The sequence below is a fragment of the Rissa tridactyla genome, chromosome 6 (assembly GCF_028500815.1).
Source record: "Rissa tridactyla isolate bRisTri1 chromosome 6, bRisTri1.patW.cur.20221130, whole genome shotgun sequence".
Classification (NCBI taxonomy): Eukaryota; Metazoa; Chordata; class Aves; order Charadriiformes; family Laridae; genus Rissa; species Rissa tridactyla.
In genome coordinates, this window is record NC_071471.1 from 54,333,768 (window position 1) to 54,477,392 (window position 143,625).

Here is a 143,625-nt window from a genome sequence, read left to right on the forward strand (position 1 = left end):
GGTTTAAAAAAGGCAACTTTAAGCACACTATGTTGAGATCTTGCAGATGTGGGTGGAATGACAGAAAAGATGGTGAAGTTTTTTGAGATACTTAAGTAAAGGAAACCAGCAAAATCTGGAAAAAGCCTAAAAGTGCAGATCCAGAAGGATGGTTGAATTTGAGTGGAGAGCAATTTAGAAATTCCAGGACTATTATTATAAAATATTTATGACAATAATGAGAATTTTTTCCTCATACGAAATGATGCAGTTGGGTCACAAAATGCCCAGAGTTGATCATTCGTGAAATCTAGTCTCATGATCAGAATTTTGTCTAAATCTGCACTTGTGACATATATAAATTACTTCAAAGATCTAAATCACCTACTGGTGATTGAACTAATCACCGACTGGTGAAAGCATTAAGACTGCTGTGAGAAGAGCAGACTGTAGCTGTAGTTTGCAAAAACAAAAAAATGTAGTTTATCTGAAATTCTTTATCTGAAGCTATTTAACTTCAGCACAGGCAAGCTTACTTCAAACGTATCTAATTGTGAAATGTTTTCAGGAATGTGACGATAGTAGTGCATCACCTTGACACTTAAGTTAGAAATTATTTCTGTACAGAAAAGCTTTCCTGGGAGAAATGCAAAAATCAGTTTCCCAGTCATAGCTATCTCATCCTGACAGTTAGCACTATCCGTGCAAAGTAATTTATGTCACTCGGTGGTCATTCCTGCCTAAATAGCTAAATGATGCGTAGGCCTCTTTGCTTTCATGATTTCCTTTTCATTTTCCTATTTGTACATCTATTATTCTCAAATATCCACAAAATATTTAAGGCTATCACCTTTATTATAATCATGCTGTTAGGATTCATGTATATAATTAAGTTCACTTCTTAAATATAGTATTTTGTTTAAATTAGTTTTAAAAGTAATTTATCTGGCAGTTAAACTATGTACAGGAATGTTACGCTGCAAGTCGAATGAAAAACCCGAAGAACTTAACAGTTTAAACCACAGAAGGAAGCTTTTCTAGATTTAACTGATACGTGCAAAAAGACAAAAGAGAAAGAAGGACATAATTTCTTAAAATCATAAAAATAAGCCCCCTAAATATGTAAAAATATATAAAAATCTTTTTTCAAAGTTGCTTCCTGAAAAACCTGTTCGTCGAGAATCAAAGCTCACAGTGTCCCACTACACTGGATGTCACCCTCTCTCCCACCAATACCCCTGTTACAGGCACTCTAGATACCAGAAGGGTTTCCTGGGTCAGAAATAGCTGCCGAGTTGGTTTTTGCTGTGTTAATGCAGAGGAAACCTCGCAGTTATGTTTTTATATTTATTTATGCCTTTGAAATAAGATGCTCAAAGAAAATATCAAACAAACAGAAGTTGTCTCACATTACAGCCACATTAATTCTCCTTTCTTTCCTCGTTTTTGCCTAATTGGGGCTCTGTTTCATCAGACCACTTGAGCTCCACCCAGTCTTTACTGATTTCAATGAGACTGACACATGATTAAATACGTGTTTATATGCTTTGCTCCCTATGAGGGAATTAAATGAATGCTTAAATAGTTTACTGAAGCAGAACAATGTTCTTTGCCTGCCTTTTAAATATGAGAGAGTGTGTGTATGTATATATATTCATATCTATATGCACATATATAAATATACACGTGCACAATACCACTCAGATGACTATAGTCAGTAAGTAGAGCAAAAATTTCCCAGATCCAAGTTATGTCAGTATTGGAGTTCTACCTCGCCAGACCTTTGCAGTATGGACCTTTGCACAATGTGAAAGTGCTGCATATCAGTCCCCCTAGAGAGCAGAATTTCGTAAGACTTCCTCTCTCAATCAAGTCTAACAGCAATATTGGATAAAAATCCAATATACAATCAGTTCTGTTGTTGCCTAGATATTGTGGCAGGTGGAAGGGACTATAATAATGGTGCTAAACTTTTACCATTTTTGACGTGGTAATCAGATCTCATCTCATCTTCAGGTAGGTTTATTTGATGCCTGATACCTAAAGGTATTCAATAGCCTTGAGAAATGACAGGAGAGATCCCTGGCAAGCCTGCTGTCTCTGTTTTGGGAAGGTCTGTAATTTTATTTTAGTTCTTCTCTCACCTCTAAATCTCCAGGTTCACGATACTCTGCATCAATCTTCATACCTTTTTGCATCATGAATTTGCCACTCTGGTTTCACTGTATGCTCCTATTTTTCAGCCACGTTTGTCTTTTAAGTCTGATCTCTTTTTAGTTCAGCCTGCATTTGTTTCCTTGTTTCCATCATAAGTTATACTCTTGTGTGTGCATTCTTTAATTTCAAGCCTCGCTTACTTTGTCCCATTGATCAATCATATATGGTACTTAAGGTACAAGCTGCAGCGTACATATAGCCATCTGTAGGGCCCTATAGCATTCCTATTGAAGGATTTATTACGCCTTGTAGTCTGTGCTGTTAACTGAATGAAGTAATGAAGTGAATTTGATACTCAGTTTATGCCACGTTCTCTTCCGTTTTACTCCAGGCGTCACTTATTTTATTAAGAGCCATTCAGAGTTAAGGGATCCAATGGATCTGTTTTGCTCAGGTTGTCTGGGTGACATGGCTCCATGTGCATATAACCCGTGAGCAGCAGCAGAGCTCTGCCCAGCCTGGCCGAGGGGGAGGCTGGACCTGTCTGGGAGAGGCGCAGGCCTGGGCCGTCTGCTGGTGCGGCTTTATCGTGCCACTAGTATGTGCCTTGCCATGCAGGAATGTCACCTTTGAGTTCTAACCGCTCGGTATTGTATATCGTGAGCATCTTCGCAATGCAATTCTGGAGTCCTCAGCACGAGAAGGACATGGACCTGTTGGAATGGGTCCAGCGGAGGGCCATGAAGGTGCTCTGAGGGCTGGAGCACCTCTCCTGTGAGGACTGGCTGAGAGAGTTGGGGTTGTTCAGCCTGGAGAAGGGAAGGCTCTGGGGAGACCTTATGGCAACCTTCAAGTACCTAAAGGGGGCCTACAGGGAAGTTGGGGAGGGACTTTTTATCAGGGAGTGTAGTGGTAGCACGAGGGGTGACTGTTTCAAACTGAAAGAGGGGAGATTTAGATTGGATATTAGGAAGAAAATCTTTCCTGTGAGGGTGGTGAGGCACTGGAAGAGGTTGCCTAGGGAAGTTGTGGATGCCCCATCCCTGTAAGTGTTCAAGACCAGGCTGGATGAGGCTTTGAGCAGCCTGGTCTGGTGGGAGGTGTCCCTGACAGGTGTTTGGTGTATTTAGTGTTTGCAGCCTCTGTCTTTGCTTGCTTTTCCCATTCTGACCGCTTCTGCCCATCTAGCCAGTCAGAAGGTATTGCATTTGGGCTGACGGTGAAGTTTCAATCTGAGATCATCAGCACAAAAAGCCCAAGAGTGTGCTAAACTGAAGTACTGAGAGCCAAAGACATGACAATCTCAAAACGAGAGAAGATGAATGAGGATTTTGTTTTGTGATACTCTGCTAGAAAAGCATTTGATGTAATCACAGTTTTGATGACTGTAAGAAAAAAGACCCTAATAATTACACTTGGAGATGCAAGGGGGTTGATAATTAACCTGTAGGTGTTAAATTATCTACACTCACTGGAAATTTAAGTACCAGTTATTAATATTACTTCCCGCATCTTCGGTAACAAATCACAAATAATTACACTTTATTGAAAAATAGTTCCATAACGTGGTATAAACCACAGTGGAGTTAAGAAAACAACAAATGAATGTGTTAGCAAAGTAACCCTTTCAAAAGTTGTTTTTCCAGAATGCCATTCATTCCCAAAGGGAATAATTAAGTAGCTTGTAGAAAATTCAATTTGGTGTCATCCCTCAAAGTAGTTTATGCTATTATTACATACCTACACTGAAGATCCCACTTTATTGCTGACATAAGTTAGAAAGCTTAAGCATAAGGCCACAGCAATTCTTCATTTGTTCCAGGAGTGCAGAAACCTCTGGAACATAGTCTTATCGGTCTATACGGCTCTGCATTTTACTTTTAATAACAGCAGAGAATACCAAGGTAGTTTGTGATTTACCTCTGAATTTTCTGAGTTCTACCGATTTATGTACAAAGGCCAGATTTTTCTTGCTACTACAAACGTGGAGGTTTTTTGCTTCCAGCTTTCCCAGGGGATGTTTCATGCAGACGACTGAGTTTAGATTTAACACAGGCCTCATTCACATACTGACGCTTCCTTTGCAATATATAACATGACTCAGTTAAATAGGTAACAACGAGGCGGGGGGGTATTTATGGTAGCCGCATGGCAAAAAAGTAAGGCAATCTGTCAGGCTCAGTAGACTACGAAGAGCTTGTGCTGATGCCGTTATATCCTAAATAATGCTTGAAACACAAGAATGACGATGGAGCAACTCCCTTGCCTGAAACCTATGGTATCAGGTAAGAACATTCCTTTAAAATTAAAGAAACTACAATTTTATCAGTGGCAGCCCGTGGTATATCTTTACTGCCACTTTGTATTACGGAAGGTCAAATTATCGAGTTAATTGAAGCCTCAAACTACAAATCTGGCACCACAGTGCTTTTAACTGCCAGGCCAGCTTTTGGTAAATATGGTCTCAGACAAAATGTCCTGGTTTGAGTTTTCTCAGTTTAATTCACTGCAAAACCAGGGAAGTTTATTTTCCTCTTTGAATCCATGGATAAAGTGTGCAATTGATTGTTACTATGAGTTCTAAAACACTGAAGGACAGAGGGACCAGGAAACCATTACTTCAGCTCATTAAATACAGATCCTAGTACCACAGGTTAATAAATCAGTTAGCTTTTGAAGTGCAAAACACTTATAATCTTTTCTCCTTTGTGTTACATAATGAATCAATTATAAAATGGTGTTTTTCTTCAAATTCATTAAATTTCAGTTCCCATTCTAAAACAGTTTGACATGTAACATCAGTTAAAACAGCTTTGATCTGTTAATCTTTAATTAGGAATGTCATTCACCTGTTACAAAACTTAAATTTTAAGATTCTGAATACACGTACATTAAACTGTATAACTTCTTGAATATCGTATCCTTTTGGTCACCAAAGGCAAGTATCAAGTTCAAAGGACAGGCGATATTCATCTGCAAATCAGAACATGTCAATAATTTCTAATTCATGAGACTAAATTATTCCTTTAGAGAAACAGCAAAAAGTACAAACACAAAGACTAAAACTGATCTATTAAACAAAAATTTTTTGCTTGCTAGATTAAATTATAAATGATTTAAGAATTTTGGTTTAACAGTATTGCACAATCACTAAAGGCTGGTTTAACTGCTAATCTTTAGAATGATTTTAAAAGAAGGTGAACTTCCAAAAGTATAACCTTTTCGTGCTGAATCATCATTATGGCAGATCAAAGGAAATGCAGGAGAAGACCCGTTTCTGTAGTTTGGTCCTTTGTCACCTTTCATAGCCAGCACAAACTAGAATGTACCTAATGGCTGCTGACAGTGTACGGAATGCAGAGAGTTTGCATCCAGATTCAAGTGTGCAACCCATACAATATTTTATCAGTCATTGGCCTATCATCTTGAGACAATTACGTGCTGAAAAAAAAATCCATCTTGAAAAAGACCCCACGTGTTCTGTTATCTCTTCCTATGAGAGCACGGAAATGAATCCTACGTTTTCTAATAAACAACAACTGGAAGATTGCTTTGTGGGTCCTCTTGCATTCAAATCAGCCAGCAGCAGAGGTGCTGGGATGGCACCAGCAAAAGACAGGGCTGTTTGTTTCTGCTACAGCCTGCAAAGGCTTGATGTGCTCCAGTTTCTTTCAGAACCTTTGCTAGCCAAGAAGTAAGGCTCTGTACTACCAGCTAAAAAGATGGAAATATTTATCAAATGTCAGCTGGAGGACAGAGATACCTGTATGACTTTATATGCCAAGTAATCTCAGGACTGTTTTCTCAAATGAAGGTGTAATCTCTCTCTGTGTTTTATCAGAACTAGTCAGTCTTTTCTACTACTTTGTTCACTAAACCACAGTTTCAACTCTACAGACTGTAACTTGCAGATAAGAGTTTGAAGTCTTAAATGGAAAGAGGTGTGTCTGTGTGAGTTGCAGTTTATGAAACTACAGCAGATAAAGAGAAATAACTTTCTGGAGCTTATTCAGGTTCTTTTTCTTCTGGGTATGCGTTTTGCAACCTGCCGCACTGTTTAACCATCAAATTAGGTAGCCCAATTCACGGAAATGGAGAAAACTCAATCTATTTGCAGCCTCTTCTATGTGATAATTTAACAAACTAAACAATGTTCTTTCACACCATCAATTATCTGGGACAGTTCTAAAGGGAGCATTTTAAAGGCTAGAATGTTCCTTTGTGGCAACAGAATAATTTTGAATAACATTTTAAAACTTGCTTTGATATAAAAGCTCTTATGCTTAACAGTCTGAAAATCTCGCACCCAGAAAAGTCATATTGGAGCAGAAGAATACAACGCTGCACATTGTAAAAGTTGCTGTCAATTGTCAAGTTTTCAATATTATATTTTTGATATTTTTGGAGCTCTTAATCTAAGATTACACTGCCAAATCCAAGCTTATACTATGCAAAATATTAATATATGATATGCAGCAGGCATTTTGTTAGCTTCAGTTATGCTCTGTGAAAATATTTTTGCCAGTGAAACTTTTGCGGCTAGCTAGAAATCAGGGATAAATTCGCTATGACAAATCGAAATAACGGAGCTTGCCCAATTTCTGAGTTCCAAATGCTGTGTTAGGACGCAGAACGTTCTTCATAAGGCACCACTGAAGCAAGTAATATCACATCAGGATTATCGTAACGGCTGAATAAGTGCTTCTGATCTGAAGCCTTCCTGATAAATTGTATTTTTCAGGATGCACTTAATGCATATTCATAGCATCTGCTCAGTGTTTCATTAGTGGGCAAAATATCAGTGCTTTCTTATTAAAGTCTTGTGAAGTTTCAGCCAACGCTTAGATGTGAGGGAACTTCACTTTTGCATTTTGAGAGTGGATTTGTAAATCTGAGAACAGCCCCGTGGCAAGGTTGGAGTGGGTATTTGGGTTGATTTGGAAAAAAGGGCCTTGGGTGTGCAAGGTGAACTTAGAAGTAAAGCACAGCAGTAAATTTAGATAAAGGGTTTCCAGGAGAGTCCTAAAAGATAGCAGGAGACTTTGATAAGAAACATCAATATTTTATAGGGTTAGAAAATAACTCCGCAAAGCCACATTGAGAAATGTTGTGAATGACCTTTTAAGACATAGTCAATTTTCCAAGTGAAATAAATGCATCCATATAGGATGAAATTTTATGAGGAAAGGTATTTATTATCGTCTGTTGGCATACTCTGAGATGCAGAGTAACGTGTGTAGCAACAAATAGCTGCTGATTTGCTCAGCATGATTTTGAACAAATTGATTTTCTTATCTTTTAAGTGAATAATCCATAATGGATCAAAATATACATAATGTATCAAAACTTTTGTATCTAGTGGGTACTTTATATGAAGAGCTATTGGACATATAGTATTAAAGCCTTTGAAAAGTAAATATGAACTAGCAATTCAAGCAGCAAGATGAACATAGAATTAAAGGCTTTAGATAAATGAATTAAACAAACATACTGGTTGATTTGGGTTTTCATCTTACAGAAGTTCACTATCTATATGCAAATTATCAGTAGTATTGGGGATTTTTCATATTTACCATAACTCCAAAATGTCTCACAGCAAAGGAATTACTGCTGTTGCTAATAGAAACATGTCCTCAAATACACAGAAATGAAAAGTAGCAAATGAAGGTTTAAGTCACTCTCTGGTAAGCTATATTAATGAATATAATCATTCACTGTAAAATAACACTTTTATTCCTGTGCTAGCTGCACAGTGGCTCTATGAACTTAATAATTTTCATTACATCTTAGTCGATCTTCAGAGAGAACAGTATATATTTTCTTTTAGTTAATTAAAGCTGGTAATACGATATCCATGACTTCATCTGCGTGTTTGTGCCAGCATACTTTGAAAATAATTGTATCAAATCCAATGTAGGGCTTAACTTCTGAGGTGCCTGATGCCCAAAATGAAACGCCATTGCCTATCTTAGGCATATAGGCTTCTTCTGCGGTGTCTGAGAAGGGGCTGGGAGCCTCTGACTGGGATCTGAGAGCAATAAAGCTTCTTTCGACTAGTCAGTATAATACCCTGCGTTATCCTTGAAACTACTTTCTGGAACTGGGATATGCCCACACTTTTTTGGGTTCATTCTGAGACAGGCATCTATGTTCTTTTCTTTCAAAGAATCTCGGTGGAGCTCTTTATTTTCTTTGAAATGGCAATTGTATTGTGGGCACAGGCATTTTATAGAAAAAAAGCTATTGTTTATAATACTCGCTATGGACAGTGACTCTTACCCTAAGAGAGCTGATCCTCAGCTGTCTCTCAATGAAGCACCAAATTACTACGGTCTTCTGACTTGGTGGTGGAACGGTTTCCCTTTCTGCTATTGATGTAACGCTCTTTTATGGGGAAAAACATTTGAGGTTTGTGGGACAAACAGAATTTCTAGAGGCTTGATTCTGGAGGATGGGGTGATGAAGCTCATAGAAACACAGAATTACAGAATCATAGGGTTGCAAGGTACCTCTGGAGATCATCTAGTCCAACCCCCCTGCCAGAGCAGGGTCACCTAGAGCAGGTTGCACAGGAACGCGTCCAGGTGGGTTTTGAATGTCTCCAGAGCTGGACACTCCACCACCTCTCTGGGCAGCCTGTTCCAGTGCTCTGCCACCCTCAAAGTAAAGAAGTTCTTCCTCATGTTTAGGTGGAACTTCCTATGCTCAAGTTTGTGCCCGTTACCTCTTGTCCTGTCCTCGGCACCACTGAAAGGAGCCTGCCCCATCCTCCTGACACCCACCCTTTAAGTATTTATAAGTGTTGATAAGGTCCCCCCTCAGCTGTCTTTTTTCCAGACTGAAGAGACCCAAATCCCCCAGTCATTCTTCCTAAGAGAGGTGTTCCAGTCCCCTAATCATCTTGGTAGCTCTCTGCTGCACCCTCTCCAGGAGTTCCCTGTCCCTCTTGAACTGGGGAGCCCACAGCTGGACACAGTACTCCAGGTGCAGCCTCACCAAGGCAGAGTAGAGGGGGAGGATGACCTCCCTCGACCTGCTGGCCACACTCTTCTTTGATGCACCCCAGGATGCCATTGGTCTTCTTGGCTACGAGGGCACATTGCTGGCTCATGGTCATCCTGTTGTCTACCAGGACTCCCAGGTCTGTTTCAGCTGAGCTGCTCTCCAGCAGGTCAGCCCCCAACCTGTACTGGTGCATGGGGTTATTCCTCCCCAGGTGCAGCACCCTACACTTGCCCTTATTGAATTTCATAAGGTTCCTCTTTGCGCAGATCTCCAGCCTGTCCGGGTCTCTCTGTATGGCGGCACAGCCTTCCGGTGTGTCAGCCGCCCCCCAGCTTTGTGTCATCGGTGAACTTGCTGAGGGTGCACTCTATCCCCTCATCCAGGTCATTGATGAATATATTGAAGAGGACTGGACCCAGTACTGACCCCTGGGGAACACCACTCGTCACTGACCTCCAACTAGACTCTGTGCCCCTAATCACGACCCTCTGAGCTCTGTCTTTCAACCAGTTATCTACCCACCTTGCTGTCCATTCATCTAACCCACACTTCCTAAGCTTCCCTATGAGGATGCTGTGGGAGACCGTGTCGAACCATGTCATCTGGGAAACAGTGAACTTGAGTCCTGGTTTCTGGTTCCAGAATTTTATTCACATCTTTGTCTGTACTTTTAAAACACATCCACCTCATAAAAACTCCTTAAATGTAAATTAACTTAGAATCATAGAATCATTTAGGTTGGAAAAGACCCTTGGGATCATCAAGTCCAACCATCAACCCCACTCTACAAAGTTCTCCCCTACACCGTATCCCCTAACACCACATCTAAATGACTCTTAAACACATTCAGGGATGGTGACTCCACCACCTCCCTGGGCAGCCTATTCCAGTGTCTGACATCTTAAGTACTAGGCTACGGAGTCATGTCCCCTTCAGTCCCATTTTGGTCCAATTAACATTGAGTTGTTTTCTGCAAAGGGCCTTTGTTTAGAAGGGGCAGACAATGCTCCTGTCACTGTGAATAGCCTACTGGCTGGAGCGCTCTGGGAGTAAGGAGGGTGTGGATTTGATGTGAGCCTTGATGCCAGATTTTCCATGTAATAAGTGCGTGCTCTGACCATTTTATAACATAGATACTAGCACTGTCGCAACCGTCTCTAAAAGAAGGCGACCATACCTGTGACATGTAGAGCTCTGGTGGGTGCTCAGTCTGCACTCGTTGGGTTGGCAACTTGGGCAGAGGAGCTCCTGTTCGTATGGGCTGGCTCTGGCACTGCATTCCTCTGGCTCAGGAGCAAAACTGCTGCACCTTGCAGGATTTTTCAGTCCAACAGAAAAGTGGCTGTTTAGAGACGTCCGTGCTGCAGTGGCAGCTAATTGGGGGTATTTTGGGATCACAATACTAGAAATATTTTATTCAGTCCCACAAAACACATTTCCTTTAGGATAAGTTTTTATTAGATATACTGTATTCTTGTTAAAAAATTACTATTTGGTTAATATGCGTGGCAAAATTAGAGCTTGGTTTCACTTTGTTATCACACTCAAATTTGAAAGCCAGCTATTCCAATGTGGGAGGTCTTAGTGATTTGAAACGGGTGGCAGCTTTTCTACTTTTTTTCTCTTTGCTTTCTTCTTGCCCTTGCTGCCCGATTTCAATAAACCGATCACTCTCCATATCTTAATCTTCATAATGTTTTAGATGAGAAATAAGCTTGTAGTTGGGCATTTTTATCCAACGATTCATCTATAAATCATGATAATGAATAAAATTATTTTATTTAGTTAATTGCTATCCAGTTGTAAGTTGTTATTAAATTTTAATTTCCTACCAGTAATTACTCTTCAGAAATCATATTTTATTCAGTCTGTAAATCCACTGCACCATTTGTGGTGCTATTATACCTGTGACATTGTAATAGCAAGAATGAAAATCAAATCAACATTCTGCTGACAGAATAAGAGCAGTAAATGTCAAACTAATGAATATAGAGTGAGCATATGTAAATGGCCTAGGAAAGCAGAGAGATTCTTGGCATTTCTCATTTTAAGCATAGATCAACCTAAGTTTCACCATGTGAAAGAAGCTTACTCAGTTCATCTGCCCTGGCTGTAACTTCATCAGAAATTGTTTAAGGGCTTCATGTTCTTGCTAAAAATTAAGTAACGGTTAACAGATGTCTAGTTTGGCAAGAATAAATTAAGAACTGGGATAGCACAAAGATTCCTTTCCATTCAGTGAAATGACAGCTAGACTCAGAAGAAAGGGAACTGGAAAGGTGAGGCGTTTTTTCTGCTCCATTCCCACCAACTAGCTCCTCAGAGGGAGTTGGATGAGACCTTTCGCAGGGGACACTTCTCTAAGAAGAGAGGGTTAATTGTGACCTGGTGTGCTATGGGAAGATGTTTGGTGACCTGACTTTGGGAGTGTCTAACTTCCCAGACTAACTTCCCGGTCTAACTTCAAGACTAACTTCAGAGGATTTCCTGGACAATATAACTCATTTAAATAGAACTAGAAGCAAAACCAAATCCATATTTGGATTGTGTTATTCAATAAATTGGATGAAATACCCTTTCTGGTCTGAGCAGTCATCTTCTGGAATGAAAACCTTTGAGTGTTTGCCCTTCCCTTAAAAGGCTTGAATAGATGAAATCAGCTTTTACTGAGGAGAGACCAATCTTGAGCTGATCAGTAGGGCCTGAGCCAGTGTTCTTGTAGCCGTGCTGGTGCTCAACAAACCAAACCACACCACCCTTTCATCAGGAGAGTCGTTAAAATTTCCTGTCTCATTCTTTCAGTTCAGCGTTAACCAACAAGTGTAGGTACCTTTCTTTAACGTCAATTTTGATACAGTAAGGATTTTAAATGAGTCAAGCTAAAAAAAAAAAAATCAGGCTTTCTTTGTAGATGAGAATGTCTTCCATGAATCTAAATTAAAATCACTTAAACAAATGGATTCTCTATTTTCTGTAGCATTAGTTCAAAGAAAGCACATGACACAGGGATTAGTATTCAGTAGACTTATTTTATTGTACAAAAGTAATTACCTTTTAAATACTATCCAAATTAACATTTTAATATCCCTCTGGGCTTATACATTTTAAAAGCATAATATAACTCAGTACCTAATACTGGAGAACCCTATTTCCTTTTCTACTAAATTAGTCTGCTAGTTTGCAATGCAAGTGGCAGCAATTCTTTTTCTTTTTTTTTTTTTTTTTTCTTTTCTGGATAAGACACTCAACACTTTCAGCGTAGGCCACTTACAGTTTGAAGAGCTTAGTTTCCTTGTATTTGTGTTTCTTGGTAAGCTATTTGTGGGCAATAGTCTCTTACGTTAACCATCTTTATATTTTACTGCATCTCAGGGAAAAATATATGACTTAAAACACAGAGTCCCAGCTCAATCCTCTGGTAACTTTTGCATATTAAAAGTCTTGGCAGACTTGAAATAATATATAAAACTCATTTTTATCTATTAAAATTATCAAGAGCATCTGACTTTTCATATTATACATAGAAACGTATTTTCTTGCTTTCACATAACTTTTTCAACAGTGCGTTTTATAATAAGAAGAAAAGCTTTCTTCTTGTATCATTGTGTTTATTTTCTACTCAGGTCTGAAGCAAATTTATCACTTTGTCATCTGCATAAAGCCAGCTAATTTAGCAAGAACTTTAAACTAAAATCAAGGGAGCAGCTAAGAAAAGGCTTTAATTTTGTAAAGCACAGATCAATCTGGACAAAAAACAGGCGACAAGGGAAGGACGGGAGATATAGAATAAGGGGGTAGCAGGCTGATCCACCAAATAGCTCAGCTAACTGTTGACCCCAAGCACACCTATGGACAACAAGGCAGGCTGGGGCTCATGGTGAAAGATCAAGGGTTTTGCAAAACTTCTGGAAAATTAATTTTATTTATTAAAAATGACAAATGTTGTAATAGCTACCACAAGGCAGCCCTGTGAAAACGCAAAGTGTCGCTGTCACGCCCCAGCACAGGTTTGGTGACTGAGCTAGAAAGGCATCTTCTGTAGATCCAAGCTGTGAATCTGAGCCTTGTTTCTGGCGTTATTCGCTCTGTTGGACTTCTGTCTACAGCCCGGGGACCTGGATTATCTCCGTGTAAGGCAAGTCCCTGTGCTGTTTTTGTACTACTGGCTACAGAAACTATTGAAAGCTCAACTCGTTATCCCAGCAGGCCATCTAATCTCTTGACTTCTTTCGATCAGCCCTACTTTTTTCTAATCCTCTAAAACATTGTATGCGTTATTTGCTAGTCTTGAATACGTACTTAGGCTTGAGTGACTCTTCTAGTTACTGCGTGGGTTTGTGCATTGGTGACAGACCTGACAGTTACAGTAGGAAAAAAAAATGAGCTTCATCGTGCATGACAAAGTGTCAGTGTTCTGTTGTTTCCAGCGTTCTTTGTGGTGTTCACATGTCTGAAAACTCCTGGATGAAAAACTGCTGATGAAAATATAAGGCAGAACTGCAACTTTATACATGTGTGAGTGTGTGCGTGTGTATATATATGTATACACTTATCTATCTAGAATTGTAGATCCTTAACAGCTAAAAGCTCTTTCTGACTCTTTTCCCATCCGTTATATCTCTCCTAAAGCATAAATTTTCACTTAACCTTAAAATGACAGCATTAAAAAAACACATGAATTTTGAAAAACACTTATCACTGGTAGGGGTTTTTTATTTGTTGGGGTTTTTTAATCATTTAAATTATTCATATGATGTGTAATTTTTCCATTTCTCTTGAAGTTAAGGTTTTGACACAACATCATGAACAAGGGAAGTGGCAGTCCAATTCATCTAAGTAAAATTGTTTCATTGCCTTTGTGAAACGGACATGCAAGAGAGACCATACAGCTTAAAAATGAGTTTCAGAGTCTGACCACTGCCCTTTATTTTAAGGTTTGCGGTTTTTTTAAAAGAAGAAAGAGACTGGGGATTTTTACTGTTATATTTAGCATCTCCCTTTCTCACTAGGTCTGGTTATACTATTATTTGCCAGTGTAATTTTGACTCCAGTCAAGATTCTCTGAACGTATTTTCATGTAATTCAATCGGAACTGGTCCTTTGACAATAACTGTCCCATTTCACATTAAATACTTAAGGCTAACCGAGTAAAAAAGTAACCCGTGTCATTCTCTTTGGGGAAATAAAGCAAATTATGGGACTCATGTTGTTTTAAATGCAGAGTTTACAGTGATTAGTTTTACCACTGAAGTACTGAAAAGAGTCTTGCTGACCTCGTACAATGAAGTGTGCTACTCCGCTGCGCTCCGGTGTAACTACAGGAGCGAGCTTAGGGTGTCAGGATAACGAGCAGCAGATGAGTTAGGCTCTCTCTTCTAGGTTTTATATAGGCTTAGCATGGATTGTTTTGCATTACCTCTCTACCTCTTGCTGACAAGCGATGAATTGGCTTGTGCTGGTATACCTGGCTCTTTATTTAGGTAACTGTCGTGAACTTGTATGTTAATTTAAATAGCGGAAATCAAAGCTGTAATGGCAAGTGTAGCGGACGACTTACCAGCAGCGTTTTGGTCAAACTGCAAGTAGGGGACTAAATTATCACAAATCACGCAGCTATGGAAATAAGGCAAGTGCTCATCGAGATGTACCTTTAAAGAAGATAGCCTTTAGGAATGGCATATCCCGCTGCATTGTGGGTTGTGTAACCACACACAGTTTGGAAACTCTGAGGGGAAATGAATACAAGAAGCTCAAAAAAAAAAAAAAATGTTCAAAGGCATACCTAAGGAATGAACCCTTGAATCAATTTTCCCTGGGACAAATGGTCATTAACGCTTGCCTATTTATTTTTTGTCAAGTCAAAGGGGTTTATTTTAATTATAACCAAACATTAGCAGAAACAACCCTTCTTAAACACGTTTTTTAAAAAATAACAAATGTTGTGATACTAGTCTAGTCTGGCTAGCCGGTAAGACAAAAACCAAAGTGCTATGGAAATTCTCCAACCTTTTATAGTTATTTGAGTTAAAATGAGAGAAAAATGATTTTTATAAATTGGCAGATGATGAAAATTACGTTAAAGCAATCTATTTGTAAATTAACTGTGGTGTAATATGTGCACGTTATAATTCTGTCCCTTACTTTTGTCAGAGTGTAAAGTAGAGGCAACTTTTTTAAAAGGTTAAGGAGAACAAACTGTGTGTATGTTAACAAGTAAACAGCCGCTTACTTAGTACAACAGAACGCTTTTACAAAAATCGGTCTTTTATTGTTGCCTTTCTCCATCCCATTCCAGGTGCATAGCATGTCTTTAACACGAGCCCTGAAAGCACACACAGAGCCACCATTTGCTTGAAAACCTCTTTTTGCAGTACAACAAAATACATCCGGTATCACCGACGATCCCTGAATATTAATACCAACGTTACGATCCACAAGCATGGTAAATGCAAATCAATGCTCTTCTACATTGTTTGAAGCGGTGGAAATCTGTACAGTGCTTCATCTTTGAGTTTTAGCTGCATTTTTGTTTCCTCACCCCATGTGCCAAACTCTTATTGCTGAAATGATTTGGCTTTCTCAGGCAGAAAACTCTTTTCATTTGTATATAGCAGCACTTTTCTCCGTAACAAACAAGATGTGACTGCTTCCAGTAGAAATGTATTTAATGTAATGTATTGAGCTCATTGAGTATTTTTAGCACATTCCCATCAAAAGAAGATGAAGTACATTTCATAAATCTATCCGGTTCTTCAGAAGCCAACTCTTCATTTTTCTTCTTCCAGTTCTGGCTTGGCTTTTTCTGGCTGCTTTGATGCACATTTGGTCATGACTCTTTTTCCCTGGAGAAATCAGAACTTCTCCTGTTTTTTAAAAAAAGGGGATGAATTAGATGAGAAATGTCCTGGAGCAACTAAAAGCCCTGATCCAGATACCACTGAAATAAATGGAAACATTTCTTAAGAGGCAATTAGATCATGTCTAACGAGATAATTCTCAGAGGACCCGTACAAAGGATGAAGCTAGGGGAAAGTGGAGGGTTCTGGTGGTTGTCAAGTCATTTGTGCTCATCTCATTTTGGCTTGCTGTGAGAACTGAGGAAGTTCCCAGTCTGTTTTACACAATTCAGTGGCAGAAACCCAAAATGAATACAGAAAATGTAGCTGGTTTTACCGAGAGCCCCACATCTGGCCCAGCCTTCCAGCCTCCGGTGGCAGCACAAGCCTACACGTGTGTCACTGCTCGTGGGGACCTCACGCATGCAAGAGAGGGAGAAAGGAGCCAGAGCAATAATGAAGACTTCTCCCTCAATTTCACAAAATCATTTATAGACAAATAATTACTGCAAAGGCTTTGCACAGAACATACATCTTAGCTGTGACGACATTGTATTTTATCCTACCTACAACACTATCACTCTAATTATAGTTAGAGCAAATTCCTGTCCCTCTTCTCAAGTGTGGTGAAGGGAAGAACCAATCCTCTACAGTAACCAGGCTGCAATGTTCTAAGAGAAACAGCTGTGAGATCACAAGAAAAGGCACCCTAGCTCCAGTTCTGCCTGGCTACAGCATGCAGCGAAGTAACCCTTCGTCTCGTTACAGCCTCCCTATTGAAATCATTGAATTACACCAGTACACACAGCCACTTGCTCCAGCATTCCTTAGTGAAAGTCTCCATTAATTACATATGCAAGGTAAACGGTCTAAAATTGTTGGTAAGTAGGTCTTACTCAGTTTGGAAACACAGACCATTAAGATATTAATTTCTGTATTTCTATGAAGCAGATGTAATATTTTGTCATTGTGGTGTTTAAGATTACAAAAATATCATGATTGGTTTTACTTATTGGGTGTGATTGTTCTGCTTTTGCAACTATTGTTGGGAAGTAAATGTTCATTTAATTTGTGTAATTTTTCCTTGCAACCGTCTTCAGGATGGTGGATTTGACGGAAGAATCTCTGAGATTTTATCACAGACCTCCTGAAATCCTGGTTAGGTTGGTCAAAGATGCAAAGTTCTCTGAGACATTAGTGAGTTTATCCAGATGCATTCTGCTATATTTTTCCATGCTTTAAAACATAGATTCTCTAGAAGGGCTGAACCAACCCCATGTTACAGTGGCTGTCTTTTTCTTCTCCTGCAGAAAGTAAAAATAAGTATACTGTAAACACAATTTTCTGGAACTAGCAAGACCACACAACTACTGAATTAACGAAATATTGTTGGTTTTGACTAAGTAGATATAAAGCTAAAAGGAAAATATTTATTCAGTCTGGTATGTTGGTTTATAAAAATGCATTGGTCTCTTCTGGAAACTTTGATACATCTGTATGTATTTTTTTGCTGAAGTAACTTGATTAGTTCTACGTGAAAGATCCTAAATGACAGAAATAATAATTTGAATCAGTGAAGTCACAAAGTTACAAATCATTAAAATATCATCCCCTACATTAATCGTATATTAATATATTTAAGAAAATACAATATCTCAGTGGGTTTGGTTTGGTTTTTTGTTGTTTTCTTTTTTGCTTGCAATGGAGAAAAATCAATCTGGGGAATCATAAGCATCTTTCAGCAGCAAGTAGAAGCCATTCTGCCCTATTGGAAATATTGCTACGTGAGAAGGAGTTTGGCAACGCAGCAGGGCAACTGAAAGGGGTGCCAGAATGGTGAGTGTGAGGAATGGCAGGCCTATTCGGCAAAATATTTAGAAAACGGGTAGAGAAAACAGTTTTAATTCACTTCAAACTCATGCTGAACCCACTCTTCGGTGGCAATAACTACTTAAGAGATTAAAAGGAATAAAGAGGGGTATAAGTTTGTACGTCTTGAAGGTTGCAAAGATTGCTCTTCTAATGCGGCGCTTCTTAGGCTATTTTTTTATTTATTTACTTGAGCCCTCCTCTTAAAAAAAAAAAAAAAAGAAAAATCCAATCCTCATCATTCCTACCTCTGTGAAATAAGGGGTTGAGTGTCTTCTGTTTGGGATATTAATAATTTTGCACGCTAAGACTATTCCCCATGTCTCTGAATTTTCTCTCTTCCCTCTCCCTGTGTCTTGCTGAGAAATATTGTTTCAAAGGACAAGAACTGGTTTTTAAGCAAACCGTGAACCAGATTTAATGATACATTGACCTTGCATGTTTTCTGAGAATATTATACTTTGAATAGTTTTTCCTGAAAGATAAGAAAAATAATACGGAAATCTAAGTGGATAGCTAGAGGAAAGCAATAGGACAAATGGCATTGTTTCAAAACTCCTTCGAGTTCTGTACCTACAGCATCTTGGTCAGCGATCCCAAAACTTACCTCAGTGATGTTCTTTTAATGATGCTGCGCTGACCCCAGTGTCTGGAGCAGAGGCTGCCTGGAAATCCATTTTTCCTGACATAAAGCTGGGGCTGGGGAGTGAACGGATTCTGTCTGCATTATTTGTAGTATTAATTTGATAAAAATTCCCTTCTCCATGTCGCATTGTAGGAGATTTATTTCACACCGTTTGACATATCTTTCTACAGGTGGTGTTAGGTAGTAAATCATCTGAACAGAGCACGAAAAACATTGCTTTTCTTTTAATGAAACTGAAATGTGAAGCAATAGACATATAATAATGAGATACTATCATAAATTCATATGTTTTACTACTCTGCTATTTCTTACCCAGTGAGACTCTTGCTAAACAGAGGAGTTTGGTACGTGCAAATACTGTGCTCCGGCATTAAACCTACACACTGGTTGACTGCGGGAGCTGGGAGAAAACGTTAGGGATGAGGCTTCTGCCACCGAGGGTCTCCCTCAAGAAAGCAGTACCGAGTGAGCAAGGGGAGTACAGTTTTCCATGATGCATTAATAGTGCAACAAAACCTTCACTTTTATTTGAACGGGGAGGAAAAATACCACAGGGAAATACTGTATGTTGTTACTGCCTGGTTCTACTGCAGGTTAACTGCTACTGCTGCATGGGAGAGTGGTTTACCGTAGGCGAGCAGCACATTTACAACCGCAGCTGTCAGCAGGAATGGCAATGAAGAAATATGGTCAGATGTGACACTTGAGAACCTCTGAGCAACAGTTACTCATTTGACACTGGGTAATTAACTCAATAGAACGAGAGAGAGATGGGAAGAGGGAGCAGGGTGGGCAGGGAAGGCTGTAAAAACTAACCAAACCAAACTCTTTTCAAAACCATTATCTCAAATTCTGTTCCAAGGGCGTTGCATACAGAGGGGGAGAATTGTTCAGTCGCAGCCTATTCCTCTAAAGCATTACTGCAAGCTGCTGTGTGACCCGGTTATTGAGGAAAAATGTCATAAATACAGTGCATCTGAGCAGGACAAGACTAGAAGGATGAAGGGACTTCCTGGTAAAGTGCAACGCGTACATTGGCTGCTGTATTACAGACGTGAGGCGTGCCACGGAAAGACGGTTTCAAGTAAAGGAGGCCCATCCAGGCCTCCCTTGCCTGGGATCCTTTGAGAGTTAGTGTTGCCTTCAGGGATAAATTACAGACAGGGTATGGCTAATACCATGTAATGAGCTGTGTAAGGGTTATCTTTTTTTTATGCCCCTTTCAGAGCTTTGCTCTTAGGCTTTTATTTTGGTCACCGCTGATGTTTATCTTGGGTAAAAATGTGTTTGTTGTCCTGAGCGGTAGGCTCAGGGAAGGATCTCTGGCACAGCTGTGACTAAAACTCTTTTGAGGGAACTGCCTCAGTGGCCGCTCTCGAGGACCGCTTTAGAGGTGAACAAAGAGAGGTACAGAGTAAAGATGGTGTGACTGGCACCTCCCTGTGTTGACGTCTGGATAATTCTGGCAACACCTGAAGATCTCGGGCTGCAGCTGAAGACTGTGACTGAGTGGCTGCTTGTGCTGGATGAAGAGGTGGTCTAGATGCTGGCAGCAGTTGCACAGCTGCTTCCTGACTTCCTCAGCTCCTAGAATAGACTATGGTAATCACTCTGAAATCACTGCCTGAGCGTTTCCTAGAGTTTTTCCCAAGTGTTCCTTTGTTTTTCCCAGTGTTTAGGCATGCTATAGCTGAGTGATCATGCCCTGAGCCAGAATAGCCAGCTACTTTTCCCCAGAAATGCCAACCGGAAAAGCAAAAAAAGCCCCAACCTAAAAATGCATTTGGTGACTTCAATCCCTGAATAAGGAGAAGTAAATTCCCACTTGAGAGAGAGAGCAAGCCAAAGGGCTAAACAGCCTCGTGAGATCCTGGAAAGCAAACAAAAGTGCAATGTGTGCATGAACTAAGCACAATTGTCAAAAAAACTTGTCAGCCTAGTAAATGGAAGCAAAATTTGGTCCCATTTTTCTGCCACCGTCAGCATCCAGAAATCACATAGTGACTAGAAATCAATTTCGGACGTAGTGGCTGGTAGAAAGATGGTCTAGGACATACAGCAATAAGACTAAGCTTTCTAATCAGAAACGCTGCACGTGGGTACTGTAGCTAATAACAACTGCTGTGTTGAGTTTCCCCAAACAAAAAAATCCAGCTGGGGTAAGGCCAGTTCTGCACTGTAGTTAATGGCAAACCTACTCTCTAGGGTAGCTTTTTCCAGGCTTTCTTGTTTTCTGGACCGTGCTGCCCTGTGCACCTACGGACCCGCACCAACCTTTCCTTTCAAACACTCGAATGTTACACAAAGTGACAGCTACCTTCGTAGAAAGCCTGAGATTGTCCGATATTTCAAGTCTTTCACACTCTGTAGGTAACAAGGGACTTCTCACATCTCAGACTGTGACTTGAAAGGATAAGAGAGCTGAAACCTTCCAAACCTCCCAGGAGTGGGGTTACGGAGTTAGCTGTCACCGTCGCCCACATCCTTCCGTGACTACAGTTCATGGATTCAGACAGCGGGCGCTGTGTCTTAAAAAGAAAGATTGGCTTAGATTTCATTGCTTTTACCTCGCAACAGATCTTACCTAAATTCAAGGTTTATTTTGTGCTGCTATTAATTTTTTTTTTTTTTTTTTTTAAATAGGGGTTTGCTGATGTGCAGAGCCCAGCTCCCATTGAAGCAATGAGGTAGCAACAGTCTTTTCACTGGGATTGTGCAAGCATGTTTTAGAAAGGTTTGTGTCTTTATCCTCAAAGTCATGGATATTTACCCTCTACATTTTTGCGTGTTTTCCCAAAAAGTAGCTTTCCAATCACAAGTCTGAAACTTAGAACTGTTTCCATGTCTTGCTTCCTATGTGTCACCTTTCTCTGTCTTTATTCAGTTAGTGTTACACTGGCCTCCCGATGCTCTGGCTTGTTCTGAGGTTTTTATATTCCCATTTTCTCACAGACACATCTTTTTGATTCACCTCCCTCACTTTCTCATAGAAACATGGGAAAGGACGCACAGACCAAGGCTGGAAACTCTTTTAGGGTTCAGTACTAGCACGTACCAGGCTGCATGCATGATGGTGTAGACTTCTCTTGCACCCATTGATGTGTTACATCTTCGTCAGATGAGTAGTGAATTATCTGATTTTTAAAAAATACTACTGCTGCGGTTAAGTATTTTTATGTAGTTCTATTTATTAACCTTTTATAAAATCCTGTTCTTAAACCCAAGCAATTATTTCCTTGTGCTTCTTATCTAAGCCTCTTTTAGCTATAATTCTGTCTGAAAGTTTTCTCCTCTTCTCAATGCCGTGCTACCCATGCGCGTGGATAATGGGACATTCTTCTAAGCTTCTTAACTACTTTATTTTTTCCCTCAAATCCATCTCTATCTAACAACAGCTTCCATTTGCCACATAGCTGTGTTTTGTTTTGGCTGCATGAAGAGACTTGTTTTTTTCTTTTGTTCTTCTCGTTTCTTTCCAAACATATCCGGAGATGAAAGGTAGCTGTTTATCTCCAAAAACTTCAAGGATTGATACGCAGCCCATAACAAGTCTTGTTCTTCCCTGGGCTCTCATTACCTGAAACAGATGGCAGAGGGGAGGTGGAGTCCTGCAGGATGCATTCCCTGAGGAAAGCAATTGCCTTTAGTGACAGTTGGGCAAATGTCAATTTATGACTCATAAGACATATATTTCATTTAAAAAAAAAAAAAAAAATCTTATTTGGAGGAAAAAACAGCTTCTCAGACTTTCCTGCATAATAAAAATGGCCGAAACTTTTCCAACCAGAATTCTGAAATCAGCTTCAGAGTTTTATAATCCCACTTGGAATCTTCACAGATACTTTTATTTATATGTTCTCCTATATATCCTCTCACAGGGGAAAAAAAATTACAGAAGACCTGTGACCTCCTTATTTACACTAGGAACTAAAAAAGAAAAAGAAAATGCTACTTTGACAGGTAACAAAGTCAGAAACATCATTAATTTCAGGCAGAATATGGAAAATATGCTTGACTTAACATCAGCTCTACTCTGCGCTACAGAGCTGGTGGATATTCTGGGCCAAAATCTGTTTTTTGTCCTTCTGCACGTAATACTGTCGGAATATTTAAAAGAAATCGGACTGTTCCAAATCAATTTGCAACTTCTTTAGAAAACTTTTTTGAAGCTGGGATATAGCCTGTCTCTCACTATTACAAAACTGTGATCCTTCTCTAAAAATGAGGTCAAAACGTACTTCCTACTCTATGTATCCTAGTGCATAAATCTATCTAAATTGGTTTAAGCTTGTTTTCTGTACACATAGCTCAGCACATCGATCCAGGTCTTGGGTGTCTATCATTTCTCAGCTCAAGTGTTTGCAATGATGCCTGTATGCTTTGAACAAGGCATCTGGCACAAAATTCTCTCGCCTTAGTCCAAATTGACATTGCTGAATTCATTTAAGTCATTTTGGCTTCATATTTGAGAAAGTGGGGACAGACGCTAGCCTAAAGTGTGATTTGCCGCTGAGGCAATGTGGCAATGAACATCATGTCTTCTCATTGATGTCCTGACATCTGAAAAAGTAGATGGAGCTCTGAAACAGTCTTCGTTCACCAGTGTATCTATCCTCGTGCTTCCTCTGGAACATGGTGTGCAGTGCAAACTCAGTCCAGAAAAAGCATCTTGTTCTTATGAGTTGTTCTAAGTTTATTATTATTTTAGGTTATTATAGTAATATATTACATAATCAGTGCATTTTATATTAATACATTAGTACTAATATATTAATATAACTAATGCATTTATTATCATTAGATTTTAAATACAAATATTGTTGTAATACTTGACGCTGCTCCACTGAGGGAAGAGCTTTGTTACCAGAGTCAGAAGTTGAATCACATACTTGGATGAGCTGCAGTGGTGGGGCAAACAACTAGGAACAGTAAATTATCTTGATTCTTACACAAGGCAAAGCTTTAAATCATTTTAAGCAGAAGTGATAACCAAAATCAGTTTGTAAGGATAAAGTCCAGATGTCTCTGACCCTCATAAAGTCTTATGTTTATTTTTTCCTTACTGACTTCAGAAAGGAAAGAAATCCCAAGAAGCTAGTAGAGCTTTCAATGTGACAATAAATTAACTACCGAAGTGGAAGAAGGACTAGCCATACATCAACAGAAACTACTTGAGCACAGTCAGAGACTCCATCTAGATTAGAGAAGGGCTCAACTAGTAAAGCCAAGAGAATTAAAGAAAGAAAAGATGGACAAAGACCAGACAGCTCCTGAAATAAACTGTAATCAGACATATTTGTAATGTCAGAAATATAGGACAAGATCTTTACCTGATGTAACTGGCATAGCAGCACAGCAGCTAATTGTGCTGCATGACTGTATGCAGCAGGAGATGTTGGTCCATGGGACTTTACTCGGACTCTTGTATTCGCATTGGAAGTGTAACATACTCTTTCAGTGCCATAGTTGCTGTGCAAAGGCAACATTAAATTTCACAAAGTAGTTTATTTCCAGGCAATCTGGTAAATTAATGTTTAACGGATATATGGTTTTTTATAATAAAGACTATTTCTAAGCAGTAGAAGTTCTTTGATCCAGCTTCGTCTTAAATGATTTATTTTTATAACAACAAAGTGGAAAGCAATGAATTATACTGAACTTTTCACCATTCTCAGGTCTTTATTGCAGCAAAAAATCTCTAGGGTTCAAGATGCATCCAACATTCAGACCTACTAAAAGTTGCCTGGGGCCAAGGGCCGAACAAATAGGTTAGGCCAACTTTGCTCTCTCCTCGCTAGCAACTCAAACATCCTGCACCACCTTTTACCCTCCCCCTTTTTGTTATTCCTCTTACATCCACATTCTTTAGACGGTCCTCTTGTTTCTCCAGGCTTGCTAGGACTGGTGGGCTGTACGGGAATTAACCTTGCTACCTTCCAGTTTCTTGATGACTGCATTAACAGTGCTCAAGAAGCCTGGTTCTTCCCATAACTCTTCTTCCAAATCTGTGGGGGAAAAAAGCTAGTAATAAAACAATAAATTATCATAGTAAAGGATGAGTTGACCTTACAGAACAAATTCTGGCTTTTCTGCAAGCTTCAGAGCCTCATGCATCCCTGCAGCTGATAGTTTCCGGTTGATATTCCTATATCTGCATTGCAGGAGATTGCGATAAGTTGTCCTTAGGTCTCGATTGAAGAAGGCATATATAAAAGGGTTAATGAGAGAGTTTGCATAACCCAACCATAGAAATGTTCTCTCCACCCACAGTGGGATACAGCTGCACGCTGTACCGCAGATGAAGGGCCGGGCGGTTGAGAGGAGGAAGAAGGGCAGCCAGCAGACAGTGAAAGCCCCAACAATAATCCCAAGCGTAGTGGCAGCTTTCTGTTCTCTTTTAAAGATGGAAATGTTCTTCTTGTCATGCTTTAGGAGTCGTGAAAAATTAGTACATTCTTCAGATTCTTTGTGCAGTTTTATAACTCCGTTCATAGAAATCCCTTCCATTTCTTCTGGCCGGGGAAAACCAGCAAACTTGTGTTTAGCAGCACTCCTCTTGGCAGCTTTGTAAATCTGATAGTACATGAAAAGCATCACTGACATTGGGATATAAAATGCAACTGCTGTGGAGTATATGGTGTAGCCGAAGTCTTGGCTGATCAAACAAACCTTTTCGTCATTTACGTTTTGGGCCCAACCGAAGAGAGGGGGTATAGTGATAGAGGCAGATAAGAGCCATACACACAGGATCATTTTGGCCATACACTTCCCATTCTGCCTTACAGGGTAGGTAAGAGGTCTTGTTATTCCCAGGTACCTAGAACGATAACGTAGAGTTACTATACAGTGCAGTGGTTAACTGATAAAAGTTATTTTATGTAGCCTGCTCTAAAATAAAACACCTTTGGCTAAGGCTTCCATTTAATATTTTTCATTCCTCTCAGCATGTATTTCATACCTGTAAAGTCACGTGTCTTTCACTTGAAAATTTATAGTGCTGATATTCTGTATAAAAGGTCTTTAATTCTAGAAGAAAATCTCCCGTTAACCACAAAGGACTGGGATTTTAATGAATTTGTGCAGTCTTCATACAGATAATTATTTTTTTGTTGTGGTTATTAAGGAACTTCTGAAACCTAAATTTTATTTGGGTAGCTTAGGAAATGTTGGATTATAGATGAACGCTCGCTTCACAAAGCCTACCACTTTTTGTATTGAGCGCGTGGTTAAGTTAAAACAAGCATGCGTTTGTCTTCCTCTTCATCCTTACATATTCAACAGTTATGAAGACCCCTCCCACTAAACTGAGATGACGAGCTGTCTTCCTTACCTTCATGTTGCAGACAGGAATGACAAATGGTAAACTTATGTCAAGAGTAGATTATTTCAATACTACGATAATTCTTTTTAGCATCATTTAATTAGAAAGAAATGACATTTATTCAACATTCAAACTTCTTCTGAACAAAATAACAATCTTATCACAGTATCAGTTCAAGAAGACCTGGGGAAAAAACATAGTTGTACCAGAAGCTGAGTATAAAGTGGTAAATTGTGGACAGACAAGAAAAATATTCATATGTCAAGTTTCCATAGAAAAAAAAAATGAAGTACATCAAGAACTTCTATGTTTCCTACGCTGTAACAGCTTAGACCATGTATTTTTGTTCTAATTTAAAAAAAAAATAATCACTACTGCCCTGTATAGCTGGACAGCAATACCAAAAGTTTGTGTTTACTCTCAACTACAAAAATTTCTTTTATTTCCTCTCTAACTGTAGGAAGTTTCTCTTAGATGGAATTGGATGCCTTTTGTATATCTAACACTTTTACTTTGAAATTTGGTTTCTGTTCAACAGGAACCTACCTATGAGCTAAGGTTAACTTCTCAAATTGTCCTTTTTTTCCTCCCCGAAAAGAAAGAATTTTGAGAAAAATCAGTGTGACTCATGTTGCTACTCATAACAGAAATGGTTTCAAATTGGGTTTCAGAACAACATTTTGGTTTCAAGAGGTACCAGTCTTTAGTTGCACAGTGAAGGTTCTGGAGGGTTACAAACAAGAAATATAGTAACGTGATTAAAAATATTTTTGAAGCCTTTTTTGTCTCTCTAGTCACTTAGCAAATCAAATATGAGTATTTGCCTGGCTCTGCAGAATGCTGCATTGTTGATTTTACTGCAATGCAGTAAATTACGGCCGCTGCTGCTGCTGTACACAAGAACCCCCAGGTATGCTACAGTTTTGGAAGGATAAAGCATCCTTTCATGATCTGCTCTGACAAGTAACAACAGTCTCTCTCAACAACATCATTGATTTTACAATACTGCTATGGCAAGTGTTACACAAAGGACAGGACTGGTTTATTGTGCCCTGTTCTTGACAGCGTGCACAAGTACGTTACAGCAGGCTGGTATTGTGCCAACGAAGCTGTGCCTGGTGGGGCCACGAGCTAAGAACAGTTATTAAAATTGGCTGGGATCAGAGCAGTGTGACACACGGACCGTGCTATTAAAAAAGGCTGTTTCTTGTGCACCTCACCATCAGCATCAGAATATAGACACTTCGCCTGCTCCAGCAGCTGTGGGCATACTGTAGCCTCCACGGAGATTTCTGGTTTACAGCATCACGGCCAAAACTGCGCTCCCAAGGAGCTGAGAGTTTTCCGAGGCACTCCAAGATGTAGAAGAGCAGGGTTAATGCGGTGAAGTTACAGATTTTAACTGCCTAAGGGTTACATTATTCTGCTCTAAGCAATGTAACTGCAGCAAGGGTAAGTTATTAGCTGCAGCCCTTCTGGGACAAGAACGGCACACCCTTAAAATTTGTCTGAGAATCACATGATTTAGCTACCAAAGAGTTAAACACATCTTTTGTGCAGAGCTTGCTTGTCACTTACAATGTGCTGTTTTAAAAAAATCTTTAAAAAGTTGGTCCATGCTCCCTACGGATGTATTTTTCTAGCTATTACCCAATTGGTCATTAAAAATAATATGATTATGAGGTGAGCTTTATTATGTAGCTAAAAAGTTAAATTGTATTTTTGTAAAAATCAGATCTGTGGGCTGCACGTTCTGAATGCTGACTGATGCATTCTCATGCATCAGAATATAACAAAAAGAATTCATGAAAGCAGAAGTATACTGAAAAGAATTAAAATTCATTAGGTTTGCCCTGGTACTGCTTTTTTGGAAGTTTTCTGAACTTCAAAAATGCTATTTGAAATTAAAATACATTAATTAACATAAAAATACACCAGCATCCTTTCTGCCTTACCCATTTTGCTAAATGTAGTATGATAGGGAAAAAAAGTCAGCAGGCATAAATGAAGGAACTTTATCTTTTTATCTCTATATATGAAAACCATTACCCTTGAAAACTTACAACTTCAAAATAATGTAAATCACTACTGTTGTCTAATACACTAGAGAGTGTCCAAGACTTAATAGATTCATGAACTTCAAAAGTATTGTGTCAAATTCAGTGCAAAAATGTGCTTTGTAATGCTTAATCTTTAATTACTACCTTCCAAAAAAAAAAAAAAGACTAAATCAGCTGATTTAGCTGAAAAAAGACTAAATCAGGCTGGGTGAGTGGAGAAAAATGAGTAGGGAGAACCCGGCACTAGTATCCAGAGGATACAACAACGAAAAAGAGGATGGGAACTTTTTTCATACTCCGTCACTGAAATCTGGAAAACAGCTACTTGCTCAAAGAGCTCAAAATAAGAGCAGGCAACATAGACCAAATGGAGGACAAACGGTGAGGGACAGGGTAAACTTCTTTTTAAACAAATGTGTATAAACACACGAGCACATTCCCATTCTGGGTTGATTTCTTATGATTTCTTCAGTGTCTCCTCTTCCCCGTTGGAGGACCAGAAACCCACCCCTGTGCCGCAGTCCCACTCAGGTGTGAGGCGCACACAAGGTGCCCAGCTCTAGGGAGGAAAAATTATCCCTTGCCATCCTCTTGCTGGAGCTCTGTTCAAATGTAGGTGGGGGGTAAAGAGCTCCGTCCTTCATGGGGTGCCATCATCGGCTATTGTGAATGATCACCTTTTGCCATATTCGCCCACAAAACACCAACAATGGAAAAGGTAAATGAATTAAGTCCCTTTTTTCCCCCTTAATAAAAACCTGGTTCCCTGTGATCCAGTATTCTTTCCCAGTACCTCTAAATTGTTACCATTTAATGGCAGGTAATTGTTACAGACAATTTAATGTAAAACCATTATAGCTGTACAGGACTGCTCCTGAGATCATTCAGATTGTTTTTTTTTTATTCTGGCTTTTTTGACATTGATGCATGACAACCACCACACAGAATAGTTTTGATCCTACAGGGCTAAAAGTCTCCTTTGTTGCTTGAACTTGAACACAGGCATTTCTTATTACAGTGTGGTCGATATATTAAATGTTACAGCAAGTGTTAAGATGTAACATATATGGAAAGTAGAACAGTATACGGCATAGGGAACAGGCATCCACAGACCCTACTGTCTGTTCCTGACATCATTTTATCTTTCTGTGACTCTCTATATTCCCTTTTCCCATTTATGTTTAGCCGTGTGCCTGTAATGGCTGACATACATTACTGCTTGCACAGTGGTTATCAAACTCTCAACTGGGCTGCCATCGTCTTCCACTAGATGTTACTATGCTTAAAAGTCTGAAAAGTTCTACATGGTTTCTCTTCTTGTGAATATATTTATTTCATTCTCTAATTTAGGAGATCGTGAAAAGCAGTTTGCTTTATCTGCGCTACCGTGGAATGAGTTCACGAAGCCAGATCTTTCTCATCAGCTTCATGTGAATAACTCTCCATTTGTGCCTGGATTGATTGGTAATTCTGTAAGTGTAGAAGATGATGCCAATCCTTCCTCCAAAAAGAAAAAAGCGCCAGGCATGGTAGCATTTCAGGTTAACCAGGCATTACCTTTTTTTTTTCATCTTTATGGCACGAACATGATTTTTTTTTCAGGAGTAGAAAGGTTCATTTCCTTTTCTTTGTGTTTGTTCCTGTGAAAGCTAACCATATCTGTAATATTTAAGCTGTAGAAACAGTGAATCGTTCATAGATATATTGGAAACTTTGAGATAGGTCTAGTGCTCATACCTTTTGAAATATCTAGAAAGCAAACTGAGACTTAACAGCGACTGCAGCAATAGAAAGAAAATAGTAATAGGATGGTCCAATTTGGGATCCTGTGTCCAAAATCCCTATTACATCTGTTATATGGCTAAAAGAGAAAGAAAAAAATGAAGGACTTGCTTCTCACTGTGAGCAAAGTCACAGAGTAATAGAAAACCTAACAGATAAAAGCGTTAAAACTGTTTTGAAGCCTCCTGCCCAACTCAATAATAAATTGAATGCACCATGACTTTGGGATCACTTATACCATGTTTGAAGCACACACATGTAATTCTTTTGCCTCTGGTCTACATGTACTTTATAGGCAGATAGAATTCCATTTTAATTAGTCCAGATTCGTTTCTCAGAATTCACTGACCTGATCTAACAGACAATTATTCCAGAAACAGATTAGTATCTTTCACCGCCTGACTTTGCTTTTATGAAGCAGATTGGATTACTATGGAATAGAACTAGAAACACTGTACTGGAAATAATACCGATGTATATTATAGCTATTTCTACCAGGAATCTTGATATTTTGTTCTGTTATCATTTACCGTTTCACCAGGAGCTGCCTTTAACCTGAGGTTCTTTCAGTTTTTCCTATTTTTGTATTTTAAGAGAGTCATAAAACTCTTTTATTTCAAAGACACAAAAATGCTTCCTTCTTTGCTTTTGTGCTCTTTTTCTAGTACAGCAGCTTTGCAGGTTCAATGCATATCCGCTTGTATTAGTTCCTTTGCCAGCCCACAGCGATAGAATCCTGTCTAATGATTCACCTGCAATAACAACTTATTCGGAAGACTGATGCTGATCTACTGATCTTCCTTCAGTGGCTGTGATTCTCTGATGATCTTTATAATTTTCCTGTTAAATTCAGTGCAACGTTAAGAGATACTTCACAAGAATAGGAGCACAAGAATAATAGCCATTCCTAAAAGCTGTCCAGCGCTCAGAAATATTCTCCCTAGTATAGTGATTGATATAGATATTTTTTTCTTATACTTCGATACATTAAATGGTAAATTAAATGTAAATGTAACAAGTTGAAACAATGAACAAATCTACTATTTCTGTTATGGCTACGTCAAACCACCTAACAGAAGTTGTTCTCTTCTTTTCAAAGATATTGTGTTTACACTAAGGTAGAGATGCTCTGTCCTACAGACCTGCTTTTAAATAGAATAAAGCATACAAACTGATCAGGGAAATACTATTCCCATCACATATTTAAGTAACTCAGACAGAAGTAAAGGGATAGAAGCATACCAAGACTTATGTGCTGAGACATGAGCATTACAGTGCACGACTATGGTATTATAATGTGAAAAGTACCCTTGTTAATTATTGTATAAGAGTATTGATACCTGCCTTTCTGCAGTGCAGGCTGGCCTCATAATCACATCGTGGTAACTGCCAGGTTGGTGTCTGGGAAGAGGAGGATATTTCAGAGGCAGTAAAACACTTTTCTCCTTCCCAGAAGTGAACAAAGTTACTGATTTCATTGCATACGTGACAGCTTTCAGAATATGAATTAGATCCCTTTAAAACCTAAATATTGCGCAACGTTGGAGCGAGACAGCAGAACTAACAAAATCAAATCATTACCAATCAAACCATTTTTCTCTACTGGAGAAAAAAAGACTTTGTTCAACTAGTTCTGTGCTCTATCTAGTTAAATGTTGCGTCTTTTTTATGTAGTGAATTAGTACATAGTTATAAAAAGTCTTAGTAGAGCGGCCAGCTTCCATATCTTAATTGTATTTGCTAGAAATGGTTAAAGCTCTACTTCGTCCTTCTCAGTCAATGTTCAATGCAGTAACATGAAAGATCTTAAATGTTTGGTTTTGTATGTATTGCTTTAGCTGCTTATGTGTCACCTTTCAAAAAATTTCAAAATTATTCTTAATATTGAAACAGTGATATTTTAATTTTGATGCTTGGAAGAATAAGAATGAAATATTTGGGTTTTTTTCAGCAATGTTAACACTTTGCATTATTCCTCTTCTTGCTCTCAATTAAATGTATTTCCTTAAATTCTCTTTGCAAAAGGAAGATGTTTGTGCGCACTGTTAGAGTGGGTACATGTTAAATCCAGCACTATACGTTTATTGCACATAGTAAATTTTCTGACTTGATTTTTCTTTTTCTCAGAATCATTGTAGGGGTTTATTTTTGATGGAACTCAAGAAGTGTAGGCTTTCCTAGCAGTGGGGGAGGATTAAGTCAATCAAACTTAAATATCTGTTCATTCTAAAGGGATGTAATTTGCATAGTAGAAGATTATGTTCTCCTCTCTCACATTTCTTTCAGTTTCTCTGTACTTTCATGGACTTTCTTCCTCCTGCATTGCATAACTTTAGAGCTTCTTATTTTTCTTATTTATTTTAGCTTATTTTTCATTGTATTATTTCACTCATTCTATTTTTACTTCACTTTCTTGCCCTGCCTTATTTTTATTTCTCTCTTAGCTCTGTATTTTTCCCTCTTCATTTTTGACTACTGATCTAAGACATCCATCCCATAGATGGGGGGGGTGGTGTATCCTGCTCTCATTCTAAGAAATACATAACAACTCTATTGCCAGACAGAGAAGTGCAATGTCTTTCCATTCGACTGCTATTATCTTGGTTGCAATTTCTGAAACCGTATTTCTCTTTCCTTTCAGACCTTGGCAAATTTCTTTTACCTGTCCTCACCCTTTGCCATTCATTTTCCCTCTGCATGTCTGTCAAAGCACTTGTCACTTGTAACTGCCTTGTTCTTAGTTTCCTGATAAAACAGTTTGGTAGCCTTTGCTTTTCCACTGGACATGATATACTGTTTGGAAGCGAAGGTCCCAACACGTAGTTGCTGATGTTTATCTTGCAACAGCGCCTGAATGATAGATAATACGTATTTTCTAGCCAATATTTTGCAATTACCCAAATAAATATTTTATATTATAGACTAAACACTCTCTTTAACTCTCTTTGAAGAAAACAGTGTGCGTATATTTTCCTTTCTTGTATCTTCACCAATGACGTAAAGGTAGGAGACATAAGAAGGGAAAAGGGTTTCAGCCATTCTTCCTTCACCAGACTCCTCGAACATAGATGTGTTTGAAAACTAAAAAGGCTTTGGCAAGGAAATATTTAGAATGAAGTTGCATGCTGTAATGGAAGACTTCCTATTTTTAAACTTTTTCAAAATGTCTGAACTCCACCTTTGTGTGGTTTCATTATTGCTGGTTCCCCGTACATAAGTGTGGTTTCCTGACAGAGTGCAACAGGATTAATTATATACAGAGCTCAAAAGTGCTTCTCACCTAATTTTTTGATAGATAATCTGTAACACTTTAAAAGCTCTCCAAATCTGGGCAAGTTATACATACGAAGAATCCATTTTTCATTACGGTGTTCAACCATGTGCAATGTTGAGGGAAAAACAGAGGAGTTGGATGTCATCAGGATAACCCAAGCTGGCCAGCTGATAGGCAGAAGCACTCCATACAGTTGATATTTGCCGATAGGAAAAGGTTTATTTGCTGCTTTGCTCTTGATGTGGGGGAGAGTAACTTTAAGCAAAGATGTGGTTTCTTGAAGCACCAGCTGAGATTAAATCCCTACTTTGTTATACAGAGGCAGTTTCTGAGCAAAAGAAAACAAAGGAGTGGAAAAGAATACTTTTTGCAGATCAGGAACTGGAAAAGATACTAAATTTTCCTTTCAGGTTTCCCCCATTTTATCCCTCTCATCCTTGACACCCAGGGGTACTGTCGAAGCCAATGAAGGTTTCAGGGTTTTTTCTAGTCTGTGGTTCTTCTAGCATATGTCCCCCCTGCTTATTGCCTTCAGAAATGGTTTTAGTTCTCAAACTCACAACTTATTAACAGAGCTCAGATGTCTCACCCTCCCATATCCTGACGGGTGTTGTCCTGTGGCAAAGACAAGCCCCTGTGACTCCAAGCCAGCCTGCTGGCTTCAGCCAGGCCAGAGGAGACGTGCCAGGAGACAACCACCAGACATGCCTCAGTCTTGGGACCATCTTGTTCTGTGCAAGCATTCAAGTAGGCTGTAGTAAAAATTGCAATGTGTTTTCTCTCAGTTCTGTACTCTGCCAGACACCAGCGCAAACATGCCTTAGGTGAGCAATGAGGCAGGCTGATAGCCCACAGAATCTCTGTCTATATTTTGGCCAATGTACCAGTCTACCATCTTGTCCCCCCATGAGTGTGCAGGCACATTCACACAGACCCACCAGATGACCCCTTTGTATCTGGCGGCAAGGTGGGTCCCAGGATGTATGTGCTACAAACAAGTTGAAACCAAAGCAAGCTCCAGGAGGACCTTCAGAGAGGGTACTGAAATGCCTACAGACGCACACGGGAGAGTTCCCGCATGGATGCAGTTGAGGCAGCCTGGAGAGCTTCTCAGGACGAGTGGTGGAGATTCAGATTGGGGATGGGACACTAGGCCTTTAGGTGGTTCTCAGGAGGTGGAGGTTGACAAAACAGCACAGGGACGTCCGATTCAATAACACAAAAATGCATAACTCCCAAGTCCCCGTGCCCTGCTGAGCACTCTGGCTGTTGCCTGGCACCATACCAGCATAAGACCAGGCCTCCTGTGCCCCTTGCTTTTCCCAGGAGAAAGCCTAAACACGCAGGGGGCAGCTCTGCACTGGGTGATCAGGGAACCTGAATATCGGGGTTTGCCTGAGCATACTAGGCTGTCGCTTTAGATGCAGGTTAAGCGGCCTGCCCAGAACCACAGAATAAGCCTGTAGACCCTGATTGCTGGGTCATCACAAGCCAAGGTTGGTGCTTTAGTTGCATAACCAGGGTTTTTTGTATTCCTTGAGGTAAGCTAACAGATACCTTCAACTAAATTGTGGGGGGGCTTGATTTTCAGAGCTACGAAAAACTGTCTTTTTAAAAAAGAAAACCCTCATCAGGCTCCTATAAAGTAGAAATGGCTAAGGTGATTTTCTCCAGCTTTACTACATGAGTCATGCTTGGATTGACACTAAACATCAGCTTAAAAGGAATTATTTTGAAAGTTATAATGGTGTTTCAAAATTAAAGCTTCCTACAACTTTAACCAGAAAATCACGACTGATGTCTCTAGTACAACTAAATGAAGCATTTCAGAAACTTCCACAGCATAAGTGATGAATGAAATGAAAAATCACAGCCCATTGAACTGATAATGCCCCTATATTAAAACGAAGTATCTTCAGGGAACAGCTATTTAAATGGGCTGATATTTATGTCCCCTCTCTTCCTTCCTTGAATACAAACAATTTAAACGTAATATCTCCAGACAAAGCACTTAAGGAACAACCCCTTTTAGAATACTTCTTCCCTCCTCCCCCTTCTTTCTCTTCCTCTTTCTGAAGAGACAGGAAAAATACTGGGAAGGCCTGGTCCAAATTCTCCTCTTTGCTTCTCCATGACAGTAATTTTGCAAGAGCCCTAACGAACACCTATATAGTGATTATGGGTGAATCTCGATACAGAACTAATCTACTTGGACGCCTTTGGCTTTCTCCATAGCTGTATTGGCCTCAAGGCAGATTCGAATTTGTCAAAAATCACGCAAAGATTTTGCTATGTTCCATTGGGTCGGGTATGTAAAAATTGTACATGTTCACCTCAAGTTTAACTTTTTTTGCCCAAGCTCAGCAGGAAAAAAACACAGTCTATCAATAAACTGTGTTACATACAGGAAAATGTAAGCCTAAAGCAGGTTTAATTAAAAGTCTTATTTGTAAAAGTTTGGGTGCAAAGCATCTTTATATGGAGTCTGGGTCTATAATATTACCTGTGGAAAAGTCAGCCAGAGGTACCTCCTGTTCCAAGAAGGTGGGCACCATCGGTTTTAATTTCATTCTTTTCCTGAAAAATATTTTTTTAATATTGTCATTGTAATTCAGCGTAAAATACGCTTCTCACCAATGTCATCCTCTGACAAAGGAACTTTCGATGCAAATAGGTCTGAAAGGAAGAAGAAAACCCACTAACAGAATAAAAGTGAGAAATGGCAACTTTGGAGGTGTAACCGAGGTACTGCAGCAGATGAAACATCTGAGTAATTCTGCTTCATAAAAAAGGCCGAGATGAAAAAGGACACTGTATCTCCTCAAACACCACTAAATTCTGGCTGACTAATTTAGATCAGTGATGCTTCACTTGAGAACAGCAGCAAACTGAGCAAAGAATTTTTGTAGGGCTGAGTCAATTTAAAAAAGCCAAAAACAACCAACAAAACGAAGCAAGCAAACTTACCCAAAATATGAGGTAAGGAGTTTGTGATAAATTTCCAGAGTATGAGCAACTAAGTACAACTCTAGTCAAAGCACTGGAAGAATATCTGCTAAAAGTCACACACTGACAGGTATCTAGCAGTGCTGTGTGAAGAATTAAGAGAGCCGTGCTGTGTTTCAGGAAAACTTTAAAATTGGTCTTCATTCTGAATTTTATGAAGGAAAAATCCAAAGTTTGGGTTTGTTTTTTTTCTCCTGAATTGACTGGTTAGAAACACAATGGTGCACTGATCCCTGCTTTTCACATACAAGCAAACGAATTGAACCAGCTTGTTCTGAAATATCAAGAGAGGACATCATCAGAAAGTAACTCTAATTGTGTTACTTTAAAAAAAAAATAAATTCTAGCAAAATCATTTCAATTTCATAAAACATTTTGAGAACAGAATGTCCCATTCTGATCCCCTACAATACCAGTAGACTCTGGATTTGTTTGTCCTCTACAGTAGTACAAGTGTGTCTCACTTCTTAATACGAATATTGTAGGAAGAAATCATAACCTGAGAGCACAGCAGGAGGGGAAGGTATCAAGGAAGCAAGGCAGCAGCTTAGATCAAATTGTGTATCTGCAATTCAAGAACCTTTTAGAAAACTGCTATTCACACTCCTTTCCAACAGAAACTTCTGGAATGGGGACTTATCAGAAGATAATAAGGTGATTCCTTCCCTGTAACTTATACAAAAAGCTACTTATTTGCCATTTCTTGGTATTTTAGCAGTATATTGTCTGCTCAGGATGTGGTACAGAATGAGGTTATCACGTCTCATCATCTTCCATGTCAGTGAATGTAAGGTCTAGTGTAGCTACCACATCTCTCAACCATATGTCATTTCCTTAACACTCATTTTAACTAACATATTTATTTACAGTACGCTTATACACCAGATCCCAAGCTCTCCCTTCACATGTAATCTTCCTGCCTGCTGTCATTTTTTCTCAGAAAGTGTCTTATTCAGTGATATTTTGGAATTTAATTTCAATAAATAAATTGGTCAGATGAAGTTCTCCTCTATAAACTGGAAATAGAAAATTTTTAGGAATTTAATATTAGTTTACAAATATTTCTTCCCTATGTAATCAGTCAGGATCCTTAAATACACAGCCCCAGGTGCCCTTTAACCAAAGGAGAAGGTTGAAGGGGAGAATCATCTAGTAAAATTGCAGTGGGTAAAACTGGATGTTCAGCCCTTCACAACCACAGTACTTAATAGTTCATTTATCAAAATATTTATTCATTTTTACCAGTACGTCTGGGAATGAAGAAAGTAATGGCCACATAGACACTACTTCTTTCTATCTAAGCAGTCCTCTACTCTAATGAACTTTGAACCTCCTGGGTCTTGTTCAGACCTGCCAGGCTGTGGTTCCACGTAGCTGGCTTTTTCCAGCTTGCTGCTTCAGTAAAAATTAGTCCAAATCCCGAAGTTCATAATCCCTACTTCAGATATCACCAGGTACACTTTTGCAAAGGCAGCTTCAAATAAGCTTAAAGATCTCTAGACAGGAAACCTGAAAAAGGGAGATCAGCTGGGATAATGTGTCCTCTCTGTCTTGTTGAACAAGAAAGGGCCTGCCCACAACAGACTTCCACTGCCTTTTCCTTCAGCAACATCTTCCATAGTTTTTCTCCTTTTTAAAACCATTGCAAAATCTGCAACACTAAATGTATTTAAAATATAGAACAAATTTCAGCACAACACAAACTGCTACCATCAACTTCACAGGCATGAACTCAGAGTATATTCAATCTACACAATAAACCTTTAGCTTTTGTCTTGCCGAGAAAGGAGTTTCTGGCCCTCTTCCCTTGGGCGCTCTGTACAGTATTACAAAATTTCAGGCCAGATTCAACTATCTGCAAATGACCATTTGTCCAGCTCGGGGGGTGTGTGCGTGTCACAATTCTTTTACAATGCCTTTTTGTGTTCCCCAGAATTTCAAAGTTATACCTGTATGCTAAAACAGAAATAGATACAGCTGATGACAGACCACCTCCTCCTCCAAAGTCTTTGAAGATAGCGGGATTTGGAGATTATCAAGGATGCCAGACCTCTCTTCTCTGTTCTTATTACAGATGCTACACTACACATGAAAGCAGTGAAATAAGTGGGATCAGCAGAAGGAAGCCCTTCTCGTCTCTCAGTGAGTACATCTTTCCTTTGCTTTCCTCAGCAGCAAGTTGGCAACTCTAAGGTTCTTCTGAGATATGATAGCATCAACTTTGTATGGATAAAGACTAAAATACCCAAGGTTTATTGCTGTGCCTACAGCTTCCAACAACATCAGTTCTCATTGCCAGGCTGACAACTCCAAACATGCATTTGAATTTAGGAGCAGAACCTTGGCATCAGTGTGGGATGAATCACCACAGCTAGCCTATGGACATCTCAGGGAGCTCACTGCAAACTGAGCTCACTGTTTGGGATATTTCATAAGATGCTCCCTCCATCTCAACACTTAGGCAGCAGCGCAGAAGCTTCATGTTAAGTAAACAGGCTTTTGAAATGTTAAGCTCCTTCTTGTGTTGTTTAGTTCACAGGCAAACGGTCCACTATGCTATTTTAATTTCAGTTATTTCTGAAACAATGAAGCTCATGTTCTGCTAACGACTGAACTCCTTTAACAAATATAGCTTTTTAATACAGGGCAGTATGCTCTTGAGAGGCTACAGTCAGTATTGTTGCTAAAACTGCTTGTGCTAAGAAGTGGGTCTCTGAATGCCGACTCTTAAGGTAAAAGGGAAACTGCAGTACATAACAATGCAAAAATTAAGTCTTCAGAGCCAAAGCTGTATTATTTTTAGCATCAAAATGTCTTATTAGGCTATTAAAGAAAAGCTTTGCATCTTGTCAGCAGATGTTTTGGGTCACGGGTATAAATATTTCTAAGTAATTTGTGGCCAGACAACACACTCTGACTTTGTTCAGGGATTTAGTATTTCAACTATTTGTTAAATGTCGACTTCTACAGCAAATAAACAAAATCTAACAACCCACATGGAGATCTGCTTACAGAAAATGATTCTGGCAAATGGTACTGTGTATCTGAAATATTTCATGACAATCACAACATGTTTTCATGGTTTGTATTCACAATGATAGTTATGTTGCAAATTCTACAGTAAGTTTAGATAATAGTATGTACTTCTGTTATCTGTGCTGATGTCTTCCATTTCCACCTTCTAATTTTTCTGCCTATTGTCAATTTCTAAATACCTATTACTAGAGTAAATCTTCTATACCTTTTTGCTCTCTATAACTACCTGAAAGGAGGTTGTAGTGAAGTGGGGGTTGGTCTCTTCTTCCAAGTAACAGGCGATAGGACAAGAGGAAATGGCCTCAAGTTGTGCCAGGGGAGGTTTAGACTGGGTATTAGGAAAAATTGCTTCACCGAAAGGGTTGCCAAGCATTGGAACAGGCTGCCCAGGGAAGTGGTTGAGTCACCATCCCTGGAGCTGTTTAAAAGACTTGTAGATGTAGGGCTGAGGGACATGGTTTAGTGGTAACTTGGCAGTGCTAGGTCAATGATTGGACTTGATGATCTTAAAGGTCTCTTCCAACCAAAATCATTCTGTGATTCTACTCTTCACTTTGATTTAAAAATGCCTACATTTTCTAGTATGGGAACAGTCCTCTAACTAGTAAACAGACACTACGGACAACAGTCTTGGGGTTTTTGCAGTTACCTTTTGTGTTTTGGAGATTTGCAAATCTTATGTTGAAATACATTGTCCCTAGTCTCTAACACATCTCTCATGAAAAGCAAACAGTTTATAAATAATGTACTTAAAGAAAGCTCTGTATCTGTGGCTCAATTTAACTTGCAGCAGCAATAAGCCGCATTTCTGACTGCAGGTACTTGTATAGCTGATAAGAAATGACAATTCCAATGCCAGCAAGGTTACTGATCAGTATTCTCCAGAGGGAGTGGAGGTGGCACGCCTGGCGTGCCAGGTCATTAGGAGGAGACATCATGATGTGTCTGCCTAGATCTCCAATAACAAGCTCTCCCCAGAAAAAAAACGGAGAGTTTTCCACTCAAAAAAGTCAATTTTTATTGAAATGAAAACTAGAAATTTGATCTGTCTAAATACAGAAAACTCATCACACGATGAGTTAGAAGTAAAAAGGTTTGGACACAATTCTCCCACAAAAGCAGTGCCCTTGCAGGCGAGCCTTTGCTTCTAGTTCTGATTTTACCCAACTCAGTGAATGTCTGAGATACAAAAAACTCTGCCCAGTCTCCTTTGGTCCCTGAGCAGATTGTCCATCACCTTTAATATGTGGCAAGCTGCTGCTTGGTCCTCAGCCTGCTACACCTTGCAGGACAAATAGCTCCCAATGTGAGAAAAGCGTTACCTGTCATACAGCTCTACCTGCGCTTCTCACAGTCTCCTTAAAGGAACATAAAAAACCGTAAACAAAAATGGATAACCAGCTTTCCTTGTGGTTATATTTTTAACTTACGTTTCCACAAGCTAAAAAGGTTGGTTTCAAGTTTCTGACAGTACCAAAAACCCACCCATTTCCTTGATATATCTCAGGAAAAAACTTTGCTGCCAGCTTTTTCATCAAGACACAATGTACCTCTAAGAATAGACTTCACCCTGGTTTCTCCTTACTTTAAAAAAAAGTTGTTTTTGTAATGTCCCTCCTTGCTTTTGTGTTTTGGGTTGTTTTTTTTTTTAAACAATCGTGACTATTTTGCATCGAAATAGCTGTCCACAACAATGTTAACCCCCCTCAGAGGTCTCCTGTGTTAGTTCACGATTTGATAGGAGAGGCCAGGATAAAGACAGAAAGAATATACTCAGTACTGACTTGATTTCCCTGCACATCTCAGTTCTGCATGTTATTAGAACAGCTGGCACTATTAGACATTTCACTCTTTGTACGTTACCAAAAAAACTTGTTTACTGTTAGAGGTGAATCATTATCTGGTTTACATACATGCTAATAGGTACAGAACCACCCATATGTATCAGATAATCTAAGTGTTCTATATAAAGCCTCCTGAGTAAACAAGAGGGTACAAGAAGAAATTGAAAGCTGCTGCACTCTAATTTTGTTATGTTAGTTCAAACAGAATAGAAACAAAATTTCTCTCTGACATATTTAATTACTGGAGTCTTTTGGAACGGAAAGCTTAACCATCGTAGTAAGAGTTTGATATAAAAATTTCATCTGTTTTTTCTATCTTCAGTACGCATAGGAATAGATATACTATGAATCAATCCTTTAGATATAGTTGGCAATCTAGTACAACATGAAAAACTAAAACTTGCAAGCTTTCCAGCTGAAATAAATTATTCTCACCTTACAAATAGTAGTGACCATTAGGCCAAAACGGCAGTGGGCATTGCTTTGTGATGCTCCTGCTTTGTACACTCAGATGTCAAAACTTGTCATTTTGCTCCCCGGGCTTCCTTGTATGATAACTGTGCCTTGGCAGAAACAACTGTTTTGCAAGCTCTGTTATGTTCCTGCAAGATCTACAATGGCCAGCTCTTCCTTCAGATTTCCTAGTCCACAGAGGAAGGGCCAGATCTTTGTGTGATATGCTGAGACCAAAAAAAAGGAGGTATTTGTAGCTGAAAGAGAGCGCCATACGTACAATATCAACTGCAGACGAAATGGGATGTTCTTTTTCAAAGGTTGCCACAAGTGTTTCTGATAGAATGTTTCAAACTCAACAACAGTACTAAAAATAATACTGTATTTCTTTTAAAGAAGTAAGATATTCTCCTTATATAATTTACAGGGATTTTTATAAATAAGTTTCAGGGAAAATTATTCCAGAAAAGTCAAAGAACATTCCCTGATTAATTTCTGTTCCTCTAGAAGGTTGTTGAGAACATGTTACCAGTCATTTAGTAATCTTGCTTCAAACACGGTATAATGACTGCAAATGCTTTGATGTTTCATTCTCTAATACTCATTCAGTTCAAGAAAAACTCTAGGAAAATATGGTTTGATACCAGTATATGCAGGTTACACTACACCATCATGCCAGTATGATATGTATTTGCATTTTTTTTTATTTATATTAGGAGATAGTTTTTAAAGGGAGCTTTCAGAAATAAGAGGAGTGTTTCTAGAATTGTATTTTTCCTGTAAATCTTGAAGCAAATCCAGCCTCACTTATGGAAACTATTTTTGTGACCTTGACAGGAAAAAAATCGCTTTTTAAATGTCTCCAGAATGCCCTGCTTGGCAAATATGTGAATTAATGTTCCCTTACCTCTGACTATCAGGCTCCTTTGAAATGTCTGGATGAACCCCCAAGAATTAGAGACCCCAAAATCACTTCTGAAAACTCATCCAGTGTTAAACCCTGGTAGAAGCAAACAGGAGAGAGTTTCAAGCGTGGGGGCAAAATGCAATATCCAGTTTCAAGAAAAGGCATTCATGTAAACGTGGTGTAATTGCAAATCTCCTGGGACTGGTGGAACTCTAATTCCCCATTTGTGCCTACCTTGGAACATTATGAATTGCAGTCACCTTTTCACTGCCACCTCTAGATTATCTTGCATCTCCACACTTCGTGACTCCCTTTCCATAATACTACTTAAACGCATCCAGTATATAATAGCAATAGAATAAACAATCTACAGATCTTTTTCTGTAACATCCTTTATTTTCCCAAACTTTGTCAGCCTCTACTGTGCAACCACAGAGACACACCTACCAAACTTCAGATCTTATGCCTGTTCCCGCTGCAGAAGGACAAAACTTCCACTCGTTTTGGTGGTAAAAGAACCCCCTCTACTCCTGAGTTGTTAAGTCTTTATAAAATGGCCTATCTGATAAAATGTCTTTTATTTGCTACCTCCCATCTTACTTATTGCGCGTCCAGCAGTCTAGTCATGAGGCATAGTCGATCTGCAAGGACATAACAGAACAATTCGCACGGCCAAGACCAGGTTACAGTGTTAAGTAACTGCATCTCTTGCAGGCTGCCTACACGACACTGGAAAATATACCTGAGGATGCCACTGAAAGGTACCTAAAGAATTGCGATTGCGTTAGTACAGCAAAAGGCCCCGGCTTCATTTACCCTGTTGGAGCTTGCTCTCAGTGAGAGATACACATTGCACTGCATTACACGAAATGCGGCCAACTTCCAATTCAACTTCTTCACCTCAGGATTCAGGAGTAAAAATTTAGATTGTACCTCTTTTCGATGCAAACAATAAAACAAAGATGGCAGAAGTGTTTGGCAAGAAATTCTGTGCAAAAAGAAACTACCACAACTTGAGGGAATATACTTTAAACAGACTGAATTAGAAAAACTACATGGAAAGGAATAAAAACAAATCTGCTTTTTTCCACTTTAGTGCATCGATGCTGCCTGTATCTTTCATAAGCCAGACACGTTATTTAGGGACTCACAAAGAGTACAGTTGTTTATCAGGCTGAACGATGGAAAGAATGCCTCTTGTGACAGTGGTGGTGGTGAGGAATTAGCTGCTATATTGATCCCCAAACTTTATTCGCAATATAGACTAATTGCAGTGACTCCATCACATACTTTTCCTATAGTTCCTTTTAGGTTTTTCCTGATTCCTCAGTTATTTCTGTGTAAATATATATACTGAATAAAATCTCATGGGAGGCACTGCTGGTGGATGCCTATTTTTATTCTAGATCCAAAATAGATTACATACAGGATTTTTTCATATCTGTCTCTATATGCATATTGTACATATATTTTCCAAGCAGGGTTGGCAGAACAGACCACAGCCCTCTCCCTCCATGGCCTGAAGGCAGAAGGGTTTCATACAGAATGGGCTTAGGGAATCACTGACAGGGTTTTCAGGTCACATTATCAGTTTTGGACATAGGCAGAATTTAGACACCTGGATTCTATTGAAAGTGCTAAGGTCTTTATTTAAATTCAGTCCCAAGTTCTTCCTGTGGGGCACTTGGAGACCTCCTCAGTTCCCAGGCATGCACCAAGGATACTGGAAATGGGTGGGCTTTTAGGGACTAACGTATTCTAAGGTGAAGCATAAGTACTCATACTTACTTGGAGTATGGCAAAAGATACCAAGCAGCAAGGAAGAAAGAACTGATTCTTGTGTATAAAAATCTCAGGATCAACAAAAAGGCCCACTTTGATATCATTTGCATACAAATTCTAAATCCTTATCATTTTAATGGAAGTCTGGAATACTCGCGAATTGTTGACTAAGATATAGACTGGAAAAGTTCCCCAAAAAGTCTTTCACTACTTGTGTGGTTGTGGGGAAAGTGTTACAATTCGTCAACTGTATCTCAGTAGTTATGTTACTTTATCACCTTCTAAGCCAAAGAGCTATTTTTAAATTGAATTAAAAATTGCTACTTATGCAGTTATCCAGTGGATACTCTCCAAAACAGGATTTCTGCAGCTATCTTGGGTCAGAAGAACATGATGAATCAGCATGCGAACACCACCAGTTTAAATTCAATTAATTCCCTTTATACGCTCATTCACCCACTAAGATGTGGTTTGAATCCGTCCCTCATAATTCATTCCCAATGTTCGCTCACTCTTAATTTTAAATTAATCTAAATGCAATATAATTTATTGAATTCAAAACCAGGAAAATGGAGCCTTAAGAGAAAAAAAACCAAAACACACTAATAAGAAATGCTTAAAGGAGGCTACTGTTCACTGAGGCACAATTATCCTGCCAAAGCCTCTGTAACTCCTACCTTTCTCCAGAGCTACGCCTCATATCATGGATGGCGAGCGTAGCAAAGGTAATATTGATTGTCTGGGTATCAAGCTGTCTTGCCTGTTTAATCCTTATGAAATTTGAAAAGGGAGAAATACTCTTGTCTCTCCATCACATCTGTTTTAGTTCTGACTGTTCTGCCTGTAAGCAGAGAGCCTTCTTCCAAACAGGGGCCTTAAATAAGACAAAGATACCTCAAGTATAACGTGCTCATCTCTTGTCACCCTGATGAAGACCTGTGGAGGTTTTCATGCTATGAAACAAAAGGAAAGATATAATCTGAAGACAAGCCTAATAGCCCAAATTTTGGTATTGATACGGACATTATCTCATGATCTCCGCAAATTTAGTTCTTTGAAAAGGTCATTTTATTATCCCCAGACTAGCTTCTTCCTTGTGCGCCCTGTACAAAGTTAGAGATCCCCATAATAGCACGGTAACATCTACTTTGCAGCCTGAACATTTATACAACTTAGAGCAGAAGCAACTTAAAAAGTAGGAGCAGTGCTTGATGTGTCTGACTAGGAAAAAAAGACAGGTTTTTTTTTCAACAGAATGAAACCAGCCCGTTTGTAGACTCCATGCTAATCTGCATCTTTCAGAGCTTTCCAACTGATAAATTCAGCTGAAAAATGCATCCACCACTAAGGCTGTGCAGCAAAATATCTCTGTGTGCAACAGGCCTGCCAGCTGCTGGCATTTCAGGGCTCTCCCTGGCATGAGCTGAGTAGCACATATTTGTGCAAGGGAAACAAATCAAAAAGCCTCTTCAATTTACTCATTTTATCCTGTTTGGAAGGGCCTCAAAGCCTCTTTTTTTACTAGCTATATTTGTCTGATAAAAGATATTACCTCTCCTCACAAACCTTGCCTAACAGTTTGTAACAAAGTTTTTTTTAAAAAAAAAAAAGTTGAATTCAATATAATATTCTTTCAGCTATTCACCTTCAACTGATTATCATATCTGCTTCAGGAAGAACCTATATGTTTAACAATGAAAATTTAAAAATATCCAACTTACTAGGTGTCTCTGCACTGCCTGCGACAGCCTCATTTTTCCCTTCAGGAGAGACTTCACCGGATCACAACAGAAGCTTCCTAAACTGTCCTAAAGAGCCAGGTGGCCGTGCAATTCATAATTATTCTTCAAAAATGTTCCTTTTTTGCCCTATCTTAACCCTTCTCCCTAAACAAATGTCTCCCGCGTGACCCCAGGACATTAAATCACCTACACAGTTTAAGTGTATCTAAACAGCACTGAGGAGAGCAGCCAAGTTGAAGGACGGTGAATTTCATTCACTCCTTCTCTGCTTCTGGATTTCCTGGTTCGTCTTGTATCTGTACTCTTTGCACTGAGATAATAAGGGCTGTGTCACTGGAGATCTCCTCCTCCTAGATAATACAAAACATACAAATGTTTCCATCAAACCCATGGAAAAATGCTCCTTGTGAAAATGGTCTGACCCTCTAAGGCACTACATACACTGTGATTTGCGAGCTCCTGTACCACGTACAATACGTTATTTTTCAGAGATAAATCTCCCTCACTGATCATTCGAGGCTTTCCTAACCACATAAGCGTAAGAACAACTGACAGAAAGATAACACCATTAAAATCAATGCTACACTGGCAACATTTCATCATTCACGTTTAATTTTCATCATTTCTCCCTGGTTTGCATGCTTTGTATATATTCACTACTCAAAGATTAGTTAACATCCCAAGCTAATCTTTGGCCTGACTGAGCAGTGTTACAACCGTATAAGATTATTTATTTTTAAATAGGATTACAAACCATGGAGATGTTTTAATTCTTTATTTTCAAGTGGTAGAGACATTTTGCTAATGAATTTGCTGGCTTGTCTCCTTTTATTTATGATAATCACCTATCTTCACTATATAATGGATTTGGGTGACTGAGGTTAACACATCGTGATTCACAGAATTTTGATTTTAAGTAGGGAGTAAACAACAGTACACCGAATTATGAAGAGATCATGTTCAACGAACATTCAGTGCTAGAAGTACGAATGCAGACAAGAGGAGAATCATTCTGGTTTACCCAGCGCTTGTTAATGAAAAGCAGCCATTCATAATAGGTTATATTCTGTCCTAAATACATAGCTATATCTCTTGTTCATATTTTGGGGGGAGAGGGGAGTGGAGAATGGAAAGAAGACAGCAAGAGACACGGTCATCACCGTGACCAGTTCAGTCAAAGCCCCTGTTCAGTATACAGCAGTGACCTCAAACGTTAAGCTAAGAAATGAAAAAGAGTAAAACTAAATTACTCCAGTGCTACAGTGTGAATCAGTCACACATCCTTACCTCCTTACCTCGGTAAGAAAGCTTAAGTATGTTAACCTGTCATCAAAAGGTTATTAGAAATGGAGGTGGAGAGCTCGGAAATGGACATCAAGAACAATCAAAGAATGGAAATACTTTATGTGGAGAGAGTGGAAAAATGAAATCACCTGTCTTAAAAATGGGTAGGATAGAAACCAGAGAATAAAACTGGGAAGATAGATAAGCCTATTCATGTTCTTTTACAATACTGGAATTAAGCTAAAAGACAGCAAATTTCAAGGCAACAACAAAAAAAACCCCCAAAAATCCCAACAAAACACCACCCTTTAATACTCAGTCAAAGTCTGTACGTGGATCTCACTGCTACAAGATGCTTTGCAGCATTCAGATAAGTGCTAGCCATTGGAGCAGGGGGTGCTTATACAGAAACTAAAGTTTTGAAATTAATGTAAACTCCATGATGCTCCCTGGCATCAAACAACCTCCATGTATTGCGGGAAACTCTTTTGAAAGATTGTCTCTTTGCAGAAACCTAATGCAGAGTTCTTTCCAAAAACTTTCTGAATTAGGCAGTCAAGGCTACTGTTGGATATCGAACTTGATAGACTAATTCTACAGTCTAGTTACGAAGTTCTTTGATTTCTGCTAATTGTGTTGAGTTTTAAGGAAAACAGCCTCCCTCTAGTTGCTAAAATTCTTGGCATAGGATTTAGGCTGTGGAAGAGGGAAGTTACAGACTGCAACTTACTTTAGAATGGGACCCACATGGAATAAAGGAATCTGTTAGCTTTCCTGCAGAGGAGAGCTTAGACATGGGCAAATGTGAGATCTTAGGTATTGCCTTAACATCAGAAATTAATGCCTAAGATCTTTTTTGGCAGTCTGTGTACACCTCCTTATTGCTCCAGTGCCTGTATCTTTTGGAATAAGCTAAATGACAATGAGTACAGCTTGGATTTTAGGAAGGCAGAAGAAATTTTTTAAAAAGCAAATACTCGAAAGCAATTTTTCCTTCAAACAAAACATTATTTGTCAAAAATGGTTCTGTTAGTTGAATTGGAGCTATTCTGGGATTGTCCTAGAATAATGATAAAGCCCTCATCAGCTATAATTCCTGTGCCTTCTCTGATCTGGTAAAACTCCCCTGAACTCAGTGAGGTTACATTGTCCCCAGCTACAGAAGAATCAACTCAAATCTAGCTGTGGCATACAGCAGTTTACAGACATACATTGCGAATTTTAAAGCGGCTGCAAATGCCCTGTTATTTGCACAGAGCCGCAGTAAACGCACACAGTTCAGCTCCTGACAGTTCTGTCCTGACAGTTTGTCGTGACAGCGGGGAAGTTATCCAGAGGGATAACCCGGCACCTGAGCTGGGACAGCGGGAGGCAGCACGCACCGCTCCGGCGGGCTCCTTCCCACGGGAGAGGCTGGGAGCCTTGCTCCACGCCCTGAGCTCGTCCACAGCTCACGTCCGAGGGACGCGGAGGAGGCAGAGGAGACCCGCTCCCGGCAGGTCCCCGTGGCGGCGGCGCGGTGCCGGTCCCCGCGGAGGGCAGGGCGGGCGGCGTGTGGCCGGGTGTCTCACCTGTCGATACTTATCACGCAGAGAGTCATGATGGAGGCCGTGCAGCACATGACGTCCATGGCGATGAAGACGTTGCAGAAGAGGCGCCCGAAGATCCACTCGCCGCCGATGAGGTCGGTCACGCTGACGAAGGGCATGACGGCCAGGGCCACCGAGAGGTCGGCCAGGGCCAGCGAGACGATGAGATAGTTGGAGGGCTGCCGCAGCTTCTTCACGAAGCAGACGGAGATGACCACCAGGCAGTTGCCGGCGATGGTCAGCAGGGTGATGAGGGAGAGGACGGCCCCGATGACAACTTTCTCCACGTTGCCGTAGCTGAGGATCTGCTCCCCGCACTGGGAGTCGTTGGCGGGGAGGGGGCTCGCCGTGGGCAGCGCCGACGGGGGGGGCGACGGGCCGAGCTTCGCCAGGCTGCGCGGGGGCCAGGAGCCGGCGATCATCCTACCGCCGCCGCTCAGCGCCCGCGGGTCCTCCAGGACCAGGGGCCGGAGGTTACCGTAGAGGTGGCTGCCGTTGAGGGCGAGGACCATGTTGGCGTGAGCTGCCCATGAAGCCCCTCCGCCCGCTCGCCGGCTCTCCCTCGCAGTGCCCGGCCCCTCCGCAGTGCTCGGCCGGTGCTCGGGCTCCTCCTCGGCCACCCGCCGCCGCCCGCCCCCTTGCAGCCGGCGGAGCGGCTCGCCGCCGGGGGCACAGCCCTCAACTTCCCCCGGAGAGGCTGGGCTCGCCCACGGAGCTCCCCGGGTGGCCGGGGGGTGGCCACGGCGCCATCGCCCCCAGCCCGCGGGGAAAGCGAGGGGGGGGATTAGCGGCAGCTTCCCGCCCACCCGCGCCCACCGCCTGCTCCCACTCGCGGCTGCCTTCCTCCGACGGCGGCGGCGGACGGGGTGGGAGCCGCTCCGCCCCCCCCCCCCCCCCCAGCTCCCTCCGCCTCCCCGAGCGGCAGGTGGGGGGAGCGCCCCTTCGCCATAGCCCGGCTGCGCTTCGGCCGCCAGCTTCGCCGCCGCGGTGGCCGTTTCGGGAACTCCCCTATATCATCTATGTCTATAGTTATACATAGGTCGCACCCGGGAGGAGGCGCCCGGAGCAGACGCGGCCGCAGGCTGAGCGGGTCGGGTCGGGTCGGGTCGGTGACCGGCGTCGCTGCCGGTGGGCACCGACCTGCCGTTGCCTCCGCCATCGGAGCGGGCGAGATGGAAGATGCGGGTCCGGCAGGACGCCGGCTGCTGCCCAGAGAGTTAATAGCGGCCCCTCTTGTAAGATCTATCCTCAGCAACTTGGTCATCTCTGAAGTATTTCTTTGTGTTGCGAAGCTTACGTATTTTCAGTATTAAGATTTCTTTCTCCCTACTAAAGTAATGTGAATCCCACGACTATATTTTCAGGGTTTTTAATATTTATATAGCATTACTTTCAATTTATTCTCCATTCCATCTTGTAACCCTTTCAGTAAAGTTAAAATCACTAACAACAACAAAACCCCATTGCTTTGAAGTACCTGCTTTTACTGCAGAGATTCCTTGAACTCTTGGATACTAGCCCATTTCTGGCACTCGCTAGCTTTCTCCATTCTTTAAGGCATATTCTTGCCTCCAACTGGGGTGAAAACTAACTGTTTGAATGGTCAGTTACCCATGGGATGCCAGCAGAAGATTACACCTCTTGGTAAGGTGACGTGCTAGACAGCAAGGATTAAACACAGGAAACACCTGCTCCTGAGTGTCCCCTTATAATTCCAAGAAGAGACAGAAGCCAGATGAACTAGAGAAAGAGAGGAAATGAAAGCAGGACTGTTGACCCCAGCTGAATCAGTAACCATCAACCAATGTCCGTGATAACTGAACGAGGGGAGGTCTTGTAGGTAGCAACACTATGACAAGTTTTACTTAAGTGTGCACCAGGCAGTGTGTGGCCCAGCAGTAAGAGAGGCTGCAGTATGAGCTCGTATCATACAGACGTAAAAATGTGCTTTGAAACAAGACCTAACAAGTACCCAGCTATTGGAAAAAGGCTCATCTGACACTCATAGGCACTACTGAAACATAAATCCACAGCAATTGAGGCTGACGGAATTCCTTGTTTTTAATGAAATCTTCTGTTCAGTCAGCATCAGCTGCTGTTGTTGAAAGAAGGCTTTCCATCATAGGTGACCCTACATTGGCTCAGCTCCCCTGGGAGCACGCCTGGGACTGAGGGGCCAGCATCGGGGCAGCGGCAGAGCCTCCTGGGGTCAGATCACACAGCAGGCAGCGAGCAGGGTTTGGGAGTTCCGCTGCTTGTTTTCCCTTCCATCCCTGCATCTTGATTTGACTAAGATAATAAAATAAGCAAGTTCCACATGGTAAAGATGAGATCTATTTGAGCAGCTCTTTGACCATTATCAAGCTGAAGGTGTTTTTCTATTCAGCCACGTATTTTCCTCCACTTTGTTAGTTGCCTCACCGTGTCCACTCACAATAAAAGCTTTCTTTCCCTATTTAACCACCCAGGACACGTTCATGAGCCTTGAGCTTGAGGTGACTGACCCCTCCAGGGCGATAAAGCAAGTCCTTTGTCACTCTTCTCCAGGTAAGCAAATATTAGGCTAAAAAAGATCTTTAGAAATGGCAAGGGTACATCAAAATAAGTTAAGGCATTAAGGCAAAACATGGAGAAAGGAGAATATTTCCTCGTTGTGTGAATGCTTTTTTTAAAAATAGTGCCTGAAGTACAGCTAAGCAGATAGGAACTGGGTAAATTTTGTTCAAAATAGATTCATATCATAAAAGCTGATAACATTGTACGGTTTAATACTCGCTGTAAAAGCAATTTTTCAGTTGCTTAAAATGTCACTAAGGCAGAGCAAATTATAATCTGGTGCTTCCTGCAAATGTGTTGACACAGTTCATTAAATCAGTCATTCTTCTTGACAGCTTTTCAATACATTTCTGGAACGTGACTCTCTAAGTGTACTCAGTGGATTATACGCACAATCATTTGCGTCTTACTCTTTCCCATTCCAAGCTGAAAGGAGGATTTATCTTTTTTTCTGTACCTTAAATTCCCATACAGTTCACTAGAAGTTAATCACCTGATTTCTTTCCTTCTCAAAGGTTGTATGTTACTATTCCTTTATTTACCCTCATAATCTTATATTCGAAGAGACAAACCAATTTAAGTCAATTTACGTACCATTATAGAAAGGGGTTTACGTACTATTGCAGAGAAAATGTGAAACCTTGGCAAGATGAAGCAGCTGATACCTCTCTAAAATCTTTTCCTTGAAAGCTTTTCACTGGAACACACCTAGAATAACATTCCAGTTTCCAGGGCTGGGCTGAATCTGGTGAGGTGCTTTCCTTGAGGGCTTTAGAGGCTTTCACATCCCCAGTGTCTGGGAAAGCAGAGAGCATCCATCACTCCATGCGACTACTTGTATTCCATGTGTTTCAAAGAATGATACGTGAAGGTAGGAGTTGATCCTTCCAAGTGTACATCCAACTTTTGTCTTCAGTGACCCTATTTACAAATTCTAACTGTTGCAGACAGCACACAGAAATTAAACAAATGGCTGATTGGGTGTCAAGAATAACAAGTTGACAGTTGTTCTCCCTCTGCCCCCCCCCCCCCCCCCCCCGGGATATTACTTTTTGACCTGCTATTAGGCTTCTATAAATATCATGAAATCAGTTTTCTGGCTGAGCTTGGTAACTTCCTGTTCTTTGAGTCACTTAGGCTCTTTATGTATAAAACCCTCTTCACATTTCTGTACCTCTCTGTGCTAAGGCCCTCATCTCTCATTCTTCATGTACCAATTGAAGTTAAATTATTTTGTTCACACCTGATAATGTACTTTGCAAATCTCATCCTTGATATTTCATTTTTGTTATATAGAAGTGTTCCAGATGTTTTTAAAAAAATAGGGCAAAGGAACCTTTTTCTTTGATTTTTTTTTCCTCTGCAAAAGTAATTAACTTCATTACTTGATTTTTTCCCCTTCTCCAGAAATAGTGTTAATCACACAACATCTTCTGCATTTGTGATTGATATTAAGCGTATAATATAACAGGGGGTATTGGCATCTGCCTCTGTGTTAGTTAGGTCAGGTAAGATAGACATCATCAGAACTACCTAAGGAAATACAATTTCCACAGCACACGTTGATTTAGTGAGGCCAGACGGTATCTATCAAATTTGATAAAGTGTTGAAAAAACTTGCACTAAATCCTGGATCCTTCATCCCTCTCTGGAGGACTTAATGCTCGCAGAGTCTGTTGACAGAGCAGGGCTTTGCTAACTTGGAGCGCTCGGACTGAAATGGGTCAAGAAGTGCAGTGCAAGAACTTCACCAGCAGAGGAGAAAGCGCTGACAGCCTGACATGGTAACTCTTTTTCTGGCTTTTTTTCCTTTCTTATCATCTCCTTTTTTGTCCTTCCGTGCCTGAGCCAGTCTGTCTTCATAAACTGTTGATTTCATTTGTCTGTTGTAATTTTTTTTCTTTCTTTTTGTTTTCATCTTTTCTTGGAAACCAACATAAGTCTGGTGAGGACCTGCTGTTGGGAACAATAAATAAAGTATAGGTATATGTTCCTTCTGCCTTGGGGAAATGCATTGTCAAAAGTTTTAGTATATTTCATCCGAGACTGGTTAGAATTCCGTGGACAAATATTACTGAAATCTTGATTTTTATTCCCAGCATGTCCTGTTTAGCAAATAACATTCTTGTCCAACTTCTAGCAAAGACGTTGCAGCTGCGGTTTTCTTTTATGCCTTTTCTTGTCTTTGTGAAAATAAATCATCACCACTCTGTGGCAGTAAAACAGAGAGGTAACCGTTCTCATCTTTGGCATTTCTTATCATTGTAAAAATAAATACTTGCATCTGTGCCACTTAAATGTGAATTGACGTCTTTCCTTTTTGGAACCAGCAAATACTAACAACAGCAAGCTGTCACCTGAAAAGAAAACAAACAAACAAAGTGAAATTTATGCTAAAAATTCTGTATCGCTTAGAAAAACAGAGCTCCCATCCCTGAAAATTCAGTCTGCACCTTTACAAAGGAGATTATTGAGGTTATGAGGTAATGATAAAGGTGACCCTGATATTCATGTTGCTGAGCTGATGAGACAGATAGTACCAAATATTATCTTAGCTTCCTAAAAGTGCTAAAGGCGGAAACAAAGCAAAAAAATCTAGCAATTGCTAACATGGGCTGGCCATTGAAAACATATTAGAAGAATTGTTAGTTTTTCTGCATAAAAAATTGCTGAAAGGCCTGCCCTGAAATCTTAAGTGTATTGAGAGAGAAAACACCTGGAGGGAGATCTGACTCCACAAGGAGGACTGCAGGACACCAATGAAACAAAGCACATTAGAAGCTTGTGGCTTAGCAGTGAGGACTACAAAGATGTTTTAAGTACATCACTGGGGCTAGCATAAAAAAAAAAAGTAGTAAGATCGGAGTAATTAATGTAGGAAATAGGGTTGTACACTGGTTTGAGTACATGATACCTAATGCTGAAAGTGCTTCATACTCAGATTCTTACATGATTGCAGCAAAGAGGGTTCTGCAAATCTTCTGCACAAAGATCTGTTTACAAGTTCTCCATCGCAAACGCCTGGAGGAAAGGTTTGTTTTGCTTGTATATTGCACAGACACAAAAGCTGCTTAGTCCTGTTTGATGTCTCTGAACACTGCTGCAGTAGAGCCACTCAAAAATAATTGACTTACTTAATGTTTATGGATTGCTTCTTACACTCATTAAGACAAATTAAATCAAGTTCCATCATACTCTCAGTCAACGAAAACCTGAAATAGTACCTTGAGCTCTTCCATTTTCGTGGAAAAAGAAAAGCCTGAGAACACCATTCAGGCTATGCTGCTTGTTCGAAACACTGGCAGAGAAGCAGGACTGGCTGACCCAATAGACAAACACCTCATGGACACAGATAGGCCAAAACAGAGCTCCTTTACTGAAATGTCTTGACCTGACATTGTCAAGAACAAAATGCTGCTGTCGATGTGGCAAGAATAGAGACGGTTTACCAGCTGGTTTTTATCCCTTTCAGAGAGATGTGTCTTTTCCCTGTCACAGAGATGTGACAGGTTGTCGTCTACTGACCCTCAAAGCTGCCCTGAGCTCCTTGTCCAGCCTTGGCAGCCCACACGTAGCTTCTCTGTTACCACCATCCCAAGTCTTTGTAACTCCTCAGACAGCAAGGCCAGAGATGTGCCAAGCAGGCACTATTGTTTCTCAGTCATCTGTTGTAAACTGTGTGATCTCCTTGGTAGAACCCAGCCACGAGTCCCCAGGCAGAGCTGGCGCCAGCTGCACCCAGGACAGACCCCATCAGCAGGGACGTACCAGGAGCTAGCAGCATCGGCGCCTTGGCCTTGGTTAGAAGCCTTTTTGCCTCATTAATAATTCAGAGCTCTGGATACCCCACAGACTTCCCTTCGTGAGTATTCAGCCCAGTGTAAAGGAGAAAGCCGCGGCCTCCCGCCCGGCCGGGGCCCTGGAGTTACCCCTGAGGTGGGACGGGAATTGCAGACCTGCCATCTTCAGCAGCTGCTGTAAGTCCAATTATCACCTGTGTTTTGCATATCCCGTGATATTTATCAATGGTAGAAGGATATTTGGGCTTTTTGTTAACAGAGCTACATGGTGAATGCGTATTTGATTACCGGTGTATTACAATTAATCAGTCCTTTTTTGCGTTAGGGGCTATCGCTTGACACGGCAGCTTGGGGCTTTACTTCACTTTTTTTTTTAAGTTAACATAGGAAAGAGAAGACCCTTCAATAACTAGAAAGGAATTATTTTTTTTTCACGTATTGGCTGCGTTCAGATGGAGCTCAAGGAGTTTAACTGGCAATACTCGAGCTGAGCGAGGTTACTGCTCCACCTGCTGGGTACCGGGCAGGGCTGTGAGGGGAGCGGCTGCCTCGGCCTGCTTGGCTGCGGCACAGGGCCAGGGCTGACCGCCCTCACAGCCGGGACTGATCTCCCTCACAGCCGGGACTGATCTCCCTCACAGCCGGGACTGAAACCCTTCAGCGCCAGGGCTGATCTCCCCCAGCGCCCCGCCTGAGAGCGGGACGATTCACCACACACGCTTTCCCCTGCCTCGTCGCAGCCCTTTGCGGGTGCGCCTCCGACCGCAGCGTGCCCGCCATTATGTGAAACACCCTCCCCGTTCGCCGCTGCGGTTTGGTTCACCAGGCTGGCAGCCCTCCCGCTGGCCGGGGACGGGAGAAGGACTACAAGCCCCAGGCTGCCGCGGGCCGCGGGGGGCGGTGCCGGGTGTCGTGCCCGGCTGCGGCCTGCCCCTCCGCCGCGCACAGCATGGCCGGCTTCGCCGACTTGAACCTCCCGCAGGGGCTGGACAAGAAGTCCCTGCAGAGCCTGCTGGAGGCCGCAGCGCACCGTGGGTCACCGCCCCGGGCACGGCGGGAGCGGGGAGGGCGGCGAGGCCGGCTCGGGCTGCCGTGCGGAGCCGGCGGGCCAGAGCCGGGGAGGGCTGGGCCCGGGCGGGACGGCAGCGGGAGGGCAGCGGTAGCTCCGCCGGGCTGGTGTGAGCACAGCGTGAGCCTCTAGGCTGGGCTTTCCCTCCCTGTCGGCTAAACCGGCCGTCTGCCTCCCTGGCGGGCCGCGGACCCCTCGGTCCCGCTTTAGCGCGGGGGTTCCTGCAAGAGAGGCGACCAGGGCCGGGGTCGTCCCGCTGCGGAGCCGCAAGGAGCGCTTCTGCTGGGCCTTGCAGGCTCCGTTTCTGCCTCTTTATCCCTGCCTGACAGTTGAGGTCTTTTCCCAACTTGGACACGTTTTTCCCCCCAGCAGTTTCTTGTGGGCTAAATCTCTTCTGCGGAGCTGTTGTGCAGCCAGGTGCCCCCTGTCCAGTGTTTGGGGGTGATTTGGCTTTGGCCAGTGTGCCACCTTCCCTTGAGCTCAGCTGAAAGATACCTGTTTGTCAATTTTGTCAGCATGGTTTCGAATGCTCACCTTGCCTTCTGCTATGGGTGTACCTCTCCCAGCTCCACGTTGTCTGCAGTTTTAACAACTATCCTGAATGTCCTTAACCATTTTCCCTAAAAAAAGTCATCAGCAGGACCAAACTAGGGCAAAATCTTTGGGGACTCCAACACCAAGTATTCATGTGCATAAAGCTCTGCCATCGAAGAGGCGTTGTCAGGGCTGGGGTATATTAAAAGGCAAACAGATTTTTTTCATCTTAAGGCACTTTTTTGGGTGAATTAGTCTTCAGAAAAAAAAATAATGTGAAAGGTAAACATGCACGTGTTTATTTTGAGACTTCTAAGTGATGAGTGTTTAACAGTTTTCTGTTTGTATTTGTTTCCATTACTTTACTGGACAAAATATTCTTACTGTGTATTTACTTTTTCAGTGGGATATTCTGCAGTTGCTCTTAATCATGTTATCGATTTTAAAGAAAAGAAACAGGTAATCTTTCTTGGGGTTATTTTTTCTTAGTGTGCTTTCTTTTGTAAAACTATGTGCCTTATTACATGTTCCCAAACAGCTTTATCTGCAGAATGCATGTTGAGACACAAGTACAGGTGTCTGCATTTGTGTCAGAACTCCGATTTTATAATTCAGTATAATTGCCCTAGAGTTAACTTTTAATATGATCCATGCATTGTCCCTGGGAAATAGTTTTCCATGAAAATTTCATGGCATGGCAAATTTCTTTTTAGGATTGTAACACAGCTTTTGTTTACATTGTCAACTTAACCTATGACATTTTGAATAACTTTGTTTTCTTCTCTTTTGAGGAAATCGTCAAGCCAGTATCTCCTTCAGAGTTGTTTCCATCTTTGCCTATTGTACAAGTATGTCTGGTTACGTTCAATCTATGTATTATTATCCTGAGTTACTGTTTTTTACTTTGATGTATATATGATTTTGTCTATTACGTGTCAGTCAAAAAAGAGAAATTTGTCCATTGCTTGACTGTTAAAACTGCCAGCATTGGAACAATATACTCACATTAGAGTAGGCTCTATTCGTTATTTTAGAAATTATTTAAAAAGTTACTTTGTGTGAATTTTGAGGCTTCTTGTAGTTGAATAATTACAGTGCAATTCTTGAAATTTGAGTTTTGGAAATAACTTCCTGGTTTTGATGGAGCAAGATTTGGATATAATGAACCACATTTGTATTTCAAATATTGTATGAAAGTATGTATCACATATTTCAATTCAGGAACTGTGTTTGCTTGCATTTGTGGCCTGCCTGGGGAACCATAGCAGTATGAAAACAAACTCAGTTTTTCTGCATGATTTTACCTGTCTTCCTTTCTTCCTGACCCTTCCTCAGAGAAACACAATAAGTCATTCTTTGTAAAGGGCAGATATAATACCACATAGATCAATATAAAATAGCGAAGTGTAACCACAGACTTTAGAAAATTAGTGTAGGCAAGAATATGAACAAACCACCATTTTCTTTTTATAGTGGACAGGGTGAAAGTCACCACAAATTTTTGCTTTGGAACTTTTTAAGTCTTTTGTATTATTTCTTTTTTTGTAGGGGACATCTAAAAGAATTAAAGTCTTAACCCGGCTAACACTTGTTGTTTCTGATCCTTCCCACTGTAATCTCTTGGTAAGTGTATTTGGTATATTAATTTTCCAATTTATATTTCCTTTTCTCAATGAATGAATGAAACTTTGGAAATTGTATGGGGGAGAACTTAATGGATTTTATAGGATGCTCGGCAGCTATTTCTCCAATCGCACCTTTAGCAAGTGTGATCATGAAGAGATGCAGACTTAAAAGACTTTGTGGCTTCTGTTGATCATTTGTCACTATGGAAGAACAGTTCTGTTCCTCGGTTCTTTTCTTTGATTTATGGTCCTCTGTGCATAAACTAGAAGTCCATGAGCAAGCCCTGTATCTGTTTATGTTTTAGCGCTACGTGATCAAAGTAAAAGGTCTAAGTGCCTTACTAGGTGGGTGGGACAAGCCTCAAAATGAGAATGAATGACTTCAGAGTATGGCTCACAGCAGAGACCTGCTATGTAACTGGATGATTACTGGCTTTGTTTTAGTACTTGAAAGTGGAAAACGGATTTTCTTCCCATTATTTTGGTCATAATCCTTGTGCATAGCTTTGGCATCTGCCAGAATTCAAAGTAGTAATTGTTTCCTCCTTTTGTAGAGATCAACATCTGCAAATATAAGGTTATATGACATCATAGCAGTATTTCCAAAGACTGAGAAGCTGTTCCACGTAAGTACAATCATCTGATTGTCAGTGCCTGTTCAGTAACTTCTAATGCCTTGGACTAGTTTGAGTACATGCTTTCTTTTGATTTTGTTTCCCATTTTATACAGGCCTGCATGTCATGGAGCTAATTAGGCAACATAGGCTGCCTGGTAGGTTGGGAGGGATTGCAGGAGGCTGCAAAGCCTTGACGTGACTGGTTAAAGTCTGAAACATCAACCTGGTGAATGGACTTGTATGCCTCTGTGCTGTGATTTCCTTTGTGTGTCTTGCACTCTATTGAGTGCTCCTCTCTGGTGAAGAGAGAAGACATCAATTTTTTTTCTAATATATATACTATCAACATGTAGAAAACTTTGGTCTTGAACTTCAACTTCTGAAACTCTGACAGCTTCCCCAAAACACTTTTAAGTATCTTCCCTGGAAGTGTTGATCCTGATGCCTCTTCCTGGAAGTGTTCAAGGCCAGGCTGGATGGGACTTTGAGCATCCTGGTCTAGTGGGAGGTGTCCTTGCCCATGGCAGAGGGGTTGGAACAAGATGATCTTTAGGGTCCATTCCAACCCAAACCATTCTGTGATTCTTCTGTTAGCACTAATTGTTCCTGGTCTCTGAAATGCCAGGGGAAGTGGGAGGATTTTAAGGCGCAACTAGTGTGGTTCTGAGAGTTACCTTCTTCCTATTAGTCTTAGGTCTTCTCTCGGAAGTGTGTCCAAATGAATAGCTGATCTCTTTTTCTTTACTTTTTCCTTTTATTTCTTTATTTTCAATCAAAAGAGGAGCAAGAACTTGTGAGACAGAGCTAGTTCCAGTTGTCAGAGCATCTTATGGACAGATAAAATAAAATTTCCAAAAGTGAACATGCCTGATTAAAACGTAACGACTCTTGCTCCATTGCCAGACTGAGATTTCTGGTTTTGTTTTGAGTGCTTTGGATGCTCAAGTTGAGTGAAGCTTCACTTCTGTGACTTCATGATACATTTGTTATTTTGTCTGACGAGTAGACCACTGAGGCCGTACAAAAGTAGAGCAGCCTCAGGGGAAATACTTGAAGGGCAGATGGGCATTTTCTCACTCAGATTTTATCCTGGCTGTTCAGAGCAAACTTGCAACTGAAAACTATCTCCACAAGATTTGTGAGTCTTTGAAACTGTTGCTGTATCAGTGTTACCAAACAGATGCTGGTGTTTGTAGAGAGATTAGTCCTCCAAGTGTGCTAGTGAGAGAAAATAGTGGGTGTGTATCATTTTCAGAACCTTAGTTAAGACTAATTCGTGACCTTAGCCCAACGCTGTTGTTTCTTGCATTGGTTTATGTTAATAGACATGCAACAAAACCCCCAATACTCTGTCACTTCAATGATTTTAGAAAAACAAGGTGTTGCAAGTGTCTTTGACCATGTACTGGTTTGGTCCATTTCTGGTGTTTGACTGAAGAAGACATTTACTATTTAGAGGTGATACCGAAGTACAGTGATGTGCAGTAATTCTTCAGCCATTACTAACAGCACCAAGCATCATATTGTCTTCCAGCTGCCATATCTTGCATAGACCCTTCCTTCCAGAAAAATTCCTAGTTCTAAAACACCATCCAAGGCAGAATGATCTCAGCTTGTTTTGTTGGGTGGTAGGTATTCATTATCTCCGTCTCTCTCATGTTTTTAATTAAATTGTTCTCAAATACTTGGTAGCAACTAATATGAGTGGTCTGATCGAGTGGAGCATGTGGAAGTAAATCATCCTTTTGTCAGAATGTTTTTCTTACAAAACCCAAAATTCTAACGTCTGACCTGTTGCAAGCTCATAAATAATAACATTAACTCTGAACTGGAAGAGTAGGTGGAAGCGTTCCATCTCTGTTAGCCTTGGCAGGCAGCAAGCAGGCATGTGGTTTAAAGCAGTATGAAGGAGGCACAGGGATGCCAAAAGCAAACGTGAATCGCTTTGGAAGAGTGTCATAATTTCCTTTCAAAGAGAGCTTGTCAGTATAAAACTGAGTCTAGTTTTGTGGTTTTTTGTTTTTTGTTTTTTTTTTTTTAATAAGTTAAAGCTACTTTCTAGTTCTTCTGAGTACCTGTTTTGACACATTAAAATGAAATTCTTGTTTCGTTTTCCTAAATTATTTCCCCTCCTTTTTGAAAACTTGTCCAAATAAAGTACAAAGCAAGAGGCTGTAGTAGAAGGTGAACTTTAAAGAATCATTCAGCAGAAGAATTCAAGCGTTAATTATAACAGTTACAGCTTAATGAAATTAATTTCTGACTGCTTTTACTTTCCTTGCAAGATTTTACACCCCTGGAAGGACTTTCAGGGGTGTAAGAGAGGCGAATACTTTTGAGGGCCACTGTCCACCTCTTTCTTTTGATCTCTGGCAACAATGTAAAAATCTCACTTTTCAAGTGAGCTCTCTCAGTTTAGCCTGTGTTTAAACAAGCATCTGAAGCCAGGTAATCAGGAGGGGCATGCTGTGTTGTTTTGGGGAGAAAGGACTCTCTCATTTAAGGAGAAATATTTTTTATTTTCCGCTATACGTGAGTTCTGCTGCTGTTGGATGTCCAGCTGTGGCAGTGTTTAAGATGGCATAAACAGCCACTCATTTCTGCAGGTCACTGTCCCCTCTGCTGGTGCGGCTGGTTGCTGGCTGCATGGCAGTTTGGTTTGAGGAACATGGTTTGGGCTGAAAAGTAACTGAAGTTTTTGCCAAATTATTTTGCAGGCAGATCTGCTTTCCCGCTCTGTTTCAGCATTCTGCCACACGGATAGTTGTGCCGGCACAGAGGATGGCTGTGCTCTGGGCAGGCCAGTGCAGGTAGTGGCTGTTTAAGCTGACACTCTCACAGGCGCGTTAGGAAAGAGGCAGGATTGTGGATGAGACCATCTTCATTGATTCCATGCTGGCAGCACTTTGAGCTGGGGACGGAGCCCAAACATGTTTCTTGCAAACTGCATGAGGGGAAAGACTTCATCCTTACAGATGAAGTTCTCATTCAGAGCAGATTTGTATGTTTGCCTTTTGTTTAAAGATTTTAGGTTTTCTCACTCTGTGGAGTGCTGTGCCAGTTTTGTAGAGGTATCAACAGGGAGTCTGGCACAAGTGACATTACACTTGGAGTTTCAGCACGTACCTCTGGCTCTTAAAATTCAGGGATCTTTCACTGTTAAGGATAACGCCTTCTAGGGTGGGTCTTGCACCGCAAATTAACTTTATATTTTAAAATCGGCTGTTGGTAACTCAACATTACCTCGAGAGCATCATCTTTCTCACCAACGATTTGGTACTTTTTTATTATTCTCCAGAGAACAGGATTTTTCATGTTTTTGTAAAAGAAATACACGGCCATTGGAGGCGTGCTCTAATTTTAGCATGGCCAAAACTAGTGTGCATCCTCTTGTTACCAGCCAGGGAAGCTTTTCTGTGACTGAGTGTGGCAGTTATACGTCCTGAAGGATGTGCTCAAATTCTCCAAATAATTTATAACCTCAGGGGTATTGAGGAAGCTGTGTTTGCCAGGATAATTGTAGAACATTCTCCTTGTTTAAGTCTCCCAAGAGGATTGTTTTGGGCCGCAACAGGAATGCCCGCCCCATGCCAGTAATAATGTCTGTGCCTGTAACTTTTCCAAAATTTTGCTTTTTAAGAATTCTGACTGTTTTAATCATATTAGTTAGTTCTGCCTGCTGTTTGTAAGCCATTACCAGATCACCAGTACCTAAAAAAACTTGCTTATATAAGCCTGAGGATGTAGTGCAAAGACAAATTTCAATGGTTTTTGGCAAGCATTTTAGGAATAGCTGTATTCAGGCCATCCAGGCAGTGGTGAATTTATTTATTTCTGGCTGTCTGGAGTTTCCCAGCAGATGGAGCTCTTGCCTGTGGTGCAGCCAGGCAAGCACCCAGCTGTGCAACTGCTGCATATCATTTTCTGTATGAAGTTTTTGCACTTCAGATCCTTTCAGCAGACAGGGTAACCTTAACTTGCCTGCGTGTGTGACTTGTCCAGAAGCCAAAGCTAGGCTGAACGTTGGAGTGTTTGGAGAAATCTCCTCTCCAACTTTCCATGCAGTGCAGGAATTCCTCCTTATGGGGAAGTATGGCTCTTAAATTTGTTTTTCCTTGGTGGTGTTTTCTGAAATGTTCTTGTCACTGGAATCCTGTAGATATCCTGGCATTTGGGTCACTCCCTTTCCCACTGTGCTTAATTTGCAAAATGGAAAAGAGTTTTCCAGTGTTTCTGGAGCTGATTAGGAAGGCTTGTTTTCTCATCACATAAGGCAACTTGCATGTTTCTGATGTGTATTTTTGCTTTCCTTCATTTTCAGCTTTCTCTCTTCCAGAATTTCCTGTGACCTCACTGATATCTTTTCTAGGACACGATTCAGAGCTGTTTGCTCTGTGCAAGTTCCCATCGATCACCTCTGTCTAGATGATAGTTTGTACTCTACGTAAGAAAAGGGTGAAAACTGGCTGTGTAGGGCTAAGCTTCCACATGCAAGTCTAATTTGATGCAATGGATTCCAACCGTGTCGTGCCTAACAGAGTTGGTACAGGTAGGGCATGAAGATAAAGTTTAGTCTGGACAGCCTGGTAAAGACATTTTAACATCAAACCCCTTGTGGTTTGCTGGATCTGTAAATTACCTGCGTGTGTGCTGTGGCTCTCTTGTCTAGGAGGGAGTGCTATCAACAGCTAAGAAACATTCCTAGAGCTCGGCCTCTGCTCTCATCTCCATCCAAATTTCATGTGAACAAACTGGTGGAAGACTAGTTTGCAGAGCAATAGCCTGCCCTGCATTAGAGCAGAGTGCAGGTCTCCTGCAGCCCAGCCCTGGGACTCCCTGCCACCCCCACCGCTTTTGTGCCGGTGGGAGGAGGGATGAGTGGTTAGCGCCTGGCCCAGGTGTATTTGGAGCAGTCTCTGGCAGGTTTCTGAAAGCAGAGAGTCCCCCTACGTGTGGAAAATTCCGTTTCAACATCTTCAATGCATTTTATCTTCTTTGTTACAACTCTGCTTTCCGACATTAATCTGGCCCTGTGTCATCATCTGTACAGGCTAGACATATATAATTCCTGCATGTCTTGTGTGCATGAGATTATATGCAAATCAAGGGCATCTTTTTACATGTACTTAATTTTCTATGCATGTCAGTGTGAAGATTCTCGACCTTTTGTTCATTCCTTCCCTCTTTTAATACAGGCTGTAAATTGTGGTGTGAGTTCAAAGCTAATCTTTTAAACTGTGACCTCCAGTGCCATCTTGAGACTTCTCCAGAGAGGTGGCTTTCAGGTGCAGAGAAGTGCACATTCCCCACCCAGCCAGGAAAGTGAGGCCCTGTGGATCGCCTTCCAGTAGTGGGCATGGGGCACCACCAGTCACTGTCTAACATTCTGCTTCCATTTCAGTCTTTTGGCTGCTTCTGGTAAAAATACTTAATCTGTAAAACAAACAGTTGCTGCACTGGAATTGGAGAGTGATGGACTAAGGGGCAGTTCCGGGCTGTTGCCTTTGTAAACAGGGGTTGTCCTTCATTAGCTGTGAGTTCTTTTGCCAAAAGCCATCATCGCTTCTGCGTGTCCTATGTTGGATAAGAACAAAGCAGTAAGTCTTGCCTTTGGGTTGCTCGCTATTTTATTGGGAAAGTAGTTCTGTAAGTGAGGGGAAGGCTTGGGTTTTTAAGCCCAAAATGCTCAAGCTGTGTACCTGTAGCCCTGCTGTTTTATTGGCATACCTGCAAGGCATGATGCCTCTTCATTTTAAAACTGAATTCACGCTGGAGAGACATTTCTGGCATTAAGAAATGAAGGAGAACATCAGTGCCCGTAAAGTTGGTTACACGTTTTTTGGCTTATCTAATAATCCTTTCCTGTTTCTTTGCTGTAGATTGCTTGCACAACTCTAGATGTGGATCTGGTATGCATAAATGTAACAGAAAAGCTGCCATTCTACTTCCGAAGGCCCCCTGTGAATATGGTAAATTTACATCTAAATTGTTTTCTTGCTGTTAAATTCTGTATTTAATGTCAGTCTGAGTTGAATTCCCAACCATTTCCCTCCCTCCATTCCCATCCAAGTGGTTCTTTTATTTTCTTGCATAGTGTATAGTGTTGTTTCAAATGTCCTTCACTTCAAGGCCTCCACTGCAGCATTTAATACACAGTGATGTATGTTCTTTCTGTTTCTCCTTCCTGTCTCCCACTTAAGAACGCAGAAGTGGTGTTCCTAAGGATTGGTAACAGAGCCTTAAGGCCACTGCTATGCGAAGCAGTGAGATGTGCTGTGATTGCTGACTAAGCTCCCTCCCGAACCAGTAGTGGTACAGTTGTGTCAGAATACATGAACAGCCCTGTGATTTAAAAGACAGGAGAATGTGAGTGACAGTGTTAATTTGGGAGAAGGATGTCGTACCAGTTATCTGGAGGACAACCATATTGAATCCATACTTAGACAAAGCAATGTCTTGGCAAATGATCCAAATGTGGAATTGCTAAATGTCTGCTGTGGGACACAAGATGGTTATCAGCATGGATTGAATATTTTCTTAATACAATTCTGCCTGCTGTTGGTAGTTTGCCAGAAAGCTTAATCTGAACATGCTCTTAGGTGAACTAGTTTTTTCCTCTGAGTATATGTCAAGGTTCATTCCACACGGGCATTCTTGGCTGATGTAGTCCTTAGTGCTTAAAGATTTAAATTTGGAATTGGCTAGAAATCCTACTTCCTCTTCTACAGAAAGTTTGACCTAGAATAAAAATTAAAAATTAAGTAGAACTAATCCTGAAACAGAACAAGAGTAATACTTGGAATTTACTACAGACTGGGAATTTCAGCATTCCATTTGTTTGAAAGTACCCTTGCTGCCCAAAACTCCAGCACCTGAGCCCAGTGAGGAGCTGGGTGGTTCTTGGAGCCCTGTGTTTGCAGACATTTTCCTTACAAGCTACTTCTCAGCTTCCACACTCCCAGCTTCAAGGCAGTCTGTCTGTCAGACTGGTTTTGTGCATCCTTAGGCAGTCAGTTTTGGTTGTTGTGGTGCCAGACAGACAGATTGGCAGGCAGCTGAAGTGGTGGAGACGAGGTTAAAAATCTGCTTGGCTGGAGATTGGTGCATTGCCATCACCTGTTCTGGTTTTGATAAATTCAGGCTTCTCTTGTTTTACACAGAGCTGGCCTGACATTTGCAAACATTTGATGTCTACATAGCTTCTGTTATGCTTGCATGCAGAGGTCATGCATGCATGGGAGCTGGATTAATTCCATCTGTATTCAGTTACTGGCCTCTCTTACAGTAGTAACGTTGCAGCATTTTTTAATAATATGAGTATAAAGCATAGAGCAGGCAAATGTAGTATAGGCCAGGGGACAAAGAACTCCTAGCTTCTGATTGTGTCTTTATCTCTAACTCACTGTGTCCTGTAGCAAGTTCCTTAACCTTTCTCTGTGCGTTTGCAAAAACAATACTAGGCTTTTGGTGAGGTGTTTTGACAGATAGCAAAGGATTTTAAAGCCGTTTAAAATACAGTGAGCGTTACTATTTGGAACTTCCCCTGTGTCTCACTGTTACTTAACATTATCACAAATGCCAGAGTATGTTGTGAGACAGGAGAAAAGGGACCTCATTGCTGCTTTTATGCAAGGACAAATTCTTCATCTGCAAAATGTGGGTATTGTGGGAAGCGGTGGTCTTCCTCGCAGCAGGTTGTGGGGCTAAAGGAGGAGGGTCCTCAAAACGTCAAGACTTGTTTCTGACCAGCAGTGGTTTCCTGTCTCTTCAACTTTGGGATAGTGGAAAGCCAATTACAACTAATAAGTGGCTGGTATTTGTTTATTAAACCTCGTTTATCTCTCATCCCAAGAATCAAGTACGCATACCATACCTGGTGTACAGTGAAACCTCCCCCCCCACCCCTTTCATGCTATGCTATGTTCTCGCTGGAACAATTCCACCTTAATTTTTTCATATATAACACAGTTAAACTGAGAATAAGCTACATCAATAATAGACAGCAGTTGTTAGATTGTTATGCTTCTCTCCTTTTGATTTTTGATCACTCTCTTTCATGTGAAGGCAATAGATCGAGGCATTTACTTTGAACTTCTTTACACGCCTGCCATCAAAGACTCCACAATAAGAAGATACACAATTTCAAATGCGATCAGCCTGATGCAGATCTGCAAAGGAAAGGTAAGCTCTCAAAGTGAAAGCAAGCTAATTAATTCAGTTCAAATTCTTCTGGAGTTGTACAGACTGAGCCATTTTAAATGAGTTTGATGCTGGGGTTTCTGAAGCTGTGACTGAATCTTTGCCTACTAATACAAGGACACAATTATTCTAGCTCCAGATACTTCCAGCCATGCACCACTGCATGCTTTCTTCTTAAGCTGTCAAACTGTTAGATTCTTTTTTCAGAACAATCTATCTGTTATAATTGTATGCAATAACCAGAATAAAAGGGGGGGGAGCACCAGAGATCTAAGGTTTGCGCTAGAACTGAAATCCAAGCATCTCTTTAAAAACTCCAGTTCATATTTCTGATTGACCAAAAGCTCTTTTTTGATAGCATACCTTGAATATGGAGGGTAGAAAATCATAAGAAAAAAGTAGAAATCTTGTTTTGTTAAACAGTTAGTAAATTCTGAGTGCACAAAACAGACCAACAGCTAGCCGGCTGCCAGCCAGGGCTTTGCTGCAGTCAGATCAACTGCATTCTTCCTTGCTACTGAAACCCAAGGAAGAAGTAACACTTGCAGCTGAGACGCCTGTAATCCATTGCTTTCATACCTTACCACCTCTCAGGCTACCAGGCTGAGCTGCCTGTCATGCTGGGTCCTCTCAGGCCATGGTTGGTTGGTTTTTTTTTTTAACCAGGAAGCACGTCATATATATATCCAAGTTAAAAGACATTGTAGCTCCCGCCACCTTTATTGGAAATGTCCTTTGCCACACTTAGCTAGTCCGGAGAAGCCAAAATTGGCATTACCCTGCAGATCTAGTCTGAAGTGGGATATTCAGCTTGGAGGGCCAATTAAAAGCAGATCTGTCGTTACCTCAGTTCCCCTCAGGCATGGCAGCCTATTTTATAGGACAGCAGAGTGGGTCAAACAGATTAATTCCCTTAGAAGAACAGAAGAAAGTGAGTATTTGCACAGCCTTTCCTGAGAAGCCCAGCTCTGGGAGTTAATTGCACAAAAGAGTGACTTGGAGATGAGGTACATACACACAAACTCACTTCCTTTGGGATTCCTTTTTGCCAGTGCTCCTCTTTCCTCTGTGCAGTTAAAGATGTGTTTCTCCTGTGGTTGTTGACTTGGAGAGCATCAGCTGAGTTGGCGTCACAAACAGAGCAAGCGGGACATTCGAGCACTTGGCCTGTGCACAGCGCCCTTTCTGTCTATACCTGTCAATCTAGTGTGTCATCTGTGCCTGGAAGGTAAATCAGCGGGAGCTGAGCATGACAAGTTGTTGTCAGGCACTGGAAGAGCTGGGAGAGGACTACTAGCTTGTCTTTATTATTTGCCTTTATTTTTTGCCTCCAGACTCAGTACCTGGTGGGCCAGCAGAGATGGTTATTAGCCCTCACTGGCAGTTTGTCTCCATCAGTTATGTAAAGGCCTTTTTTTAGCGAGATGTAGGATGGCTGCTCCATAGGCTGCTTGCATTGGCACCTGGCTTGCTGTTCTTGCCTTCTGTAACCTATAGTTGCTGAACTTGTAGTGGCTTTTGGATCTTTTTGTTCCCTTTCTGTTGTAGGAGGGCAGAGAAACTTCCAGAAATTTACTGGTGTCCTCAGAGTTGGTGTTAAGCAGAGTCTTTAGAATGTGTTAAAATGTGCAGAGAATGAGGGAGGGACTCGCCTGCCTTGCCAGACAGAAGGTGTGCATAGCCACAGTCCCTCACCTCTCATGTTTTGGTATCTGAGAGTGGGTACTGTGCCTGAAGCAGTGTACTGAACAGCTGCTGTCTCCTTTACCTGGGGAGATAATGTTTTGCCTTTGAGTTCTTCCCTTTAGCCCTTCCCTTGGATTTGCCTTTGCCTGCCTCTCCTTCACTTGCTAGCAGTGTTTTTCTTGTCAGCGCTTGTTTCCTTCTCCCGCCTTACCCATCCCCTAACTAGAAGCCAGTTGCCTTTGAACCAGGCGGAGCATATCTCCAGTGCGCAGCAGTGAACCACAATCTTGCACTGGTTCAAGATGGCTCACACAGCTGCTCTGGGACCTTCTCTGAGCCTGGGAGCCAGCCGTTGGTTGCTACAGCTCAGAGCAGGAGACTTGAATTTTCCCAGCAAACTCATGCAGTCAGCACCACTGAAGCTCAAAAGCACCCTTGGGATCCATAGTGCAGTCATTTTAAAGGTGAACTACGCAGAAGTAAATGTCCTAGGCTCCATCATGATGTATGCTGTTAAGTTACTTTGATGTATGTATTGCTTCTGCTTCTGGCTTTTTTTTTTATGCAAAGTTGTCTGTCCCTTCCTTTCCTCCTCAGCACACGAGGAAACCTTGGGCGCATTGTGAATGTGCAGTTGTTTCCATGCAAATAGCTCTTTTACCTGTGGAGTTCCAGCTGCGCACAGAGCATTTTCTTCCAGCGTCTGCCCTGCTCTTTGTGCTGGGGAGGTGGCAGGACAAGCAAAGCAGTGTGGTGAAGGGATCAAAAACCCCCATCTTGTAACCGGAGGTGGTGTGATGTGTTGGTGGTACGACGTCAGAGAGGGAAAGTCTTTCACTGCCTCAGTACAATTCTCATTCCCACCCACTCAAGCAGGAATTCCCAAAGCATTTTATTCAGTATAATAAAAGGTGCAAGGCATTCTTTGCTGCTGCACTTTCCACCTGTGCAAAACAGTCTCCCCCTGGGTGAGCGTCCTTGGGGGTTTGACATCAGAAGAGTGCTGGCAGCTGAGCTGTGATGTCTGCCAGCCCCTGAGCAGTCACGTACCTGTTCTGTAGAAACCCTTTGGGAGAGAAAGGAGAAGCGTGTCTCGCTGCCTGGTGGTTTTTGTGGGGGTGCCGGTGTTGAGGGAAGTGAGTGTATAGCATGAATTGGCAGCCACTGCCTAGCTGCAGATAGGTTTCCTCAACCAGTGTGAGTTTGATTAAGGCCAACGTGAGCGCTGGGGTTGGGTTTGAGGTATGCCACAACACAGACAGCAGGCTGAATATTCGGGAGCACCGAACTATCTAAAAGCACCATCTGTAAGCTGCTTCTGGGGGATCTGGACTCCTAAGTCGATTTCTGTTACAACTCAGGCCAAGTTGTCATTTCTGTGGGACCTCTTTTAGGTAGTGTGATTAAAGGGCGCACTTCTTAACATGGTGTGTGCAACTCCACATGTCTTCTTTTACCCTTAAGGTCCCTGTAAAGTCTACTATGAGAGAAACAGGCTGATAGGTGCTCGCTTGATGCCATCACCCTGACATCTATACTGCTCAGCCTGTTCCTCTGAAAAGTGCGGCGCTTATTCAGCTCACATCTGTCTGTGAGAGGTTTGTAGCTGCAGGGGAGGGCTTGAACCTGTGCCCCTCTCTCTGTAGGGGACAGGGAGATAACCCAAGTTTATTCATGTCCCCAAATTAAGATCCACACCCTGCTTGAGTTCCCTTCATCTAAGGGCATCAGGTACTCTGATGGTTAATTGGGCTCTGAGCCTGAACTTAGCTGATGCTTATAAAGTCTTTGCTGCTTGCTGATATTTTTTTTTTCATTTGTTAATGTTGTCTGACAGATGAACGTGTGTTCTCTTTTGTTTTCCAGAACATTGTTATATCTAGTGCAGCTGAAAGGGTAAGTCCCAGATTTTTGTTGAAGTCAGAACAATTTGAGGATTTATCTGTGGCTGAAAATACATCTATAATTATATATTAAACATACAAAAATTGTAATTTTAAATATGATTGCCATCTTGGGGGCTTTTTTAGTCAATGTGTTTTTCCAAAGAATTGTGTTGTGAGGGTTGGGTTTTTGGTTGGGTTTTTTTGTGTGTGTTTGGTTGCGTGGGGTTGGGTTTTTTTGCTGCTCTGGTATTTTCCATGACAAGTTTTCTCACAGATGGGGGCTATGTTTTCCATAATAGTAGCATTTGCTTGATTTCTTAGTGCACCTTCAGCAGCTTGCTATTATGTGGCATTTAATTTTGCCTTCCTGATAGCCCTGTCCTGCCTGCTGACACTGTCAGCCTCCAAGAGAGCGCATGCACATATCCAACCTTTTTTGTTTTGTTTTAGCCTCTAGAACTACGAGGTCCTTACGACGTGGCTAATCTGTATCCTTTTTCTAAGTCAAAGACAGTAGTTAATAGCAACACGTGCAAGTTCAAAGTGGTTTTGAAATACTTCCATCCTTTATACTCCATGAACTTTACACAGTGGTGCTTGCTGGTGACCGGTTCAATGAATCAGGGCTCTGAGTGGGTGTGGAAGGAGCAACAGATATTGGTCATGGTGTGGCATGAGCAGTCACTATAAATAGTAATGCCTATGTTCAGCTACAGGTATGTTTTGTTGTGATATGTATTGATATTGTGTAAGTGGAGAAATTGATAAAAACCATAAAAATCTATGGACACTATGAACCAAACCAGAAATTATTACTTATGATCTCCAAAGTGCCACATCTTTGGTAGAAGAAGATATAAAATCATATTTGTATTAAGAAAGAAAAACTTCCTATTTGAGCATTGGTTACTTCTGGTTTGAATTTTCCAGTCCTTAGTTACGTATGTGCTGTTAAATAAGTTGTGCTCTAGAAACCAAGGAAGGGTGTCTTTTCTACTCTTCTTCTAGGAATCCAGATGCGCTTTTACTACTGCCCTCTCCCCACCCAACAAGCACGTATCTGGACTGTACCTCGAAGGGAGGAGCATGCTCTGAGTCATGAGAACTGTGTGGGAGGGTGTGCGGCCTGGAAGGATTTTTGTGCAATGTTTCCTTCCCTCTTAAAAAAAGCAGTCAGGCTCAACCCAAATTAACATACCTAATCTGGTGTCATCCTTGCTCAAGGTGGCTGGGAACTTTTCAGCTTGATGCTTTTGTATCAGAGAGTGCCCTTTCCCCGACACTGAAATTTTCAATGGGTCATTTTTTTTTACTTGATTATGCATATAAAAATGTTCCTGTGTTGACAGACTTTTATTTTCAAAAGTACAGCTTCTTGTCTGGAAAAAAGCAACGTTGCCAGGAGCTTTCCAGGAGGGCTGCTGGGGAACTGGAGCCAGGAGAATTGGGTGCCTCAGTTCCCTGCCTCTGGGTAACCTTATGCAAAATGTCACTTTGAGTTACAGCTTTGCTAATTCCCAGTTATTTGTAGAGTAAGCAAACCTGTCATGCAGATAGACTTCCCTATTCTGTTTGTTCCTTTCTGTGTGTTTTGATCCTGAACAAAGGTGACAGAGGTTTGCTGTTCGGCCTGTCAGAAAGCGAAGCTAAGGCAGCCGTGTCTACCAACTGTAGAGCCACCATGCTTCATGGAGGTAAGTGAAAAGCACATGCAAACTCATCTAAGTAACACTTGCATTTGTTCAACTAAGTTCATGTTAATGCCTATTTTCCAAAACGAGTAAGTCAGCTTGGGCTTTAGCTCCCTTATCCGATGCATGAAAAGGAGCTTGTGCGGCAAGGCTGTTTTATTTTCCCCTGTTGCCATGTTAGCAAATCAGTGTCTGAATTGATGGTGCTGTCTGTACTGGAGTATGCGCTTAACCACATTAACGAGTCATAAACTGTTTAGCCAAAACACAGATCTGCCTGTTGTGCTTTGAAGTGAAACTATCCCTTGTTTCAGAAAGGGTTCATCAGCAGAAGTATGTCATTGGCTTCAAGAAAACTGGGATGCATGTGCGTTGCATTTCCCCTCTTGCAGCACAAATGCAGAAGCAATGTTTGCTATGTCCCTTTCCGATGCTTCATTATATGGTCTATTTCTGACTCTTTCCTCAGTGCAGACCATTTCAAACTTGATGCAAAATCAAAGACCCTGCGTGCTTGCTGCTTAGAAAAAAAAATGTTTCATATAGTGTACGATAGCTTGAAGTGTTTTGGTGAAACAAAACTTGCTTCCTTATGCTCTCAGCAGAGGCAGCTCACGTTAGCTCTCTTCTGCTTGCCCATTTTTAATATTAAGAAAGAGGAAATCTAGCTTGTATACCCCTGCACTGGAAATCAAAAGGTTTCCAGTTGTATTTTGTGTCCTGGCATCAGTGCAGCAAAGACATGCCACAGTTTGCGTTCCAGCAATCAAGTTAGACCCCTTGCTTAACACTGTAGCACCAATTTCTCCATCTCTACCCTCCCTTTGCATGCTTATTTATTGGTTCTTAGTGTTTCCTGATTTTCGTTGTTTATTCTGATGGCGGTTTAACTTTGTGACTCAGTAGTCGCATCTAGTTCTTCATTTCTGCCTCTGTCAAGGTCTGTTGGGTAGGTATGATTTCTAGTCACCTTCCCAACAACTTGAGTTGCTCTGAGTTTCAAACACACTGTATGATTTGGTTTGCATCTCTTGTTTCAGCAGAGGTGGGGCTTGAACCTGCTGTAATTCACGGCAGGTAGCTTTGATCCCTTGGAAAGGGCATTTCTGTGAACAGGGTCCTCCTCCAGCCTGCTGCTTATCTACATGAAGACAGTGTGTTGGAAGAATTTTTGTCAAGTTTATATGGAATTTCCCAAGACCATCACCTATCTTAGCTGTGAAATTAAACAGCAGATGTCATTTCCCTGTCCCCCAAAGAATACTAACCCAGAATAAGTCGATATATTTTGGCAAGGTTCTTGCAGAGCCTCTTTGCTAACAGAGTATTTGTAGGGACTCTCTTCTACCTCATATTTTGCAGAGAAGCCTCCCACCAGTAATTCTGAAATTGGTTTGGGCTCACTAGGTTTTTTGGCAAACTTATGAGGAGTTTGAGAACATCACACAGTACTATTTTATGGTAATGCTGAGGGTTCTGTAAATAAAATATTCTTGAATACCATAAAGTCACTTACTTGATGTGTATAGGGGAGCCTCTGCCAATATAACTGTGCCAGCATAGTCTATTTAAGAATCCTGGGGTATGTGAATACATTTTTCATATTTATTTTTTTTTATTTAAGAACAGTATGTTTTGCTCAGAAATCCAGAAATGCTTTTGACAGTGCTTCAAGAATGTGTCCTTCTATGACTATTGAACTGATGAAGCCTGGTTTCCTATGGTTTCGTGTATCTGCAGCCCCTCAGCCCCTGGAGAACTCAGTTTTTCCTTACGTTTCCTGTAATTCTACACCCAGTATTGTATTTCCCCTTTAGTTTCTCCACTCCATAAGGCAGCATATCCCCAGCTCCTGCCCATGCAGGTGGCTTACCTGCTTGCTGGCTGCCTGTTAAACATGTTGAACTGTACTTTTGGGGCATGACACCTGAAATGAGCATGCATTAAATGCATTAGTGTCATTTTATTTGAGGTACTACAGCTTCTGCTTGTATATTCCAGAAACTCGGAAGAGTGCCTGTGGGGTAGTGTACACAGTGAAGAAACCTCGCAAGGCTGAGGAGGAAGAAACAACACTGCCAGCCTGCAAAAAAGTTAAGACTCAAGCTTGAGGACTGAACCAATTGTCAACAGGAGCCTCCATCCCATCTCTACCCAATGCTGAGTCTTTCCAAATCCTCCAGTCAGCCCAGTTCCTCCCTTACTACTTTAGTTAGCCTGGAGAAGAATTACTCTGGTGCTCAAGTGAGGAAAGCTGTGGGAACGAGTCTGCTGAATAGTAGTTCACGTGTGAAAGGTCATGCTGGACTTCTGGTCAAGGTCAGATGGCCATCTCTCCACCCTGTCTTAGGTCTTCTGGAGTTAGTGCGAACTCAACACAACGTTTGTAACATACGGAAACTTTCAGTTGTACAAGTGCATTCCTTTTTTATTAAAAATGTTTCTAAGAATGCAAAGTCTAGCTCTTACGGTTTCTCAAGTTTTAAACACAGCTCTGTACTAAACCTTACAGCCACAAGCCAGTAGATGAAGCTTACCTTCAGTGGTCTGTGAAGAGTAATGGTGCAGTAAAAAAAGAAATTATGCTTCCCATTCTGTTTTGTGTTCAATGGCCATAAAGAAGATCCCAGCATCTGTCACCTGCTAGGAGATATCTTGGATTTGTGTTACAGGAGGACTGACTGACCTCACCTGCTAGACAGACATCCCAAAGGCCATCCCTGTCCTGCAGCTCTTAAAACCAAACAGGAACATGAGATGGTTACCACAGAGGTGAAGGAAGAGCCCAAGGTTACAGTGAATATGTGCTCAGTGTGGTGTGTTGCAGTCGCGGCGTAACAGCTGTCTCACCTTGGCCTGAGCAGTCTCCACATCACATCATTTTTACTGCATCATTTCCCTCTTTATGTCCTGATCTGGCCGTGTTGCCTATGAGTGTTCATTTTGCTGCCTCCTGCCTTTCCGTTTTCCTTCCTGTTAATGCCTCAGTAAACCTAATCTGGTTGCCAAAAAAGCAATCATAACAGATTTATAATCAGCAGAGTATTTTCAGAGCTCTTCGAAATGTTGACTGAATTTTTTCTTTTGATTAAACCAATATAAAAATTATGTAAGTTACTGTACTCAAGGTACTCTTGAGCCAGCTTCACTGTGAATATTCCAGTTCTCTATTTGCATTGACAACAAGTTGAGAAGTGGAAGTTATAGCACCTAAAATATTGCAGAAATCTTGCAGTCGGTCATCTCTGAGCTCTTAGTAACTGGACTGAGCAGGATGGACGAAGTTCTCAGTAGACTAACAGTTCTATATAATGCTGGTGTAAGTCACAACAGCTTTTGCTTCATTCAACAAATAATGAAGTATTTTTCCTTTATGTCATTATTCCACTCGTTGACTTTATGATGTAAGTCTCTTTTATTATAGGTATTGGGATGTAAAATATATATATATGCACAGTAGTTTGTCATATGGACTTACCACCAAAATGGTGCTTTACCCAAAGAAGTGCAATTTTTTGAATGACACGTTCTTTTTCGTTGGCCACAGAATAACCTACCTTGAGCATGAGAGAAGTTGTTTGGTAACTAGCATATGGAAAGAGGCCTTTGAATGCTAGAAATCCTACTTGTTACTTGTTTGACATGATTTTTAAAGATGTACAATCTGCATCTTCGCCCTTTAAGTAGATATGGAGCTTCAGGAACTGATAAAAAAGTTTTTTTCTCCCTCAGCTTCCTGAAGCACGTTGTTTCTGGCCACTTTGGTGCCTGAACAATTGAAGTGCTTCTCGGTTAGGATGATAAATGAACTGAGTTAGCCAGCACTGATGTCATTTCTATTTCCTGCAAGGCATGCTCCCAGTGTCCGGGTAATTGTGCAGAAACAAGTAGTGAAGTAGTGGCTTGCAGAGAAGGGCAGCGAGTGGAGTTGTGCCATAATTTTTATGGAGAGGAGTGTGTTCACAAATAAAGCCTACGGCTGGCAAGGTGACACTCGTGAGTTACGGTGCTTCTGTGAGAAAAGCCTCATCTGTCTAAAGCTGTTGGCCTCAGTCTAGGGTAGTTGGCTGCAGACAGAATAGGCGTTTCTTCTGCTTGCTTCTCTGTGGAGTTTCTGTAAATTCACTTAGTTTCCAAAACTGGCACTCCGCTAACAACTATTCATCGCTGCCCACCCCGACCCCACCTCATTGCCCAGGACATTGCTTTGGCTGGGCTGTAAAGCCTGCTGGCTAGAAGCCAGTTGCAAGGGGTTGGTTTGTGGGAGCCTGTGGCATATTTCGCTGGAAGACCATGCCGTAGGGTGTTAAGATTTTAACTGAATGCAGCCTGTAATGTCCCAAGGAAATTAGACATCGATGCCTCTGCTGGCAGCACTGTTAAGATTGTTCTGCTTCTGCTAAAGCCAAGGCAGAGGAACCTTTCCTAGCAGGACTCAGCATCTCCCGTGGCTTGGAGAACTGACGCTGTCTCCTGTGCTCCCCACAGTTAAGTACTGACTTGCTGAGAAACAGATATTAAATCAATCTCAGCAATAAAACTGTAGCTTTGATTTACTAGCTACTCAAGTACTGTCTTTCTGCTTTTGTGTATGTTTTTCCATTTAACAAAATTAGTAAGATGGCATTTATCTAACAGTGGCAGGGAGGTAGCTCAAGGGCTGGCTGCTCGAGCCAGCTGAGACTTTTTTTTTTTTGAGTTTCTAAGAATTTTGCAGAGGCCAAGATGTGAATTTTCTTTAGAGAGAGACAGAATTACCCTGTGTGTGCTGACCACTTCATAATCCACTCCAGCAAATAAAAAGAACCACTCTGTTTATTTAATCCGAAATAGACCAGTACAAAATGTACAGAAAGAGCAGTACAAATTTACAAATATACATAATCTGTTTTTGCATTCTTCAATCATCCGACTTCATCGTAGTCTAGCTTAAAAAAAAAAAATTCACATTCCTGATTCTGTCTCCTGTCACCTTCATAATGTTGCACCTGAATCCCACAGTCCGGACGGTTACGTGGTGGTTGGAGCTCTGTCCTCTAGCTCTCTATCAACCACAATTGCCAAATGCCGTGTAAACCTCATTACTCAACTGCTTCTTTAAATCCACTTGGCACCTCGGTACACCTTCTTCCATTGCTCTTCCACGTATCATCACTCGTTTAACATATTATTTTAATAGTGAGAATTTGGCAGAGACAAGGCAACAGTTGCAAGTATTCGCTATTTAGAGCTGTTGGAAGGCTTGAGGGAAGTTGCTAATGTAGTTGGGAGTACTGCCGTCTAAGACAAAAGGATTTATCTTGTTGGCAAAGACTGCATTAGGGCATAAAGCTCTATTTTAAAAAAAAGCTACAATAATATTGAAAATAATTAAAAATTACCTTTTAAATAAATAAATAATAAATAGTAATAAATAAAGCCATTTGAAAAGCAGTGGAATTTTAACACTCAACCTGCCTTTAAAAATGATTTATCTGCGCGTTTGCTTTGTGGTTTTCAGTGCAGGTACTTCAAATAATCCAGTAATAAATATTTTCAATAAAAATACTATATTCAGGGATATTTTTCTCCAGGTTCATAAGAAGCATTTAAAAGCAGCAAAAAGAGGGCAGTCATGTTTCTCTTCAGAACTTGCCTAGATGGACGCTCTTGTAGGAATTGTTTTTCAGGCTGTTGAATAACTCTTTGGTGCCATTCTGCCACTGAAGAACAAGATCCATAGGGGTTTTCCCTTGCTGGTGGAAAAAGCGGAGGAATAAGATTTAATTTCAGCCAGTGAATACCGAGTCCTTTATCCTTCCCTAAATATTTGTTCAGCGCATGTGTCTGATGTGAGACCCTCCTGCACCTACAGGTCAGACTTACTCTCGCCTCCCCGAGACCAGAGTCCTTCTGCTCTACAGACCTAGTCCCAGTCCTGGTCAGACCCATGGTGAAATCTCCCCGGGTTTCAGCGGGTCTAAGCCGTATTAGCAAATACCATGACTGGCAGAGCATGCAGGTGTTTCTTCTGATCTCGTTTAAACTGATAGAAATGCATTTAGATGAAACCTCAATAAGCCACTCTTCTACTTAATTGAGAATTCAGATAAGAGTTTGTGCTGGTTTAATTAGGTTATGAACCACATCTAAATTAAACAGGAGCAACTTTTGTGTGCAGACAAAGCCTGAGAGAGCAGGTCTTTGGCCTTTGGGGCTGTACCTTTCATCATTTCCATACCCTGATGAGGGATAATGCTGGGATAGTGGCCCTGCTTTGGAGAGCGTGGGCAGAGCAGGGAATGCAAAGTGCTGCAGTGATTAGTTTCTTCCTTGTCCCCTTAATTTTTGATTGATTGCCTATCAAAAATGTGGACTGGCACTGGTAAAACTCACTGTCTGTCCTACTGCTGCTTGGTTTGCGTTTTGGGGAAAGGGGGCTGTGATACGCTGTGTTTTAACAACTGGTCACAGAGCTCCAGCAACATATCTGCTGCTGGTGGGGTGGCTGTGAGCAAGAAGTCAGGCGTGGGGCTTCTGAAATCAAAGCTCTGTTGAGCTGCGGGGATTTGTTGCCCAATGGTCAGGGTAGCAGCCAGTCATCCAGGTGTAGCGCTTGGGCTCGCCATTGGCTGTGGGTTTAACAGAAAGGAAGTTTCTCTGACAAACCAAGATCTTCTTTCTTGTCTCAGCGGTGGTTGAAGCCCAGGAGTTGTGCTGAGAGCAAGTGTCTGTTTAGATCTTTTCAATATATGACACGTGTAATTAACTCCATAGAAAGATGTGCTGTTTTAAGCTGGAGCTGTTAGGTTTTGGTTTTAGAAGTACTGTTTTTTCCTCTTCTCCCTGACGTCCCCCAAGTTATACTATCCCTGTGTCAGCTCTGCTTTAATTAACTCTGAAATGATCTAATTAAATCTGTCTCTCCTGGCCTTGAAACCTATGAAACCGCTCTCAAGGCAAACTTATTCTGAAGCGTTTTGAATTACTGCATTTATGGTTTTTTTGCTATTACTTACGCAGTTCTTTATAGTCAGATCTGCTCCGTACAGAATCAGAAGCCTGATCATCTTGTAGCGGTTCAGCCTCACGGCATCATGCATCGGCGTGTCTCCTTCCTAGGGGCAAGAGACATGGACCACAGCGTCAGTCCCACCGGTCCAGCGCCGCGGACCAACCGCGTCAGCGGGGATTTGTTACCGACAAGCGGGACTGTCAAGGCGGGCAGCGGCTTGATGCTACCTGCTAGCTGACGGGTAAGGAGTCGTTGGTACTCACTCTGTCTCTGGCGTTGAGATCTGCTTCACAGGCGATGAGGTGCTCCCCGCAGTCGTACTGGCCCGTCCGCACAGCCACGTGCAAAGGGGTGCTGAGCAGCTGGGCGGGGGGAGGAGGAACCGGTCAGTGGCACGGAACAGGTAAAGGCCGCTTCAAGAACGGCCGCCAAAAATTATCCACCTGGAGTAAGGGTCGGCTTTTCACCTGCAATTTAGGAAGCCCCAGAAGCACATACCTTGTCTCTTGCGTTTCTGTTTATCCCTTTGTCCAGTAAGAATTTCAGAACATCCAGGTTCCCCCCCCGGCACGCCCAGTGCAGGGCTGTAGATTCAAGCTGCAGCAGGAAAAACAAATGGAAAGCAATTTAATTCGTCGTTATATTTTTTTTTAAAAATTAAGCTATTTTGATCAAATTTCTAAATTGATTCAAAATCATTTTCGGGCAATTTAACCTAAAGCACTTCACTCTGATTGCTGAGTTGTTTCTAGTAACAGCTTTTCTTATTTTTGCCCTAATTTCTTTAGTACTGTGAGTTTCTCACTCTTCACACTTGCTGCGTGTTGCTCTTAAAGACGGAGATCTTGGCAACGCTGCTGTGAGAGGGTGTGTTTTGTCTGTTCTGTGAATTTAGAAGTTATCTTTAGCCAGGTGTATGGGGCTGCTATGTGCTAGTTATTATTTTTTTTTTATGCCTTTTGGGTTCTAAAATGCACAGAAAATTATGCGCAAGGGAACGAACAGCTCTTTTTTTTTTTTTTTTTTTAAAACCACAAAGTTATGCAGATCCATGAAGTGTATTAGAACCCTTTCCTTCTACGAGATTCAGTTTCTCTGGCCTCAGCTCTGCTGGGAGGGTGGAATGTCCCTTGAAGGTCTCGCTCTGCCTGTCCTTCCTCCTGTTTCTTACACTCCCTTCCTCCTGCTTCTTACGCTGCTGGGTTGAGCGAGGGGGAGTGGGGCTGGCTGCTTCTGACTGTTTAAAAAAGGGATGAAGAGCTGGGAGTGGAGAAGCAAAAAAAAAAACAAAAAAAACAGCTGCAGAAGCTGCTGATACTCAACTACCCTCGTGGCCGGCGTTCCTGGAGGAGCAGGGGTGTCTCCCGAGCGCAGCCTTGAAATCCCAGCGGAGAATGTAATGCGTTGTGCTGAGCCCTGGGCACAGGCGTGGGACAGCAGCATCTCCACCACCTGCTGTTGGGCTGAAGCAGTGGCCTGACCCCAGCTCTCGCCCTACGTGAGGCTTTGCTGCTTGTGGCATTTTGCTGGCCAGCCTCTTCCTCCGCTTCCTGCGTTTTCCAGCACTTTGGCAAAGGGAGGCAGACACCCCCTCCTGAAACCTCTCCTCAACAGTGTGATTTTAAGGATAAAGTTACATGATGCTGTAAGGCCTTTTAATGCTCCTCTTAGAATCATAGAATTCCCTAGGTTGGAAGGGACCTTTCAGATCACCTAGCCCAACCATCAACCTAACTCTGACAAAAACCGTCACTAAACCATATCTCTAAGCACTATGTCTACCTGTCTTTTAAATACCTCCAGGGATGGTGCCTCAACCACTTCCCTGGGCAGCCTGTTCCAATGCTTAATAACCCTTCTGTGACTGCTTCTCTGGGCACTTATAAAACAATGGGCAGTTTTCTGAAAGAAGTGTGAGTTGCTGCGCGTACCATGTCTTTCTGTTCAAGGCGGGCTCCAGCTTCCACCAATTTTTTCACCACCTCGAGATGTCCTTCAGAGCATGCCCTGTGCAATGCAGTGCGTTTGTACTGCAATTAAAACAGTGCAAAGTCAGATATTATATATGGCACAAAAAGATATCTTTAAATCTTTTCTGCCCGACTCCCTCGGATGATGGCAAATACGTACTTTCTGCTGATTCATTTTCAAGAGCTAATACTTTTGAGACCTGAAATCTGCTAAATTTTAATAGCATCCTGGTAGCTGCCTACCCAGCATTTTAAAGGATGTGAGAAATATCTGCAATATGGCATTCAAATTTAAAATGATGCCTGTCGAGTTCCCCCATCCAACATGCAACACTGCGTTTTGCAAATGCAGCTTATGATAATGTATGAGGGCGGGCAGCGTCGCTTTCTTTGTCATTCTGCACACAAATTTCTTGTCTGTTCATCTGTAGGGCTGGAAGACCACCTGTTACAGAAAATCAGGGTCTCCTGGGCACCAAGAGCTTGCTTTTAAACGTAAAGGTTCTTTTGAGATAATGTTACTTTGAAGGGTTGCAGTGGCCCCTTCATCACTAGAAAACTTGCTATACCAAACTACCAGTGTTTACTTATGTTCCCCCCACCCTTTTTTCTCCTCAAAAGCGTGGAAGCTACAAAACCTAGCGGTAAAAGTCATTACTGCTCTGTAATAACCTCTTTTCTGTAGTGGGCTTTGCAGTAAGAAGGAAGATTGTACCTCATCGCAGACATTTGGATCCCCTTTGTCTGACAGGTATTTTTCAATTACTGGCAGCTTATTCTCCAGTGCAGCTCTGAAGAATGTGGGTATATCCACTGGTCCGGTCTGATGGAAAGAAATGTACAGGGTGTAAACGCATGTGGCACAAAACCCCATCAATGCTTCCCCAGAAGGCGGTACTTGGAAATAACTTACAATAACTTCTGGTTCAGGTTCCTTTGTAACGGGCGCTTTCACTTTCTTGCATTTCTTCTTCTTCTTCAACTGAATAATTTTTTCAAGATCCTCTAAGTTTTCAAGTTTTGACCTCTCCTCTAATTTCTTCTTCTTCAGCTGAAAGAAATCAGGGAAGCCCACAGGTTGAGCTGAGTGTGACCACTGCTCCCTTCGGAGTGGCAGGACAGGGCGTGCTACTATCCACCTGAATTCAGTTAAGACTGGATGAACTTTGAAATAAGTTGTCCTTTTTTTACAGCTAGGGCTAACTGACCATTAGAATGAGTTACTAAGTGTGTGAGACATTCTACATCAACTCCAGGTTTTCATACACCTTTGGACCTCTTCCTAGAGGCCGCTTCAGCCATGTGCTGTGGGATATATAGCATGAATTTTTGGTCTGTACTAGGCCAGGAGTCAGAGCAGCCCTGCAATCCCTTCCGGCCCAACAATTTAAGAAATCTCATGTGCAGCTTCTGAGAGCTGGGAAGCCCCTGCAGTTCCACCAAGCATTTTTTCTTCAATCGCTTTTGTGATGCAGCCCCTGATTTATTGTAACTTAATCCTCTTTGATGAAAAATATACCCTTAAGCGAAGAGGAAGGTTTATACCAATCTTAGCATTTCAGTCAGCAAGTGTTACATTTTGGTAAACCACAAAGAGTGTCCCCAGGATCCTTGGAGGGACAGTTCAATAAATGTTTAAGGCTTCATCATGCCTGCTTGTAAAAAGCATCCCTGCATGAAGTCAGCGTGGGGCACTGCTAACGTCAAGGGCAAATGTGTTGCCTGAACTGAGGGCCAAGATCCCAGGTACCAGGAGGTGTCCTTGACTTCAGAAGGGGGATTCGCAAACAAGGGGTAGCTCAGGGTGAATACAGATGACAGATTCTGTCCCCTGATATCATTAAGCGTAAATACGTTGGTGAGACCCTGTCATATGATACACATTTTTCTCAACTGAGTTCTTATTCAAGTTACTTCCACCTCTTCTTTTTATTGTTCCCTGCATTTAGGGTTTGATCTGTAGATCATTGACTTCATGGAAAATAATTATGTTGGCTGAGTGGGCTGTGGATCAACTAGAAAACCAAAAGGCTCTGAGGACCCTGTTCTGGAGGAACTCAAGAAACCTCTGTAGCAAGTAATGATCTCTCTGTTGAAGGTGAAGGTCAATAGTGTTTGTTTTAATATTTCTAAGGCTCACTTTTCCGCCCTTCTTTTTTCAGAGCAAAGTCTTATGCCCCCTGCTAGTTAAACTTTTTCATTCCCAAATCACTTTAAATTTTTAAGCCAGTTGGTTGCTTATTCACCAACGAATTTAAGATATTACAGTTACTGTATTTTGGGGGGGAAACCCATCAGTTCTTAGGGATATAGGGAGAATTGTCATGCTCGAGGAATACAAAATGGTGCTTTTCTGTAGACCGGTATCACTTTCATTTGTAATTGTTTTTCCCAAATGTGCTAGTAAGCATAATGCAGTGTTTTCATAAAAAGAACATTTTCATGGTAGGTGGGGCTTCTGGCGTCAGAAATGCACTCTTACATCTTTCTTGGGTTAGTTATTTTTGGTGGCAGTCATCAGGTGTGCAAGCTGAAGGTGTCTTACTGGCTACGATTGCTGCCCCCCCTTACTGAGAGCTGGCAGCAGGCGACTGTGGGCAGGAGGGAGCCCCCAGGGTTTCGGTCAGATGTTACAGGGGGAGTTTGGGGTTCTGCTTCACAGCGTTACTGCCTGCATCCATAGGCTACAGGAGTCAACAAATCTCCATGGCCTTCAATGGACTTTAGACCAGCCTCATTTGGTGGTGATCTCCCAAGGGTTTATCTAGCTCACCACGCATGTATTTCTGACTTAGAAAGAGGCAGAACTTCAAGGGCTGCAGCAGAAAGTGCGCACGGGACAATAAAAAGCCAAGCACAAAACCCAAGAGCCTACCTCTGCTTCTAGTTTTTTCTCCTTCTCATAAGCCAGATCACCTCGGGTCAGTGAGTGTTCAGAGACTGTCTTTAGGTCCTCCTGCTTCTCTAATCTTACAGCAGCTTCATACTCTCCATTTTTGAAGTCCTCGGGGAGGAAGCTGCCAGTCTCTTTATCGTCAGCTTTCTTCCCAGTCACCTGTAAAAGCAAACATGATCTAATATAAGCAACAGTTTCATGACTGCAGTAGCCACCCCCTGGGAACACAGATTACCTAGAGGCTAATTACATGTCATTCCTGTCCTGCTCTAGGCGTGTGTGACAGACAGAGTGCAGACCTCGTTCAGCCTGTGCCTGGATTAACTGTATGCGGATGGCTGGAGCAATCTCGCTTGCAGGCAGATCTCCCGCATCCACACAGCAACACCCCCTCGGCATCTTCAGGGCTTGGGGCAAGTCCCATGGGGCCACCTCACAGTCTAACTCCCTGCTTGGCTGGGGCCGAGGTGCTGCTGTACTGACAATAGCCAGTGACTTGGGAAGAGCATCTGTTTTGTTCAGGGTTTTCTTGTTTGTTCCCGCGCCGGCACGTGTCGAAGTCTTCAGAAGGCTGTGAAAGGCTGTGGTGGAATGAGCCACCCTGACCAGCCACCAGCGCCCTGCGAGTGTCGAGGAGGGGAACTGAGCAGGTAGAGTGGGAGAAGAGACTTTCTCCCTTGGGACCTTACAGTTTTGTCGAAACACATCCAACGCAGTTAAATGGGGTGGCTGAGTGATTTCAAGGCTGGTTTTACCCATTACTGTCAGTACCAAAGTCCCCGTTTCTAGCACCCAGCAAAGCAGCAGAAGGTGGTTCCTGCGCAGGAGCTCTGTGACGCTGTGCAGCAGCACAGCTTTCAGTAGCTTTGGAAATATTTCTGATGCTTGATTAAGTGTGTACAGAGAGACAACTTGTTAAACTTAGTAGAGGCTGTTGCGCATTTTGAGAGTGGTTCAGTAAATCCATGTGTCCCAGACTGCCTATCCATTCAATCACCTTGTAAAATTGTCTTTGTTAGAGTTTAACGCTAGAGAAACTGTCAGGGCCTTGCCAAAGAGTTTAAGACAGCATTAACTATTAGGCTGTACAAAAGTTGCATCTTACCACAGCCATCAGGGGAAAAAAGGGGTTTCTGTGTGATGTTCCAGTGTTTTACTGGATCGTTCCTGTTTTCCCAGTTTATTGATCAAAACAGGCATTCTTAGTCTGAACTCTGCAGTGGAATGTCCCGATGCTTGTGGTCTGGTTTAGACATTAGTTTTCAAAGACTTGTTATGCCGTGAACAGCAGTGGGTGTAGGAACTGTTAGTTTATTATTAGAAAAGAACACTTATTACTAAACTGTTAGTTTAGATTTGGAAAATACTTTGGTTTCTCTGCATTGATACCTCCTCCCAGTCCCTTACAGGATTGGAATTACTGAGTGTGATCATCAACTTATTAGCTTCTAAAAAAAATTAAAAGGAAAATCAAAGTCAAAGGGAAATATATAGCTAAATTTTGGTCAGTCTCTTCTTCCTGGTGAACTATGTTCTGATGCAAAATCCAAACAGCTATGTATTGGTATCAGTGGTGAGCCCCCTTCCCAAGGAGAAGATAAAGTGAGAATATAGTAGGATAACCTACAGTATATAAACGGGTTTTGCACCCAGCGCACAGCAGGGCTGGTAACCTGCCGCATCCCCTTGATGATCCACAAAGGTGGTCTCTCTCTGCCTGGTATAATGACAGTCTAGAAAGAAAAGTAATTGCGAATAAATGAAAGAAGGTTGTACCTACCAGCTCCTCTACTTTCATCATCATCATATTTGCCAGCGTTTGAAGGCTGTGCTCCGGTATGGCTGAAACTCCCAAGTGCTCAAGCCAGCTCTGCAGGGCCCACCACGCTAGCTTTGCTTATATATCTTTGGGAGAACCGCGCTTGAATGAGATAATCTTCCAACCTGGGAATCCAAGTATGCCCCTTGGGCTTGCCAGCTGAGAGGTAGGCTCGCGCTCATTCCAGACACGTTAACGAGCCAGATCTGGTGTCGAGGCAGGGAGGGGGGCGTCAGTTGGGCGAGGAAGGGTGAGCCTCACAGTCTGACCACACCGAGAATGTGAATCGGAATGAAATGTGACCTCATCATTCCTGTGGCAATGACTGCACGGCTCAGCAATGCGAGTCATTCCCTGTTCCCGGTGCCCACTAGGACAGCTGTCTGTTGATATAGCATTATATCTTCATCTTCTTTTTTTTTTTTTAAAGTTTTTTTTTTTTTTAAACTGACATTCAGATGACAGTAAGACACTGCAAAGGGTAAGTAGCTTATGTACAATACTTGTAGTAGTATCTTCTGATAAATGGATGATGACCCCTTAAGTCTTGGAAAGCCGGTCTTTTCAATGCTATTTATTCTTGGATGATAAACAGTTTTAGGGGAAAGGATTTTTCTCATCATGATGGCAGTCTTCTATATTTGTTGGAAGGAATTCTCTGAAGGGATTACTAAGCCAGAATGATGTCTCTGGTGCAAAAAGGGTCTATGACATGATAAGTTACAATCAGTGTGAGACCTCAAAACAGCAAGCTTTGCATTTTTCTGGGACTTTGTCAGTGATCATAAGCAGAATAATAAATTTTGTCCCATTATGCAAAAAAGAAAAAGTAAAACTAATACTGTTTTCTCAGGCAATATTTTCCTTTTGGATATGAGAGAATAGGGGCACAAGTGATTTGTTCATTTTTGGAGATAAGGTGGGATGCAGACAAATATATACAGATGATGCGTGTGTTTTGGGGAAAAGCCGTTACTGAGTCCTTTGGAAAAGCTTTTCTTGTACAATGAATCAGAGTAGCCTGGCAGCAGGAGAATGAACACCAGCAGAAGGCTATTTTATAAAAGGAAGGTGCATTAGTCTTTGCATGTAAAGAGTGTGGATAAATGCCAAGAAAAATCAGTTCTGCCATTCTGCGATGCTAGGAGCTTCTGCCTGGGGAGATACAAGCCTGGCTGTAGGCATCCAGGTCACCTGGCTGAAATGAATACAACTGCTCAGGTGCTTCAAGTACGATGTGTACATAACTGCTTCACCAGATCAAGATCTAGCTATCTTGGGTGTTGTTTATATCATTAACATCATTAGCATGCTGCGTTCCTGACGCTGACCTTTCAAGGTGTCTCTCCTCTGAACGATCTCCCAGTAATCTGAGTACATCCAAACTTGTTTTCTAGTGCCCATCATACCTACGCCCTCCCTTTCCCTGAAATGAAGCTGGACATCAGGTGGTTCCTTTACTACTCAGAATATATATGACATTAGAGGATGAGCCCCAGAACTAAAATAGAGTATGTGGCAGCAAGAGAACCTTTCAGAACATTTTTTTCCAAACCTAAGTACAGCCAGGATATCATTGCCCCGGAGTGGTATGTCCTGAATCACACTGCCGGGCTTTTTTTCCACAGCAGTTTCGTGCTCCTGCTATATGTCTCTATGATAAAAGGCAGCTCGGTTTGGCTTTTTCTTGTTTACAAATGTGCTGTAACAGCTTATCTCAGTCTGTTTTGTTCTGTGACGCTTATTTGGGTGATTGTCTTGGAATCCGCAGCTCTCACAGGACGGCTGCAAAAAGACTGCTGCTGCTTTAGCGGAAGCAGATCACAGCGGAGACCTGATGCGGGAAGAGAAATGTAGGGGTTTGCTTTAAGAACAAAAACTGTTTAAGAAGCTGTGAACTGCCTCTGGCCCCATTGTATCTGAAGCTTACTTTGAAGCTTTTTTTTTTTGCTTTCCCCCCTTTTTTTTTAACAGCCTGGTATTTCAAACTGACTCTGAAAAACCTGAACTGGAAGGTTTAAGTAGATAGATCTTCCTCTGCAAATGGTACTTAAATCCAGAGCCAGAGTGGCTTTACAGTAAACCTCAGTGCTCTGAGGGGAAACACAAACCCACTTCTCACACTGTGAGTGCTACCGAAAACCCCCGGTTTATTTAGAGATAATTCAGTAATTGTCTTTAAAACATCCCATCCCTGATGACTAAAAGAATACTAAAGAATAGAAAAGAATCTTCCTTGATTGTCCTTAGTTTCTGTGTGAAAAGGGTGGCACACAGAAATCCATTTTAACGGAAGCTGGAATCTAAAGTAACCTAATGGTAAATGCTTGTAAGCTAAATGTCATGTAAACCAAGGTAGCCCTATGGAAATAGCAGAAATGCACTGATTCATATCAGCTAAGGCTCTCGGCCGGATGCTTATCGCTATTGCTTAATATTGGAGGGGGAAGTAGTATAATGAGCTTGCAACCTTGTGCTGGACTGTAACCACTTAATCACCTTTCAACAAGTGATTTCTCGTTAAGGTGGTAATAGCAGATGGTCAGTGGGAGATGTGTAACGGGAATCTGAAAAACTCTTGCCACTCCGCTAAAGGCTAAGGGCAGAGCGATGATCTGCAAGGTGTGAGGCAATTGGATATTGGCATACAAAAACTTCACAGAGAAAAACACAAAAGGGCAGGAGGCTCAGTGTGGGAGAGAGAAAACTGTATGGCACACCCCCTTCCCTGCTGCCAAAAGAGAAGTTGTCTAAATACTATAAAGGATTTTTATAATTAATTTTTTAAAGAGGTTAATGGTAGAGTGAAAGCATTCGGTGTGATACAGATGATATTGCCACCTCCTGTCAAGTGTAGTACCGTCGTGTTTTCAATGCCGTCACTGCTGTACTCGGCTGTCTTACATTTTCCAGCACTCTGCCCTTGGCTCTGTCCTTGCATCTGAAGATGCTGCCCCTTGGAATGCCGTTGTGCCTGGCTGTCTCTGTCCATCTCCTGCTGCTAAATAAGTAAAGGTATGAAAAAATCAGTCGGTGGGGAGTGCTTATGCACCTAAGAGGGTATTAATCCAGCAAACTATGTTCCGTGTGTGTGCAGTCAAGGATAAATTCATGCCCAAGGTGCGCATAAGAAGCAGTAACCGGTAGCCTACTCCTGGCTGAGCGATCTGCCGGTGTGTAATGGCTTGTTTATTTCTCAGTATGTGTGGGCATCCGGCATGCCTTACGTATATCCACATACAACGGAGCAGGAAATAATAATATACTGGGATAACCGTGTTTGTGGCCTCCTCTTTTTTAGCTGTTTGTTTTCCATAAAAGCAGGAAACACTTTTACTTGCCTAACCCATACTCTTTGCTATTTATTGTCAAAAAGCAGTTTGGGTATGAGTTAACTACAATATGCAAATTATACCACTCATGCTCTAACTTTTTCAACATAGTGAGATATATGTCTGTCTGCTTTTTCTAAAGTGATCAGGGAATGGCTACATCATCAGTTTAAAACAACTTATAGACTTCTTATCAATGTGTATTTTTTGTGTATTAAACTGCTAAAGAGAAACACATTGTCTCCTTAGGGGAAAAAAAAAACCCAAGCTATTTCACCTAGGAATACAACGTTAGTTTTAAGTACAAAATTAGAATATGAGACATTGTTAAAGGATGAGGCTGTAATTCCATTTCTTCAGTTGTTATCAAAGGAACAAAGAAGTCATAGTCTGGCGGGTCACTGGTGTGGCCAGCACAGTCCGCTGGTGTCAAAACCCAAACCAGCAATGAGTCAACAGTTGCAGCACTTACTGTAGGGCTTAAAAAAAAAACCCTCCTCAAGTGACATTAGGGTTGGGGATTTCACATAATAGGAAAAAAAAAATACTGTGATTTCTATTTAAAAACAAGGTATTTGAATTTACCTGAAGCTTTGAGCTTTATCATGATGGCATTTGTAAGACGTCAATCTGGGTAACTCACCTTAATGGGTCTCAGTTAACAAGCAAGTGCAGCGAAACACACCAGAAGGGTCATTATCTGTGGTCAAATGGGTTTATCTACTACACATTTTTGCATGGTCAAGGAAGTACAAAAAGGCTTTTCTGTGTCAATGTGGAGTTGTCTAAAGGGTTTCTGCCATTCATAAATACTCCAGAAAAACTCCAAGTCAGTCAGGGAAGGAAAAGTGCTTCAAGTAGAGAACTGCAGAAGAAGTTGTTATCATTAGAGTGAGAACATGCCTGCAAATCCCGGTCACTTGAGTCATGATCCCACAGGCACCTACACTGGCCAAGTGCTCCACAGTAAAGCATAGCCAGTGCTTTTGACTGGCAGCAAGGGAGAATTCAGCTTCATTCCAGAGAAGCTGGGACATAATTTTATTTTTATTTTGAATTTTACATTGTCTAACTCAAAGCCTCCAGTTATTGAATCTTGCTATACCTTTGCCTGAAAGCTCCTAAGCACTCCGTCTCATACCAGTAGAGCAATGCCTTTTTGCTGTGTAAATGTAAGAGGGTGCTATAGTTTTGGGTGATATGAACAACCCTCTGAAATGCTGCATAGCATGCGCAGGGCTGTTCCTTGTTTAAGCAGAAAAAAATCCAAGTCCGCGCTGCTCTTCTGTCCACTGACACAGCAAAAGTAGCAGCTCAGGAGACACAGGAGATCTCCACTGGGCAGCAGGGCCAGACTTCGTGGGCTGTGGTGGTCACTTGGCAACTGGCTGCTTCAGTTTTGGGAATTCCACCCTGCAAAGATGGCAAGTTTTGTGCGGGGCTGCCTACCAGCAGTGGCCAAATAACATCCAAGCGTTGGTTTTCCCTGTAGCGTTACGTTACAGCACATGCTGAAGGAGTTATCTAATGGGATTCCCAAATTGGCCTCCAGGCAGGACTGACCAAATTACAGTCATAACATGCAATAACAGGAAGGACCTTGAGAGGTCATCTAGTCCAAGTTTCTGCTCAAAACAAGGTCAAAATTGAATTCAGGGAAGGTTGCTGAGGGCTTCGTCCAGTCAGATCTTGAAAACCTCCATGGACAGAGATTTCGTAACCTCCCTGGCCATCCTGATCCAATGTCTGAGTATCCTCATAGTGATTTTTTTTCCTTATATACAATTGAAAGTTTCCCCGTTTCAATTTATGATCATGGTCTCTCACTCTCTTCCCATAAAAATCCCTAAAAATCCTGGATCTGCTTTCTTTGTAACCTCCTCATAGGCTGCTCTGAGTTTCTGTGAAACCTGGTCTTCTCCAGGCTGAACAAGTCCAGTTCACCCAGCCGTTTCTTACACAGTAAGTGCTCCAGCCCCCAACCATCTCGGGACTGATTTTACATCATTGTTTGGACACGTGATGAAAATACTAAACGATGTTGTACCAGGAACTGATCCTTGTGGGAATCTGCTGGAAATAGTTCCACTCGTTACTCTCACCACTTTGCGATCTGTCAGTAAGCCAGCTTTTAGCTCTTCCAAAGTGCATCCTTTTAATTCCATATAATGCATGCTTTTTAATTCATACCAACGTACGCCATGAAATGAAATGCTTTGGCAAGACCCAAGTAAACTGCATTAACGTGAATGCTACTGTCAACTAGACCTTTCATCCTGTGGAAAGAGACCTGTTTAAAAAGATCTGCTTTGCATCCAGCCACATGGATTGGCATTCGTTGCGTGTAACATGTCCGATTGTTTCTTCATAAAGCTTTGATTAACCCTTCCCCCTGTTTTCCTGGAACCGAGTCAGGTCAGACTGCCTGTTGATTCTCTTTCATCATTTTCAGCCAGTCAAAATGTCTTGGGAGATAAGGAAAAACAAAAAGCTTCTCTGCTTTCCTGGCGCGGAGGCTGGCCTGTGAGATCTTTGGATGCAACCCGAGCAGATGCTCTACCTCAAGAATGTTCCTGCATCTTGTGAATAAAAGGGAGCTCAGGGAATCAAGGTGAGAAAGAATTGGATGGAACGTGCTTAAAAATATGAGAATGTTTTCATAGAACATTGATTTTGTAATCAGTTAGGAAAACAATTATATGTCACAACACTGGCATAATACACGCATTCAGACACAGCAGCCTCTCTCCCTCTTTCTCGTTTATTGAAACCGTATCCTCTATAATGTTAGAAACAGGTTGAGGAGATCTTGAAAACCACTATTACCTGGAAAAAACAACCCTTTTATGGTGATTTTTTTTTTTTGCTTTTAGTATATTGCAATCAAAATGTAAATGCATAAATCTGCTTCACATTAAATTTGCTGAAAAACTTCCCCCCCCGCCCCCTTTCATGAGATGAGGTTTCATTGGCAGTGAGATACTATTGGATTTGTATCCAAGCTATTTTTAACAAATATATCCTTTGATTGCCGTAATACCAGTGAGGGTGGAAAAGCATCGATGCAACTTTGGAATTGCGTTACCTCATATTATGTTGGTCATCCTCTTGGGGCTAGAGGGTAAGTATTTCTGCGACTGCAAACACAGATGGACAAATCAATTTTCTCTTTTTTTATCGGTTTATTACAGGTACAGTGCATATAATAAAAATGCAAATTGAGTTTCATTTTAAAGAAGAGAGTAATTAAAAAACAACCAACCAAACAAACAAAAAAAACCCAAAAAGACCCTCCAAACCCACCTTTTCCTCTAAAGTATCATAATCAGATGCAAATTTATGTCAGATGATGAACTTGGAAAAAACCTTGTACCCTTCTTTAACATACATAAGTTTTACCAAAGTCCATTACAACACTTTGGCATGGGATTTCTGCATTCTGTTTTACTTCAGGAGAAAATGTAGGGAATGCATCAAAAAGGAGGAAAGACGAGTGAATGATATAAATTGGTTTCTCTGGGCCTGCAAACTGCAACATATTCATCTGCAGGCACTATTTTTAGTAAGTTGTTATTTCACAAGAGAAAATACCAAAAATTTTCCCCATAGCTATTTTCTCTCAGCAAAGGCATCTTTACACCAGAGCCAGTTGGATAAGGAGACCATGGGGTAGGCCTTTTCCCCCCAAAATCTGTTGTTATCCAAATTAAGGAGCTAGAAAGGTCACTAAGCTGTGACTAGCCAGTTCTTGCCTCCCGTATCTAACTCAGATACCCTGTAAGAAATTTTCTATGAGCTTTGCTTTTTTTTTTTACCCATGTCTTGTTAGACCACCCATGGGGGAAAGCCAGCGCAGGGGCAGGCTGTCCTCGCTATATCATGGTAGAAACACCTGGGAGAGCCTTCTTTTTCCTCCCCTCATGGCATCAAGGGGGGAGATACAGGACAGCATTAATCCAAACACTGAATTTAGTGGTGAAGAAATGTAAAAACAGTCACATATTTTCCTTTTAATAATGGATACAAGAAAAAAAGTCAAGAAACTGAGAGCATGGAAGCACTGAAAGGCATTCTTATGTATCTAGGCCCATCTTTTCAGATGGCCAAGGGTTCTTGCTATGCGACCGCAGAAGTGAATACATTCAGTGGTGTTCCCGTCCCAATGGCAAGAAGAGGCCACCACCTTCTCTGGCACTACTTCAGACCGCTGTGTTGTCTTCCTTTCAAGTGAGCGGCCATTCAGTTCTCTTGAAACCTCATGCTTTTATATCACGTTGCACGATGAGAAGGGGAAAGGGCATTGCTTTCCTGCTTAGCAACACGAGTGGGAGAACTGGTCTGGAGGAAATAAGAAATCACCCGGAACTTTGCCAAGAAACTGCAACTTGTGAAACATACCACAGTTTTGGCTAGGTTTTTTTTTTTTTTTTCCTTCATGAAGTCTCTCTGCAATTCTTAGTTTTGGCAGAAAGTAGAGGAGAAATAGTGAAGCATTGCAAGTCCGTTTAAATTCTACTGGGCTCCCAGCTTTCCTGAAGCGAGGAAGTATAGGACATCTCAGACTGACAACCAACTTTGATTTCTAGCTCAAATAGGTCTAGAAAAACTTTTTCCTTTCCTTTTCAATGTTCTTGAGCTTTATTTGTCAGAAGTCTAAGTCATGGTCACAGTAAAACTCTTAGGTTTGCACATGCTTGCTCGGCATGCCAGACTGATGAGTTTGTAGCCAGGTACAGATCAATTTGTAGTTCTCCTTGCAAATTCTTATTATCTTTCCTCTTTTAGTTTGTGATCATAGAAATCAGGAGAAATTTTTTTCCCTCTCTTTTGAGGGAAAAAAAAGATTCACTGGAGAGATATATGACGTTTGTCACCTCCTACAGAAATCCCCTACCCAGAGACCTGCACAGATGGAAGATACGAGAATTGTTGCTTTGATAAAAAGTCAGTCAATCAATAAATCAGCAACTAGAGAAAAAAAATATACTGAGAGGAGTCAAAATACAGCACTGCCGCGTGCTTTGAACATCTACCCAGCAATAAGAACACCGTTGTTGTATGCTATGTCCTACAATGGTAATTTAATTTTTGAGGGCTACTGCCATGTGCAGCCTCTGTGCCAGAAGCACAAACACAGAGACTTCAAACGCTGAATTTGTGGTGCCACCTCAGTAAAACTTGAAAAAGTGAATCCCAAGAGTGTGTATCCATGCTTCCCTCACCTTAATGCCTCAGATTTCATGGAAAATTGTATAGCTTAGTGCTGATGAGGTTGGAAATGATGCTACTTTCACTAGGGATTTTTAAGGGAGGAAGGAAGTGCACTGCATTCTGTATCAACCATAAATCATTGATGAGAGGACGAAAGCATCTTCTCATCGGGAATGAATGTTTGGTAGAATGAGCTCTCCAGGCATTACAGTGTCACTCACAGGAACACATATAGCTATGAAGCAGACCTCCAGCCTGTTGAACCACGTGGAATAGTTCCAAGCAAAATATTAGAAATGTCAGTGCCAGTTGACTGAGAAATTCAAGTCAGCTACTAAATGCACCTTGCAAGTGCAGAGGACTTTCTAATTATGACTTGCACAACCAGGAACTAGTGGGAGAAAATGGTAGATTTTAACCTTCAGGTGAAAAATGTGTGGATGAGCAGTTCCTGGATATGAAATCATAAAGCCGTAATGCCAGCTTTTACTTCTACTGTCTGAACAAATTTTTCAGAAACGTGGAGTAGTCACGTGAAGGTGATTTCTCCAAAGACAGAATTTCTAGACAACTGCAGCATTCAAATGCTTAGATTTGGAGAAGCCTGTGCTTCTCCTTTCTGCTCTGAAGCAGCATCAAGCACCTGCAAACACTTCTGCGGTCCCAGAGCCACTGAAGAACGTGTGCTGGGCTGCCCGCTTTCCTGATGCTGGAAGGGAACAGTCAGAAGGCATCTTCCCACGCTAACTGTAAGTTAACAAAAAAAAGAAGCAACCTTCACGTTTCGTATAAGATGATGGAAGGATATTCACATTTGTAGTAACTTATGACTTTACTGCTTAATTTTCCACTGACCTTTCAAAGAACTACTTTGATTACTGAGCTGCATACGCAGTAGTGTGCACGTGTTCATTATGTTCTAGGGCAAGCAGTGGCTCTAGAAAATAGATGAAAGCAAATAAAACTTTGTTTTTCTCTTCTTTATTACAGGTTGGTAAATACATAACGTGTAACTCAAGGAAAGCAACAGACTTGCTGCCTGATTATCTCTTTGCCATTTCGCTGCAGCAGGTCACCTAGTCTTTCTAAAATTGACACCACCCCCCTGCCAGCCCCATGTCCCGTATCAGAACTCCTGGTGCGTGCATAAAAATAATGATTGTCTGTTTATTTGGTGGCTGGTTGTAACAAAATGAAGATGTGGAAAAAGCTGTCTTTATCCCTGGGTGCCAGAATTCACTTGTAAGTAAAACTAGAAAAAAAACCATAATACCTTGAGTAAGGGGTTAAAATGTAATTTTATTTTTTTTAATTACAACTGTACATTTGAGAACGGTGCTTGTTAATCTCTTATCAAAGCATTCTATTTTTCTTTGATCTAACTATAATTTATTGAGAGCAGTTGCCACAGGCATCTGTAATCCTGCTTTAAATCCCTCTATGCATTCCACTGTTCCAGGCTGGCCTTTTTCCATCCAGCGTGGTGAATGTATTCTCCCTTCTGTTTGTATGTGCATCTCACATTTGTCTCCACTGGAGTTACAGGCACTCACGTACATGCAAATAGTCCCTTCAAGTGTACGCTTTCTTTGTATTTTGTTTCACACACTCATTAATTAATACAATTATTTGCTACCCAGGAAGATCTCAGTTGTCTATATTAATGGAGCTTTCAGAATGTGGGGGAAAGATAAACATTTTCTTGCTTGTTACTGTCTAAGAATAATGTCAGGGACATGTGGTAGCAGGTTTCACAGGTAGTGTTTCATTGATACGTATACGGTATTTTTATTTAAAAAAAAAAGATCAAAAGGGAAAGTTTTGAACCTCAGACTAAGAGCTGGAAAATGGTGTAACCTCTGCCACCTGTAAATGCCAATGCAAGTGAGCTAGGCAATTTTGATGCAATCCCATAGTTGTTCTGTACTTGCAGTGAAGTGCCGGTTTTCCTTGCACACATAAGGAGTTTTGTGATGATGGACCGTCCCAAAGCCATTGACTTGGCACAGAAGTACTCCAGTGAAATGTACACTTCCGAAAGCAATATGTAATACATTCAGAGACTAGCCTACCCATTTCTTACTGAAAATAAAACCAAGCACAGTGGATTGTAGAAATTGCTTAGCCATCAGAAATTGCGAGGGACTTAGGTGTCAACTTGGAAACAGAATCAGGTAACCTGCATGCTCTTGGCCTGAGTGCACCTCCATGTTCGTAACTAAGTTACAGTTGGGTGGAATCAGTCCATGTGGTGTCTACATTTGTGGGTTTTTTAAAGCATAAACCTACAAATATGTAACTGAACAGATGAATATTCAAGCAGTTCTATGACTGAGCTGAATTACTGCACGCCCTTAACCTAGTCATGACGGGCATAGCTATTGGTAGGACATCAGTGTTAGGCAGACCGACATGTCGTTTTGGACTGTGACCTCTCCTCCTTCTCAGGTCCCCACAGTGAATCACCCTACAAAGATGTGCATGTTGGCTTACCTTGAGGAAGCATGGCTATGCAGGAGTTTTTCTTATTTCACCCTTTCGCCGGTAACAGATTCTTTCCAAAGGTACAACATACAGGTGACTGACAAAGTGTACACAGTAGATTTTGAAATCCAGTGAAGTCTCCTCGCTATCCTAGTGACAAGGGTCACAAGGGTAAACACTGACCCTTAAGAATTACTTAAAACTGTTACCACATCATTGCAGGTGAATCAATAAAAACTGCAAAAAATAGGTGGTGGTGTCCAGATATTGTAAAAAAAAAAAAAAGTAGCATTTGAACTTCTGCTTCATCCTTGGCACTTTGGTCTCACATGATTGTGCCTGTTTCTCATCAGTGCTAAAGAGTGGAGGCTTAGTTAAGACTGGAACTTGTGACAACGGGTGACTCGCCTTGTTCACCTGCTTCTCACTTGGGTGGCTTCTCCATGGAAGGCACTTACATGTGGCTTCAGATCACGTTATCAGTTTAAGAGGCAGAGGTGTACCTCAGGTCTCGCAGAAAGATCGCTTCTCGTTTGCTTTGTGTCAGAGGCTGCCTTTTCAGATTTAAAGGCCAAGTGCCACTGCACATGCTCTGGATTTTCAACCTCATCCAGTTCTTTCAGCACAGGCGCTTGTTTGAGGACGCGAGCATGACCAGTTGACTTTTCCATACACATGAAAGCAGGCAAGATGGGACATGGCTGACAAGAAAATAGAGCTTGAGAAAATAGAGTGAGGTAGTGGATGGAAGATCTGACTTCAGCAGAAATAATCTTTTATTAAAAAAAAAACCAAACAACATTGAATAGTTTAATGAGTACTTTCTCTTAGGCCTGCATTTTCTTTAAATCAGTTACATCCATGATCACAGCATTTCTTGACACCAGACTGGGGACTAATACAAGCTTAAACTATGTTCTGTTGGCTTTTCATGTGAAAACATGCACTATTCATCATTAAATGATCATATGTCTACTTCCAGGCTGAACTCAAAGCTGGACTCACGTTCTTCCCCAAATTGCTAAGCAATAAAATCTGGTTTGGAAGATGACTGGTTTTTTAACAATTCCTGCAATACATTTGTTGTTCTGTCAGGTGCCAGTTCCTAATTCTTTTGTAGGCTTCCTTTACAAGCACACGTCCAGCCAGACCACCACATGCCTCTCTTAGGGTGTGTTTACATGAGTTATTTATGGTGCAGGAGGGGTTCTGTTTGGTAAATTTTCCCTGCATCTATACTTGAAGTCCTGCCATCCCTCCCTTGGTGGGATGAGAGTCAAGTCGCACACCGGGGTGCCCTGGAGACAAGCTGACGGCCCGTGTGGGTGCAGGCTCCTCCAGCAGCACCACGCCAGCCATGCGCGCCGTGAGCTTAAGACAGGGAACCTCATTACTGGTAAAGGCATGATGTGGTCATGCAGCCCCAGAGCCAGAACGTGTTGCAGCATATTCTACCCCAGCCCTTCCCCAGGCTTGCTGCACCAGCAGGAATGTAACTCTACCCAGAGAAGACGAAAGGACGAGATATACAGACTTGCCACTAGCTGAGGGAAGTAGGGAGACCAAACCCCTCTCTGCACATAGGAATTGCTTTGTTTCTACGGTTATCGTGAGTTTCGTGTTGCAAATTGCAAGTCGTGTCCTTGTGCAAGAGCCAGTACCAGGGGCAGACTGGTTCCTTTATGAGCTGATGGTTTTGACCACCTGCTGACAGACATTTGAAATCCAGAACGCTAATCACAGCATAAGGATCTGCCAATTTCGTCTTGACAGAAGACGAATTCCAAGCACAAGCACAAATTACATAAATTCAATCTATGTATAGAGTCCATAAAATGTGAGTGAATTAATGGGATATAGGTTATTGAATCATAACAAGATCTAATGAACAATTTACCACAGAAAAAAGTGTTATTGCAGGCATAACCTGTGTTTTATTTTGCATTATTATGCTATAGATACTGAACGTTTAATGGCTTTAGACCTGTTAGAAGGAGTTATAATTCTGTACTTGACAGAGTAGTCAAAATAATCTTGTTTAAAAGTTACTTCAAACCCAGAATTTACAAACTTTTTTGATTGGGCTTTTCAACCCATTTCAAATTGTCGTACTTCCAGGATTTCATTCAAGCAAATAACTCAAAGTTTTTGGAATGAACTAGTAAGTTTTACCCATGGATTACCTACGTTTCAGGGTATTCTCTCTATTTCTCTTTCCAGGTAGTAAGATCTTCAGTTCACAACTTATACGAGTTGAAGGCTATGGCCTAAAAAGCCACAGTCTCCTGAGATGCCATAGGTGAGTTCAAAGCTTCCCCCATAATCAGCTCTCACCTCAAACTGTCTAAAAACCAGCTGGCTGAAGCTAATATGTCCAAAACAGAGATGACGCTAACAGAAGAAGCCCTTGAGCTGTTCTTTTGCTACATAAGAACACCATCAGTTAAAAGCAGAAATCCCTAAATCATAAATTAGTCTACAATGCCTTTTGAAAAGCCACCAATCATAAAATAGATGCTACCTTCATCATCTTCACAGAAGGTTGTGCTAGATGTTGTTGCGTGAAAAGGGGCAAAGCGGTTTTGGCAGAAAATAAACCCCCTTGCGTTCTAACACTCCTCACCGAGGTGGGAGGCTAGGTGTGGCTAGGTTTAAATTCTGAGTGATGCCCAATTCAGCACTATCAGTCCAATCGCGTTTAATATGTATTAAACTATTACGATTTGGATACACTAATAGTGGACTGCACCTTCAGTCTAGTCGTGCTCATGAACTAGCACGGCCACTCTTGAGTCTTTGGTCACGTTCAGTGAGAAACAAAAACGACTAGCTACTTAAAAAAGTGCAGTTTATTTAAACAACAGGTATATAGGTTCTTAGGATTGCCGGTGATAAATACACTGTCTGCAAAGCACGTGCAAATGAAAGTATTGTTACATATACAAAACGCGCGACAAAGTTATAAACGATACAGCCTGGCTCTAAATGTAGAAAAGAGAGTCTCTAGAGAAATTTCTAAGTTTCCCGAGGAAGCACTCGGTATAATCTAAGTCTTACCCAAAGGCATCCCTATGGGGGGGAAGAGAGGCTCAGCCCGTCGACTGATCCCAGAAGTCAGTGATGTAATTCTTTATGATGGTGTCTTCCCTGGGTATCCCCCCTCTCTCGGGCTATTTTTATACTATTTGTTACCTTCAAGGTGGAGTTTGAGTGACTTTAGTCATACATAGTTTTATCGTGATTGGTGTAAATTTTTCTCGCTTCACAATTAAAGGTATAGTTTACGAGAAATTCAGGGTGCAGACTCAAGAAGGAGTGGTCGCACCTTGGAGGCGGGTAGCCGTCGGGATGGAGGTGTGTTTTGGTATTATAATGACATTATAATGAGCAAAGTTCGCACAAAGGACAGCATTTCATCAAAATTTGACAAAATGTTGGCTCTGAGCATCTAGCGGGCAGCTAATTGGCAGCTTATCTGTTTCATGGTATCATCCCATTCCCGTATCTGCTATACATCATAAGGTAAAGCCACGGAATAATTGCATCCCGTCCCGTACCTCATGTAGCTTATCAGGGAACCACAGATGTTGTGTCCTTCATGCCAGCTGCGGCTATTTTCTACCTCAGAAGCCTCTTGATTTTAGACTTTTCCTTAAGGTGTGAACAATGCTGTACTTTTGTATTTTTTAGCCAATTTAGTATTTATTCCACATAGGTATACTGGACTTAGCCCTCGTCACCCCAGTTCGCGTAAGATCATAAACCACCCTTTTACCCTCTCTTTGGCCAGCACACAGCAAATCTCTCTCACTTACGTCCTGCTGGCTGGGCGCTGTCAGCCAGTGAGACGGCTCGTGAAGAACTGTCACACGAATCAGAGCATCCATACGGAAGGCATTACTAGATCCAGTAAAATGACCACAAACATCACCATGGTGAAGTGCACAGCTTGTCTCTGTGTCAAGGCTTTTCACATCTCTTTCAGGACAGCATTTGTCCAAAGTTAACTGAACACGAAAACTCAACCAGAAGACTTCCCAGCTGACAGGAACAAGTTACTAATACCTGTTCTGCTCACAGGAGAGAAACAGAAACGGCTTCTCTGAAAAAATCGTCAAGTGCTGCTTGTTCTAAGCATGGATGAGTTTCCACAATCATCTTTTCCCAGCTTGCGAGGACAGTTATCTGCAAGATTATTGCTAGGCTGAACTAGTGTAGTGAACTCTTCGAGCTTTGCGTACTTCCTACCTCGCTAAGATGGCTTGAGCACGAGAGGAAAGGGAATAGCTGCTAACAGTATCTTTTAAAAAGTGACACGAGGTATTTATTAGTCATAGTAGTCCCAAGTGAGAAAGAGGAGTCAAGTAACTGTTAGAAGTGGACAAACTCAGCTACTCCAAGGAGCTGAGCATGGAGCTGGGAACACACTTCCCTGTCCGAGCAAGTGCCACACCACCTCCGCAGCCTCGGCAGCTGCACGTTCATGGAGCCACTAAGTCCAGGGAAGACATGGGGTCAGAAGCTTGCAGAGTTTTGGCTGAGGACTAATAACCTCCGCAGCTGCTGACTCTCCCTTCTACTCTCTCTATACAGAGAATTCAAGCCCTTCACACTAGAAACTATTCCCCACTGCAGCTGCTGGGTATTCATAACAAACGGCTAATGGCTAAAACTGTGGGCTGTGGACAGTGTCATCTTTCATGTCACACGGGGACAACTGTGTATTCCCCACTGCGGTTGGGATACTGAGCTGTCATCCTAACATCATCTGGAGCCGTACCGCTAGACCAGGGACTGCTGTTCTGACCCCTGCTGATGCCTGCTTTGTATCAGGTTACTGTTTTCTAACGTTATAGGTACACCAGAACCAGGTACCTGCCACTGGTGTCTCACTGCAAGAGAGGAAGTGTAGCTGTAATAGCCCCGTCTACGACCTGCACTTAAATCGTGTTTGATCCCAGGTTACAGCAGGGCAAGGGACAGACACCAGCCATTCCAGAGTCCCTGCAAGTCTGTGCTTCCTAAGGCAGCGTGCCTTTTGTGCTGGTGTTTGGGATGATCCGGAGAAAACACGAGGAGTATTTACTCTGTTGATGAATGAAGGGAGCCGAGGTGCTGCTGACCAGAGCGAAGTTTCTGCTGGATTGCTCTGAAATGCCTTTCTTCAAGTAATCCTGAATCAGTCTTCTGGGAAGAACACGCCTTTCTGCTGATTAACACTGTAGAACTGATCTGAAAAGTACTTCCATGAATCAACCAATTTTCCAAACACCAAAATTTGGAAGTCTTACAAAAATCTGACTTTTGTTAGAAATAGTTTTGTCAAGATACAGTGGGATGCCACAAACAGCCTGATGAGCTGTAAAGAACACGGAGAAACTACTAGAGTGTGTAGGGATGCCAGGGCAGACCAGAGACCAGAAAGTGCAGTGTGTCCCACGCGTCAGCCCTCTTGGACTCACACTGCTCCAGCGAAGGTATCCTTCTACGCCACGTGGGGCCCAGAGCCTTCAGGTCACTTCAGTCCAAACACAAGTGGGTGGCACAGTTGACCTGATCATGTATCATCTTCAGACACATCCTGGATATGCTGGACTTCGCGAAAATATTTGGAACAACTCCGTTGTGTGCACAGCAACAACTCGGCTGGGATTTCCTGAGGTTCAGCAGCCCAATAATTGGGAGGTTTCCTCTTGAAGCAGTCGGTTGCATATTGCCATCCAAAATCAGTAGAATTGGCGCATCTTGTAATCATATATGATTGTTTGGCTTTCTCCAGCTCTATATCTAGATTTGATGGTCAGAGTTTTGAGCTCGGGGACAAAGGCTTACACAAAAGAAATAAATGTCACTTGTTTTCTCTGTTTTGTAACAGAAAAAAAAATACTAGAGCCCAGTTCTGCTCCTGTGAAAGGACAAAACATGTTAAATTATAAACTATCAACCTTTAAAAGCTTCTGGGATTATTTTTAAAATGACAAGAACAACCACATGATTTCTTTCTTGTTTACAGGACAAATGTTCTCACAAAATAAATCCAGCCACAGAGGGGAGTGGCGGGGAAAGCTGAATCGCATTTGGTTTCACCAACAGTCTAGAGAGATGAAAATATCCTTCCTATATCTGTATCTCAGGGCGTGTTGCCAGTCCGGTGAAGCCAAGTTGCATAATGCTCAGCCAAGAGCACCCCAATTTTGGTCTGATGTGTCGAAGATGAGATGTACCATAGCGTGTTTGTGTGTATGTGTAAACTGTTTGTTTAACTGTTTGTATGTTGTTAAACAAGTTCGTATGTGTAAACTCGTTATCAGGCAGGGAAGTGGCCTCATCCTGAAAGGCACTGAGATCAGCTGCCTGGTGCTGAGCCACGAGACTCCGGTGGGAGTTAGTCAGAGCTGGGCGCTTTTGGTACCTTGGGGTGCACCCTAAGGAGGGTGATGTACAGGATCCTGCTTCTCAAACGCCGACAAACCCCCCTTCTTCCTTGCAGTTTAATTCTAGAAATTGTCACTGGCGGGTATATTTTGTGTCCCCCACCATCACACACATAAATTAAGGCACAGCTGTTATCGAGAGATGAGAGCTAAAAGCCCTCTTTGAGTGATTTTGCCATAGCTGAATGAGCTGCTTCTGACGCAAAGCAGAAAAAGCTGCTTGGCTTTTTCTGCCTGCCCCAAGGGAAGACTAAAAGTTAGCACAACTTTGAGTCAGTAACACCTCTTCCCCTCTCTCTGCTGCTCTTCTTAGATGTGCATCTTCTCTTCAGGTACTAATTTAATCTTTCATTTCATAAAGCAGCAGTCCCTGCAAAGGGTAAGGTTTCTTCGCATTTGCAAGAATGTTGTCTCTGAGTTTGGCCTGGGTCTTGGTTTGGGTTTTGGTTTCTGTTGTTGAAGAATTGATCTTAGAAAACTATTGAAGCCAATCTATAACTTAATTGATTTGGATTTCTAAATTCACTTACATGTTTTACAGAAGAGTATTAAATATTTTTATGGAGCGTCTTAGTTCAAACTGATTGTCTGAATTGGATGCCAACAAACAAGCAGTTGACATGAAATGATGCATCTGGGAAGGAAGAAATAACCCTAAAGGCTTAGCAAATTCAAGAACTTGTTCAGAGTTTAAATTTATAGACGATCTGAGGTTTTGGCTTTCAGGTACATGAGAAGAATCCTTCACAGTCCCTCTGACGGTGGCATTGTGTCTGCATTTATGAATGTCGTAAACAGATCATACCAAATCCATTCACAATTGCATTTCTTAAATTTACACTCAGGACATGATTCATCATGAATACCATTATACTAAAAATAAAAGGAATGGTGACTAATTATAATAAATGCAAACGTATACATTGCTCTCTGCTATTCCTCTGCTATTCCTTTGCTGTTTCTTTTACACCCTTTCTAACAAGGCAGTGAGAGTGAATCTCTAATGCACAACCTCTAATCTATACCATATTCTAGCATACTAAGATGTTCCTGAAATAAAACCCTTTAGTATCTTATGTCATTTGTATTCTCCAACTCCTATCCACTTATTTGGAAGCTTTTGAGGCATAGTATGTGTGCTCATACCACGACACAAAAGACATCTATCGACAGGGCTGCAGAATTGTGTGGTATTAATTTATGTAAGGCAGCTACTTATAAATCACAAGGTATTTCTCTATGACAGCATGATTTAATGTAATTTATCCACATTCATACCGTATCTTCTTAAAGCAATTGGAAACACTGCTATTTGCATATTTATTGTATTTTCATAAAATGCTATAAGAGTTTATTAGAATACTAGGATGGTATTGATCAAGTCTGAATGCAGCTGATTTTAACCAGAAAGACAACACAAAAACGCCCATTACAGCTCACGGGTAGTTAGAATTACAACAAACTTTATGAAGAATCGCTAACTGTATTCCTTTGTTTTAAATCCCAGCCATCCCTGCACTCTGCCAACAAGCTGTGCTGAACTAGCAGGTGTCTCTACTAAGGACCACTGGCCGGTGACCTCCTGGCAGGGAGATTATAAGAGAGGAGAGGAGACCAGCCCAGCCCCATGTGGGAGCGCAAGCAGGAGTGGAGCAGAGCAGCTTTGGGCACCAGCAGTCTCCTTTCTACCCTGAACTGAAGTAAGCGCTACTTTATTTTGGGTTAGGCTTGGGGGACATCTGCTTGCTTTGTTTACAGCAATAAGCTGTAGCCTGTTTACTGTGTTTGTGTTTAATTGTCATACGTAATGGTGCCTCAGAGGAGTTGTGCTTTGAGATTATTGCCTCTGTGATCTGCGATCTTGCGTAGACGTTCAGATTTTGTTTGGGTGTTTGGATTCTGTTCTTCAACTAGCTGCCTTTCCTCAGGGTGACTGACAACAACAACAAAAAAAGGTCAGGTAAAGACTTTACTAACTTCTGCGAATCTGTAACTCTAAGCTACTTGCTCTGCTTTTATGAGTTCCCGAATATCTAGGAAAAAAAAACAATTAAGAAGAGAGGATGGGCATGACACCTGTGTTTCTTGCAGAGCAGTGAGAAAGGGGATAAAATGTGAATACAACCCTTCAGTTTGTGTGATGGACTGCTTGTCAATCTGCTGCAGGAGCAGTTCTTTCAGTGAAGGGGGAAAAAAAAAAATAATCCCATATTTGCTTTTTTGGTGAATCTGCCTTTCTCTGCTATAGCCTTCCAGCTCCTCATTTGAAAAGAAAAAAAAAAACCCAAACGACCAAAAAATTCAGAAAACCCCACAAAACCCAACCAAACAAAAAACCTAAAAAAATCATCAGCTACCCTCAGATGGCCACTTATTTGTCCAAAAAACCATCACTCCTCTTAAACCTACTGTAAATCTGAGTGCCTTATGCTCCTTGTTCCCTCCCGGATCCCAGTTCCTCCCTGGGCTGCAGCAGGGATGTAGGACGCTGAACTGGAAAACCACCAAGGCATGGGAGCTGCCCTGGGACATGCTACTTACTGCAATACATCTATGAAAAGCACTGTGAAGTGTTCCAGAGCAAGGGGAAACAAACGCGTGTGGCGTGTTCTTGCCTGCTCTAGGAACTGAAATGTTCACACGAAGTCCCACAGACGGAGAGATGGCTGTGTCTGGCTGGTGTGGCGGGTGGAGGAGCTCTTCAGCTGGCTGTACATGGCCTCTCCTGTAAGGGCTTCATCTCCGCTGGTGGTTAAGGGTCGTCGAATCCTGGAGGCCGCAGGTTCCTCTGTCTGTGTTGTGAGAGGGCAGAGGTTGTTACTGAAAAGTGCCTGCTGGCATCAAGCTGTGTGGCATGCTCCAATATCCACCCTAGTACTTACCATCGGTCTCAAGGAGTGTGAAAACTGTGTTTGGAAGAGTTGCCAAACATGGCAGATGCAAACGCACTTGATGTTCTTGTAAGTGTGTTTCCCTTTTGGCCTTGCTGCGTCACCAGCTGGCTGGCTCTCCGGGCAGCTCTGCAGCCTCTGGCTCTCTCCAACGACATTTCCTTGACAAAAGCTTAATTTTATCATTGACCTTTCTGAGTGGCTACAGGTCTACAGACAGGACAGGGTACTGCCTGCCTTGTATCCACGATGGTGGATGGTGACTCACTTTTTTCCCCCTCAAGTGTTTAAAAGTGCTGTGAATGATGCTTTGTGCCTCCTGTGCCTGAATCCTGTCCCTCCTGTGGCTCCTGGAGCCGGCGAGCAGGTCAACGACTGCACCCTGCTTGGCTGCAGCTCCCAGCCAGAGCCTTCCCGTGGCTATTGAGCATTGCTGACAGGCTGCTCACGCTCCCCAGAGCTCCCTGTTACCGGTGCTCTCGTTACAGACACTAATTGTCCCTTCCCCCTGCCCCCCAGCAGCGGCGAGGCTGCGGAGGAATAATGCACAGCAAATAGTTTGACTCATGCACACCTTTAGCCTCTGTACTCGGCAAGAAGACCTGCATTTGCACATCGGCTTACGGAGGAATGATTTCCATAGCAACAGCAAGGATCTGTGGGATAGTATGAGTCCTGCCTCGGAGAGCATATAAAGCACCTTCTTAAGAAATAACTGGCTGCACAGGCTCTGAAAAAAACACTCACAATTGACTATGTGGAGGAAGTGTTGTATAATGGGTTTTTTTTGGGGGGGGGGGGGGGGGGGTAGTGGGGGGAAAGATTATAGTCATGCTTTGGTTTAGACAATGCAACTTTTTTTTTTTTAAATTCCTGGGTATAGAGAATGGGGGACTTCTGCTTTATGTAAACTGTTAGGGAGCGCAGACAGGATGGAAAGATCTGCGGCGATTCTTTCAGCAGTACTGCGAATTAATTACCTCAGCGAAGATCTAGAGGGGAGTTACCTGAGGCAAGCATCAAGGGGGAGGGAAGAATGACAGCTCGGTTGATTGGGGGGGGAAGAGAAGGAGGATCAGCTGGTAGTCTCTGTAAATAACAGGTTTTATGGTTGTTACTGGGGGGCAGGCTTTTCGCTATCAGAAGACAGGGAGGCAACGCTCTAGTACTTGGGGATGCAGGGAAACAAGTCAGGAATCATGCATGAGGGAATGAAAAACACTTAATTCTTGGTTACACGGGTATGTCTCTCTGCCCCTTGTTGTTGTTGTCGTCCTCCTGCTTCTCTTTCTGTTTTGTTGTGGTGTTCTGCTTTACGAAGCTCCACGCGCACACAAAGCGGTCCCGTACCTGGACACCCTCACCAGGCTTCTCTGGGGAAAACGGGCAAACAAGCGCCTTGGCTCCTGGAGGTTCAGGAGGGTTGGCCCCTTCTTTCTTGGTCCTTTCGTGAGCTCCCGGGGGATGTGTCCCTGGGCACAGATCTGCAGCGAGCTCTGCGGTGCCAGCAGTGGTTACCTGGATACACACGGCTGCGTCTTTCTGAATGGCATGAGAGTGGGAGGAATTGCTTCAACTCATTATAGGTGCCGGGAAGAAAAGTAACAATGCCGATTTCATCACTTGCTTAGTAAGGTGATATCTGATCAACCCTGTGTGCTGCACTGCAGCACAAGTGTCTCAGAAATCAGCAGTTTTGGAAGGGGAAAATTTCTTCATTTTTTGGATCTTTGATCTGTTAAACTTGTTAATGTTCAGACAGCTAAAATCTTGAATCCCATGCTTGAGCTGGGTGCTGCAAAAGAGATCTCTCCATGGGTTATGGAATTCCTGCACCTTCCACACACACAGAAATAAAATATGGATAAGTTTGCCCATATCCTTAAACCCTTTTTTATGCATTTGATAAATGATTACTCTTCCTGACCAGATATATTTTCTGACCTGTACAGCTATCCAATTTTTAGTTCCCCTCCCACGAGCCTGAACGTTGCATCCCGTTGTTTTCATGTGTGCATGCGAAGCTGGCAGCAACAGTGAGAGATTTAGGAACATCCGTCATGGGAGGTAGAAGATGACATGCTCATTTTTGTCTATTTGGTGCTTTAATAGTGAGAAGGCCAGCGCGGGGACAGTGACAACTGGCTCTTGGCTCTGTGCAGAGGTTTGCCTGGAAAGCATCAGCTGGAGGGCTGGCTGGGCCCTCCCATCTGCGAATCCCCTTTGGAAATACATGTGCTCCAGCTCCGGCACTTGTGCTGAGCGGGGATCCTAGCCCTGTGTCTCCAGGTGGGAGCAAAGAGCAGGGCTGTGGGATTTCCCCAGGCAGTGAAACCGGGGATGGCAAGCCCTGCCTGCAGAGATCAATAGTGGCGGGTTGTCCCACAGCGTCTGCTGCTGTGGGGTTTTGAACAAAGCAAGCTATTTTCTTCTAGCGAGTATCATGTACTCCCAGCTTATGCTTTAATAGGATTAAACAGTCTCAGCATGGCCTTGGCAGGGCCGGACGTACCCCGGGGCAGGAGAGCCGAGACTCCCTGCCTGCCCCAGGCATCCTCACCCCTTGATGCTGGCGTGTGAGGAGCGTGGCTCCAAGGGCACCTTGGCAGGTGTGGTGAGGCTGGATCCAGCCCTAACACAGGCTGCCTTAGTCTGGGATCAGGTTATTGTCCTCTAAGCATGTATTTACCTGCTAACCTGAATTAAAAAAGGCAAAAGATGAGTTGGAATACTGCATGCACTGATGTAAGCATTGTACTGGGGGATGCATTTCTCTCTGAAGAGAACTGGGCAGGAACCATTAGGAGTTCGATGCCACCTTCCTCTGCAGGAATCTTTCCCTCCTCCCTCTTTTGCCATCTTGCATTCTCTCTTCTGTAGATGACTTGGTCATATAGAGACATGTAATGTCCAACACAGAATCACCATCTGAGGGTGTCCTTGTTCAAAGGGTTGCTTATTCCAGGCTGATCTGTTGCAAAGCAAAGGAGGTTGAGAGTCTGAACCAGGGTGGGATGACAGCCAGGGATAGACTGGTGTAAGCAGCAAGTTTCACACTGGGAGCAGAAGTCTCATGAAGCGAAACATGAGTGTCTTCTCCTCACTCTTCCTTCTCTGCAAAGAAAGTACAACTCCTTCTCTCTTACTCTGATGTCCCACCAGCTATGTCTGCTTTGCTCATACGCCAACTCTCCCGGCGGGTCTGAGATACAGAAGTTGTGGACCCACGCTTCAGTGCCTGCCTAGCAAACACTGTGAAGGAAGAGTGTGTGCAGTTCCGGGATGGAGATCTCCTCTCATGGGTGCATCTGAAGGCAGCTCTGTGGAAAAGAGTTCCAATTAAAATCGATGACTTTAGAAGACCAGTGCTGGAAGCTGTTTTGTTTCATCCCACGCATCCGTTTCCTTCATGGAAATGCAATGTGTTTGTGTCAAGGCTATAAAATAAAATACCTCTTTTCCAGAAATGAATAAATTAATTGTGAATTCATCAGATGGCATTGCCACATATGCTGAACAGAGAACAAAAAGGCAAGGCAACAGCAGCTTGTAATAAAATGCCTTTTATTGAAGCAGTAAAGATCCACGTGATCTTCCACCTACCCTTTAAGATAGTAATAAAAGTGACTCAGCTTGGCAGCGCTGGTAACAAGTGGTAGATGGCTTCTGAGTTGTTTTGTTAGAGGAAAAACACACATTACATACAGCCTTGGATTGATCAGGTATTGGCTCCAGAAATAAGCGTGAGGAGGAGGATCTGCTGTTACTGCTCCAAGGCTCATGCTAAACATGCACCGTGGAGAGAAAGCATCCTCTGCTGCTAGCACTACCTCCCCCTGCCACCTTCCTGGGGAGCCATGTGTAAAGTGGAGCTGAACAAGCAAACAAGAAGTTCAGAGTCATGCCAGAGGCTGCAGCAGGAAGGGGAAGATGAGGCTCCCTGTTACCTTAACTAAGTGCTCACCTCTCACAGTTGTTTCTAAGTCAAAATCACTGCTTTGAGGTCTTGCAATGGAAAGCTCTGCAGCAGAGGGGGATGTTGAATTCTGTTGTAATAAATGATGTCAGGAAATAGAGAAGTAACTGAATGAAAATGGGATGAGGGAGTCTATCATCTTCTCCAAACATTGCATGTCTGTAGGAGCTCCACAAGAATGATCTGGTGATGCGCTTACCTAAAACGAGCGGGCAAAAACCTGCTACAAGGCACTGGAGCAGATGGAACAAAATGAGCAGGGGATCAAACTGGAAGCGCTTATGGGTTAAGGCAAGCAAGTCCAGTGCTTCCATGATGGTGAGAGTGCAAGGGGGAGAGATGGTGGGGGAGAAATGAACGTGACAAGCTGCAGAAATAAGAATGTAACTGGTCTAGGCAGGGGTCCCTGAGAATGACGAGAGGTAACAAATCTCTGCAGCGGTGTGCTTCCCCTGCAGAGGACAACAAAGGCTGCTCTGAGGGTTCATTTCTTGTGCAGGCTGGCAGAGGTTCATGCCTAGATGCTCTGGAGTAGGCAGCATATATTGGTGCAACTGGTTGTACATCTTGGAGGCTTGTGGAGAGCATATTGGTGATTTCACTTCTGAAAAGGGGCAGCTGAGGGGTCATGGGACTGATTCTTGGTGGTTGGAGCCTTGTGTGAGTATTCACCTATTGAGTGTGCCTACTGGGCAGACTCATTTCACAGCTACGTGGTGGTGGTTGCATTTGTCTTTTTGTTTCTCTGCCAGAAACTGAATTTTTACCTTTTAACCAGCTTATGAATCCATCCCTAGCTTTGACCACTGCGTGTATAAACCTCTGCTTTCATCCTTGACAGGGCCTACACAGCTTTGACTTGGGCCAGGAAATCCTGCAGGTCCATACTCAAACCCATACAGTATTGCTTGCTAGTTTAATTATCTGCCGCTGTAGGTTGTGCCTGCAGTTATCTGGAGTTCAGATTCAGTCATCTGCAGGAAGATGCCCTAAAGGGTATCTTAGAAAGCAGAGTTGAGCTGTTGCCCTGTGCTGCTGCTGTGGGAAGTAGGAAGATATCACAGATGGCTTTGGGAAAGGGGAACCAGTTTGGTTTAACTTGAAAACACGTTGGCAAGTGAAAACTTTGTTATTAGCTCAATGTTAAAAAAGGAAAAAATGCTGAAAGCTGAGGAGGAAAGAGGATTTTAGCTGTTGTGCTGAAAATGCTCTTTTTTTTTTTTTTTCCCTCAGCATTGGGGAGCGGGCAAGGTCTTCTGGTGTTAGCTTCCCAGGGCAGGAAAATTGAAGTTCTGCCCCTGCTGGGCTCTGCAGAACTTCTCAGGAGAGGAGAGCACAGGCAGGAGGGCCCTGCATCCCAACCAGCACTGAAAGAGGGAGAGAAACTTCTGTTAATAGCCTGCTGGAGAAAACGGCTCAGGTTTTTCCAGAGCAGCACTAAACTGTAACAGAGCTCGGTTAGCAACCTCTGGGGATGAGAAGTTATTCAACCTCGTCATCTGGTACAGCAACAACCCTATTAAATGGACCCCTCGTTGTGAACGAAATATCTTGGTGCACTGTGAGTCTGACGGCAAGTGAGACCTCTCCAACACCAGCTCTCTGAGGGTGGGAGCGATCCTTTTGCTGCACCCACACTTTACACGGTGATGCTTCTGTAAGCTTCTGTGACCTCCATTTTTAATGTGCAAAACTCCTAGTACTTCTTCCTCCGAGAGTTTCAGCAATGGAATGGGGGTCATGTTTTGTGATGGGAACAGGTGTGGATACTGTTATTTTGTTCTCAAAGGATATGACTGTTCCAGGCCACGGAGCGCACAGCGAAACACCCCCACGCACACCCTCAGCTGTCCCTGACTGTGCTCTGGACTTCGCGTGGGGCAGCTCTGTGCAGCATGGCCGTTCCCCTGGACTCCAGAAGCAGCGGAGCCGTTAGGAGGGCTGTGAGCAGCACACCGGCTGAGTTGGGCACTGCCCTGCATGGATGGCGCTTCTGTGCATCCACGCGGTCCCACGGCACTGGAGGCCCCTGCGCAGCTGGCACTGAGGTAGCTCCTCCATCTTGCCACAGAGCAGCTGGGCCCGCAGCACCCTTAGCAGTAATAGCACTGAACAGGAATTTTTGTCTTAGTCTTTCAGTTAACCTATTGCCCACTCCTCAGTGAGTCGTCAGCCAAGCCTCCAGGTCTCTCGTGGTCAGGAAGTGCACTTTCACATGCAAGTTTGTAAAGGAGATGAATCTTTCCTGGGACAGTCTCCAAGACAGTGAAATGTGTTCTTCTGCAAGCTAGAGATCACTGCAGCTTTCAACAAAACAAATCCCGAGAACAAGGCAGGCATCCTCCAACTTATAACGCAAACATATAGCAGTATGCATGTTCTCAGGGGGAAAAAAAAAAAAAAACCTTACCAAAACAAGGCACTCATCTTCCCCCCCCGGCATGTGTAGTAGGGAACAAACAGCATGTGACAGACCTTAGCTGGGTTTTGTAATGCCAGGCTGGAAGGCGCTCAGCTGATAAGCTGGATGTAAGAACCTAGACAGAACAGAGTTGAAGAGATTTCCATGGATCAACGTGCTTTGCTTACCAGGGCATTAAGCAGTCTGCTTCAGTCTTCTTAGAAATTCAAGGAAAAAAGACCATAACAGTTGATCCCACTCTGAAATTGTTCTCGAAAGTTAAGTGAGATTTCTCAGGGGTGTCTTGAGCTCCTTGGATGGACGTGGAGAGGATCAAGGGTGTCAGCTGCACAAAGCACGCCTCCAAGCATTACCTCAGGATGAGCAATGTGGTGTGCTATGTGGTGGTGTTTCCTGAAAGAAAGCACTCGCCCATGCTTCTCTAGATTAGGTTTGTGTGTGGTAAAAAAGGAAAAAGCAAAGAGGAGAAAACTCACCTGTGAAGACTATGGTGAGCAGGTACCTAAGATGGGTGGGAAGAAGAGAGGGGGCACACTAGTTATCAGGGAAGTCAGCTTGCTACTCATGGTGCAAAAATTGTTTTCTGGGTTCCCTCCAACCTGTTTGTAAGACCTCCTGACTCATCTTATTAAGGCTGAGTTATTTGAAACAGTGGACAACTGGCTGTTAAAAGATTAAAAAAATCTGAAAACGTTTACCGTCGAGTCTTCATCATGGATTTGACCCGTCCCTGCTTCCTTAGTCAGAACAACCCATCGTCTTGTTCCTTCCAGTCTTTAATCTCGTATTACAGGGGTTTTGATAACGTGGCATAGACTAGATGTGGCAGGTAGGAGAAGTGGGACAGCACAGAGGCACTATCTGTGAGTGATAGAGATGTGGTAAGAAAGGACTGAACTTGTGCAAGCTGCCTCACAAAGGCTCAGTGGGGAACATCTTGAAACCAATTTTTAAAAAACTATAAGCAACTGCCTGGGTTGAAACTTTCCATGCTGATATCTGTCTTGGGACAAACCTTCATGGGAATTCTCACTTTCAAGAGACAGACTTCAGATCTTAGAGGATACAGGGACTTGCAATGTGGAAAACATTCTGCTAACTTATTCTAGAATACGTTTTGAAATTGTCTTATATCAGAGATGTTCCACAGCAAAACAAATCTATGCATTTATACTTGCCACATAATGAACACAGGAGAAGTTGAGAGTTATGATGGAAAATACAAGTGTAATGCACAAGTGTAAGTGTAATTCAGTGTGCTCTGGGAGCTCAGATTATCACCGTGTGATCTTGCTCGTGGCATTGCATTGCTCCAGGTGCCTACAGTCTTTCTGCAGCCAGCTGAGAAGCCAGGAACGGTTCGTTTATGTATGTCCCATGATTCCAGGTTATGTTTTCTCAGCCTGATAGTCGATGTCCACCTGGACAAATCTCGCTGCTTTAGCTTCAGCTCAGGCTTTTTCAGGAGGCTGTACTCATGTGATGGCTCCTTCAATTCAGTGAAGTTTAATTGTTGCTGGCTATATAGCAGCCAACATCGTGCTTTAAGTGTGCGCTACTGGGTGGATTATGGACCCCCTTCTTTGACTCCAACAGTAATTGTTGGTGATCTTGCAATAATGCTCCCTTGCTATTATCAAGTGAATAAGCTGTGGTATTAAAATTGTGACACTTATCAAAGTGATAATAAAAACTTTTAGACACTTGTCCCAGGTTTTTGGTGCCCGAGTAACATGGGATAAAACTTCTTGCTGCCAGCCTTTATGAGACACTTCAAGACCAATCCCAGTATTTCCTATTGCAGCAAAAGCCAGCCCTGTTTGTTTTCCAGGTCAGGTGAAAAGTAATTTTTATGGTAATGACATGAAGCTATCGAAATGCCCAGCTCAAGACAGGCAGGAACAGCGGAACCGAAGCAAAGAGTGAGAGGTCATGTCAGGTCTTAAGATCTTCACAGAAAATGGTCTGCAGGCTTGTTCTGGTTTGATGATCTTTTTTTCTTTAAGATAACTTTATCATTAATGTAAATATTTAAGTATTACTCCTTGGCTTTTTCCCACTCCTTGCTTTTCTTGTTTATTTCTTTAATAGAGAAGGTGCTAGAATTTCTCTCCTGCTATTCAAAATAATTTCTCATTTTCTTCTGCTCCCATTCTGAAATCCTGAGGCTAAGCCTTCCCTGAAGACTCCAGTTTTCCAATTTCCAATAACTCCAGGTTCACCCAACATAAGCATATTCTCCTCCTTGTGCCTCTCTTGCTTGTACTGCTACTGCACATGTGGCAATTTCCCTTTGATTGCTTTCCCTTTTCCCCTCTGCCTACAGTAAATTTCGTATAGCGCCCACCCAGCTATTCATCCATTTTTTGATCTTTGCTCCGCTACAGTTCAGAATTTTAATGCTGTCTCCTCTCCACCCCTGTTTCTCTCAAACCTAAAGCCAAATCACAGAATCTCCGGTAACCTGGGGCTATTACCCACAAATATAGATCTAGATATTTTCTTTCCTGCAGTCCCTCAGATCTTAGATATCCACTAGGATGGATTCTTATTACCTAGCTTGTTCTCATGCTGCTTTTCTGTTTTGATCTTTCTGAGGAGTTCTTCTTTGGGCTTGCTCCTGCCACCGTCTCTAAGCTGGACCCCAAAGACACTTGGCCACCTTCTCACAGGGGCTTTCTGCAAAGCAGAGACCTCCTCCTGTGGGAGGGGGCTGCACGGCCAGCCATGGGCTGCTGCAGAACACCTGGAAAGCAGAGCCTCCCTCTGCACACCCTGGCTCCAGGGTCCCTTAGGGTCATTGGGAGTAGAACTGATAAGGATTTTTTTTTTTTTTGATACATTGGCCTTCCTTACAAAAATATTGATTCACTAAAATAGATCAATCTCATCTTTTCCTGGAAACTTGCTCTTCCTTAAATTCTCGCTGCTACCAGAGTACAAAAGCAGAGCAGCAAATAGCTACTGCTCAGGACATTTTCCCTGGCCAAAGAGAAACAGGCTCAAAGCTCTTGTCAGAACAGGAGGTGGTAAGGTTGTGAACTCGGGCATGTGCTGTCTCAGGTGGGTTCTTGAGTCACTGAATTATTCCAGGATAGAAATTTTATGCCCACTTATCATGCAGTTTCCTCTGTTCCTTCACTCTTCAGGGATTTACATAACAAAACAGAGGAATCTTTTCCATAAAACTCTATTAACCTTATACTGAGTTTCTATTTTTGAATTGTGTATTTGATTTGTCATGTGTGGAAGTTTGCTTAGGGAGCTCTTGGTTGGCACTTGTTAAATTTGTTTGCAGATTGCTAAATCCTATTTTATAAGAGCACATTCATGTAGCCAGGGGCCATATAAATACCTAGATAAATGCTCATGTGGACAAACTGCTTCTAATAGCTTTGTCTTTCTATGCAAACAACAGCTGCTTTCCCGCCAAGGAAGACTACTGCAATAAACATAAAATACAAAGTTATGAACAATCGGAAGTACTTCTATCAATTAAATATACTTCTAAAGAGACAAGACAAGAAATGCAAAGCATTTACTGTTATTCACATGTGATGTTTGGCATTCATTCTTTGTTTAGATATTGATATGAGATTCCAGCAAGTGGAGATAACTGAGGAAGGTAGCTCATTCCACTGATGCATGCTTGGCTGTCCGCTGAGGCGGTGCACACCAAAGCGATCTCTAAGATCCCTTCTTAGAGAAGGAACTGAGATGTTCCCAGCTGGGGGTATTACTTCCATAAACTAAAAGGACTCTTTACTGTTTTGAGCCCTGCTCCCATCAGAACCCTACATAAATGAGTAGAAAGATGAGTGATAAGCAGATATTCTGCTTAGGGTACTGTATAAACTTGCAGAGATGAGCAGGCAAGAACAAAGATGATTACTGGGGAAAACGAAAAGCAAATGGAGACAACTAAAAATGAAGAGTTTGACATGGTCCTGAAAATTAAATATTTTTCTACATATTCTCCTGCCACAACTGCAATATGCATCTACCTCATTCTTTATTATACATTTTAGTGGAAAAAAGGTAACATAAACTGAGAAACCACCTAAAATGCACGCTTTGCCAAAGTAATTAAATCTCATTTGACTGCTGTGATGACTCCCTGGAGTCATTTCCTTCCCTGTAAAGACCTTTTTCCCGTGTGATCTCAGGATCCTCTGCTGCACCAATCCATTAACGCGTCCATAGCCACGTAAAGTCCCAGACTGTTGAATTTGCTCCCACTTGAAGCTGTGACATGTAATAACCATGCCTGCCTTCACTAAGGAAGAACACTTAGCTGACAGCTGGGTAAGTCCCTCAAACGAAGCCTTGGGCACTGCAACAGGAATTCTTGGCTGAAGCTTTCAGGTACTAAAGTAATGCAAAGAAATAACTACATTTTTATCATGGTGATCTGTGTATTGTTTTAGCACTCAACCCTTCCAGTAAGTTAAGTTGTCAACAAGTAAAGCATAAAATTATAGATATAAACTTGTTGTACTTGATTTGTGCTGATAATCTCCATTGCTTACTGTTCTTATGTAGCTGTTTGGCAACGTGCAAAAGGATGAGAGGAAAGGGCTTACCCTTCAGTAAGGGAAGTAATTGTCTTCCAGCACACAAAGGACAGTCATTGCAACAGCCTCAAAATAATAATGCAGCTACCTACAGGCAACACTGGCCTCCAAGCAACCAACAGGGTTGTGTATTATATCCCCTGAATTCTAGTTACTGGGCTATCTGTGATGGTTGTAATATAAAGGCTGCCAGGAAAAACTCTGCTGATTTGTGCCAGGAACTCCATCACAGTGTGATAAAGCAGGAAAGTGGAGCCGTAGGAGTGCTGGTTTGCCATGGAAGGACCGTAGCTTTGCCCGGCTTCATCCGCGCTGGCTGCTCTGGGAGTATGAGTACTTACGTGTTTGCAGGGTCTTGGCCCATGTTGACAGTAAAGGTGCAGAGTTTCTCTTCCAGTTCCATGTAAGACAAAACTTCATACATGGCATCTGTAGCTATTTGAAGGAGACAGTCCTTATGCTAGCAAAAGTAGTTGCTGCTTTTCCCATGCTGTCCTTACAAAAAAAAGCTTAGTGTTCTCCAACGGCAATTCCATGTTTCATTCTGTCTTTTCATTCCAAGACTCTTCCCCCTGCCCCCATTTAGACAGGTATGCAAGCTTCTTATTGAGTAGATCAGAATAATTAGATATATCTAAAACTCATAAACAAGTTGCAGGGCACAAAACAGAGAACAGCTGTTGGGGTGCAAGTGGGAGAGCACAGGCAGAGAGCTGGAACTGAAGCTCACTGCAGCCCCTTCCCTTAAATAAAGTGACCGGTACTGGCTGGAGTGGGGAACTTCACCTAATACCCAGCAGCCATTCCCTAAAAATAACGTGGCTGTAAACTCATTCTAAAGAGTGCATTACGGTATCGCAGCCTTGTGTTGACACCCCCTGAAACTGCAGCTAGAGGGAAGATGTAAAACAGGCTTCCGTGACCAGTCATTTCCCTTGTAAATCTCACCACTATGCAGATTCACGTCTACGTTGTTCTTGGTTTTCTGCAGCTATCTTGGGATCTGCACTTAATGCCAGCAATGGTCACGAAAACCACTGACCTTAAACAAATATTTCAGTATCTGGTTAGAAAACAAATACCAAAACTGTAATCGTGAGCAGTTTCATTGGGAAAGATGATGCTAAGTGTTACTTGTGACAGCTGGGAGTTCATCTGTTGGTAGTATCTAATACAAGATATAGTGTGTGTTGTCATGGGTCTTCTATTATTTTTTTTTTATATCATGTTTGAACCTGAGGCAAAAAGTAAAACAGGGAGAACAGAGCGATACTTCAGGTAACTTAAATCCATTTAGAGCAGCCCAACTGAACATCCTCTTCCTCCTCCCCATCCCCAAAAAGCAAAGCCAGAGGTTGCAGAGGGAAAGGGAATGCATTCAAACCACGTGAACTGCAGGAGAAATCAGGAAGTCACCACCTCAAGAGAACAGGTTTGCTCGCCCCAGCACCAGCTGAGAGTACAAAGAGCGAGCTACAGGGCATGAGCGTGTGTTCGGGGAACTTCTGCAGTAGGAGGGGGAAATTCAAACAGGACATTTCAGTAATGGTCACTCTAGCTTTCTTCTACATCTGAGATTTGCAAGCATTTCCTCCCCACTTTTTTCAAAGCCAAATTTCTTTCATGCTTCCCACATAATCCAGTCCTAGGTGCACAAGTAAAAACATTTTGTAAGAAGTAGAAATACAACGGGGGGGGGTTGATGCATCCATTGCAAGGGTTGGTTTTTTATCTGTCTGAAAACTATCATATACTCACTGCATTTAGTTGCTGTTGTACGAACAGTCAAAGGTAAACTTTTCTTTATTGGTGCTAATTAGTGTATCTGTTTACTGCTGGCAACAAAAACACTAAGCAGGATTAGGGTCAAAAGACACAGAAGCTGCAATAAAACTACTTATTCAACAGGTGTCTCATCTATGTGGGATTATTGAGTTATTGTCAAATCCTTGCTAGTCCTACAAGTTGGAGTGAGAACAGTACCTGAATCAGCCGTTAAAAGCATCTTTGTCTTCCAAAGTCAAAATAATTACCACTCATCCTAATTTAATTTACAGTAGAAAGCCTCAGTAATGCACAGCAGCACCAGCACCGCTGCTTCTCACCGTGACTGATAAATTCTCTTGGTCTCCAAACTCCTTTTTAATGTTAGGCAGGTTTTGCTATTCAAAAATTGTTTTTGTAGCCTTACAAGTGCATGGTTTTTACAAATAGCCTTCATTAAGGTAGCAGGATAAAGTTTGGACAAACCAATAAATTTTGGAGTTTAATTAAATTAGCATGTTAATTCTGAAAGAACAGACTTTCAAGGGTATGGGATTCAATATAATTCCTTGGTAGTTGTTGTTTCTGCCAATAAAATTTGGGTTATGGAAACAATGAGTTACCCCCTTTTTCACCAATTATAGAAAAACAACATCTTATCTAAGAAAGGTGTCAACTCTACTTGTCAAGTTCTTCTCTTCTGTTGTTGATAAATGATTATTCAAACATTTAACCCTCATTCAGCTCTGCAAATGTCATTGGCAGTGGAGGAATACCTGGCCTCCTGACCCGTGCAGCTGAAATAGGTTCTACAACTAGGATAACTTAAAGGTTAACTTAAATTTACATTCTTAAATTGCACGCGGAGGTATTTGTATTTTTTGCTTTAACAGATGCAGTTTCTCCAATAATTGAGCCAATGAAACATTCCCCTTTTGAGTATTAACACGAACCACCTCAGAGCTCTGCTTCTGGAAATAAGGAGAGGGAGTGGGTTGCAATTAGAGCTGCATAAACAAGTAGGGGCTTTTGGATTGGTGGCTAAGCTGGAATATCTGAGACTCAAAGTGACATTCTCTTGGATTTGTTTTCTCAGTAAAATAAGGAAGAGATCTCCTCACCTGCAATTGTTTCACTGGACTCAAAAGCAGAAAGTTTACTTTGTTTTAGCATTTGTTTGGCAATTTTCAAAACAAATGTCAGCTAAATGTCAAAGTATTTTTGACATTCCTATTTTTTCTTCTTCGGTCACCAATACATGTTAAATCTGCACTGAATTAATGAAAGCTTTCTCCACTTATTTCCTCTTCCCAAGGGAGGAATTTTTCAACAAAGTACCTGCTGAAGTGTACTTGTAACTCCAGCTTCAGTTGCAGAACTTGTGTCAGCAGTAGGTCTTCTGGCCTTTGAACAGGTTGGGTGTTGAAATCCTTGTCCAAAGGATGATGAATTCAGGCAACCTGCATTGACCCCTCTTGATTAAAGATTTAGATAGCTCATTTTCTGCATGTTAAGAGCCTGATCCAGGAGAGGCTCTGATTTCCCTCGGTTGGGGCTGTGGTTGCTGCTCCCAGAGCTGGTGTTGCTGCCTGGGGTCCTGTTGCACCACGTGCTGCCCAGGTGTAGAGGATAAGGCTGGTCCCTGCTGCAGGGAGGTGGAATTGCCTCTCCAGGGGTGCAGGTAGGTGATGGTGAAGGAGACAAGCAGCCAGGCCCCCCAGGATGGTGGGCAGTCACCACTGCTTGGGGTGCGATGGCAGTGACGTCCAGGTGCCAAACAGCTGTCAGCTTTGTGTCACTGCTAAAGAGAGGCTTGAAAGGAGGATTCAAAAGGGGATGAGGAGCTCCCTGTAAACACTGGCTCACGCCTCTGGGGCAGAATGGCAGGGATAGAAATGCCTGTTTGAAACTTCCAGTGGGCAACAAAAGTTGACTGTGCTCCCCTAAGGGCAGGACAGCACATCTCCCTACCCCCTCTACACCCTTTGTGCCTATTGCTGTAGCAGAGCAAGCCATCCTGTTGTACAGGAAAGTTGAAAAAGAATTGCTGGTTAGATGAGGAAAGATAAACACAAAAATATTGTGTGCAGCACTGGTGCTGACTGGTCCAGAACTAGCTTTCCAGTGTTTGTGGGGCCCTGGAAGATGGGAGAGGTCAGAAATTCAAACCACCTCCTTTCTGCCAGTGTGTTAGGATGAGTGGCCAAAGAGATGCTAGTCAAGTAAATGGGATTCCTTTGTGGTTTGAACATGCATCCATCTGGGTCTGGGGAACATCAGGATCAAGCATACTGAGCCTTATTCTGTTTTTTTTTTCCTCTGGTTCTCTGGTGTGGTCCAGCTACCAGGTTCAGGCCAAATGTCAGTTCCCTGAAGTTTTCTTGCACAGGAATCGAAGTCATGATTTCTTCCAGTTTTTATACGGTGCCACAGTAGTGTTTGGGATCTCATGGAAGTGCACAGCCCCAGTTCCCAGCCTGCACATCTGTGCAACCCTTAAAGCAGTCCGAGCTCACTTGCTACGTGCTTCCTAAAGCACTCTTCTCGCAATGCTTTTAGGACAACAGAGAAGTGTGTGTGCGCGTGAGTTCATGCATATGTAGTTTTTAGCGGTGAAAAGGGTTGTTTGCTTTAATTAGAGCTAACTTATTTAAAAACAAGGTTTTATGCATTCATTGGTGTGGCTGCCAAACTTGTAAACTGGGTGATTCAATAATTCTTCTTCTTGTATTTTGACGATTGCTGTGAAACATGATATGCAAGAAAACTACAGACTTCTTTCAATGTTGAATTGTAGGTGTGGAATATTTGACTTAATAGATTCACTAAAATACTTAATTTTTAGCCGTGCCCATTCAGCAGGAAGGTTAAAATCACAGCTTGGGTTGACACAGAATTTTAGTCAGAAATACTATGAATTACATTATCACATCAGAATATTTTAGCACTTATTAAAAAAAAAAAGGCAAAGCAGAAAGAGGAAACTTTTGAAGAGATTTTCTGTTCTATGAAGCCCCAAAGGAAAATCTTTGCACGATGGTTTCTTTTTTATTTAGATTTATTGTCTAAAGATCTAAAATGCACTCAGTACTAAATGAAAGGCCCCTGAGCAGATACTTACCATTGGCATTAAAGGGAGGGTGAATGCTAAGCTGACATAGAATTGTCTAGCTTGGAAGGGACGTTTAAGATCATCAAGTCCAACCATCAACATAACGCTGCCAAAACCACCACTAAATCATGTCGCTCAACACCATGTCTACCTGTCTCTTAAATATCTCCAGGGATGGTGATTAAACCACTTCCCGGGGCAGCCTGTTCCAATGATTGATAACCCTTGCAGTGAAGAAATTTTTTCCTAATATCCATCCTAAACCTCCCCTGGCAGCACAACTTGAGGTCATCTCCTTTTGTCCTATTGCTTGCCCTATCCCTCCTCTTGGGAGAAAAGACATCCACCTCACTACAACCTCCTTTCAGGTGGTTGTAGAGAGCGACAAGGTCTCCCTTCAGCCTCCTCTTTTCCAGGCTACAACCCCAATTCCCTCAGCCACTCCTCATAAGAGTTGTGCTCAAGACCCCTCACCAGCTTCATTGCTCTTCTCTGAACATGCTCCAACACCTCAATGTCCCAAACCTGAACACAGTATTTGAGGTGGGGCCTTACCAGTGCTGAGTACAGGAGGACAATCACTTCCCTAGTGCTGCTGGCCACACTATTTCAAATACAAGCCAGGATGCTGTTGGCCTTTGCCCATTGATTCAGCCTGTCCAGATCCCTCTGCGGACCTTTCCTACCCTCAAGCAGATCAAAACTCCTGCCCAACTTGGTGTTGTCTGCAAATTTACTGAGGGTGCACTCGATCCCCTCATCCAGATCACTGATACAGATATTAAACAGAACAGGCCCCAGTACTGAACCCTGAGGAACACCACTTGTGACCAGCCACTAACTGGATTTAACCACAATTCTCTGGGCCTGGCCTTCCAGCCAGTTTTTTACCCAGCAAAGAGTATGCCCATCCAAACCATGAGCAGCCACTTTCTCCAGAAGAATGTTGTGGGAAGTGGTGTCAAAGGCTTTACTAAAGGTAAACTAGGTTTACTTAGGTAAACAACATCCACAGCCCTTCCCTCATCCACTAAACGGGCCAAGTTATCACAGAAGGAGATCAGGTTTGTCAAGCAGGACCTGCCTTTCATAAACCCATGCTGAGTGGGCCTGATCACCTGGTTTTCCCGCATGTGCCATGTAATGTCACTCAGGATGATCTGTTCAATGACCTCCCCAGACGCTGAGGTCAGACTGACAGGCCTCTGTAGTTCCCCAGATCTTCCTTGTGGCCCTTCATGTAGATGGTGTCACATTTGCTAGCCTCTAATCAACAGGGACCTCCCTGTTTTGCCAGGACTGCTGATAAATGATGGAAAGTGGCTTGGTGATCTCATCTGCTATACAGAACTGTTGCAAAGCAACATGGATAAAGTCAAAGAAAATAACTCTTGACTTCACTGCTCTGATAACTTAAACTCTGTGTCATCAGCTCTGTCCTTAGGTCACCTGCTCACAGCATATCCAGTTGCATGCCAAGCTGTGATCTCTTCTGCCTGGGAATCTGTCCTGACCCCAAAGCTTTGACCTTTGCTCATTTAGATTGAAAGAATCTGAAATGCAAGCTTGCCCGAGCACTCTGAACTGTGCCAAACTGTACGATGTCTCTTAAAATTCAGGTTTCTGAGCCCATGGTTTAGTGTTGTAAACCAATAGTACAAATCTTATCTCTTTTTAGATGAGCCCTTAACTTCACAGCTCCCTAATTTATGAAATAATAGTCCCTGGGCTCCTCTCATTAGAGAGTTGTGTTATAAACGATTGCAAACTGATCTATTTTCCTTTCTACTTAGCAGTAGGAAACAAAACTGAAGTTGCTTTGCACCTGGTGGGACACAAGGGAGTTCCAAGGCTAGGGACGACACAATATGCATTCTCTGTTGTAGGCAGCAGAAACAAAATGTGTATTTTTAGACTATTAATAAGTTATGACCTCAAAGAAAAATAAGAGATGCCCTGACAGTGTTAACTGTAAGGACAAGGGGTGGGGGTGTGTTTTGTTGTATACTTAAGGGAGGAAAAACCTGGCAACCAACTACTATAGTGAACTGCTTATCTCAGAAAAGGATGAAAGAGCTATAGTCAGTCAAAAGTTGGTGAGATATTATCACCTTCTCTTGGTGACTGCAGCAGTGTCTGGTGGCATATATCCTTCTTCATAGGCAGGAAAGACAGATGACTTCAGTATCATGAAAATCAGCTTGATACATCATCATTATTTTCCCTCTGGGGAATTACAGAGGAAAGGTCCATTGGAGACCAGTTTGTAACATCCTGTAAGTGCACAAGGGCTGCTGGGTGTTTGCTGCCCTCCTCAACAGAAAGATGCTTTGTTTCATGGCCCTGGCTGTGGAAGAAGAGGCAGAAATTGTGAAGAATCACGCAGAATGTGTTCCCCGAACTTAACCATTAATGTGCTTACATTAAATAGAAATACCATGTTACCATTACCAACCAACTGCATCAGGTTTTACTTAATTTGTGGTCTGGTTTGGTAACACAATAATAATTAAAATGCACTATCCTCATTAGAAGAAAGGAAAGGTTTGTTGTACAAAAGACTAATGCCGTGGTTTAGCCTCAGACGGCAACAAAGAACCACGTGTCGCTCGCTCGTGCCTTCCAAACACAGGAAGAATCGTAAGAAAAGGCAAGACTCTTGGGTTGAGACAAAGGCAGTTTAATAGAACAGCAAAGGGAACAGGCAAACAACAACAACAACAACAACAACAACAACAACAACACGGATAGGGGAATATACAAACGCGATTACGGAACCGCCGCTCCCCCCGCCGCTCGCCGCTCGCCGGCCGGACCCGGGCCGCCCCAGCCCGCTTTTAAGCAGCAACTTCCTGCCCCCTCCCCCGGCAGCTCAGAGTGGGCGTGGCTCACATGGCATGGAATACCAGGAAAAGTTAACCCTATCCCCACCGGAACCAGGACATTATCCACCCCTTATTCCATACCATCTATGCCATGCCCAGCAGGTTCCAATGAATTGCCACCACTTTCCCCTGTTATATATATATATATACACACATATAATACCCTTAGTTTATGGGTCATCCCTCCAAAGTGTCCGTTGAGTTCTTTTAATCCACGGCTTTGGGCTCCATCTGTTAGAACAGTCTCTCAGGGCAGGTGAGATGCTGGGTGGTGCTGGTCTGTTGCATGCTGTATTTTTCGGAGCTTGTGACTGGTGCACCTGGTGTGGCTCATGCACGCAGTCTGTAGGCTGAAGATGTAGATCTTGAGGAAACTGCTGGGCGCCGGCTGCTGAGATCAGTTCTTATCCCATCACCCCTGTGCCTTACTTGTAGTACAACTGATAGCAATGAGGACATACAGTGACAGTGTTACTTAGCAATTAACAGCACACAATCTGATTCATTGGCTATTCTCGCCCAAAATCAGATCTCCATGAGGTACACATCGGACTTCCCCATCCTTCCGCATCACCCACCAAGTGCACCCAGGTCCTTGGGCAAAAGCAATCCCACGGATGGGTTTGCCTTTGCCTGAGGCAGGACTAACCCAGACTGTCTTCCCTAGCATATTCTTCATGTGCACTACGGGGACTTTATCCCCTTCTACAGTACGTGGAAGTTTTGATTGGGCAGGGCCAGCCCGATTGTTAGATCCCCTGGTGTTAACTAGCCAGGTAGCTTTTGCTAAATGCGTATCCCAGTGTTTGAAAGTCCCACCACCCATTGCTCTCAGTGTAGTTTTTAACAGTCCATTGTATCGTTCTATCTTCCCAGAGGCTGGGGCGTGATAGGGGATGTGATACACCCACTCGATACCATGCTCTTTGGCCCAGGTGTCTATGAGGCTGTTTCGGAAATGAGTCCCATTGTCCGACTCAATTCTCTCTGGGGTACCATGTCGCCACAGGACTTGCTTTTCAAGGCCCAGGATAGTGTTCCGGGCAGTGGCATGGGGTACAGGGTATGTTTCCAGCCATCCAGTGGTTGCTTCCACCATTGTGAGCACATAGCGCTTGCCTTGACGGGTTTGTGGCAGCGTGATATAATCAATCTGCCAGGCCTCCCCATATTTGTATTTCAGCCATCGCCCTCCATACCAAAGAGGCTTCAAACGCTTGGCTTGTTTGATCGCGGCGCATGTCTCACATTCATGGATGACCTGTGCAATAGTGTCCATGGTCAAGTCCACCCCTCGGTCACGAGCCCATCTATATGTCGCATCTCTCCCTTGATGGCCTGAGGAGTCATGGGCCCACCGAGCTATGAATAGTTCACCCTTATGTTGCCAGTCCAGATCCACCTGAGCCACTTCAATCCTAGCGGCCCGATCCACCTGCTGGTTGTTCTGATGTTCCTCCGTGGCCCGATTCTTTGGTACGTGGGCATCTACATGGCGTACTTTCACAACCAGATTCTCTATCCGGGCAGCAATATCTTGCCATAGGTCAGCAGCCCAGATGGGTTTGCCTCTGCGCTGCCAGTTGCCCTGCTTCCACTGCTGTAACCATCCCCACAGAGCATTTGCCACCATCCATGAGTCAGTGTAGAGATAAAGTACTGGCCATTTTTCTCGCTCAGCAATGTCCAAAGCCAGCTGAATAGCCTTCACCTCTGCAAACTGGCTCGATTCACCCTGTCCCTCACTGGCTTCTGCAACCCGTCGTGTAGGACTCCACACAGCAGCCTTCCACTTTCGATGCTTTCCCACAATACGGCAGGACCCATCAGTGAACAGGGCATATTTCTTCTCATTTTCTGGCAGTTTATTATATGGTGGGGCCTCTTCTGCACGCGTCACCTCCTCCTCTGGTGACATTCCGAAATCCTTGCCTTCTGGCCAGTCCATGATCACTTCCAGAATTCCCGGGCGACTGGGGTTTCCCATTCGAGTTCGCTGCGTGATCAGTGCAATCCACTTACTCCATGTAGCATCGGTTGCATGATGTGTGGTGGGGACCCTTTCTTTGAACATCCAACCCAGCACCGGCAGTCGAGGTGCTAAGAGGAGCTGTGCTTCTGTACCAACCACTTCCGAAGCAGCTCGAACCCCTTCATATGCTGCCAATATCTCTTTTTCTGTTGGAGTGTAGCGGGCTTCGGATCCTCTGTATCCACGACTCCAAAACCCTAGGGGTCGACCTCGAGTCTCCCCTGGTGCTTTCTGCCAAAGGCTCCAGGTAGGGCCGTTCTCCCCGGCTGCGGTGTAGAGCACATTTTTAACATCTTGTCCTGCCCGGACTGGCCCCAGGGCCACTGCATGGACTATTTCCTGTTTGATTTGTTCAAAAGCTTGTCGTTGCTCAGGACCCCATTTAAAATCATTCTTCTTCCGGGTTACTTGATACAGAGGGCTTACAATTTGACTGTAATCTGGGATATGCATTCTCCAAAAACCCACAATACCTAAGAAAGCCTGTGTTTCCTTTTTACTAGTTGGTGGAGACATAGCTGCTATTTTGTTGATCACATCCATTGGAATCTGACGGCGTCCATCTTGCCATTTTATTCCTAAAAACTGGATCTCCTGCGCAGGTCCCTTGACCTTACTTCGCTTTATAGCAAAACCAGCGTTCAGAAGGATTTGGACTATTTTACTCCCTTTCTCAAAAACTTCTTCTGCTGTGTTTCCCCATACAATGATGTCATCAATGTACTGCAGATGTTCTGGAGCTTCACCCTGTTCCAGTGCAGTCTGGATCAGTCCATGGCAAATGGTGGGGCTGTGTTTCCACCCCTGGGGCAGTCGATTCCAGGTGTATTGGATGCCCCTCCAAGTGAAAGCAAACTGTGGCCTGCACTCTGCTGCCAAAGGGATTGAGAAAAATGCATTCGCTATATCAATCGTGGCATACCACTTGGCTGCCTTGGACTCCAGTTCGTACTGGAGTTCTAGCATGTCCGGCACAGCAGCACTCAGCGGTGGCGTGACTTCATTCAGACCACGATAGTCTACAGTTAGCCTCCACTCTCCATTAGATTTTAGCACCGGCCATATGGGACTGTTAAAGGGTGAGCGAGTCTTGCTGATCACTCCTTGAACCTCTAGTTGACGAATCAGCTCATGGATGGGAATCAGAGAGTCTCGGTTAGTGCGATACTGCCGCCGATGCACCGTTGTGGTAGCAATCGGCACCTGTTGTTCTTTGACCCTCAACAACCCCACAACAGAAGAATCCTCTGAGAGACCAGGCAAGGCAGACAACTGTTTAACTTCCTCTGTCTCCAAAGCAGCTATGCCAAAGGCCCAGCGGTACCCTTTTGGGTCCTTAAAATACCCTCTCCTGAGGTAATCTATGCCAAGGATGCATGGAGCCTCTGGGCCAGTCACAATGGGATGCTTTTGCCACTCATTCCCAGTTAGGCTCACTTCTGCCTCCAGTACAGTCAACTCTTGGGATCCCCCTGTCACCCCAGAAATACAAATGGGTTCTGCCCCTCTATAGCTTGATGGTATTAAAGTACACTGCGCACCCGTGTCCACTAGAGCCTTATACTCCTGTGGGTCTGATGTGCCAGGCCATCGAATCCACACCGTCCAATAAACCCGGTTATCCCTTTCCTCCACCTGGCCGGAGGCAGGGCCCCCCTAATACTGGTCATAGTATCCATTACTCACTTCTTGCATAAATGACTTGGAAGTTCCTTCAAGAGGATCAGAAGCAAGATCAAGCCTTCTGCTTTGTCTGGGGAACGGCCCACTGGAAACTGGGGCGGCACTTTTCCTGGAGGGATCCCCTTTTGTGGTTGTCCTTCCTTGCAACTCCTGTACCCGTGTCCGCAGGATCGAAGTAGGTTGTCCGTCCCACTTCCTCATGTCCTCTCCGTGGTCCCGCAGGTAGAACCACAGGGTGCCTCGTGGTGTGTACCCTCTGTACTCTCTCTCTTGAGTGGGGAAATGCCTGCTTCTAATAGCTGAGATGCTGGCCCGTGCAGGTGGGGAGTAGGACATATTCTCTTCAAGTTGCTGGACCTTCCGCGACAGTTTCTCCACAGCTGAGACAAGGGGGGAAGAGAGACTTTCTTCATATCGCCGGAGCCGGCCAGCTACCTCATCCACCGTTGGTCCCTCTTCACCTTTCCATTCCATTACTGCCAGGGAGTTGGCATATGACGATGGTGCGCTCCGTACAAACTTCCGCCACATGGGCCTTGTGCATCGCACCTCATCAGGGTCTGTGGGTAAGTCTGCATTGTCCAAGTCATAATAAATCATCTCCCGCACGGCTAATTCTCTCAGGTACTGGATACCTCTTTCCATGGTAGTCCACTTGCTTGGCTGACATACAACATCCTCGCTGAAGGGGTACCTCTCCCTCACGCCTAACAGGAGTCGTTTCCAGAGGCTGAGGGCTTGGGTCTTTTTCCCGATCGCCTTGTCAATGCCGCCTTCCCTAGACAGGGATCCCAGCTGCCTGGCCTCCCTACCCTCTAATTCCAGGCTACTGGCCCCATTATCCCAGCACCGGAGCAGCCAGGTGACAATGTGCTCGCCTGAAAGTCGGCTAAAATCTTTTCACATATCCCGCAGCTCACTCAAGGATAGGGATCGAGTAATTATCTCTGGTTCTGCCTCTTCCTCCTGCTCTCGTGATGGCCCTGGTTCATCATCATCTCTTACTAAGCGAACTGATTTCTTTGTGTACTTCTTCTTCTGTATGGGGGCAACTGATACTGGCATGGGTTGGTTCCCTGGTTCAGTGGCAGTGGCTACCACGGGGGTTGCAGTAGCCGCAGTGTCTGTCGCAAGGATTGCAGTAGCCGCAGGGGCCGCCGCAGGGGCTGCAGCAGCCGCAGGGGCCGCCGCAGGGGCCGCCGCAGGGGCTGCAGCAGGGGCCGCAGCAGCCACAGGGGCCGCCGCAGGGGCTGCAGCAGGGGCCGCAGCAGCCACAGGGGCCGCCGCAGGGGCTGCAGCAGGGGCTGCAGCAGCCACAGGGGCCGCCGCAGGGGCTGCAGCAGGGGCTGCAGCAGCCACAGGGGCCGCCGCAGGGGCTGCAGCAGGGGCTGCAGCAGGGGCTGCATAATTCTGAGCAGTGCCTGGTAGATACTGGCCAGGGCCCAGCACAGCGCGGTGAGTTGTGCCTCTCTAGAATAGCCACAGCATTTTCCCTTCAAATATTCTACCACTTTATCAGGGTCCTGTAATTGTTCAGGGGTGAAGTCCCAGACCATTGGAGGTGAGTAGTTCTCTAGGTACCTGCCCATGCTCTCCCACATGCCATGCCACCCCTGACTATCCAGCCTCGGAGCAGATCTCCGGGTGGTAGTCTTAAATAGTCGCTTAACCCAAAACAAGACCTGGAACGTATTCAGGAGACATAGCACTACGAACACGCTAGTTTGAGTATCCCAAGGATATTCAAAATTCTCAAAAGCTGTCATACCTGACCCGAAGGAGAAAAGGGAGGCAAAAGGGCTGGGGAAATTATTAACAAATTCTGAGAGACGGTGTCCAATGTACGGACAGGACAGCAAAACCACATAAACACCCCAAAATAGCCGTCTGAACAGTGATGTTATCATATCATAAACAGATATCGCACAGGACAGCAGAATGATAATCCTCATCCCTGTTCCAGACATGGTAAACAGCATCGCAGGGAGTACATAAGCCATATAGGAATTTATGTAACACAGCCATGAGAACAAACCAAGCAACATGATGACCAGTGACTACTTACCTAATAAAATAAATGCATACAAAAAAAAACCAAAACCGTTTTTTCCACGTTCTAGTTGGATTCTGTCGTTATCTCAACCCTTCGAGCCCCACGTTGGGCGCCAAAAGGACTGCCGTGGTTTAGCCTCAGACGGCAACAAAGAACCACGTGTCGCTCGCTCGTGCCTTCCAAACACAGGAAGAATCGTAAGAAAAGGCAAGACTCTTGGGTTGAGACAAAGGCAGTTTAATAGAACAGCAAAGGGAACAGGCAAACAACAACAACAACAACAACAACAACAACAACAACAACAACAACAACACGGATAGGGGAATATACAAACGCGATTACGGAACCGCCGCTCCCCTCGCCGCTCGCCGGCCGGACCCGGGCCGCCCCAGCCCGCTTTTAAGCAGCAACTTCCTGCCCCCTCCCCCGGCAGCTCAGAGTGGGCGTGGCTCACATGGCATGGAATACCAGGAAAAGTTAACCCTATCCCCACCGGAACCAGGACAACTAATTAGATTACTTATACCCTCAATGTCAAGAGCTTTTGAAATCAAAGCAATAACTATGTATAATTCATGAGAGGCTTGTTTTTCTTCCATGTGTAATTACTAATCCAGAAAACAGCCACAAAATGAATTGTGATTTACCTTTGAGGAGCCTGTAGCTCCTCAGCTGTGGATTAAAGAAATAAATTAGGCCTTATCCATTTAAAAAAAAATGCCAAACTGAGGTAGAAAGGGTCACGGGGAATCTAGACCATTCTTCCTCTGCAAAGCAGGAGAGACTACATTCTTAAACCCTGTTGATGACATACTTGCTGGTGCCCCTTCCCTTTCTCTTCCTCTCCTCTTGAAAAGTAGGACTCTGTCTAGTATGGTCCCAGCATAGTGATCGGACACAGCCCTGATGATGTTACCAGTACTCTGTAAACATCCCACGCAGTATGGGTTTATTTAGCTGGGGAGGGAAAGAAAAAAGTCAAACGCAAATAGAAGAACCATGTAGTTGAGGTACATCTTAAGAAAAACACCAAAGCTATTACCTTAGACTCTTTCCTGTTGAGACTGTGGAAGGTTTCCCTCCTGATTTTAATTGTGTAATTATAAAATTTTACTCAGCTGTTGTATTTTAGCATGCTCAATCTGACAAAGCTAACAAAAAGTCAGAGCACACTGGGTGTTCAGTGATCACAAAGAAGTAAATCACGTGGAGGATGCCTATTCAGTCGTGTAACTCCATATCAGTTTTTGCCTCCTGGGAATGAAATGAAGGAGTCCTAGTGAAGCCAGAAGTAACTAGTGATACATTATCTGATGGCCAAAAGATGACTGAAGGAGCTCTGGGCTAGATCCAATGCAGCTACAATGCTTTAAGGCAATTGATTTATGTCAGTCTATGTTAGCAGGGGATTTAATCCTCCATGTTCAGATGACATCACTCTGGAAAAGCACTTCTAGACAAAAGTGGTTTTCTCCCTCCCCTCCCCACCCACCTTTAAAGAGTAATAAAAGAATGGCAATGTCAGCTGGCTTTTTTGCCCCCAAGCTGCATGAGAACTGCCTTTTAACTGGCCCTGTGATGCATAGCTCTGGCACTGGCCCACGCTGTAGCCTGGCTAGAGAATCTGCTCCTATTGAAATGCTCTTGTCCTCCTGGCCAGTGTCGTAACAAATGCTCATTGGGATGGGGCTGGTAAACAGTGTTGCAGCAGGGACCTGAAGGTCTGGGGGCTCTTTAAGTCAGATACAAAAATCATAGAACCATAGGGCTGGAAGGGACCTCTGGAGATCATCTAGTCCACCCCCCCTGCCAGAGCAGGGTCACCTAAAGCAGGTTGCACAGGAATGCGTCCAGGTGGGTTTTGAATGTCTCCAGAGCTGGACACTCCACCACCTCTCTGGGCAGCCTGTTCCAGTGCTCTGCCACCCTCAAAGTAAAGAAGTTCCTCCTCACGTTTAGGTGGAACTTCCTATGCTCAAGTTTGTGCCCGTTACCTCTTGTCCTGTCCCCGAGCACCACTGAAAAGATCCTGGCCCCATCCTCCTGACACCCGCCCTTTAAGTATTTATAAGTGTTGATAAGGTCCCCCTTCAGCCATCTATTTTCCAGACTGAAGAGACCCAAATCCCCCAGTTGTTCTTCCTAAGAGAGGTGTTCCAGTCCCCTAATCATCTTGGTAGCTCTCTGCTGCACCCTCTCCAGCAGTTCCCTGTCCCTCTTGAACTGGGGAGCCCACAACTGGACACAGTACTCCAGGTGCGGCCTCACCAAGGCAGAGTAGAGGGGGAGGATGACCTCCCTCGACCTGCTGGCCACGCTCTTCTTTGATGCACCCCAGGATGCCATTGGCCTTCTTGGCTATGAGGGCACATTGCTGGCTCATGGTCATCCTGTTGTCTACCAGGACTCCCAGGTCTCTTTCAGCTGAGCTGCTCTCCAGCAGGTCAGCCCCCAACCTGTACTGGTGCATGGGGTTATTCCTCCCCAGGTGCAGCACCCTACACTTGCCCTTATTGAATTTCATAAGGTTCCTCTTTGCGCAGATCTCCAGCCTGTCCAGGTCTCTCTGTATGGTGGCACAGCCTTCCGGTGTGTCAGCCGCCGCCCCCCCCAGCTTTGTGTCATTGGTGAACTTGCTGAGGGTGCACTCTATCCCCTCATCCAGGTCATTGATGAATATATTGAAGAGGACTGGACCCAGCACTGACCCCTGGGGAACACCACTCGTCACTGACCTCCAACTAGACTCTGTGCCCCTAATCACGACCCTCTGAGCTCTGTCTTTCAACCAGTTATCTACCCACCTTGCTGTCCATTCATCAAGCCCACTTTTCCTAAGCTTCCCTATGAGGATGCTGTGGGAGACCATGTCGAACACCTTGCTTAAGTCAAGGTAGACCACATCTACCGCCTTCCCCTCATCTATCCATCCCGTCATGCCATCATAGAAGGCTATCAGATTAGTCAGACATGATTTCCCCTTGGTGAATCCATGTTGAGTACTTCTGATAGCTTTCTTTCCCTCCACATGTCTTGAGATGACGCCCAGAATGAGCTGTTCCATCATCTTTCCAGGGACAGAGGTGAGGCTGACCAGCCTGTAGTTCCCCAGCTCCTCCTTCTTGCCTTTTTTGAAGACTGGAGTGACGTTGGCTTTCCTCCAGTCCTCAGGCACCTCACCTGTTCTCCAGGACCTTTCAAAGATGATGGAGAGCGGCCCAGCAATGACTTCCGCCAGCTCCCTCAGCACTCTCGGGTGCATCCCATCGGGGCCCATGGACTTGTGAATATCTAATCGATCCCTCACTCGATCCTCCTCAACCCAAGGGAAGTCGTCTTCTTTCCTCGTTAATTCCCCTAATGCCTGGGACTCCTGAGGGCTGGGCTGGGCTGAGCAGTAAAGACCGAAGCAAAGGCGGCACTCAGTAACTCCGCCTTCTCCATCACCATGGCTCCTGTTTCATTCAACAGTGGGCCCACAACTTCTCTGGTCTTGCTTTTGCTTCCAATATACTTGTAGAAGCCCTTCCTGTTGAGCTTGACATCCCTAGCCAGGTTTAATTCCAAGGCAGCCTTGACTTCCCTTGTTTCATCCCTGCACGCTCTGGCAGTATTCTTGTAATCCTCCCAAGGGGTCAGTCCCTTTTTCCACTTATTGTAGACTTCCTTCTTCCACTTGAGCTTTTTCAGAAGCTCCCTGCTCAACCATGCAGGTCTCCTGCGTCCCTTGGCCGATTTCTTTCTCTTAGGGATGCACCGATCCTGAGCTTGGAGGAAGTGGTCTTTGAATATCAACCAGCTTTCTCGAGCCCCTTTGCCTTCCAGAGCCCTAGCCCATGGGATCTCTCCAAGCAGTTTCTTGAAGAGGTTGAAGTTAGCCCTCCTGAAATCCAGGGTTGTAATTTTACTTCTTGATGTTTCGTGCATAGTACCCATGATCCTGAACTCTATCATTTCGTGATCACTACAACCTAGGGTGCCCCCAACCTTAATGTCCTCCACCAGTCCCTCTGTGTGTGTCAGTACCAGGTCCAGGAGTGCTCCTCTCCTTGTTGGCTCCTGCACCACCTGTGTCAAGAAGTTATCATCAATGCACTGGAGGAGCCTCCTGGACTATGTGTGCCTGTCTGTGTGGTATTCCCAGCAGATATCAGGGTGATTGAAGTCCCCCATGAGAACCAAGGCCTGCGAGTGGGAGGCTACCTTCAGCTGTCTGTAGAAAGCCTCATCAGCTTCCCCATCCTGATCAGGTGGCCTGTAATAAACACCCACAACAGTGTCCCTCATATTTGCCTGTCCCTTAATCCTTATCCATAAGCTCTCGACCCCCTCTTCATCCACACCTAGTGAGATCTCGATGTATTCCAAATGCTCTCTCACATAGAGTGCAATTTCACCACCACGCCTCGCTGGTCTGTCTTTCCTGAAAAGGATGGGACGTAGCCATCCATGACAGCATTCCAGTCACGTGAGCTGTCCCACCATGTCTCAATAATTGCAATGAGATCGTGGCCCTGCAACCGCACACAGATCTCCATCTCTTCCTGCTTATTCCCCATGCTGCGTGCATTGGTGTATAAGCATTTCAGAGAGGGAGTTGTGTGTGTAGTTTTGACCCTTAAATAAGACCATGAAACGTTAATCTCTTCAGATAGACACAATCTGCTGTACAGCTTCCTAAATCTGACCAACTCTCTGAACACCCAGCCGGAGCCATGGAGGCACTGGGTCTATTGCACAGGGAGACCCACACTACACATCCTGGAGGGTAACAGATAGGGCCTTCTCAGGGCCAGGGAAAGAAAAGGGTAGGATACTGCAAATATATAACCATGCTTGCCATTGCAGTGGAGAACAGATGTGTCTGAGAGTTATTAGAGATGCAATTACTGAATGGTTAAGTGTAAAGCGGCTCTGTTGTTGCCCTGAACTCTTAAGGAGGAAAAAAAACCTCTCTCCTGTTGATTTCCTCAGTGTATGTCCCAGTTACACAGGCTGTGTGCTAGGGGGTCGGGATTTAAGCCAGTGTTTGGCAACTCCAGAAATCAAAGACTTAACACTTTGACTCATTTGCAAGTATTGTATAATGAGCTCTGAGAATTCCTCTTTAGTCTGAGTTTGCTCTCATAAGGAGTTCTGTAGTCCATGTATATTAGGGCAGCATAAATGACAGATGAGTCAAAGCCTTTTTCAGTCTCTTCTCTTTTGAACCTGAAGAAGAATTGTCTGACTTGACTGTCTATGCTCTCCTGAAATTAATTAGAGCTTTACTTCCACTACTTCAAGTCTCAGTGAAAGTTTGTTTCCTACTCATCACGACAACAGTGAAAAGCTTCTTAAACAATATGTATCAGCAAGTTCAGCACTTTCTGGTTCCACAAAACAATTCAAAGGTGAGAGTTGGGGTTCCTTCTCCCCTGCCCCTCCCCTGTTTCCAGATTCTAGGAGGGTAACTAAAACTCTGAAGCTAGAAGAAAATTCTGTAGAGTACTCGGATTCAGCCTTGTTGAGTGAAGAGGGGACACATCCACTAAGCTAAAGACTACAAAACCAAGCTGGATCCTAACTGAAGTATGCTTCAAGGTTCTTGGTGTGTGAGCCTTCTAACTGTGTGGAATAGACATTGATATGTTGGGGTTTTTTCCTCATTTTTGTTATTTTGAAAACTTTTTTTTAAATTTTTGAGGTGCGTTTCAGACATTAGTTTTGAAAAGAACCTGATATTGGCCTAACTCCCATTGAAGTCAGCAGGACCTTCAAGTCATGAAGTGACCATAAACCAAACCCACTGGAGTCACCAGTTGTGATGCAAAAGAAGAGAGAATGGTTCTACTGGGGAAAAAGGTGACTCCTTGGGACTCAGAAAAGCTGCTTTGGTGGCAGACTTCTAGTGTGGTATCAACACATGACTTCTCCAGTGCTTCAGTTACCCTTGCTTCATGGAGAGGATATTTCCTTACCCAGCAGGAAATTATCTGAGATACCTGGCAAGTAAAATGGCCTTATGAATGCTGACTCTTACAACTGGCTAAGGTCATGCTTCTCTCTAGTGTAACTGTGACTGAAGGTCTCTGGAGCGGTAACAACATTTTCTGGCACAACCTTGAAATCAGGGCTACAAGCACCAGACTTGAAATCTTAGTAAGAAGTAACGGCGTGACGGTGTGTCTCTGTACTCACAGCGAAGTTCTGGCACTGTAGCTGAATCGCACCTTGATATTCCTGCAGATGGCAGTGGTACGTGTTCTGGACATGGGACACCTCCAAAAGTTATGCTCTTTCCCTTCTGAAAAATGAAGTTACAGCTCTTGCTGCAGTAAGAAATATTTTCTTGGAGTTCTGCTTTAGGACTTGCAGCAGATCCTATGACTGCCTGCCTGACGCCAGCCAGAACAGTCCCTTCCTGAAATCCCCTCTGAAAGGAAAAGCAGAAACTCTGATCTTGGCAATGTCTGTCTGAAAGGTGAGGAGGAATGAGAACCAAATCTGAACAAGAACTTAGGGCCAGTAAAATGCAGCCTGCTTCTTGCTGTGTCATTATTCAGGGTTATCTACCCCTGAATAGTGGGGGAAGTCACACAAACAAGGGCCTTTTTGTGTCTGATTTCCTTAACAATTAACAAACTAAAGACAAACACAGGCTATCCAAAGTTGTACTGTTCATAATGCTAAATAGCAGATGCTTCCTCATAACAATTTTTATAAGGACAGCTAAATAAGGGCAGGGGGAAGTGCAAGGCTGTTTCAACTATCCTTTTGTATCTATATGCTTATATACATATTTATTTTTTCATTTTAATTTTTATGTATGTAACTGTATATTTAAAACTTTTGGGGCTACATTTGGGGCTCCAAGCTGGACATGCCTTTTTTAGATTTGAGTTTGTTCATTGGGTGGATCTTCCCAAAGAGAGCCAACCCCACTGTTAATTAAAGAGCCTGTCAGTCCTGCCTGACAATCTCGGTTTTTGCTGAGAGCAACAGGAATTAATATTTTCCTCTTCCCTGATCTGACTGTGGTTTAAAATAAAATAAATAACTGATTGAAACATTAATTTCTTAGAATTTAGGCTTTGCTGTGCTAAAGTACAGTGGCATACCTGACCGGTTTTGGTGATATGCTCCTGCTAGGGATGACTCAAAGTTAAAGAGTGGATCCAATGCTTAAATACTTACTATAAAATCTAATCCTGCAGAAATCTTGCTTTGCATGGTTGCTGTCTTCCTTGGCTATCATCCTCTTAGCTCCATTACAGTAAGCAGTATAAACTATACTTTCTTCAACATGTCTCTTTAAAATGCCTCTTGGTATGAAGGCAGAATCAAGAGGAACTCTTGATGCGGATTATACTGTGAGCTCTGCTGCTGTATAATGAAGGAAGGAAAACTGGGAAAGGAAGGATTTGAGTAGAAAAAGGAAAATGTCATGGGGAAAAAACTTTCCAGAGTGGGATTTTGAGCTACAAGTAAGCCTTTTGCACTATGAAAGTGTTCAAATGACAAAGAATAAATGAAGGAGACTTTTTATTTTTCAACAGTGCACAGATTTGTGTTCTCCCATCTCAAAGCAGACCCAAGTGCCAAATCAGAATAATGGCAGACAACTATTTGTATGGGAACTTGAGATAAAACCACAAGGGAGAGGGTGGGGAATGTAGCAAGTCTCTTGAGTACATATTCTCCTCTAGCAAGAAAACAAGATGAGTCCTGAGCAGAGATACCCCATATTAAGAAAAAAAGGGGGCAAATTCAAAAGGGGCAAGTTCCAATCAGTGCTCATCTGAATCCCTAAAGCTGCGCATGACAAAGAACTTTACTCTATTTAGATCTCATCAAAATCTTTTCACTTCTCACCAGGAAAAATGTGATTCTCATCAGCAGCAGCCTCTATTAAATTCTGGTTCTGTGCTATCATATTTGTCATTTTACGAGCTGGTGCTTGGTGCAAAAATAGAAATATTAATGCATGCTGATGCTTGTATTGGATCTAGCATACAAAGGAGCAGTTCAAGAGACAGACACAACTGGCAGGCTGCCATTTAGAGATGAGAAAATAATAATTCAGATGTGATAAGAAAGCTACAAATAACCTGTATATGAGAGCAGTAAAATTCTTGTCTGCATTAATACCTTGCTCTTTCTGGGTTACTCCAAGTCCAGTGTGTGTATTTTTGAAAAATATATGTGTTCAGTTGAATGAAAAAGTTTGGGTTTTAACCATAGTGTAATTGCCAGAGATGGATGGAGCTCCTTGGTGGTGGGGAGGGACTTAAACAATTTCAGCTGCTCAGGTTTCAGAATCGGCTGGTTACTTTTAGGCTTCCATGTAACTGATGCAGAACACAGATAATGGGCCAGGCTGGGGGCAAGGAGGGGAAAGGTTATTAGTAGATTAGTCCTGAATGTGCATTTATTTCTGCTCTCAGCAATTACAGCAGTCGCTGCCGCTTGCTGGGGATTTTGTTTCCCTGGGAGCGGCGGCCGTTAGAAAAAACAAACCTGCGGCTAGTGGTACAGCTTGTCTGCGAAAAAGACAAAGCACGATTGTTGTGAGAAATGCTACCTTTATAATGAGCACTTACATTACTCCTGGAACTTGGCTCTTCACTAGCTCTTCTCTGAACACACAAACTTCACAACGGAATGTTTACACGTACCTGGACAGTTGGTGAGAACAATTGTGCTGTCCCCCCACCAGGAAAACGCAAGACTCCGAATACGTTTGTTAGAGGAGGTCTGTATCGTTTGTAACATAGTGTTCCATTAAACAGAAAAATACTAAAGTCTTCAGTTGAATTTAACCAGCATATATTGCAAGAAGCAAACTTTAAGAGAAATACAAATTAGTACTGAGACTGCAGCTAATTCAGAAGCAAGGAAGGAATAATGTAATTTGCTCCTTTGAGTGACAATACAGATCGCTTAACTTCTGGTTTTATAGGCTTTTCTCCCAGTATCGAATCTTCCAAATTCAGTATTCACAAATGCAGTACCTCCTGTTTATGAAGCCACCCTAGTGCTCAGCGCAGCCACCCTAAACCCAGCCCCCCACGCAGAGCTGCATCCCGCTAAATGATGCTCCCGCAGCCCGGGCGGTCGCATCAGCAGAAGTGGTGGAAAAAGCTGGCAGGGATGGGTTCCGCAGCTGAAGACTTGTTTACCTTGAGCATCACCCACCTCGGCTCACTTCAGGGGAAACAACAGAGCTTTTTTCAGTGCATGCAAAATCCTGGTATGTATGAAAATGCCGAGTGTCCCTCGTTCTGCAGTTAGATGGTAGCTCAGGTCACCCCACGCAGAGCTGCTGTTCCAGTGTGGGGATGGCAGAGCATCTGCACCAGCTGCCGGCCAGGTAGAACTCTCTCTGATGGTGTCTGAGTTGCTGTTTCACTCCATTGTGGTGGCTGGGAAGGAGGCTAAGGAAAGGAGGCGGGGGGAAAACCTGACCAAGAATTACTGCTAGGAGGAAAGACAAAAGAATGGATGGGAGGTGTGTGTAACACTGGGAGAGGACTACAAGTGTTGCTGTCATGCCATAATTAGCATTACAGGTCTTAATTTAGGGCAAATATGCCTTCCTGGTGCCATACAACTGTGTCCTGTATCACCTGTGTAAACATTCCTAGAACAACATAAAGTTCTCTTGTGGGAGGAGATGCCCATTTAAACTTTGCATCAGAAATACGTACTCAAAAAAAATATGATCAAATTTTTGGTTCAAAGTAAGATGCACGAGGATACTCAGGGTGCTATGATTCCTGTGTCATTCATATGATGAAGCTATCTGAGGAGAACCTCATCTATGACTTGTTTCTGCTTCATTGGAGAACCAATACCCTCCAGGTCTGATAACTTGTTATGACTAACAGCTTGTTGGAAATACTGAAAATAGCTCATGGGGAGGGAAAAGGAGGGGAATCAAAGGAGACAATTTTCTAAAACAGAGCTTCTGCAGAACGAAGGAGGTCTTTTCTGAAAGTTTGCTTTGATCCTGTTTCTGGTGAAAAATACTGCGTGAAAGAAAACTGCATGACTTATAAGATTGGAAAAAAAAAAATCTTTAAAGGGATTGAATCCTCATTCTCTTATTCATCTGAACAGAAATACTTGTACCTGACTTAGTTGTCTCTGGAAAAAAAAACCTAAAGTTAAGATGGACATCTATTGATACCTTCTTGCTTCTACAATAAGACCTGTCATTCAGTAAATAACATTTATTTTTTTTTTTAATGCAATGTATTTTCTTATTGATATTATTATGATGAAACACGTCATAGAATCGTTTAGGTTGGAAAAGACCTATAAGATAATCAAGTCCAACCATCAACATAACGCTCCAAAACCACCACTAAATTATGTCTCTCAGCACCGTGTCTACCTGTCTCTTAAATACCTCCAGGGATGGTGACTCAACCACTTCCCTGGGCAGCATGTTCCAATGCTTGATAATCCTTTTGGTGAAGAAATTTTTCCTAATTTCTGAGCTAAACCTCCCCTGGTGCAACTTGGGGCCATTTCCTTTTGTCCTATTGCTTGCCCTATCCCTCCTCTTGGGAGAAAAGACCCCCACCTCGCTACAACTTCCTTTCAGGTAGTTGTAGAGAGTGATAAGGTCTCCCCTCAGCCTCCTCTTTTCCAGGCTACAACCCCAGTTCCCTCAGCTGCTGCTCATAAGGCTTCTTCTCCAGACCCCTCACCAGCTTCGTTGTTCCCCTGAACAGGCTCCAGTACCTCAATGTCCCTCCTGTAGTGAGGGGCCCAAACCTGAACGCAGTATTTGAGGTGGGGCCTCACCAGTGGTGAGTACAGAGGGACAAGCACTTCCCTAGTCCTGCTGGTCACACTATTTCAAATACAACCGAGAATGCTGTTGGCTGCCTTGTCCACCTGGGCACACTGCTGGCTCATATTCAGCTGGCTGTTGACCAACACCCCCAGGTCCTTTTCTGCCGGGCTGCTTTCGAGCCACTCTGCCCCAATCCTGTAGCGCTGCATGGGGTTGTTGTGACCCAAGTGCAGGACCCGGCACTTGGCCTTGTTGAACCTCATACCATTGGCCTCAGCCCATCGACACAGCCTGTCCAGATCCCTCTGTGGAGCCTTCCTACCCTCAAGCGGATCAACACTCCCACCCAACTTGTTGTCTGCAAACTTACTGAGGGTGCCCTTGATCCCTTTGTCCAAATCATTGATAAAGATATTAAAGAGATCAGGCCCCAGTACTGAGCCCTGGGGAACACCACTTGTGACCAGCCGCCAACTGGATTTAACTCCATTCACCACAACTCTTTCATAATGTCCTTTGGTAGCTCAGTGAAGCTCAGTTGTGTTTACTGTATGAAAAAGTGGAACTATTGTGGTAAATGAGAGCCACTAAGATGTTTTTAATCTGTGAACGATATTTGCCTCAAGAACTCTTTCATGTGTGTAGAATTGCTGTGGATAGGAGTAGGATGTGCTTGTTAGCTGTTGTCAATATCTTGTTTAAATTGCTCGTTTCTGTCTCTGTAATTTCCTTTTTGAGGGTCTGGTTTTCTAAGGAAACAAGGCTTATGCAATCATGTGATTTGGATGTGGTCCTATCTGTCCTGCTGTGGCAGCTTTTTAACCCACTAGCAAATTTTAACCAAATTAGAGCAACAGCAGTCTCTGAGTAATTTATATATTCTTATAAATTCATGAAAATCAAGAGCTTGTTACAGAGGGGAGTGAAGGAGGCTCTGAGACTGCCCCTGACAAGGGAAAGCCCCTCTACTGAGGACTCAGCTCTCACAAGACGAGTGATTTTTATGTTATGCGTACCCCAAATCTGGGAAAAACCTCACTTAAAATTCACACTCAGTTTGCTACCAGTGAACTCAGCTCCCAGATAAAATCCATAGCAAAGCAGGTTCCGTTAGCTCCTCTGCTCGCAGAACTATTTGGTTTGTGTATGTGACCTTGGTCAAGGGGAAGCCAGATCCAAACGCCGCCTGTGCATTACTAATACCCTGTGTATTTAGAAATATCTGGATTAGGCGTGAAGAAATAATCATAAAAATGCTGCATTTTATGATTCATTAAGCTTTCAGTTGACACTTCATGACATAACAAATAAAGTGCACAAAAAGCATTTCTCGAGCCCTTTATTAATTGCTCTGTTTCTGGGAAATCTGTTTGGAAAGTGGCCTGTTAGTGCCTCTTTCTCCCCTCCCTTCCAACAGCAGGCAGCTTTTTCACCTCTAATGAAGTTTAATCAACACAAAAAAAATGGTAGGTGTTCCGGGTCACAGGCATTGTGGTGACTCAAACATTGAGTGCTTTTGACAGGGCAGAAGGCACTTTGCAAACCTTCCCTTGCTCCTCTAGGATGAGCAAAGCTAAAAACACGGTCTCCTTGCTGCACTCTGTGCAGCAGTTTTGTCTTGATGGGGGTAATTTGTTGCTCCATTTTTGCATAAACAAAACTGCGACTGAAATCATCTTTTTGGCACATTATTGCTGTTTGAATTCTCATTCTGTTGTTCAGCACTTCAATAGTTCTGAAAAAAAATTAACCACAGTGATTTACCTGTTATTCTATGTAAAGCTGTGCTATAAGCTGTTTATGTTATATCTTTCTGAGATGTTAAATGTATTTTCACGATACAAGTCCAGTCAAAGATGATACTTCTTATAAAACATTGTTTAATGTCTTACAGTATTATTATAGAGCTGTTAATTGTGAAGTTTTCCTATTATTTTTGATATGCAAAATTAGCGGTTCTACTATTACTTCCTTGTTGAGGAAAAGTCTTAAAAGAGAAAACCGAGAACATATTCACTTTTATATTTATAATATTTTATACCTGAAACAAAAAACTGCTGTTCTCATCTATG

At 42.8% G+C, this 143,625-nt stretch overlaps 3 protein-coding genes and 1 long non-coding RNA gene across 5 annotated transcripts; 2 read left to right on the forward strand and 2 right to left on the reverse strand.

The window, feature by feature from the left end:
- Positions 1-15,932: 15,932 nt before the first annotated feature.
- On the reverse strand, positions 15,933-49,348 carry HTR7 (5-hydroxytryptamine receptor 7). Of its 2 annotated transcripts, XR_008467048.1 has the most exons (3): positions 48,555-49,348; positions 23,823-25,309; positions 15,933-16,004 (listed from the first exon to the last, which is right to left on the reverse strand). XR_008467048.1 is itself a non-coding variant. In XM_054205973.1 (2 exons), the coding sequence occupies exons 1-2, from the start codon at positions 49,082-49,084 to the stop codon at positions 24,559-24,561; spliced, it is 1,281 nt and encodes a 426-aa protein (XP_054061948.1). In that variant the 5' UTR covers positions 49,085-49,348; the 3' UTR covers positions 23,368-24,558. The 2 variants fall into 2 exon arrangements, 1 of the variants encoding a protein (XP_054061948.1); XM_054205973.1 differs by lacking the exon at positions 15,933-16,004 and having other exon boundaries at positions 23,368-25,309.
- Positions 49,349-55,812: 6,464 nt separating this feature from the next.
- Positions 55,813-74,685, forward strand: RPP30 (ribonuclease P/MRP subunit p30). Its single transcript, XM_054205510.1, has 11 exons — positions 55,813-55,959; positions 56,935-56,990; positions 57,323-57,379; positions 58,080-58,154; positions 58,711-58,782; positions 64,653-64,742; positions 66,838-66,954; positions 70,525-70,554; positions 70,995-71,032; positions 72,159-72,238; positions 74,237-74,685. The coding sequence occupies exons 1-11, from the start codon at positions 55,878-55,880 to the stop codon at positions 74,344-74,346; spliced, it is 807 nt and encodes a 268-aa protein (XP_054061485.1). The 5' UTR covers positions 55,813-55,877; the 3' UTR covers positions 74,347-74,685.
- Positions 74,686-77,032: 2,347 nt separating this feature from the next.
- On the reverse strand, positions 77,033-86,002 carry ANKRD1 (ankyrin repeat domain 1). The gene is made up of 9 exons (XM_054205509.1): positions 85,876-86,002; positions 84,075-84,254; positions 82,113-82,250; positions 81,915-82,022; positions 81,161-81,259; positions 79,728-79,826; positions 79,493-79,591; positions 79,234-79,332; positions 77,033-77,970 (listed from the first exon to the last, which is right to left on the reverse strand). The coding sequence occupies exons 1-9, from the start codon at positions 85,900-85,902 to the stop codon at positions 77,860-77,862; spliced, it is 960 nt and encodes a 319-aa protein (XP_054061484.1). The 5' UTR covers positions 85,903-86,002; the 3' UTR covers positions 77,033-77,859.
- LOC128911159 (uncharacterized) lies at positions 80,309-109,716 on the forward strand. The gene is made up of 10 exons (XR_008467016.1): positions 80,309-82,093; positions 83,149-83,297; positions 88,828-88,929; positions 91,699-91,857; positions 93,346-95,206; positions 95,448-95,699; positions 99,162-99,494; positions 100,657-103,181; positions 104,883-105,075; positions 109,429-109,716. It is a non-coding gene; the product is annotated as an uncharacterized LOC128911159 (long non-coding RNA).
- The last annotated feature ends 33,909 nt before the right edge of the window (positions 109,717-143,625 follow it).

Excerpts from the sequence above, each read along its gene's own strand:
- ANKRD1 (XM_054205509.1), bottom strand. The coding sequence starts at position 85,902 with ATGATGATGATGAAAGTAGAGGAGCTG. Across the intron at positions 84,255-85,875 it reads TGATGAAAGTAGAGGAGCTG|GTGACTGGGAAGAAAGCTGA; the intron begins GTAGGTACAACC and ends TTGCTTTTACAG. Across the intron at positions 77,971-79,233 it reads ATCTGACTATAAAGAACTGC|CAAGGGAAAACCCCTATGGA; the intron begins GTAAGTAATAGC and ends TTTTTCCACCAG.
- HTR7 (XM_054205973.1), bottom strand. The coding sequence starts at position 49,084 with ATGGTCCTCGCCCTCAACGGCAGCCACCTCTACGGTAACCTCCGGCCC. Across the intron at positions 25,310-48,554 it reads TGCGTGATAAGTATCGACAG|GTACCTGGGAATAACAAGAC; the intron begins GTGAGACACCCG and ends TTATCGTTCTAG.
- RPP30 (XM_054205510.1), top strand. The coding sequence starts at position 55,878 with ATGGCCGGCTTCGCCGACTTGAACCTCCCGCAGGGGCTGGACAAGAAG. Across the intron at positions 58,155-58,710 it reads CTTCCCACTGTAATCTCTTG|AGATCAACATCTGCAAATAT; the intron begins GTAAGTGTATTT and ends CTCCTTTTGTAG. Across the intron at positions 70,555-70,994 it reads TATCTAGTGCAGCTGAAAGG|CCTCTAGAACTACGAGGTCC; the intron begins GTAAGTCCCAGA and ends GTTTTGTTTTAG.